This window comes from Podarcis bocagei, assembly GCF_964188305.1.
Source record: "Podarcis bocagei genome assembly, chromosome: 17".
Classification (NCBI taxonomy): Eukaryota; Metazoa; Chordata; class Lepidosauria; order Squamata; family Lacertidae; genus Podarcis; species Podarcis bocagei.
In genome coordinates, this window is record NC_138143.1 from 43,396,379 (window position 1) to 43,526,593 (window position 130,215).

A 130,215-nucleotide genomic window follows, 5' to 3' on the forward strand; every position below is an offset into this window, starting at 1 on the left:
CAAGGCAGAGAGCTCAAACCCGATTCTCTTTTCTCTTTTGTCCTTGAAGCAAACAGATCACGAGAAGCTCTTGTCTCAAGCCTAGGTCACAGGTCAGCATTTGGCCACCTGGCAGAGGTTGTATCCATTCTGTAATTCATGGGGCTGCTGAATTCTCCCAATGGAAGCTGGTTTTTTAATACAGTGGTACCTCGGGTTACAGACGCTTCAGGTTACAGACGCTTCAGGTTACAGACTCCGCTAACCCAGAAATAGTACCTCGGGTTAAGAACTTTGCTTCAGGATGAGAACAGAAATTGTGCTCTGGCGGCAGCAGCAGGAGGCCCCATTAGCTAAAGTGCTGCTTCAGGTTAAGAACGGTTTCAGGTTAAGAACAGGCCTGTGGAATGAATTAAGTTCTGAACCAGAGGTGCCACTGTAGTTAGGGTCTGTTTTTAGACTGAGCCCCCACTTTAGGTCTTCATCTGGCATCTGCAGCACAAAGGGCCTCCCATCACCTTTAACTCATGTTCCGACTGCATCCCTTCCTGGATAGTGATTGTCCAACCACGGTTATCGCTGCCCTAGTAACCCTGGTTGGGCTACCGCTCTGCAGGAAAGTAGCCTTCATTCTGGACTAGTGCAGTGCATTTTATATGGCATTCCCTCTCTCCATAGGCTTGGATGACGACAACATTGTAGGATTTTTGCCAACTCCTTCTTATGCCAGACCTTTGCAGGGTTTGCTTAGATTTACAGGATTTGCTTAGGATGGTTTGTTCCATGGAGTTGCTTAGAAATCATAGAGTTGGAAGGGACCCTAAGGATCATCTAGCAGTCCCCCCCCCTGCAACGCCGGAATAGGCAGCTGTCCCATACAAGGATCGAACCTGCAACCTTGGCATTATCACTGGGCTATCCACGCTTGTTCTTATTGCTATTTATAATTGCAGTATTTAACTGGTTTTTATCTAGTTACTGGATAGCTCAGCTGGTTAGAGTGCCAAGGTCACAGGTTCCGTCTCCATATGAGACAGTTGCATATTCCTGTGTTGCAGGGGAAACACTGGCCTGCGAAGGCTCCCACTGTAGAACAGCCTTGACCAAAGGTGTCATGGGCTTTGAAGACGCTCGAACTCAGGACAAAAGGGAGAAACGTGCTAGGAGGAAGCACGCTTGGCAAACCCTCACCGTGATCAACTCCCGCCCGGAAACCTACGTCTCCACTGTGGAAGGATCCAGAATTGGCCTCCACAGTCACTTATGTTAAAGGTAAAGGTAAAGGACCCCTGACAGTTAAGCCCAGTCATGAACGACTCTGAGGTTGTGACGCTCATCTCGCTTTACTGGCTGAGGGAGCTGGTGTTTGTCTGCTCCGCAGACAGTTTTTCTGGGTCATGTGGCCAGCAGGACTAAGCCGCTTCTGGCGAAACCAGAGCAGCGCACGGAAACACCGTTTACCTTCCTGCCAGAGTGGTACCTATTTATCTACTTGCACTTTTTGGCATGCTTTTGAACTGATAGGTTGGCAGGAGCAGGGACTGAGCAACGGGAGCTCACCCTGTCGCGGGGATTTGAACCGCTTACCTTCTAATCGGCAAGCCCGAGGCTCAGTGGTTTAGACTTATGGACTCACTGTTAAAGCCGTGTTTATGGAAGACAGCCATACTCAGCTACTAGTGATCGCCAAAAAGAAAGAGAAGAGACAGTTTTATGATTCTATATATGGCATTTTATTGGTCGGTTGGAAAAAACTCTGAGGACCCAGCAGGATGAAAAGTTGTCTGCAAGTATTGGAAAGGAGCAAATAAAATAAAATGGTGCTACTGTGGGGGACCTTGGCTCCATCTTTCCCTCTCAGCTTAACCTAGGATTGCCCCCTGCTGACTTTCTTGAGAGGGATGAGATCCAAATGTGATACTGAGAATTAATTGCTTAACTGTAGCAAAGGTCAGCAAAGGATTGCACGACTGGAAGGAGAACTGTTTATTTTAGAAATGTATGTACTGCCATGTCAGTCATCAGCTTTCCTTTTCTTTTTTCTTAAAGGAGAAAAACTCCTACATTTATGCAGTTGACACAATCTAGCAACTATTCACTCATTCCTGTCAATGGATGCTGGAACATTTTACTTCCATAAAGTACAATAATTTATTGGAGAGCAATGCTTTCCTCTCCTCTTGAAAGATTAGAATATTTCTTTCACTGAATTTTGGAATGGGAGAAGAAATCCTGTACACGGAACGGACATGGCAGAATATCCTGCAATAAAAGAAAAATGGGTAACATACCAAAGTATTGTCCTTGCCACCCTGTTTATAGGACAGAACCTGTGGATCTACAGATAGATTCCAGCAATGAAACTGATTAAAGCTGCTTACTTAAGACTCTTACATCTGTAAACATAAGATTGTGCTGTAAGGTATAGTTCACAAACACTTGTTCAAGCAAGCATTCCCAAGAATTCAGCACTCCCTTCCATAGAAATGGAAATGAGGGATACACCCTGCAGCAATTCATTTGATTCTGGAATTTGCAAAAGAAAAGAAAAGTGATTGTGAATATGCATCCAGGAATACAGATTACTCACTGAAGTTCAAGAGTGCCCTCAGGAAGTTCTCATGTGATCTTTCCTGAAGAAAAGAATCAGAAAACAGTGGTAATTCTCCACTAGAGAAGTTTGATGTTTGCCAGATAAAACAAGGAAAGATTTCTCAATATGCTCCATGAATTGCAGAAGACTCTTCAGGAACCACAAAGCTCTGCACTCAAAAGGTGGAGCCAGAATAATTTCCTGAATAATTTGGTACATTTCCACTGCTCAGCTGTAAGTGGGCAGGTATGTTTAAAATCAGTGTGGCACATCTTTTTGGGTCCTAGCTGCAACCAGCTATCAGTTTGGGCAGAATCAAATGGACAGTCACTATGTTATGGTCTCTTAAAAGAACATAATACTCTAACCAAATGGAAAACTGAATGTCTGTAGCCTTTGGGCAAACATTAAGCTGACCGTTAACACACCACCATCCTTTCCTCTTTGGATTTCTGTACAGTACAGCAGAGGAATCACAGAATCACAGACTTGGAAGGAACCCTTTGAATCATCTAGTTCAGCCCTCTGGAACACAGGAATTTGCAGCTGTCCCAAGTGGGGACCAAACCTGCCACCCTGGCATCATCAGCACCAACTGAGTTATCCAGGTTGACCTTTGACTAACTTGCTTGCTAAGCTGTGCAAAAATCCTTTCTTCATTTTTCGTTTTGTTTGAATGCAAGCATGCAGATCAGATCACTGTTGGAGGCTGGATGGCTCATTGTTTTGACCCTATGAAGAGGGTGTTACCCATCTCTTAACTGTGATGCAGTTTTGGTCGTAATGATGACTTCCCTTCTGTGCTTTGATAGCACCTAGATGCATAGATTGAGGTATTGCAGGTGGAACCATGAAAGGTGGGGGCTCCTGTTGCCGTCGCTGAGCATTATCTCCCCCCCCCTCCAAATATAATATTCGGGAGTTAGAAGGAAGGCATAAGGAGACAGCGTACCATTGGGGTGCAGACTGGGCAGTGGGCAAGCAGCATCTTTATCCCCACATGTGGAATACAATGCCAGATCTGCCTTGTTTCAGGAGCTCTTGAAATCTTCCCCTTGCAGGCAGGCATTCGCCTGTACTTGCTCCTAGAATAATTAGCTGTTGCATCTAACAAGATTGCTCAGCGATGTTACGGCACATTCATCAAGAGAGCTCTGTCCTGTGACTATTATTATAGCAGTGGAAGGGAAGGTAAACAACAGCAGCAACCCCATCTGCTCTCTTCCTCCCCCAACTGCCTCTCAAGGTAGACCAGCCATGTCAATCAATCAATCAACCAACCTCCTTTATTGGCATAGTAAGAGTACATCGTATACATGGCTTGGAACCCAAAACATAGAAGGGGGTACTTTAGGATAAAACTGCCCAGATGTCGTGAGACCAGGCATGTCAAAATTCCCAAGGCTGCCATCATACCCCATTTGACCCTTGAGCTTGGATGAGGGTGCTTTCTGGAGCCCAAGGCAAATTCTTGAAGGAGGGAAGCAGCAATGGCAAAAGCTCAGTTATCCATCCCTGGGGAGCAACGTGGTTTTGCTGTTCTCTGGTTGGCCAGCGCTGCATGAAATGTGGGTCTGCAAGTGGCATGGATGCCTCTTGGATATGCCTCTGATGCAGTTTAGAAGGCACAGTGTAGAAGGGATGCGGGTGGCGCTGTGGTCTAAACCACTGAGCCTCTTGGGCTTGCTGATCGGAACGTCGGTGATTCAAATCCCTGCGATGGAGTGAGCTCCTGTTGCTCTGTCCCAGCTCCTGCCAACCTAGCAGTTCAAAAGCATCTCAGTGCAAGTAGATAAATAGTGTTGCCATGCGCTCTGGCACTCGTCATGGGGTCCCGTTGCACCTGAAGCGGTTTAGTCCTGCTGGCCACATGACCCAGAAAGCTGTCTGCGGACAAACACTGGCTCCCTCAGCCTGAAAGCGAGATGAGCGCCGCAACCCCATAGTCGCCTTTGACTGGACTTAACCGTTCAGAGGTCCTTATATAGCTTATATTTTACTTCTTCTCTCTGCCCCTCATCCTGTGAACTCCCCCCCCCCACACACCTTTGTACATTTGAAACAATTATTTGCTGGTTGGGCACGCTCCTGTTTTGCAATAAGCCCAGCTATCCTTCCTCCAGTTGTGAACTTTCTTTTTCTTGTCACTACTTCTCGCTTCTGTGGTTTTACAAAGAGCACAGCTACCTGCTACCCCACCCCTCCCCTCGTATTCCCCAGCCGCCACTAAAATGCAGTGTTTATGCCACACTCCTGCTGTTGTGCGAAGGCCAGCCAAGCGGATGGAGCAACACTAGGGCCCTTGCGTAGCCAGGTGTCCCATAGCTGGGCCGGACGAGCTCCCTCGCTTGCAGTGACATAACAGTGCTGCAACATAGCTGTTCCCTATAGCCTGTTACGCCGTTTGTTTCTTTTACTTGGCAGGGAGGCCGTGAAATGTGAGCCGTCCAGGAGGGGACTTGCGTAACTGGCCTGCCCTGCCCATCCTGCATCCTTCGCGTTGAGCGATTGACCTGGAACAGATCGTGCCGCTGGCAGAGCTCGTTCTGCCCACGGACCAGAACACCCAACTGCAGCTCACATGTCGGGCTGGTGCCTTGCCATAACACAGGGCTGCTGGCTTGGCAAGCAGAAGGGGAGTGTCTGGGTTCCCTGGGGAGTGGAAGCCGTAGATACATGCAGCTGCCGATCAGAAAAGGCTGAGCTGACTCCTACAACAGACTTTTTTTTGCTGCCTACAAATGTAAGCATTGCCTAGATTTGGCAAACCAGCGGTGGGCTTGGGGACAGCTGTCCCTTTACCTGATTGACCAGAACTTAACCAAAACAAATAACCCACCTGTAGGCTGTGAAATAGCCGCAGGAGGAGGGAATAACTCAGATGGGGGCTCCATCCCCCTCCCCACCCTTTTAAAGTTGGACGGCTGGCTTTGGGAAGAGATAGGTGTGCTCCTTGAGTCTAATCTGTTCGGACAGATTCCTTTGGTTTCTACACAACCAAAAAGCACAGTTAAGCCTTAGAATTGCTACTGTCTTTGTTTTTTTCTTGCAACCATCCGTTCAGTTCTTCGGCTGTTCCAAGGTTTTCGTACGCACAATACGGAAAACCAAGGAATTTAATTTTTGATATTGCTTTAAAATCTTTTAAAGGTTTTGAGGCCTACCGGCCAGGCTTTAGAAGTTACTGTACAACAAAAGAGCTCCTCAAATCAAATATCTTATTTAAACAGGAGGAGCCTTTGAAGAGGTCTTAAAATGGTTTTTGGAAGTTAAGCTGAAACAGAGAAAAGGCTACTTGGAAATGTTATATTGGAAGGCAGAATAGAAACAGGACTTTTGAATACTGGACAGACTCTTTGGGTTGTGTCTTCAAGCAGAAAGGACAGTAGTTGAAAGGAGGGAAGGATGCCCAGGAATTAATACTAGTGTCTTTGTTAGGTCTAGTTATTTATTATGGAAAGTTTTTACCTAACTTACCTAGAGAACAATAAGCCTTCTGACATGTTTGCTTAAGGAGAGTGTCTCTGGGGCTGCCAGACGGAAGACTGTGCCAGACAAAGGCATGACTGATACGAAACTCAGGTGGGTACAATATGTTCAAATAGAGGAACTGCTTACTAATTCCATGGAGACAACTATGGATAAATGTTGATGGAGACAGCAGGCTGCTCAACGATTGTCAGCTGTACCTTAGTTGCAGAAATTTATTTTAAAAAACTCTTCACAAGGCATTCACAAATATTATGAAAAAGGTGTCTCTTTTTGGCTAGACCAATGCATTTCTTTTTTTAAAAGAAGAGCTTTTACATTTTAAAAAAAAAGCCATGGAGATGCTAGTGTTGTCAAAGAACCTCCCGCCCTTCATTATTGACACATCCTCTGAGCAAGTCTATTGCTCTCTGGATCAAGCCATACAACCAAAACAGCATGGTTGAATGAATGAATGAACAAGGTTGAATCCTGTTTCCAGCGGAAAAAGGAAACGATTGTCAATTGTCAATCCACAGCCACCCGATTTTGGCAGCTAAAAAAGCAGCAGAGCTTGAGAGGCGACTTTGGAGCTGAGGAACCAGCAAAACACTTCCGCAGTTCTTTCCCCAAGTTCAACAACAGAACTTTCCTTTCCCTCTACTTGCCCATTTACATTCTCAGCATGTTAACCTGACCTTGTGATGACACACTGGTTGCAGGGTCCGTCGAGGGCTGTTTGACCATAAACTGCACAAGTGCTGGGTGTTACCCAGACCTCCAGGGTGGACCTGCAGTCTCCAGGTGGAGAGGGCGAGAAGGCGAGAGGATCTATCTATCTATCTATATCTATCTATCTATCTATCTATCTATCTATCTATCTATCTATCATCTATCTATCTATCTATCTATCTATCTATCTATCTATCTATCATCTATCTATCTATATCTCTATCCATCAGGCTCTGCATGCAGCTTGCAAGATTCAGTCTAGCAGGAGCCAGCTGCAAATTATTGCATGGACTGGGAGGAGGGGTTCCTGCCTTCATCTGCTCCATTCTCCCCTCTCCCAGTTAGTCTCCGTCTCCAGGGCTTAGTGGTGGGACGGAACACAAAGGGTGGGGGGAATCGCCAAGGGCTGCCCTTGGGAAATCATTCGTAGGCCTCAAGTTTGGACCCTTAAATCTCAGAGTCTGGGATGCTACCGATCTGGTCAACCTAACTGAGTGCCATATTATTTTGTGCAAGCCTTCAACTAACTCATCTGTCTTCCTCCCTCTCCATCTCTCATATGGAAGCATGGTTCAGTTTATGGGAATTATACGGGAGGGGGCACATTTTCAAGAATGGAATTAATGATATATAACACACGGTTTACAAATTGCTTCCAAGTTAGCCTTTGCAATCCTTTTTTTGCTGTGTTTTTATGGAGCTCACAGAACTTTGCTGTCAAACTGTTGCGCTTATTCTGACCTGATTTGTGACCCTTTTAAAAAGAATATTGTGCCATTTCAGTGCCAGACCTACAGCTTCCTCTTTGTGGGTTCAGCCTGGTTCAAGGGAAAGTTCAGAATCGCCTCTTAATTAAGTCAATTTCTGTCTGTCCTTGAGGAGAGGTCAACTGCTGGCTTCCCCCCTCGCCCTTTTTATAACAAAGTAAGGCCATTTCACTGTAAAATAAATAAAAGAGTAAAGCCAGAAGGAAATGCAGCTGGTGTCCTGTCTGGAGGAAGGGTCGGTATAAAAATACTCAGGCACCAAACCACTTTGCATGTAAATGACAGGTGGCCAGGAATGCAAGGCCAGGTTGGGGGAGTTATGGAAGAAGCAAGTAATTATTAGCAGTGCTAAGGCAGGTGCTGCCAGAGGCTAAAGAAGGACATATCTGCATACAAATCAGTTCTAGCCTGAGTTATCCGGCCTCTTCAGGGACTTCTCAGCTGACACACGCCTGCCATTTTGTGCAGCTGGAGCTCAAGCACATCCCGTGTTCTCATCGGGGCTTCAGGCTTTAAATCCTAGAGAAGGCACACTTCTAGTCTCTCTCCCCAGGGCTCCTAACTCACCTGCGCTCTTGCCTTCATGCCATCTCGTGCCCTGCTGGGGGGGGGGGGACCATTGCAGTAAATACACAAATATTGCACTGATGATAATGATGTTGATGACAGTCATAATAATACAACACACAAGACATTTGTTATTAGGCACAATGCGCATTACTGTACTAGAAATGTTTCCGTTCCAATGCCATCTCACTCCTCACTGTTGCTGTCAATATACACATATTGCACTAAGAATAATATGGCACACAGGATATTTGCTGTTATGCACAATGCATATTACGTAAAAGCTTCCTAAGCACAACTTTGGGATTCCTTTTGGCACACTGTTAGAGATGAGGGTGGATCAGTCCCTCTCAAGGAGGTCGCCTGTTACACGGGAACTTGAAGGCAAAAGGGGTCACCCTTTCTGTAAAACCAGGTATAAACCTGGATTTTAATTCTATTATTATTATTATCATCATCATTGTTGATTTATTCCCTGCCCTTCAAGCTAAGGTTCTAGGATGGGTTACGGCATTAAAACCATATTAAAAACAACTTAAAACAACTTACAACCATACGAATAGGGTGTTCCCCGAAAACAGTTGTTTGCTGTACAGCCTGGGCACAGGATTATCACCACGGTGAGAGCTGGCCTTTCCCATTCCTTTTTTTTTGAAGCCCACCTGTATAGCCTTTCCCACTTTTATTATTGATTAAAAGACCAGCCACAGGAAGCTGCGGATGGAGGGAGGGCAGGCATTTTTCAAGTCAACTCCCTTCCCCTCAACTGCATTTCGACCAGCAGGATGGAAAGCAGCTCAGGGCAGTTTGGAGTGGGGAAACAACCCCTCAGACCGAGGGGAATGAGCTGGTTCTCCTCTCCTGGTTCTCCCTAAGATCCGCAGCCTTTCCTGGCTGTCCTTGCCAAAAATGGAAACAAGAAGTGAGGGGGGAAATGTGTACTTTTTGGTTTGGGATGAGTGAGCTGAAGCCACGTTTGTCGGAGCAGAGTCTTCCTTTCAGAAGCCCCCTTGGGTCCAAATGGTGCCAGTCCCACTTTCCAGGCTAATATGTCACGGCGCTTGGGGGGCAATGCTTCCTGTACCGTTGCATCTGGGAAGAGGCCTTGTGAGCAAACCAGGAGGCCTAATAACTGAAATAGACAGATGAGTCTGAAAGAGTGGTTCAGATCAAGAGCTCAGGCGTGACCCTCATTTCTGCTCTTTCCATGAAACGGTGACTGTTTTGAAGGAGTCTTCCTTCAGCTATGCTTCTGATACAAGCCTTGCCTTAATTTGGGTGACCTTGTCCGGCCCTGAAGCTCTCCCCTCCAGCTTTCTCATTGTTTGGGGGGGGGGCTTCACCACTGCTTCCCCTTTAGCACACCCCTTCCCTTTCAAATTGCATTTCAACATTTGTACCGTGTGTGATTTTATCGCTTGACGTCAGTAGCAGGAGTTTTGCTTTCCGCCAGGGCACCAAGAATGCAAAGACACGGCCACCATCTGGTGGCTACTGAAGGCAGCGCAATGTTTGACGAGTTTGTCAGGGTTGCCAGACACAATGCTGTGTGAGAGTTTGCCAGATCAAACTTTCAGGAATAAGAATCACTTTGGAGTCACACTGGATCTGAAATGAGGGATATTTATATCTTGTCTCTGGTACCTGATGTTTCCTCTCAAAATACAGTCGTACCTTGGTCGATGAACGCCTTAGCAGTCAAACGTTTTGGCTCCCAAACGCCGCAAACCCAGAAGTGAGTGTTCCGATTTGCGAACATTCTTTTGGAAGCTGAACGTCTGGCGGGGCTTCCGTGGCTTCCGATTGGCTGCAGGAAGCTCCTGCAGCCAATCAGAAGCTACGCCTTGGAAGTCGAACGTTTTGGAAGTCGAGCGGACTTCCAGAATGGATTCTGTTTGGCTTCCAAGGTACGACTCTACGCATGTGATGCTGTCTCCACTTTCAAAGCCCCTTTCTATAAAGCCTTTGGCAAAACCCCTTAGATCTTATCCCCACTGGTACAAGTCCTAAGCACATTGAAGTAAACACATCTTCTTTTTGTCGTCTTTCCTCTCCCTCTAGCAGAGCAGTCGCCAGCCATTCAGCCATTTCAAGATTTGAGATACGGCTCATTTTCCTAAAAACCAAACCCACCCACACAAAACTCCCCCCAAAACTGTGCTGGCACACAGAAACCCACCCAGGTAGCATCCCCCCCACACCATTTAAACCCACCCAGAGAAACTTTCCCATGCCCCTCACAAAAAAGCTGAGCACCTCTGACTCTAATTTCAGGCCCACCTTTGTGTACTTTTGCACTCTAAGCAAAATTCAAAATTTGCATTTCAGTGTCTTGTGCCCGTGGAAGAGATTTACATTGGCACCGAATCACCTGAAAGACATGTAAGCACTATGTCTAGATGCAGCTTTCAACTACCCTTCCCATGTGATAGTTTACCATGTAACTTAAATTTTTTTTGCTTTTGGAAGCAGTTCAGTGATTGGCCAGACTACAGCTTCCTGCAGTGGGGACAGGGGGAGAGTGTTGGGGATGGATGGATGCCGGCTGTAAGAAAAAGCCTGAACTGTTGAGAGTCCTGAATATTTTTTTAAAACCCTGACCATTGTTTATTCATGCCATCGGCTGTCCACAAGTGTAACTAATTGAGGTAAAAACATTTTATTCTAGAATGCGCTCTATTGAACCATTAAGGGGTCTCTGGTTAAAAAAACCCTGAACATTGCACAGAAAAATAAGTATCCCTTTGCAATCAGGACCACTTCTGAATGCTACTGCAGGAATGCTGGTAACGTGGCAGGAACAAAGGTAGCAGCAAACATGGGAAGCCTGTCTTCCCATTCACACACCTGAGGGCTCCATCCCATGTTACATTTGGCAGATATTGCGCTCTTTGCGAACACAAACTCAAACGAGCAACGCATGCCACTAGCTTCCAGACAAGATCATAACTGGCAGGCTTTCTGACTTGGATACAGTTGCATGCATTGCCCAGCTGCATTTATGATGGTGCTCCTTTCGTTTATATATATTTCTTGCTGTCCATGCAGTCAGACATTGGTTATTCCTAAAAACAAGAGAAGGTAACCTTTGGGGGCAAGAAGGAAGGAAAACCAAAAGAAGCAATGGAGGTATTTAGCAACCAACAAGTAAGGTTCATTCACCAACAGATCTAGGGCTCTGACACACACACACACCCCATCAGATTTTTCAAGATGCTCCCCAACTTTTTAGCGCATTGATAAATGCACAACAGTCCTTTATCTTTCACCCCAATTTTGCCGACCAGGAGAAGCAAACTCTGGATCCAAATATGGCAAACTGCTTTCCAGCTTAGCCCACCTAGAGAAGGTACAAAACAGAAGAGGGAGGCCCTCTGCCATCCACTCTCCACAGGCTGAGTTTCTGCCAAAGAGGCTGGCTGGCTCCAGATCCAAAAGGTGAGACTTCAGCAAACTAATCACGGAGGCAGAAGACAGAAGAGTTTGCTCCCAGATGCCGGTCCGTTTGCCTCTATCCTCACTACTCACCCCACGGAGGAACTAAGGAACAGGGCAAAACCTGGTTCAGGAGTCTGCGTGTCCATCTCTCTCAGTCCAGAGGAAGCGTAGGGTTCTCCAAGAAGACGGCCAGCTTGCCCGCTACCATATCCAGGTCGTTGGTGTTGGCATACTTCAGCAGGTTGGTGCCCTTGATGAAGTAATGCTTCAGGAAGTGCTGGCTCACACATTTGTGCAACTTGCGCACCATCCGCAGGAAGCCTTTGCGGAAGCAGGACCAGTCCTTGGAGCGAGGGTACTTCTCGCACGTCCAGAAAAGCACCATCTGCAGAAGACACAAATGAGGCACATTGAATTCAACAACGCAGGAAGTATGGGGGGGTGGGGGGTGGGATACAGTCTACATGGGATGACTCCCAACCTTGAAGTCAATACAGTGGTACAAAGTTAAGTCAAGCAAGATATATAAGAATAAATGCTTAATTATTAAGATACAAAAATACAATCTCCATAATAAAGTTACAAAATAATAACAAGGAAGTCATGCACAGGCAAGAAATAGACATAGGCAAGAAATAAGTAGCAAAAAAAGAAATGGATAAATGTTGGTACATAATGAAATGTGAAAATGCGAATTTACAAATATAATGTATATGTATCACTATGTAAATATTTCATATATGTATTGCAACATTAATAATAAATAAATAAATATTTTTTTAAAAGTAAATACAATGGTACCTTGGTTCTCAAACGCCTTGGTACTCAAACAACTTGGAACCCAAACACTGCAAACCCGGAAGTAAGTGTTCCGGTTTGCGAATGCTTTTGAGTGCCACACTTCCGTTTTGAGTGTTACGCTGAGGTCTGTCTGTTTTTGCTATTTATTTTGCGTTTTTGATTTTGCTGCTCTTTCTGTTTTGCTTTTGTGAGTGTGTAGAACCCAGTTCAGCTAGTGATTGACTGATTGTGTGACTGCAGTACATTGCTTATTGATTTCGTTTTATGGATCAATGGTCTTGTTAGCTAGTAAAATTCATGTTAAATTGATGTTTTAGGGGTTGTTTTTAAAAGTCTGGAATGGATTAATCCATTTTGCATTACTTTCTGTGGGAAAGCGCATCTTGGTTTTGGGACGCTTTGGTTTTGGAACGGACTTCCGGAATGGATTAAGTTTGAGAAGCAAGGAGCCACTGTAGTTTAGAAATGCTACAGCTTTCTTAGTGAAGCTCCCTGTTGCTCTGGCGTGAAAAGTAAGGGGCCAGCTGCATCTTCTTCTGCCTGAGGCATTTGTTGCTGAAGTTGGAACCCCTGATACCCAGGAGAATGTGGGGTTTCTGGTATACCGGGGGGGGGGGCGACAGACAACAGTCGGGGGGGGCGTTGGCTTGGGCCTGGTTGCCAGAAAAACAAAGGGCAAGACCAGGCTTCCTCAAGCTCGGCCCTCCAAATGTTTTCGACCTACACCTCCCATGATCCCTAGCTAGCAGGACCAGTGGTCAGGGAGGATGGGAATTGTAGTCTCAAAGCACCTGGAGGGCCGAGGATGAGGAAGCCTGGGCAAGACCATCTTCCACCCCCCAAATATCATAAACACAAAATCTGGGCCAAAAATGATTTCCCTGCAACTCACTAGCACGTCTCTGGCAAGTGCTAGTGTCTGGCCTACATAGTATATCTTCATGTTTATATGGAGTTGTTTCCATAACTCAAAGCCTAGAAACATACCAGAACGTTTAGAAACACCACAGCTGGTGTCTCCGTCACACAAGCCTATTGTGTAATGCTTGGCCCTGTGTGGGTCTGCAAAAAGTGTCCCATCTAGAAGAGAGAACATGGGGGCTTGCTAGCACAAGTGAATTAGACGGCCTTCTTAATAATGGCATCCGGTCCGAGTAATGACCCGGATCAAGGGTGGAAAACAGTTTTTCTGCATAGCTGCCAACTTACAGATTTGAAAATAAGGGACCAGCAGGCTCGAAAATAAGGGATCAGCAGCCAAAATAAGGGATTTTAGTCAACCAGCATCCAAACAAAGCCTCAAGCGGTGGTTCCCACAGTGCAGCAACCCGGCAAAGGGGATGCAGCAAGGGAAACCGCCGTCACCTCTCTGCTGGGAAGCGCTGAGCAAAGGCGAGTCCCCAGGCAAGGCGGTCAATTTGATCGGCACAAAGCATGCAAGCTCCACCCCCCAGTCGTTCTTAGACTCCTTATTGGGTGAGCAACGCAGGCAAGCAACACAGTTGGAGCCTCCCTCCTCCCTGGCTGGCAGGGAGGGAGGGAGGGAGGGAGAGGAGCTGCTTCCTTTGAAACCCGGGAAATTTAAGGGACATCATCAATAAGGGACAGCAGCGGGACACGGCGCTGGGATAAGGGACTTTCCCACCAAATAAGGGACAGTTGACAGCTATATTTTTCTGTCAAGTGTCAGATTCTGTTGGGATTACTCTATCAGAGGTCGATGGTGGATGGAGCCAGAGCAGAAAATGGCAGACTCTACCCATTTCCTCTCTCTTTCCAACACGACCTTTTCCTCACCTCCTTCCCCACCCAGTAGGATCCTGTGGTGTGGAGAAGAGAGAGTCAGCTGCCTTCCGCCATTAGCAAACCACAGGCAATGAAGAAGCGTTAAGGAGCCAGTCCTCCAAAACTTCTCCTCTTGTTTTGGGGTACAGATCTCTCCCCCCTTCCCAACGCCTCACTGGCTGCGCACACACCTGCAGGTGGAAGGCGGTGAGGACTGGCTTGTTTCCCGCACACCAGACATCTTCCTTCATCTGCCTCATAACCCGGAAGCACATCATGCGGCAACCGCCGTCCTCGTCGAGTCCCTGCATCAGGATGTGCTCAGCTCTTGAGAAGCTCAGGTACCAGTGGTAGTTGGAAGAGGCCAAGAGGTCAAAGCCAAAAGACTGCAGAAAAGAAGCAGAGCAAGTTGGAGAAGGAAAAGACGGGGGGAAGAAGGCAGAGGGCACCCCCCCCCCAGCTGAGAGATTGGTTGAGCATCTCCATAGGAGCAGCCTTTGCATTGTTTCAATCCATCAACTTATCCCAAGGGTCCAGGGGGCTTACTAATACTCTGAAACAGATTGAAAGGCACAGAATTATGCAAATAAAACATATTAAAATATGCTAAATTAAAAGCAACATTTACATGCTTATCCCATTGCCTTCAATGAGATACCTATCTACGGGCTACTTTTATGGGCTACTTTTAAAATGAGGCTGCATTTTAAATTGCATTTTAACCTGTATTTTAAATTGGTCCCCCCCCTATTATGTTTTTATTGTAATTTTACTGGTGTTAGCTGCCCTGAGCCCGGCTCTGGTCGGGGAGGGTGGGGTAGAAATAAATTTATTATTATTATTATTATTATTATTATTATTATTATTATTATTATTATTATTATTAACAGGACATCTAGAAGCTGTGTTAAGGCTTGGGCTTTGGGGACTCTCCAGCGACAGGAGGCTGGATGCATATGCGGAGAAGAGAACGTAAACGGCCCTTGACGTGCCACCATAGTTTTTAACTGGTCCAGATTAAGAAAACATGAGGCATATTTTAGCAGTTGAAAGGGAAAATATGGGAGAAGACACTGTCTATAGAGCAGGGTTTCCCAAACTTGGGCCTCCAGCTGTTTTTGGACTACAATTCCCATCATCCCTGACCACTGGTCCTGCCAGCTAGGGGTGATGGGAGTGGTAGTCCAAAAAACAGCTGACGACACAAGTTTGGGAAACCGTGATCTAGTGCAGAGGGTCTTAAAAGCAATTGGTCAAGAGGGATCTGGAAGTTACGCTCTTCCCCCAACCTAGTAGCATTAAATAGAAATGGTGCCCTCTTCATACTGTTGTGGGTTGTGTGCATTGGCCACCTCTCCCTGGCAAGCAGAGGATTTGAAAATGACTCCTGTTTGTCTTCCCTTGCTTACAGGGATGTGCTGCAAGTCTCCACGGCCAGTTGGCACCAGACTCCTGTCTCCAGGCATGGCACACAGAAAGAGGACAGAGAAAAGTCCGTCCCCCCATCTTAACACGAGGGCTTGTGGGCATCCAATGAAGTGGGAAGTTCGAAGGTTCGGGACAAATAAGAGAAAACAATTCTTCACACAGCGCAGAGTTAAACTATGGAACTCACTCCATAGTAGCGATGGCCACCAACCCATACCCTCCAACATTTCCCCGATGAAAATAGGGACGTCCCATTCCAGAACAATGATTTTACTATTTATACCCCACACATCTTGTTGTGTTGCCCCAGCCACTCTGGGCAGCTTCCAACATATATAAAAACATAAGAAAACATTAAAAAAAAATCCCTTCCCTATACAGGATTACCTTCAGACACCCTGCGGGCTGGATAACTCCATACCCTCCAACATTTCTCCAGTGAAAATAGGGACATCCTAAGGAAAAGCGGGACATTCCGGGATCAAATCAGAAACCAGGACGGCTTCTCTAAATCCAGGATGGCCCTGGAAAATAGGGACCCTTGGAGGGTCTGCCAACCTAGATATATTTCACGAAGGAGGGGGCTATCGAAGGCTACTGGCCATAGTGACTACGCTCCGTCTCCACGGCTGGGGCAGCATTACTTCTGAACCCCAGAGCAGAATATTTGTTTTAACTGTTCAAATCATTATGGCCTAAATCATTGGTTCTCATTTATTTTATTTTATTGTGGGCCACACTTTCAGAATAAAAATTTTAGTGATAAGAAATATATCCTCTCCTGTCACACCCGTGTGGCGCACCGCACTCCGGGAACACCCCTGGCCTAACTCCTGCTCTCTTACCCCTCCACATGCCCCTCTTTGCAAAACCACAGTCGCATCCTGGCCTGGTACCTTGACGCATTGCACTTTCTCCTGGCTAGGCCAGCGCTTGAAACATCGGGGCCACTTGATTTTCCGAGGCCAACAAGTTGGGATCTCAATCGCTGGAACCAGCTCAACCTCCACCTGGACGTCGGATGTCTCCACAGCAACATGGACCACCGGGCTGAAGCCTTCCAAAATGCTGACTCGCTCTGGGGGGAAAGGGCATCCAAAGGGGATTAGTCAGCAGAAACCGGACTGCAGCTGATTCCTCCCCTGGCACAAGTCTGCAGCTGGCATTTCCTCTTCCAATGCCCAATATTAGCTGGATTCTGACATTCATTAATTTATTGCGTTTAGGGGCATTCCCCCCCCCTTCAAATCCCTTATGACAGTATGCTTCTGCCAGTCTGTATCTATAGTCACAAAGGCAGTTCAATTTCATTTCACTTTCAATTTGTATACCGCCTTTTTATATTTACTTGCACAAGGGGCTTTACAGCAACAAAATAAACAACCAAGAACATGCCCCTTACAATAATCTGGTCCAATACAGAAAGGCATAACAAAATATAACTTTTAAACAGAATGGCTTATATAAAAGAAATTAATATTCAACAATCTATTATAATATAATAGTATGCAATAAAATTAACTCTGAAAACATCACCAAATAATTAAACAGAAATTCACTCTTAATTACAATAAATATGATCTAAACTATGATCATTAGAAATCACTGCAAGTCACAATGCAGATGATGATGATGGTGGTGATGATGATTTGTGGTATGGTCTGTCATGAGGGCCAGGACCACACTGCTGGTGTGTGTCTGGGTGTAGACCTGGCAGAAGTATCTGTTAGAGGTTTGGGGAGGCCATGAGTGGGAAAGTGCTACCAAAAACCCCTGAGCCACTTCCTCTCGCACCTGCCCCAGTGAACTCACCCGTGAGATTGTGAGAGGCGATCGCTTTCTCCACAAGTTCTCGGAAGACAGCCAGGACTTTGGCGGGCACGAGGTCGCCCTCGATGTTCACGTCTGCCTCGTGCCACTGCTGGAGGCTCTTGGAGAACTGCTCCACTTCCAACCACTGCTGCAGCTCCTCCGGGTCCCTGGCAGGGGACAGGAGCTTGGCTCCATGCGTCGTGTAGTAGCGCCAATGCCGTACTTGGCCTTCTTTGTACCCAGACAGGCCAAGCAAGGGGACGGTGATGAGGAACTGGCCGGGTGTTAAGACCTAGACAGATTCAGAAAGGTTGGAACAGGAAATGGCTAGGATGGCCAGGAAACTAGAACAGACTTTGGGCTTGTCCACACTTCCACGGGTCGGCTTCCTGATTCACGGCTGAAGGCAACCCTAAGCATGCTTACTCAGAAGTATATATGTTAAGTACTGGAGCCTTGGTTACTTCACTACATCTGCTAACAGTGAGGAAATGATCTATCTCTCTATATAATAATAATGTAAGAATGCCATCAAGCAATCCTCACTGGAAGATTGGCAGTGCAGTATCACTATCCTGGATTTGCATGAAGTCAGGTTGGGATAGGGAAGCAAAAGTGAAGGCAAGTTGCACAACAGCAATGGCCCCGGCAGAGGAGTGAGGAGCAGGCAAGACTGAGAGGGGAAAAGAGGCAGTTGAAAACAACAGAAGAGTTTTAATTAAAGCAGGGATTGAGTGAACTGAGAGGGAAATTGTTAAGTTGTGGGTGAACATATCAGATGACACAGCGATTCTTCAAACAGCTCTTGCTTATTCACAGGCCAGAACAGAACTGAGCTGAAGGGTTCAGCCAGCCTGCTTATATAGAGCTCCACTACAACGCAACAGTAACCACTTTCTGTAACTATCCAATCACTGAAAGTCACTTTCAATCCCTTATTTGCATATGTGGACCTGAGTGAAAACTATCTACAGCATCCCCCTTCTGGCCCAGGGTGAGAACTTCAGTACATAACAGAAATGGTGGTTTGAAACAACAGCAGGTGTTTGAGTAAAGTATTATGGAATATTTGAGGGCTTAACATCCTTGGGGAAGTTTGAGCACAGTGAAAAGGGAGGGACACTGTAAAGCAAGCAAAGTGGCCATTTTAAACAACAGCAGAGGTCTGAATAAAGCAAGGATGGGATTCCTCAGAAAGGAATTACAAGGCATCAGTACAGATGGAATTTATTGTTCATGTGCCATTGCAAAGAAGTCCCACGTGGCTTTAGTGGGGATGACAAATTCCGTGGTACGTAAAGCCCAGGGACTATAACACATCCAGCAAAATGTGAAGCCCCCTTCTTCAGGTGAGACTTCTCAGGCAGCAGGTGACTTAAAAGCATGACTTTGTGCTTTCATACATTTTGGGAGGGCTTGGCTAGGGCAGAGGTGAGTTAGGGTAGTTGGTGGAGTGAGCGTGGTGGTGATCAAGGGAGGAAGCAGACATGAGGGGACCTGGAGGGAACCTATGCAAGGTGTTTGTACCTGGATAGACGGGTGGAAGGTGCTCTTCCCCTGAAGCAGAGCTGACCACTTGGCCAGTAAGGCTGGCTGATCCTGAGAGGCAGCAAGGAAAGAAGTAGACAGAAGAGAGGCAGTAAAAGGCGGTTAGTTGGCTAACTAAAAACACAGGCTGGTGTTAATGCAAATCACTAGGCGGGGTGAAATCCAGAGAGATGCCAGCTTTGCAGCCTGGAGATGGAACTTCTTCAAAACACTCTGAAGCACACCTTGTCCAATCCTTCGGGAAACAAGGAAAACACGGCATTGAGCTACTTTCTTCCCTTGTGTGGTCTCTGCTTGCTATGTCAGTTCAGTCTCTTTCTACCTTATCTGCCTGCAAGAGAGGTGGGTGGGGGACCCAGGGCAGAGAGAGCGAGAGAGCAGGAACCGCAGTCATCTCCGCAGGCTTTGCAATGCTGAAAAACAGCTTGTGGTGGCAGCCTCACAACTTTCTCCAGTCTACTAAAATGCAGTGTCCCTTTGCTGCAAGTGCCGTTCCTGAAAACGGGTATCAACCTCCAAGAACTGAAGTGAGGAAAAAGTGAGGGAGAAGGGAGAAATGGTGCCAGCATTTGTTGGCTCCCCCCTCACCTTGCCACAAGGTCTGGAGACTTGTTGGGACATTTCGTTCCCTCTCCCCCCGCCCCACAGCTTGCCACCTAGACCTGATGGGTTTCCCAATTTCCATCAGTCATCTCAAGGGCGACCCTGCCAGTGACCTCCAAGGCTGCTGGTTAATGTCAAACTAACCTCGCCCCAAGCCAGGAATGTAGAAAGGGCACTTCAAAGGAGAACTCTGGTCCCTGGGATTTCCTGCTACCCATATTGATCCCTGGGGCTGGTAATGATGATCATCAGTACTCACATGTTGCTAGTGTTTCGGTAGTCTGAACCAGCCTGCCTGATGTCTAAATAAGCCCTCTGTTCAGAACCCCCACCATTCCGAGGTCTGCAGGTTCAGCCCCTTCTCACGGATGCATGTAAATTAAAGTGTTACCTGGATATCACCATTTGCTGCACCCTCCCTCTAAGCATTCACCTGGAGTTAACTTAGCTGTGAGGTTACTAAGGGACGTGGGTTAAACCAGAGCCTAGGACTTGCCAATCAGAAGGTCGGCAGTTCGAATCCCCGCAATGACGGGTTGAGCTCCCGTTGCTCGGTCCCTGCTCCTGCCAACCTAGCAGTTTGAAAGCACGTCAAAGTGCAAGTAGATAAATAGGTACCGCTCCGGCGGGAAGGTAAACGGCGTTTCCGTGCGCTGCTCTGGTTCGCCAGAAGCGGCTTAGTCCTGCTGGCCACATGACCCAGAAGCTGTACGCTGGCTCCCTCGGCCAATAAAGCGAGATGAGCGCAGCAACCCCAGAGTTGGTCGCGACTGGACCTAATGGTCAGGGGTCCCTTTACCTAAGGTTACTAATGGTAAGAACTATGTACACCGCTTTGAGCTCTTTGGGAGGAAAGTGGGATTCAAATACATTAAATTAAAAAAGATACGAAGGCAAGTTTCTCTCAAAAAAAGTTTAGCTCTTCAGCTGTAGCTATTTAGTCAGTTGACAAGAACCGTTGCTGATTTGCAGAAATGAAACATTTTCTCCCTGCGGCCTGCCTTCCAACCACTAAATATGAAACTGTGCCTTTCTCCGGATGCTTGCAAGAGTTATTAAAAAACTTCCTTTATAAAGGGTTGATGTTTTAGGGGTTTTACTTACTAAATAGAATGAGAACCTTTATCAAATCATGGAATTGCCAAGGTAGAAGGAATGTTGAAGACCACCCTCTCCACATCTCCCGACCTTGCACAAAAGCTTGCCAGGCCCCACAACATCTCTTAGAAGAAAATGACCAGCCTATAATTGCATCATTGCTACGCAGTGGCAGAAACTGACAAAACACGGATGTTTTTGTGCAGTCCACAGCATCTGGACATGGGAGATGGGGGAGGTCGTATTTTATTACAGCCTCTGAAATAGCGAGACCTGGAAGGGTCTGGGCAGCAAATAACCAACATGCAAGGAGGCTACCAGATAGCATCTGTTGTGAGCAGCAGGCTCCTAACCATATCTGCTCCTACTGACCTTATCTGCTCCGTCTTACTGAATTCACACACCCAGCTAAGAAGGACTGCAGCCTCAGACCTAAGTTGCCATCACCTGTAGTATATCTCCTTCACTCTTTTCAGAAGCTCATACTTTCTCTGGTACACAGTAGAGCATCTCTATGGCCAAAGGCATCCGTGTATCACCAGTGGTACCATCCATTCTCTTCAATCAATTTCCACTGGCATTATGGTACACCCAGGGCAGATCTACGCTCACGGGTTATAACATTAAGGAAGGGTTAAGGAATGGTTTTCCTAACGTAGATAGATGGGCATGTTACGTTTTGCTTGTAACGTTAATAATGCGTCATTGAAAGGTGACACCAGAGGGCGCTGCAGAGCAACCAGGAACTGGCAGCCGGGAAACTGAATTTGACAGGGAAAACAAGGTAAGGAACGTCTGAAATTTACCAGTCTGCCCTATGGCATACATGGAAACAGAGGTAAAAAATCTAAAAATTACAGTAGGTGCGATATAACACTTGTGATGTAAAGAATGGTCTGAGGAGAAGAAACTGCAGATAGAAAAACTTTATAACACATTCCGAAACCGAGATGAAGGGAAGTCAGTCAGTGTTATGTGTTTCGTAGTTAATGTAGTTAATCTGTTGTTGTCCTATGTTAAGAGTTTTTTTTTCTTTTCTTCCTTTTTTCTCTTTTCTTTCCTTCTCCTTATTTGTCCTTTTTATTATTATTTTTCTTTCTTAATTTTTTATGTATTCTTTTTGGTGTGAATGTGTTATGTATGTCTTTTTTGTTTGGTTTAATGTATGATGTTATAAAATGAATTAAAACCAATTAAAAAAAAAAAGAAATTTACCAGTCTGCCCTGTGACATTTTAGAACGATCTATCTAATGTCGTTCTAATAAGGTTAAAAAGGTCTGCGTAGATCCAGCTCCAGTTTTAATAATTGCAAGGAAGCATAGGCGCCGACTCCATGGGGCCTGAGGGGGCCCGAGCCCCCTCAAAAATTCGTTTGGGGGGCTCTGCCCCCCCCAATAATCTCGGGCGCCCCTCCAGCAGAGCGCCACCGCCGCCCCTCCCCCAGCCCAAGATGCACAGGGTCGGGCTGCATGCCTCCTGCCCTCCCTCCCGAGCAAAAGCTCCACCCAATTTCCTTCGGAGCTGATTAATAGGCGCAGCACGCTCTCCCCTATTCGCTCACGAGGAGGCGGCGCCACTTTATCTGCATATTCATGAGCTTATTTATTATTCATGAGCTTTCGCGGGCTCCCCCAATATTTTTTATAAGTCGGCGCCCCTGCAAGGAAGTATGCCTCTGATTGTAACTGAAGGCTGAATACGAGTGGTAATAGAAGCCCATTCAGGGGTTGAGGATATGAACCGGAAACAATGAAATCCTCCTGAGTTCCAGCCTCTTCCTGCATCTTTTGGTTGTGCGTCAGTCCTGTCTTCTGGCTTGCCCTTTGGTTCTGAATTACGCCTTCATTCCACGACTCCGGGTTGCCCACAAACTGCTCCCCACACAACCCCCCAGACCTCCCACTGTCCTTTAAAGGTTGCAGAACTGTAGTCCAGAGCAAGGAGCCGGAGGCAGCAGGTGTAGCTTTAATCCTGCAGTCTATAATGGACAGGTGGTGCTCCCATGAGGAGGAGGGTCCAGAATCGCTCGTGGACTCAGTGCACACACATCATCATCACCATCATAATATATTTACACCCCACCCATTTGGCTGGGTTTCCCCAACCACTCTGGGTGGCTTCCAACAAAATATGGAGGGGAAAAAACATTAAAACAACAGTCATTAAAAACTTCCCTAAACAGGGCTGCCTTCAGATGTCTTCTAAAAGTCAGATAGTTGTTTATTTCCTTGGCATCTGATGGGAGGGCGTTCCACAGGGCGGGCGCCACAACCGAGAAGGCCTGGTTCAAGCCAAAGACCCCATGCATGCTTACCTTCATGTTTTCGTTATGAATCCCAGAGTTAGAAATTGCCTGGAAACGAGAATCCTTGTTGCTAATTTCGTTGGTAAGCCGTTGTATGATTTTTTGCACTTCATCCACGGTTTTGGCCACTGCTCGGTGCCTCAGGTCCACCTGCAGACAAAACCCAACATTCCTACTATATTCTTTCGGACTCCAGACTATATAGAATCAGAGAATTGTAGACCCGGAAGGGAGTGGTGGAGGAAGGGGGTGGGGAGGGCGGTCTGCTTCAGGTGCCAGCCTGGGGGGGTTGACATCGCTGCGGTCAGGCACCTCCCCCTTGGGGTGATTGCTCAGGCGGGCGCCACTCCATTGGGACGCCCCCAGGTACCAAAGCCCCTTCCTCCACGACTGCCGGAAGAGACCCCCAAGGGGCATCTAGTCCACAGCTTAACCAAACAAAGCTCCTGAACCACAGACCTTCTGGAAGGCATATTATTTAGGTGAACCTTGCTGTGTGCGCATGTACACATGTATGTGAGTCTGGACGCAAATGGCACGGGAATTCCAGTTCAGAGGGCGCTGTCCAGTTCAGTAGTTCTGCTAGTGGAAGGATTCTGTTTGTAGAACGGAACTTCCCTCCCCTCCCCAAATCTTTTGGGTTGGGGAAATATCTAAAGGGTTGTCCCCCTTTAGGTATTATTTACACGGCAGAGCTTCCTATGCTTAATTCTGAGTTGTTGTTTAGTCGTGTCCGACTCTTTGTGACCCCCTGGACCAGACCACGCCAGGTGCTCCTGTCTTCAATTATGAGTAGTTACACCCAAATTTACTGGATCTTACATTTACTCGGCTGGACTTTTAAATTCGTTTGTGTTCTTCATTGTATTGTGAAGCATCTAAAGCTATCACTTGAATTGCTTGGCCTTTTGTAAAAACGAAACAAAAAATTGATCCCCCCCCCTTTCCCCTCAAGGTTTATACACTTAGGTTACACTTCATGCATCTGGCAAAGCAGACTTTTGCCCATGAAAGTGTCAGCTGCAATGAAATTATTATTATTATTATTATTTTGAATTTATATACCACCCATCATCTGTAGATCTCACGGCAGTTCACATCATAAAATTTACAATTTTTAGGCATTAAGATGCTTCAGAACTCATCTTTATTGCCCTATATATCAAATTTCTGGCATCTGTGAACTGTATGAGAATCCGTGCTTTTCAGACCTGTTTTTAATATACTCTAGTTGCCTGCTGCCCTCCAATTCAGGGTGGGGATTTTTGTAAAAAAACCAACAAGAACAGTGTTCCTTCCTTCTCAAGAGGTGTCTTCTCACTGGGGCGAAGTTTTGTTTGTTGATAATCCCTTATTACATTGTGTTGACTATACTTAATTATATCATGGGCAGGGTCAAAGTCAATTAGATTTCTTGTGCGACTATATAAAAAACAAGAAGAACAAGCTGTGCATCAAGAAATCAAGAAATCAGAAGGTGGGGGAAAACACAAACGAAAACACGAGGAAGAATGAAGCTGCTTCTCATATACAGACTCAAATACGTGTGGATGTAGAGTGTCCAATTTGATGGGGCAAAGTGGATTAACAGCTACATAATGCCCAAACATGGACAAGCCCAAAGCATCCTTCTGTTAATGCCCAGTTTGAGTAGCTACTGAGAAAATCAGGGCCAAATTAGACACGACAGCACAATATTTCCCACGTGTTTTGAAAATGTAAGTGCAGCTGTGGACAGAAGGTGTCTTGGATCTGCAGTGCTTCTGGAAGGGGCTTTTCACTCTGCAATTTTCCACGTTAAAATCCTGCCTCTGCAGACGAGTTAAGGAAGAAAGGCTTCCTACAGTTAAGAGAATTTGAAGGAACCCCCCCCGCCCCCCGCCAAATTATTCTAGCCATTCGTATCTCTCCATAGAGAGCATCTGCCCTCTTTGGCTCCAGCAGACAGAATAAAAACAGATCCTCTTGCATTTGTCCATAATGGTTTTACTGTGGATCCAAGATTGGGTACTTCAGAGCAGGAGACATTCCCGGGTTAGTTTTTGTTGATCCTTCCCAAAATTTCATTCAGTTGGTACTTTACCTGGAGAGTTCTACCCAGTGCTTTTTTTTCCCTATTAAAAATGTTTAGGGGTCCTCTCATTTTTCTACTCATATTGAAATACTGCCCCTCAATGAGGCCAAACCTAGATTCATAAAATGTTGAGGGGTGTGCGACCCCCTGCGCTCCCCCGCTGAAAAAAACCACACTGGTTGTGCCTCATACACATGAAAACAGAATTCCGAACCTCTGCAAACAGAAGAGCCACAATGTCCCTTACCTTATTCTGAATGTATTGCTCTACAGCTTCTTCTGCGAGGGGTTTCATGGCAAGGACTTGTCTTCCACGGATCTCCAAGGAAATTCCTTTGTGCCTGCAGGGCTTTCTTGACACTGACGCGGGGCCACAATCCCGGGGTTTTCACATGCGCTTTTTCTATTTCATTAGAAACCTTGCTTTTCCTGCATATGGAGAAGGAAAGCAAATCTTTTTGTCCCGCATTACAGCACCCACGCGCAGCTCAGCACTTAAGGACATTCCCAGTCCGACCCCCTCCAAAAAGAAAACGGGTTTGATTGTTTCCATTTTTAAAAATGCAAACAATCTTAACATGTGCAGACTTAAGAGTTTCAGAAAAGGCTAATCTTTTATGAAAGAGCAGCGCACTTTCTCAGCCATTGCTGACTGCCACAAGACACTTCCTTGCTCAGTCAAGCTCTCTTGCCCATATCGTTTGCAAAATAAATCATCTTCCACCTCCCCCCCCCCCGCAACAGAGGTCTTGGTTTTCTACGCTTTGGCGTTGCAGTGCAAGGCCTCTGCTCCTTCTCTCTCCTTTCTGCCTCCTGCGAGTATTGACTGTAAATGCCACACCAATTGGGCCTTGCCTGCCAGCCGCTCGCCTTTCTTGACTGTAAACACAGACTAAGCCGCCTCTCGTTAGCTGCCAGCGCCCCAAACGAAGAGAAGCACACCCACCACAAATTGCTCAGGAAGGGAAAACAATTGATCGGGCTCTTTATCAATCGAAGCGGTTGTTTGTTTTTGCAAAAGCTTGCGTCAGAGGCGTGTGGTGCACAAGGCCAGAGATTCACTCCGAACAGTTGGGCTTGGCTTGGCAGCTTGCAGTCTCTTCACTGGATATTCTTGCAGGGTCACAAGGGATTGGGAAGACCCAAACATCTGCAAATAAAAAAGTATTAGCACACAGGGGGTTCCTGCAGCTTCCATGCCTCAACCACCCAAGACATTTGGACTGGAGTTGGCTGTTCTTGTCCCTAGCTCACTTCTGATGTTTTGGTCACGAGACAGATTGATGTGGGTTGCAAGACTAGAGGAAGAGTGATATGTAGAGAATCCACCTTAGGGCTGAAAGTCAGATGCCTATCTTTCCAGTCTCTAAGACTAAGTCCTTCTGCCTCACCTGTGGTCTTTTCCTCCCACTGCTGAAAGCCACACACCCAAACCTTTGCCTGTCCGGACAAGATACATTTCTAAAGATACACTGCCAACCAGTGTCGACAATATTGAGCTAGATGGCTCAATGATCTGACTTGGTATAGGGGTGCTTCCTATGGAAAAGGGACGCCGATGGCACTGTGGTCTAAACCACTGAGCCTCTTGGGCTTGCTGATCAGAAGGTTGGCTGTTTGAATCCCTGCAACAGAGTGAGCTCCTGTTGCTCTGTCCCAGCTCCTGCCAACCTAGTAGTTCAAAAGCAGCCCAGTACAAGTAGATAAATAGGTACCACTGCGGTAGGAAGGTAAACGGCGTTTCTGTGTGCTCTGGCTTCCGTCATAGTGTCCCGTTGCGCCAGAAGCGGCTTGGTCATGCTGGCCACATGACCTGGAAAGCTGTCTGTGGACAAACGCCGGCTCCCTCGGCCTGAAAGCGAGATGAGCGTTGTGACCCCAGAGTCGCCTTTGACTGGACTTAACCTTCCAGAGGTCCTTTACCTTTACCTTTGGAAAAGACAGTATACCTGGCAAAAATGTGCAGCAAAGGGGGGAAATGTATGGACTGCTATGGAATACCACGAAAGCCCAGGTGGCGTACTACCATTTCCTGCAACTTTGAAAAGATAACATTTGTATTACTTTCAAGGCACCTTTAATGCCAGAGATCTAAGAACAGGATCACCACAATTTGCTAAACTCTAAAGTGTCCATAGCACCTGTGTATAGAGGGGGGACTTGCATTGGGATCTTAGCATGGGGCGGGGGGGGGGGTTAATTCTTTCATGCTGTTTTCCTTATTAAAACGCCTTCCTCAAGCTGTCCCCCCCCCAAGCTGGACAAAACATACAGCTATTGTTGCCATTAACACTTAAAACAAAACAAAACCCCAGTAGATTCTGTTCACTGATGTTGCGTCTACTTTGGCTTTAAGACATAAGAAAATGTAAGGAAGGGATTTCTGTAAGTCAAGCTCTTAGCATGGTGGTATTTTGCCCTCTCTCCAGCATAGATATTGCATTCTCACAACTTTTCAGGGTAGGCTGGAGACAGAATAGATGTCAAAAACCACCCTGTTTTTATTGTTTTTTATCCCATCCCCCCCCCCGAAAGTGAGACGTGTTCCCGACAACAGAACCATATTGGAACACTTATCACCCCCATTCTCACCCCCACTGTACTACTTAGCTTCTTTTAATTGTTAGGGGACTGAATTTTAAAGCCTCACAGGCTATTTTAATAACTTGAATTTTGGAGCTCTGCCCACACCTTACCAAAGACTGAGTTCTGTAACCGAAGGTCCTGTTCTTCAGTTTTACTACACTGTGCAGTCTTCCGTCATGGAGTATGCAATTCATTCTATAAATAGCAAAGGAGCATGTTTGACCTGGCTATTTTGAGGATGTGCCGCACATCATTTTTTCTTTTTAATGATTGGATGAGTCACGGGATGGAGGCTTGCAAACAGAGAGAGCTTTACCATGTTGTCGCTAATTCGTTGTGACAGCAGCAAAGTCATGTACCAAGGCCTTCTTCATTGCTGCGGACGGCGGTAGATCAATATTTGTCAGCTCCATCAACTGGGCCTCCAGTGCTTTTTGGTTTGTTTGTTTCTTTAAACAACACACCTAAATCTGCCCTATAGATTGTTACTGCTAGGTCAGTCTCAACCACTGTAAAAAGGTGATTTCTTCTTTGGAGTAAGACTTCTCCTGGGAGCCCTGCAAAGATTTTGGAGGTTGCAAAATTTATCTTCGGGCAGAGCAATAAAGCTAAATGGGAAAGCGAGCTTAGATATAAAATAAAATGAGTTCATCCTAAATCTGTATTCAGAGAGAGAGCATGATTTCTTGCCACCGAGATGTAGACAAATGAAACTAGAACTGGAGTGTTGTTGCTGTTGTTAATAATAATAATAATAATAATAATAATAATAATAATAATAATAATAATAATAATAATAATTTATTACTTATACCCCACCCATCTGGCTGGGTTTCCCCAGCCACTCTGGGCGGCTTCCAACAGAATATTAAAACCACGATCAAACATCAAACATTAAAAGCTTCCCTAAACAGGGCTGCCTTCAGATGTATTCTATTTCCTTGACATCTGATGGGAGGGCGTTCCACAGGGCGGGTGCCACCACCGAGAAGGCCCTCTGCCTGGTTCCCTGTAACTTGGCTTCTCGCAGGGAGGGAACCGCCAGAAGGCCCTCGGAGCTGGACCTCAGTGTCCGGGTAGAACGATGGAGGTGGAGAGCCGTTTAGGGCTTTCAAGGTCAGCACCAACACTTTGAATTGTGCTCGGAAACGTCCTGGGAGCCACTGTAGGTCTTTCAGGACCGGTGTTATATGGTCTCTTGTTATTTATTAAATTTGTATATTGCCCTTCATCAGAATATCTCAGGGAGTTCCACAGCATAAAAGCACAAAATACATAATAAAAACAAGAACAAACCAAAACAAACAAATAACTTCCTCTCAGAAACACCTTGAAAAGGACATAGAATTTGAACATTTGAATGCTGCATGTTCAGAATGCTATTGCAGGGAGAGAACTTCTTTAGAGTTTTGTGACTGATCTCAGGCCACTAAGCAATACATGTCGTTAAGGAGAGTTAACGGAGTCCTGCACAGGGCTGCCATAAGTCTGGTTTTCTTGGACACGTCCAGGAATTGGGCAGGAAAATTGCGCCCGGGAAGATTATTGGTTTCTGGTTTGTCCAGGAAAACCATTCTGCTTCTTTTGCTATCCCTCAAAATTTAGAAACATGGGGAACCATATCATGGTTAGATTCATTTTTAAAGATTGTCGTCAGGGCCACCTTAGAGGCTTGGAGGGAAATGGCTTGCCTTCTCCCTTGTGGGCATCATCAGAAGGGCATCTCCCAGTTTGGGAGGGTCTTTTGACAAGATGCCCTCATCAGTGGGCCAACAACTTGGTTTTGGGGGGCAGATGTTCCCCCAAAAGTTTTGGGTAATATGGCAACCCTAGACGACCAGCTGGTATTTGGAATCAAAGACAACAGCATCAAGAGAAGTTTGCTAGAAGATTGTGAGCTCACCTTGGAAAAGGTCCTTGGAATTTTCAAAACAGCTGAGTCAACAGAGCAGAGTATGCAAATATTACACAGCAGTATGCAAATATTACCCAATAGAAACCCAAGGAATTCTTTAAGCACCAGCTCACAAGACAATGCAAAAACCAAACAAAAACTTACCAAGCTCCGGATGGAGGCACACAAATGCAAGAGGGCAAGAGCTGGGAGAAAGCAGGAACCCGGCTGCTTTCATGAACTCATGCCATGGCCACACTCTGGGAAATGCTTGCAAGAGACCACACCACTTTGCAAGGGTCTGCAAGTGCAACTTGCTGTGCATGAATTATTGCAGCAGAGAGGTTGTTCAGGAATCCCTGAGCGCCAGCTGGATCTAGCCAGGACCCCAACTTTTATTGCCAATGAATCCTCGACACTCTTGCCTCCCCGATGGGATGTCTAGCTAAACTCAAAGTGCCTAAACACCAGAGGACTCGATGTCATGCCCTCCCCTCGCCCTGTCCTTGAAGGCCGACACAGGAAGAGAGGCAATGCCCCTGGGACTCTGGACAAGTAGAAGCAACAGAGAATGGGCTTCCCAGTGTCTTTTATTATAGAGACATTCGTACCAGCCGCATCTTACCATCACTGCATAAGTACTTACTTAAATAACTTTAAGACAAGGAGACTCATCTGGTCTCACCCATCTGAGAAATAAGCAACTCCATAAGCAACGGGAAGGAACGCCCTGGACCCATCCATTGGCCAAAGGAACAAGAGCTATAAGCTGCCATGTAGACAAGGAAAGGGCAGACTGGCCTGAACCAGATATAAATGCTCTCCTATAACCTGGCTCTTGTGTACTGGCCTTGAAGAACTGATCTCCTTCCTTTCCCATATAAGTGTAACTTGCTTTTTGAGAAGCATTCTTTCCTTGTGTGTCTGATGGCAGGGCTTCTCTTCCACTGATGGGAACTGCTTTGGGAGAAAATCATACACACATACATACAATAAAATTGTAAGGATGTTGTCATTGCAGGACACATGGCCGCCAGAGGTGGTGTTGCAAACTACCATGAGACAACAAAGTGGGCTCTCAGAGCTTTTGGGTCATCAAAACAGTGTCAGATCCTGAGAAAGACAAAGGTAGACATGGGCGAGCACAGCTTCAGTCAGGCTTATTCTTCTATATGCTTAGTTGTTTTATCTTTAACAATACTCTCCACCTGCTTTCTTAGGACAGAAGTTAAACTAACCAGCCTATCATATACAGGATCCTCTCAGGCAGATCCCATTTGAAAAAACTGTGTTACATTGGTGACTCTCCAGTCCACAGGTATGGAGGCTGATCTGACACACAAGCTCAGCAATTTCACATTGGAGTTCTTTCAGAACTCTCAGGTGGCAATTTGTTGGTTTTTATTTTGTCTATTAGTATTGATTCCCCCCTTATCAATCCCTATTCTGCTTATGGCAGAACTTGTGCCTTACCTGACAATCAGTTAACATTAGCCACATTAAGATTCTTACGATTTCAGAGTTTTAGTACATTTTTAATCCTGCAGTCAAGCTCCATCTTCTCCCTAGAATATCTAAATTCTAAAGTATACCAGCAAGTTCCTAGCTGTAGTTCTAGCCCTGCTCATCCTCACTCCAGCTGTGATGCTAAGCCAATCTTCTCATTTCAGTGGCTCCAGCCTGTTGTGAGCAGCAGTTTGCAGCATATCGAGGGGAAGGTATTGATTCACACTGACAGTTCTAGCTTCCCAAGCCCTCTGGGATGGTGTCACTCTAAATGGAACTGCTTTCTACCTTGTCATTCCTTGCAGGGATGGGTATAAATATCTGGTCTCAAAGAAATCACTCCTTGTGCTAGCAGCAGGCAGGTGGATAAATCAGCATAAAACTGGGTAGGCAATATTGCAGATGGCCTTGTTTTTATTGAGGTTTTGGAAGTGGGAAAAGAGGGAAAAGGCACAAAGTAAGTCAAACACACGTTACACAGATTGTGCAAATCAAAGGCAGTTTTACAGCTTTCCAACACAGGAAAATATCTTAAACCCTCAGACTACAAGCCAAATCCTACACAAGTAAAATTGTCCTAATGAGTTTACATAGGTATGTAAAATTATAATCATACAGTTTTCAAAGATCATTAACATTTCCAGTGGGGCAAAGGTTTCCCTAGTGAATTACTGTTTTAATTCTACTATATACTGTTATTATATGGGGCTGAAGCCAAATGATGCGAATAAATATTTTCAGGCAAGAGTGTCGCCTTTCTGAGAGATCAGAAGCTGACTTGAAAACGGGGTTGCTGCTCATGGTGTTAATTTTTGTCTCTGGGTCAAAAACCTGTTGAATGCAATGGAATAATGTATGTAAAGTTCTTTGGAAACAAAGCTCTCACAGATTGCATTCAACTTTCTTAAACTTTGTCTACACCCTGCCTCTTAGTTTTTAAAATTCAGCAATTAATCTTGCAAATGTGAGGATGGGGAGCTGGGGAAACAAAACAAAAACACATCTGAACCAAAAGCATACTCAACTGTGACACAAACATATTTAAAAGGACAGGACTAGCATGTATAGGAATGCAGTACATAGGAAGTTACACCTTTACCATTATAGAACAAGACGATGATTTTAGCAACACACAAAATACATTTGATAGCAAGAGTCTCTTTTCACATGTGTTAAGAAGTGTACATGCCCATATATTTCCTGTATTCAGTGCCCCAAATTCTGGATTACGAAACATAACAGCATTTACCGTTCATAAAAGCACCTTCAGGATAAAATCTCTGCACTGGCTCCACAGACATCTTTGAATGAGTTACAATTAACATTTCTGAAGTGGAAAGAAGGAGAAGTTCCAACAAAAGAAGAATGGATTTGAAAGTTATTGGACTATGCTGAGATGGCGAAGTTGACAGCAAAAATAAAGAGATCAAAAAGATGAAATTTTGTCAAAGAGTGGTGATTCTTTTTGGACTATTTAAGAAAAATTACAGTCAAATGAAATCGCGAGCAGGATTTGAATTCCAGGCAAGGGAAGGAGAAGAAATAAATTATTGTAATGCAAGTTACAATATAACAGAAAATAAATGGTAGCTATGGCAGCAGATAAAGGATTACAATAGGAGCATCACGGACGTAAGGATGGGAAGTCAAAACGTAAGAAATTATTATATTGAATGTGAACTGAACAATGTCAAATTTTGTATAAAAAACTAATAAAACATTTTAAAAAACAATTAAAATCTCTGAATAGCTTATCATTTAGGGTTAAGAATGGCAAGCTCCGGCGAAGTACAGTAGCTGCAGATTGAATCTGATCCCACCAGTCAATCTGATACTACCCAGTCAAGCCCCTTCATCTGTTGGCAAGGGGTCTTGTTTTGTTTTTTAAGTGCAGTACCATTTGTGTGACAAAACAGCAACCGATAGCATTTAATGCATCAAGTTCCTTAAATTGGTCCCTAATATATGTATATATTTGGGGTAACTTGAAGAAGCTGTGAGCTCCTAAATGAGTTTGCCCTTTAGCCACGTACTGAACATGCCCCCAAAGGAGCAAATTTATCTGTGACCGATTAAAGCAGACATTCCAGGGATTGATTTGGCTGTAACCAGTTTGAGCTTCCCCTCAAGAGCCAGCTCTGCACCTTGCTCTTCCAGTCAACTATCCTGCTCCAGATTTGGCTAACATTAAGCCGTGGCTATATTAGATATCCACACAATAAAAATGTACCTTTTTCGAGATCTCGACATTTATTTCTTTGGCTAGGTGCTATCTGCAAAGTAATAAATCCTTCCAGAGACATTAAAGTGCTTATGAGAAAAAACAAACCTTCTCATTCCTCCCAGAGAGTTCTCACCTTGAGGACTGGTTCATATATACAGTGGGACTGCAGTCATCAGAATTCCATTCAATGGGACTCTACAACAGTTTACCTGTATCAGGGCTTATGAAGTCCTAAACATTGTGTACAGTTTCGTTTTTTAAGCAAGAGAAACCAAAGTTCATTTTCTTATGTTAGATTTAATGAATTGGAACAGCCGTCTAAAAATAGTCAGGCTAGGAGAAGACACAGGTGAATAGGCTTCGGAAGTGGTCCTCCCTGGATCTCCCATTCAGATGGTGTTCCAGTAAGTTTCTCATATGCAGTACTTTATTGCTTTGTAACAATGCCTCCAGTGAAAAGGTTTAATGACATCCAAAAGTGCTCCTCTCAAGACATGCAAAGGGAGGAAAGTGAGCACATACTCTTGTTTGGCCTGAGAGTGCTCCTTTCTACTAAGGCTTTCCTTCCTGGGCTTTGAAAAACTAACAGAAAACTACCTGCAAGTGGCCTGCCTTCTTCCATCAAGACATTCCTTCCTGGCTTCCAGGCAAGGCATTCCATTTCCACTGTGCCAGATCATTTACTAATCCAGGCGTGTGTGTGTGTGTGTGTGTGTGTGTGTACACACACGTGAATTTAGTATTTAAAGGTGTATTATACGGCAACGAAAGCATTATCTTCAGCTACTAAATGAAGCAAAGAAAACGATCATTTGAGGATTTTAAAGTGCTCAATAGTAGCATCACTACATCACTGATCATGATTTACCCATTTTAAAGGGTTTTTATATATTGGACCTGTTTTAGGCTCCCAATAACTTCTTTAAGCAGACTGTCTGTTTGAACTGATGAGGAAAGGTCAAAGGACAAACCAGTTAAAAGAGGACCTGCACACAAGAAGGAAAACCTACGAATCCAGATTTTTATTTGAATCTGAAAAAGCATTTTCCCTTACAGTGCAATTCTACGCACACTTACCAAGGCGTGTCCCTCTAATTTCAACAGGATTTTATCCCTAGTAAGCATTCAGGCTTCCAAGTTCTCTCCTTTCTGGTGTAGTCTGACCCTAGCACTCACTGCACTCTTAAAGCAGCTTATCTTAATGAAAAGACAAAAGGATAGCACCACTTTTCAATTTCAGGAGGAGGGATTTTCTGAAACCTCATAGCTCTGACTGAGCTTCTGACCCTGAAAAAAGGGACAACTTTCATAAGCCTTTCTACTTTTCCAACAACATTTCCCCCCCCGTCTCCCCTGCCCTCCTGCATTTGTTAGGAGCAAATGGCTTTGAACGAACCGAAGCCCATCAGCTACAGAAGGGGTGGGAGGGAGGAGAGCTGTGTTGTGCTCACTGCCTGCTCCTTCTCCCTGTCCTTACAGTGTGTTTGCATATTGGGAGGAATATAAAGCTCAGAAATAGACCTCCCCACTAAAAGGAAACTATGATGAAAAACGCTAATGTATCAAATATTTTGAGCAAAAGGAAAGTGGAATGCGTTGCTGCTGTTCACTTGTCAATAGGTGCCCATGAAACACATACAAGCTCAGCCTGGCCTTCGTAACTGGAGCTAAGTCCTAGGCAGGAGTATTGCTTTCTCAACAAACGCCAGGAAAATGTGCTTCTCCCGAAACCAAATGGCTACCTGGGAAAAACAAAATGCTATCAGATCTCCTGTGACTTGAGTCAAAAGTGAAACAACCAAACATCAAGTCCCTGCCCAGGAACATGAATATTTTAGACACAAAATGTAGTAGAAAAATGCCTTCTAGTCTGTGAGTCTGGATTGATTAAAAAGAAGTTGATCCTGTGAAGACTGGTCCCTTTATAAAGTGGAGCATGAGCTTCAGTTAGTCTTGGAGAAACCTGCCAGCACAGATGGGCCTCCTACTGCTGTTTTAGTTTTGGTAAAAACAATTTGGAGCAACTACCGTGGTTGGAAAAGATCTCCTAACCTAGACCATGTCTTCCAGTTTCCTGCCTCAAGATAGGAAACCAAAGAAGTATCTAAAGCACCAAGAACTGCTGGCCCAGAGGCCATTGACCATTGTTACCTAGTTAGTGTTAGGCACATATCTGTTTCAAATGTGGAGCTCGGTTCAAAACGGAAGCTCTCAGATCTTCCCCAAGTTGAGAGAGGCAGCGATACCTGCTTCGTATCTAGGTGCAATCTTGAATCCGTTAAGACTGAACCCACTGAAGACGATGACTGCAGGAGCAGTAGGAAACCTTTCAATGGAGCCACAACCACCCTTGCCTTGCAGTCACAGGTGGTGATTGGAAAAGCTTTCAGGAGCTCCCATCTCAGGCCTCAAGTCTCTTCTCTCCCATTTAAATACAGGAGGGGAAAGGGAGACGATGTATCAATATGCTTGAAGCACGAAGGAGATGGCACTGAGTGGATTATTGTGCAGCTCAAGTTGCTCCTTTCTAAAGGGGAGGAAGAAATGTCTAGCGCTACACACAGCCACATACGTCTGAAAAAGGAAAAGTTTCCTTGTAAACACAAAGCTGTAGTCCCTTGACAAGGAGAAACCAAACACAGATTGAATCCAAATTAGCAACACCTGCTAGACTTCCCTTCCATTTAACCAGCAAGAAGCAATTGCTCCTACTGTTTTGTAAGGCAAGGGTAAGCCCAAAGCAGAATGAGTTATCTCACCTTGATGACTCCTTCACCAAAGGTATACATGACAAATGGCACTGAAATATCCAAAAGAGGCAACGTAACAGGTCAACAAAGGCAAGTTAAAATAAAAACTTTAAAAATGAAGTTGTGAATCCACCATTACTGTGATTCGGTCGCCTTTTAAATCAGTTGGTCTGTATTACAGGTCTCTGCAGTCTTGCTCTGTTATATAGAACCATGCCTGATCCCCTTTCTGCATTACCCCAAGATTAAAATCACACACAATGCAGAACCACCAGGAATTGCATTGACAGCAAAATTGCCACATCTTGCAGTACTTCACATTTCCCCCACTAAATAGTTAACAATGCCTCTCCACAATCAAGTTTCACCAGGGTAGCATAAAATCCAAGCTTAACAAACAGACCACTTCCAACAAGTCAAGGGAAAAACCTGCAATAGATGCAGAAGAGAGCTGGCTAAACGTTGGGGCCGCTTTTAGGATTCACAAGTGCTGTCAGACAATGCGTATCCTGCAAATGCCTTCCTTGTCTATAAATCAGGAGCAGTCTACATCTGCCAGAGCTGTCACTGACAAGCAGTCATCCTATTTGCAAGAGCTGTCAACGGTGTCCTACTTTTCTCCTAAAAGCAGACACAATAGTACGGTTCTTCTGCTCACTGATTGCTCCTGGCTTTTAGGTTTGTTCAGATAAAGCTGGCTGGATAATTCATAAAGGACACAGCATTTAACAGAAGTGTTTTATCCATCACTTGATCATTTGAGTCTCTTCATCAGCATCATAGAACTCTTCATCTTCACTTCCACTCCCAGCTGAACTATCGTGGTCAGACTAGAAGGAAAATGAGATTCTGATATCAGAGCTATCCTTCACCAAGTTTCGAGTAAAATGTTTCAGATGATTAATTTCAGCCTTGCAAGACTATTCACTAGGTCATGTTATGTTCAGTTTCCACCAGGCCTTTATAACCCAGCTTCAACCCAAACCTCCATATGGGATAATACTAAAGTGGATCATTCTCTTTATCAGCTGTTTTGAAGCTGTCCCCCCACCCCCTAATAAAGGAGCGTATAAATCTTACGAAATAAAGAAATAAAGCATAGTGTTTTCAGCACTCTATAAAGAACATTAAAATGTCATTACTATCGCTGCAAACAGGACAACCTGGGCAACACGATTATGGCACCTTTGAGGCTCGCCTCTTATAATCAAGAATAAGAAGCCACTGACTTTTACAAAGCACAGAGCAGGCAAGTGACTGCATTTCTTCCTGAACTGGCTATCACTTTGTACTCTTAAGTCAAGGGAGAGAAGCGCTCAACATATCTGGCACCACTGATTTCTCCTTCCAAAACTTCCACAGCTATGATCGACAATAAAATGGCAGCCAAACCCTGCTGCCAGTCAATTTTGCTTCCTTCATTGCTGACAGAGGGTTTGGGGCTCGACCTTTCTCTTTCTTGTTGCTGGGTAGGATAGGACATTTGTAGACACAATAAGCATGCCAGAACACAGTTCCTTCATGGTGGCTGCTCCCCTTCCTCTAGGAAATGCTGTCTTCACATGTTCAACAGCATGAAGGCCTCCTGTTGTTTCTCTCCAACTCAATATTCTTTTGGGGGGGCCGATGAGAAGAATGAATAGGTAACAGTTGTGATCCTTTGAAATAAAGGAGGAAGCAGGCTCTGATCTAAAGCTAGCAGCCAGAGAGAAAGTGGCTATTTGTCTGGGATGTAGTCATTTGCCTAGCAGTTAACATATCTAAAAGGCACAACTAAATATTTAATATCTTCTCCTTGGAGCCCGTCTGCAGTGGCAGACACCACATAACCCTAAAGAAGCTGGGACTTCCTATTCAACTTGACAGCTTTTGTAACAGGAGGGGAACTGGCAAAGGTTTATACCCGTGAGCTTTCCATTGTTTGCAGCGAAACAGCTTCATCTCCTAGCCGCCGATATGAGCAAACCTGTAGATCAGATATCGTCTCCAGCAGGGGGCTATTTAGGGTTTCTGGCAATAACAGACTCAGAAGACCAGCGAACAAGCCCGCCACACCAAACACAATATATGGCAGAGACCATTGCACAGATTTCTGTAAAAAAAGAAAAGAAAAGAAAGAACAAATATAACAAACAGCAGCAGTAGTAGCTAGGGCTCAAATATGTTCATGTTAATCATGAAATGATGGTGCAAGGACATAACAGCTATTCAATCTTCTTTCAGCTGTTCTGCACTGGCAAAGCACACGTTGGGCCACTTACAGGCTGCAACTGCAGCGAAACAACCACACACAACAGCATGAGTCACATCTTCAACACATCTACTGGTCATGTGAAAAAGGTAAAGGTAAAGGACCCCTGACAGTTAAGTCCAGTCGCAGACGACTCTGGGGTTGCAGCGCTCATCTCGCTTTACAGGCCGAGGGAGCCGGCATTTGTCCACAGACAATTTTTCCGGGTCATGTGGTCAGCATGACTAAGCCGCTTCTGGTGCAATGGAGCACCGACACCAGAGCAGCGCACAGAAACACCATTTACCTTCCCGCCGGAGCAGTACCTATTTATCTACTTGCATTTTTGGGTGTGCTTTCGAACTGCTAGGTTGGCAGAAGCTGGGACCAAGCAACGGGAGCTCATCCCATCGCGGGGATTCGAACCGCCAACCTTCTGATCGGCAAGCCCAAAAGGCTCAGTGGTTTAGACCACAGCGCCACCCACGTCCCTATTGGTCATGTGAACTGACCCCAAATTATGCATGCAGAGACAACAAAAATTGGGTTGTGCAAGAGCACAGTTACAAAAACAGAGTCTGGAGAGAGGGATAGTACGGAAGAGAGGGGAGATAGAAGAACCAGACTCAGACATCTATGCCCTAGCCACACCTGTCAGGATCAAGGGTGGAAGGAACAGAACAACTCTCATGACAAACTATTACAAAAACTCTCTGAAGGAGCTCTGGCTCCCACTCTCCTCTCACAAATATGAACAGGGAGAGCTGCCAACGAGAGGCAGTAGAACAGTCAATGAAGCAGCCACATTGGGGAGGGTGCAGGGCTCAACTGAGAGAGCACACACTCTCACCAATATTTCCGGTTCTAAAAGATCTCAGATGGCAACATTCTTGAAGAGCTGCTGGCAAGCACAGCAGGGAGAACTTGACTAAATAGGCCGATGGACTGAGCCTTTACAAGGTGGCTTTGTTCATCTATGTTCAACAGGTCCACCAGCTGCAGGTGGCCCACTTGAATGCTTAGGCACCTCTGCATTGCCTTTCCCCTCCCCTATCCCTTTCTCTCACACGCCTCTTTATTCACAGGAAACTATCACTACAGCTTTATCGTGTGCAAGGGGAGTTTAGGACTCTTCAAAGTTGCATCAGCCAGCAAAAGTCGTGTCTACCCCAAAGCCAACTGTCCCACACACCTGGCAATTTTCAAGAATTCTGAACGTCAGAGTCAAAGCCAAATTGAACCCACGCAAAATGTACTTTGCATTTTGCTACTGTCCAGTTGGGGGAAGGTGTGGGTAAGAGAAGGAAAAATTGGTACAAACCAAAGACGGAACAAAAGGAGCGATGATCCCACCAATTCGGGAGAACATGGAGCAGGCTCCCATTCCAACATTCCTGCGGGAAATAAAACAGTTACATTTACATGAAGCATTTTTCCTTAAGTAAGGTAGGCTTAGGACTAAGCTTTCAAGTCCTGAAGAGTACCTGCAGGTTGCTGAAAATATCTATTTAATAAGCCTGACAATGCTCCGCAATGTGGCCTCAGGTGGTTCTCTATGAGGCTACACAGCCCTCCTCACCCCTATTATTGTGGTACATTTCAATGGTGAGTGCTTTAGGCAACTTGTAAAGACATTACTTAGTCAAGCATTTGCTTAACTGACTGGAGGCAATGGTCTGTCACTCTTTTGGTGCTATGATGTACTTTTGATTTATTGCTGTGGTTTAGTTTTTTTATATTGTATTATTATGTATTACCAATTTTTACATCCTGCTCTGGGATAATTTTAATGAAGACTGGGCTATAAATCACCTAAATAAATATATATATTATTGACTGAGGTGGATTCAAGGGAGGCTGAAGGAGAAATAGAATGAATTATTTTGTGCAGGGGTAGAATGCTGCCTGTTTTCTAATGAAAAATCTGCTTTGGATGGCTGTTCAACCTCCTGGCAGAGAAATTCTGCTCTGCCTGAATCCTTTGCCTCTGAAGACGGTGCCTAGCACAGAAAATGGTGCACAGAATGCCTCCCCCTTCCACATCAGTTACTCCCAAGTCACCACATATGGGAGATAAGCATCATTCTCCTTTGAATGCTGCTGAGCTCTCCAGAAGTTTTGCATGAGTTTTGCACGTTCCCGGGCATGGAAGGACTTAAAAGTAGACTTGATAAGAGATACAGCCCTGATGGCAGCAGGAATTGGCTTCCCAGTGCAGTGGAAGCTGAAGCAGCTCCGCCTGGCCTGGAGCAGAATGAATGAGTTTGCAGTGGAAGCTGCCAGTGGACGGCTCAGCCACAGAACTGGAAGGCGGCTTTTTTGCTTAAGGCTGTTTGACCCGTGGGACACGCTGTGTCCTCCTCCTCCTCTTTTTTTAACAGCTCCTGCTTCTTGTGTGACCAACTGAGCCACAAGCAAAAAAGAAGCCATTTTTTTAAAAAAGGGAGAAGGCAGTAAAACAGGAGGAGAAAGTAGTTTGTCACTTTTTAAGGAAGACCAGCCAATGTTAAAATGAGGGGGGAAACTGAGTTCTAAGAGAGGTTGAACAGAAGCTCATTCCCAGGCAAAGGCAAAGGAACATCCTTGGGAGGAGCCTAGAGGACAGGATACAGCGCAGAGAGTTGGTCACATGGTTCTTGCCTTCCTGGGTAGCAGAAGGGCTTAACACATTACGTTCTGAATGCCTTCTTAATCCCAGAGAAACAACAAACTCCTTTACTATTTCTGTATGGACTCCTTGGACTAAATATTGGACTCGGCCAATAAAGTGAGAGTCGGTCACGACTGGACCTAATGGTCAGGGGTACCTTTACCTTTACCAGGAACAATCCAGACTGGACAAGCCAGACTGGATTGCTTAACTTAAATGATTATAACGAATCCATCAACTTGCTTCCAGCAATGTGCAAGGGAAGGTGCTCTGCTCCTTGCTCACTAGCATGAGTGAGGAGGGATAATATTCAATCAGTACTGTGTCCAGTTCTGGGCACCACAGTTCAAGAAGGACACTGACAAACTGGAACGTGTCCAGAGGAGGGCAACCAAAATGGTCAAAGGCCTGGAAACGATGCCTTATGAGGAACGGCTAAGGGAGCTGGGCATGTTTAGCCTGGAGAAGAGGAGGTTAAGGGGTGATATGATAGCCATGTTCAAATATATAAAAGGATGTCACATAGAGGAGGGAGAAAGGTTGCTTTCTGCTGCTCCAGAGAAGCGGACACGGAGCAATGGAGCCAAACTACAAGAAAGAAGATTCTACCTAAACATTAGGAAGAACTTCCTGACAGTAAGAGCTGTTCGACAGTGGAATTTGCTGCCAAGGAGTGTGGTGGAGTCTCCTACTTTGGAGGTCTTTAAGCAGAGGCTTGACAACCATATGTCAGGAGTGCTCTGATGGTGTTTCCTGCTTGGCAGGGGGTTGGACTCAATGGCCCTTGTGGTCTCTTCCAACTCTATGATTCTATGAGTATATCCTCTCCTACTTTCCTCAACATTCCCACAAAAGGAAACTATCATTCAAGTGGATTTCTTTAGCTAAACAGGGATGTTCACATTTAAATTTTGCATTTGGGAATGGGGAGAAGTTGAATTCTCACCTGCAAGCCCCTCAGGGAAAGGACCTGCAGTTATAGAGAGATACTGCAACCCCACCCTAAAAACAAGGACCTATGAATTTCAACTGAACGGTGCCTCCCAAGAAGAAGGAAAGTCAGGTGGTCTCATATAGACAACAGAAGCCACCAAACTGAACCTGTCTTACCTGATCACTGTAGGATAAAGTTCTGATGTGTAGATGTAGACAATGTTAAATGCTGCACTGATTGTCAGTTTTCCCAGTAAAGACAATGAGCGGCTGTTTACAATGGCAAACACTCCTGTAGCTGTTGGGGGAGAAAGGCAAAGCTTGTAAAGATGCTGTAGTAAGCAAGGATGGCCTTTTGGCTTTAGGCTGAAAGTTGACCCCCCCCCCTCCGCCCCCTTGCTAGGCAACAGGAAAACCAGCCTGTTCCCATTTTATCAAAGGAGGAGGAGTTTCAGGGAGCTTGTTTGACAGAAAGCACACTCTGGTCAAACGGCCACCTGGCCTTGTACTGGGGAACTAGGAGAAGCGCCATTTAATGTTGTGTTCACAGAAGGGGAACGGTTCCCTTCATGGTGTCCAACTAAGATTTCCTCAGAAGAGACCCAATGAACATGACCAAGTCTTCTGCTGCGTGCTCAAAAGGAGACACTCTTAGAGAGGCTGGACTTGGGAATTAGATGGGTTACATTTTTAACTACTTCTCAAGCTTCTAAGATCAGTTATTTCTTGTGTGTCTGGTTCCAGCTGCCCAAGGCAAAACTCTCCATATGAGCAGCTGGAGATTGCTGCTCCCCTGCAGATTTGAGAAAGGCTTCACTGCAAGACGTTGGCCTCCTGCAGTCTGCTCCATAGTTAAAAGAACAACACTTTTACCTTTCTTTTCTGGAAGAAACATGACGATAAGAGAGGCCAGTCCTCCCAGGAACAAAAAAGCTGCAAGCGTCCGTTTACGGCCAAACCTGAAGAACCGGAAAGATAGAGAACAATGAAAATGCAAAGCAAATAGAAAACAAGCTCCCTTTACATCCAGGGCTTCAGTGCAGGAAGCCTATTACTCTTCAGTCAACAAAGTTATTACAGATTTTTGAAGAGAAGCAGAGATAAAAACAAGTATCTCTTAGAATGTCAAAATCATCTCAGGCACCTACTACCCAAATTCCTAATTATCACTTGCCACCATCATCATCAACAACAAAAACTTTAAAAGGAGTCACCAGGAAAGAAAATTGAACTAGGTTTTCTTATTAGGTTTTGTTTTGTTTAGGTCTTAACTTGAAACACCCACTATGGGTGTTAAATTAGGAGAGCAAACCTAGGAAGACTTGTGCTGTCACCAATTACTATTGTTAGGAGTCATCATAAACCTACTAGATCTCCTAGATTCCATTCCCTTTGGGGCCCATTCATTGTAATTCCTCTGTACCTGTGCATGAATGCTTCATGAGATACACTACTTCATGCACCATCATGTCAGGTTATCACATCATGTGCCACATAATGCCAAGTGATGTGAAACACCATGTCATGTCACATCGTGAGATTCATCATGATGCCAGGTCTTGCAATATACCTCATGTGACGAGACACACCACAACACCACCTCAAGAGATATATGCATGCCACATTCACAATATTTCAGTCTTTAAAGTGCTACAAAACTCTTTGTAGTGTTTCCTGCAATGGACTAACAAGGCTACCCCTCCGGAGCTTGACAAAAAAAGTTTTTCATGCACGTTGCATTCCCACATGTATTGGTTTAATTTTTTATGCCCAGTATCTTTTATGCCAGTATCTTCTTATTCACCTTTCCTTGGGGATCAATCTCAATCATTTTCAAATGAAGAAATACAAGCACCTCCCACACTAGAGGAAAATAGTATAGCATTGCTTACTGCAGAAGAACAGATTCGGGCTAAGCAGCACACACAGCAATGAAACTGATAATCATGAGAAAGATGACCAGGCTAGAGGGCTGATTACATGAATAACGTCTACCTAGGAGAAGGGGCATACGTGCGCAGACCCGCAGAAGAGGGAATCTCTTGAGATGATTTCTTGCCTCCCCCTTCCTCTGGATGGGACAGGATCTTTCGAGATCTCTTCCTGCCACCTGCTTTTTCTAATTCTCTCCTTTCCCCCTTCTCACCAGGAAGTATCCACAACCTCACCCACTGCTGCTGCCACTCAAAAGAAAGAAAGAAAGAAAGAGGTAAAAAAGAAATTTATCTAGCATTCCAACACTCACCATTTTTTGCCAATCAAGTAGATGCAGAGAGGGTATCCTGGAATCTCTATTAGCCCAGAAAGAGCCAGGTTGACATAGACACTGCCACCCAGGTCACCCACATTGAGGGTAAGACCGTAATAAACCAAGCTGCATACGAACCTGTGGCGAGTAAAAAGAAAGAGATGTAAAATGCAAAGTTGCTTCTTCTAGTTTTCTGCCTATAGAGTAGCTGTAACCTTGAACTCAGAGAAGGATGTGATGCTTTAGGTATGGAACTTATTGACTGGGGCTTCTCGATATTTATTTATTTTTATTTATACCCTGCCCTCCCCGGCCAAGACCGGGCTCAGGGAGGCTAACATCAGGTATGAAAACAATTGATTAAAATACAACTTAAAATGCAGCCTCATTTCAGTAGAAGCCCAGATCAAAAACTGTTTGGGGGGAGGAAACGTCAAATCTTCACCAAGGCCAACTATCCAGACTGGTCCTATATGGGCCAGAAAAGCCAGGGAAGTCCCCAGAAGGAAAAGGAAAGAGGGGGAGGGTATGAGGCTGGTTCCAAGCCAAAGGCCAGGCGGAACAACTCTGTCTTATAGGCCCTGCGGAAAGAAACCAGATCCCGCAGGGCCCTGGTCTCATGAGACAGAGCGTTCCACCAGGCCGGGGCCAGTGTTGAAAAGGCCCTGGCTCTGGTTGAGGCTAATCTAACTTCCTTAGGGCCCGGGACCTCTAGAGTGTTGCTATTTATGGACCTTAAGGTCCTCCGCGGGGCATACCAGGAGAGGCAGTCCCGTAGGTACGAGAGTCCTAGGCCGCAAAGGGCTTTAAAGATCAAGCATAATATCAGCATAACAAATGCATGATCAGGGCAATATAAATACGAATTACATTTTGGCATTGGGTATCTAAAGCATTTCCAGGCAGGGTATTTTTTATTTTATTTTTTAGATTATCAGGTCCACTGAATCAGCACCCAGGGACCCTTGAGCGATCCCTGCTAGTCTAAATGACAGGCTTGAAAATAGCAGACCAGTGCAGCTAAAAGTCCAGAAAAAGCACACTAAACATCCACACACCCTGGCACCTCCCTCCTTCGGTCTTCTCTAGTTGCCTTCCATGGGAGAAACTGCTTTCTTTACAAGCACCTAAAGCCAGCCTTTCCATTCAGATCACTGAACCTCCATGTCTTATTTCTTTCATTAAACAAAACAAAAAAAGGTTCTGCTTTGATCCAGACAACATAAACCACATTTGTACATGTCAGTGGTCTTCCAGCTATTTAACAAAGAGACATTACTCAAACTGTCTTGTAAGATTCGTATTAAAATGTCAAGCCACATGGAAAAAGTGCTCACAAAATGATTTTTACTCTACCATTCAAGGACCACTTGGTCTTTGTGTAAGTATGTACTAAAATAATCCCACAGGCTCTGATCTTCGATATTCTACAGTTTTTTTTGTTCTTGTAAAAGATATTTAAAAGCATAAAACTCCAAATGGGTTTTGCAGCCTGTTTTTTTTAAAAAAAGAGTTTGGGGCTGTAACATATTTTCTCTGTTGTATTTCAACAGTACAGTAGTAGCAATTTCAAAATCAGATCAAAAGATAGCGTAAGTACCAGATGAACATCATGATCAGAGTACGTCCCAAAAGGATCTTGTACCGGAACAGGTCCAAGATGCTACTGGTCTCTTTATAACTCCGTTCAGTAGGGAGTTTAAGTGAAAAAGTGCACTTTGGTTTGCGGTTCCTCTTTGCAATGAGGTAGAGGGAATCTTCCGCTTCACTCAGCCGTCCTTGTGAATACAACCAACGAGGTGATTCAGGAATGAATCTACAAAGAACAAAAAGAGAGAAAACATTCCACAGATGGCATTAGAGTTGTTTTACTACTCAATATTGGCATTTCGGGTAAAAAAGAAAAAAGCACATTCATTAACAAGTTTTATACTGCAAATAGACTTCAATCTTTGCTGCTTTGCACAGGGATAAACAAGACCAGTTTTGTAGGACTGCAGCTCACAACTATGCACTGAATGCAGCCATGTTAAGCTGATTTAGGAAAATTCTGAATGTGCAAACGTAAACGTAATACAGAACTTGAAAAAGTAGTGTGAAAGCAGTGGTGTGGAAAAGTACTGAGAACAGCACTTGACACTGACACAGTTCATCTCCCTATTATTCAAAATATGCATATTTTGTAATAACAATACAAATAATAAATTATCATCGTCATAATATTCTGTAATGAACATGTATTTTTATTTAAAAATTGTAGATCACATATATCAACATTCTCAGTCAGATGCTAAGATTCCTTGCTTCCCTTTTATTATCAGTGGTATTTGGCCATAGATAGACTGAACAAAATATATCCTTCAGTTCAGGACAAGAGTTGGAGATATAGTATGTCACAAGTGGATTTTTCATATATTTTGGAGTTGCACAACAATTCAGGTATATTGGAACACAATTTTAATGTCATTTCAGAAGTATTAGAATATCAGATAACAAAGTTTTTGGATTATTAGGTAAGTTATTTAAAGGATGTAATTCTTAAAGACAATATGGAAGTAACAGTAAATTTATTATTTGCAGCAAAGACAAATATTGCAAAAGTCGGGGGGGGGGGGGGCTCAGTTCCTTCCATTTCAGAATGTGTCAAAAATATCTGGGATGTTTTGGTGTTATCTGTCAGCATACTACATAAGAGAGGCAACACTATATAGATTTTTTAGAGTGCTAGGTAATGGTGATTGTGGTTTAGAACAAGTTTCAGTAGAATATGCATATGTACAATTTATTTACATTATTGTAAATCGATTATTATTTTATTATACTTTTAGATTTAAAAGAGATTACTTCTTTCCTTTTTCAAGTATTTCTTTATTTCATAACCTATTATGAATATTTTGACCTACTTAAAGTAGCCATGAATTAAACGATGCTTGTAATTACTTCTATCTGCAGTAGAGCCTGAGCCTCTTTAATCCCAGGGTCACGGGTTCGAGCCCCACATTGGGTGAAAGATTCCTGCACTGCAGGGGGTTGGACTAGATGACCCCCATTGCCCCTTCCAACTCTACAATTCTATTATTTAATTCAGTCTGCAACCCTCTGCACACTTACCTTGGAGGAAACCCTGTTGAACATAGTAGAACTTATTTCTGAGTAAGTGTGTACAAAATTGCACTATATTGAAAACCTTAAAACTAGTAGTATGGTCTTCGAAATGATTAATCACATAATTATTTGGGAAATACATTCTCCCTGAACCTTTAATTTGTCAAGCTACTCTGCACCCAATAAGACTAGAAACATTTTTGAAGAAGAAATTACGACATTTCAGATAGAGTCTGGATTGCACAGATGTATCTTGGGAAAGGCCTTCACATTATTTGTGTTTAGCAATCAGACTGCTGCTAATTTTTGAAGATTATAGGTGCCTATGGACTTCTATCCACTGTGCTATCACAAGCAAGGGAGCAACTTCAATTCACCAGGTATGACTTGCCTAAAGCCTCCTGCAATCAACCAAATAATGCTCTGTAAAATAAAGGAAAACCACAATGGGCAAATGTAAAACCTGGGTCTTGTACTAGGAACCACATTGCGCTCAAAGATTATGCATTGCTTGCCCATGCTCTATCCTGCCACCAGCGTATGACTGAATGGCGGATGTGCACTAGCACCCCCCAAAAACAGACTTGGGCTTCTCCAAATAAAGTCACTGCAGCCTTATTGAAATCATCCATTTTTCATTGCTGCTTGAAGTTTTCAATTTGTACAAGACAAGCATGGGAAACACTTCCAGCCCGTAGGGCAAATTAGGCTGATGGAGGTCCTAATTTGGCCCACGAAGCCATTTCCCCCAAGCCACGCCCACATGTCATCAGGTGTGGGGCAGCCACAGGTAAAGATGCCTTTGCAAAGGAACAGTGAGGGGCCTTCAAGTGCACTCCCTGTGCCTTTTAAATTTGGTGTCAAATGCAAACCCAACTGGAATCAGCCTCCCACATCCATCATCATGGCCCATGGAGGAACTTCCCCACCTGGTCAGGTAATTTCATATGTAACACCGATGCAACCAAGACCGTTTGCTAAATACATCCAGTCACTCACTCTCTGTCTCCCTCATACATGTGCCCTTTCAACTGAATTCTTAAAAAAAAAAAAAGGAATTTACTTTCAACAAGGAAAAGTCAGTTTTGGTGGACATGTACTTCCTACATCAATCAAGCACCTTCCCTACCACCCAAAATTCCAGAGCAGTTTTGCAACTGATTTTCAAACTTTTTCTCCTCATTTGAATGAATAAGCAAATTTATATGCATCATCAAAAAAAAAAAGTGAAAGAAATAAGCAACTTGCTAGAAGCACGAGAGAGGCAAGACTGAAGGCTGATGCAATGCTCAACTTAATGTGTGTGTCCGTATATTACAGATGTCAATGCCAGTTTATAATGCCTCTTGCAAATGCTCTTCAAATCCTACGTCTGTCTTCAACCTAACAGGTGTTTGCCTCTATGTAACTGAAAGCCTACCTCTAAAGCAGCGGCTACAGATGACATTAGGGGAAAGAAGTCTGAAGCTTACAGCTTATGAAATCTTGGGACAGGTGGCAACTAACTTGGATGATCAGAACTTTCTGCCAAGTATATCAGAACATAAAGGAAGGAAGACCAAGCAGGAAAAAGCCACACAATGGCACTTAAAATGGTGGGAATCTGGCAAGGCAGCAACACTTCAGAGACAGATTTAGGGAGCAGAGGGGATAAAACTAACAAGACAAAAGGTGATGCTGTCGCACAAGGCCAAGGTCAGCCCTATGCTGTGTGAACAGGAGCAGTGCTGGCACAATTCTGTAGTATTCCTTTTCCCTTTAGCACTGCTAAAACCACACCCTGAATCTGTGTGTTCAGTTCTGGGGAGCACACGTCAAGACAGACACTGAAGAGGATTCTAAGGACTGTTAAGATGAAAGAGTTTAGAAATATCCTATGAGAAGAGGGTAAATCTATGTCCAGGCTTAGAGAAAGTAGGTTCAGGGAAAGTAGAAATCAAACAGCTTAAAATACTTTAAAGGGGTGCAAGAAAGAGAGATAACTACTACTTCTATTCAGTGATAAGTGATTTTCACACCTTTTCATGAACATCACCAGAACAATTTTAAGGTAGGTAACTTACAGAGACAGGAGGAAGACTACTGTTCCCTCCAGGTTAACCACAACTGCTAGTATTCTCCAGGAGCGAATGAGATATCCTAACAAAGCATACTGGGCAATTCCCACAGCAAAGAAGAGGCCACCAACTGATCCTAACATAAGGCAGACAGGGAAAAAAGAGTTATTGACCATTTAATGATGTTTGCTAACACAAAACAGACAGGCAAAGAAGGCTACCTGAAGAAAGATGCAAAGATAAAGATAATTTAAGATGGAAAGAGAAGACAAATTATGCTGCAACCTGTTCTTAAAATCACTATTTGTGAGGTCTTCCTAAAAACAAAAACAAAAAAGGTCAACAACTTTGCGGGTGAAATGGCATGAGCAGAACTGGACTGAGAATTTTAGGCAGTGTGACATGTGATATATTAGGTATGTTATCCTCATCCTACAGAGGCTAAAGTTTGTGCTAGTATTTTAAATGTGTAAGAAACAGAATGCTTAGCATTTTACAACAGAAAATTTGCAGAGCTTTGTGGCTGAAGGATCAATCGTATGCATACAGGGAACATAAACTACTTCACACGTTACAGTTGGAGGATACACCATGACCATAACATGCAAGCTATTTTTTTTTTAACGCTGTCTACAAACTGATGGAAGCAAGAGCAAGTCTCAGCTTCCAACAAAAGCATGTGTGCACATGGTAATCAATCAATCAATTAATCAATGGCTGGATGCATACAGATTACCTGGATGTGCCTGTCAATCTCATAATGTATAAAGCAGTTCTCAAACATGAATTAAAATTTGGATTTGCTGCCAGAATTTTTTTTAAGCTTTTAATATCAAGATCAGTAATTAAATGTTGTACCTGCCAAAGCCCAATAAGCAGTGCCCACACATTCGTTCAGGAGGACAAAAGCCACTAATGACATCCCACCATTCATTACTCCCACCAAGAAGCGAGAGACTGCAAAGAACTCGTACGAAGGGGAGAATCCATTAGCAACAGCAAACAAAATGTCAAGGGCAAAACCTGGAAGGCAAACAAAAATTTCCTTCAGAACATCTTCCAAGAAGTAAATGGTGGTTGTTGTTTTTGCTCCTTTCCCCAAAGTTAGCCACTGTGGACACAGTGCAATATTTTAATGCAGTTCTGCTTGGTTGCTCAAGAAAGCACATGTAGTGTTTGTTCATGAAAAATATAGCTGACTGTATCTTACACAAAAGTTCTCTACATATGATAGGATACGCTGTCTGGTTTGCTTTATGGATAAGACACACCTGATGGAGGGAATCATGTTTTACAATTATCCTCTCTCTTTTTAAAAATCAGCAGTGCTATATATTTAAATGGATTCTAATTCTGTAATGAATAGTGCATATGATTATCCCATTTTAATAGCCAGCTGCTATCAGGCTTTCCTAGTGGCCATTTTAAAGGCAATTATTTACCTTGGGCTTGCCAGGGCTTTAGGAGCTGGCAGCAACAGCCAAAATATCTGAGCCAGGGTGAGGAATGTTGCCATCTTGTCCCCACAGTCCTTTTTGCTGCTTGGGGGCTGCTAAGGAGAGAAAGATGGAGCAGCTGAGGCAACACTTAAGATCAGCAGCCCAGGCAAAGGCAAACCTTGCCTCTTGTAACTGTCATCTGTTGTTAGATGTTCCTGGTGCCAGGGTGTGTGTTATACCAAAAGAGAACTGGTAACTATGTTTGTGAGCCTTCAGTTAGAGAGGGTGAACTAATCCCATGTTATCGTTTAAATTTCTTGGATCCATGAGTGAGTAAGAAGGCAAGGCACAAATATTTCAGATAACAAATAAATATCCAGAATATTTGTGTAACAGGAATTTAGCTGTTTTATTTGCTTCCGACAAGTAGGTTAGAACTATAGGGCTGCAAGTATATGGACAGCTTTGCGGTTTCTCTTCACAATGCAGATCAGACTGAGCCACAAAAGAAACTGCAACAAAGTCCTGCAGATCACCACGACTATCTGGAGTTCTTGAAGTAAGAAGCACACATTGCTGGAAGAGAAAAGCAGCACAGTGCAAAGCACCACAAGGTCACTAGCCAATTTGACACAAGGGAGAATTCCCCAAAATCCAAATGGGACAATTGGGCCCCAATTAAAACCCATTCATGGATTCTTTTCACACGAAATTGAAAAAACTCTTATTATCAGCCCATACTCCCTGCTCTCTCTACAGCAGTCTCCAATGTCCCAGAAGGTGACCAAACCCTACAAATTGTGGAAAGAGAAAGCTGTGATGAGATTCCCAATATCTGAAGTGTAGTCTATAGAGTACTCAAATTCACGGCTTTCCTTTAAAATACCTGGACAAAGCAGAGAATACAACTATGCTAAGAAAGACGAAGGGTTTTTCCTTCATCTTTTTCTGATGACAGCTTACCTACAAGGTAGACTTTCTTCCGTCCAAAACGATCTGAGAGCTGTCCAAAAGTAATCACTCCAACAAACACACCACTGAAGAAAAATGAACTGGCAGCACTGATCTTGTATGATGTATTTCCAATTAAAAACCACTAGGGGGAGAAAAAAGCAGAGTTAGGCAGAATCCAACAGAAGGGAAGAGCTTCTTTTTTAAAATCCATAAATTATCTTTAACATTATCATGCACCTAACAAGTAGCACCCGACAAAAAGTTATTTCCTAGTGTAAATAAAAGTACTTTTCTCTCCTTACTGATTTATATCTATAGGTAACATTGCATATTTATTGTCCATGTACCACATACAGAAGCTAAACAGGAGTGGCAAAACCTCCAAAGAAAGGCCAATATTGAGATGCTTCAAGTTTAAAATGCATCTCTTAAAAGATCACAGGCGTACAGATTAGGTGTATTTCTGTACAATGGATAAATGGCAACACTCTGGGGTAGTCGGCAAAAGCATTTCCTGAAGGCATACTCATTATTCTGTTGACTTGTTACTGGCTAATATGACAATTCCAGTGTATGAACTTAATCCATTAAGGTGGGGGCTTCACAATCTTGTTAATAGGACACGTCTTTTGAGAATGAGTATGTTTAGCACCTCCATTGCCAAAACCTGCAAACAGACATGTACTTCATAATTTAGCTTCAGTGCTGATCTTCTCAGAAACAGTGATATGTTTCAGCCACAGTTCTTCTTAGAAATTAATACTTCACAAATGCTACAAACCATATCCTTTGAAGTATGGAATGAACTTATGCAATGCTTGTTGTGAAACAGACTTGGTGAGGAAGTAGATTGTGCTACACTCAAGTTACCATTCAAGTATAGCACTGTTCATGAACCCAGTAAAGAAATGACATTATTCTTCTTTATGGAGTCATAAACTAGTTCCTCCCCTTTAAGCACACACACACAGACACACAATTTCCAGAGAGGTAGTCATGCTAGGTGTTTTTGTAGGAACAACTTTAAAGGCTAGCACATTTATTACGGTATAAGCTTATATGGACTCCAGTCCACTTCATCAAATGAATTAATCTGGTGGTTTTTAGAAAAGTCTCAGATGCCAATATCCACAGGACTGGGTATGTTCATCTGATCACAGCTAGACAAAATGTTTATGAAAGGATCATAACACTTATTTTTGAAAAATTATAAGAGCTACATTTGGGTAAGGCTTTACTTTGAACCAACTAGAATGTGACAAAAATAGCGAGCAAACCTTTAACTCTTCTTTTGCCTGGACGCTAAGCAAAATGGCAGGGTAGTGGGAGAGGAAGAGATTAATAATGCAGTCCAAAAGGCTGTGGTCTGTAGCAATCTCAATTTGGGAATGCAGGAAATTCATTTGTTTATCACATTTATATCCCATCTTTCCCAAAGAACTCAGTGTTGTATACATAGTTCTATCCACCCATATTTTATCCTCACGACTACCCTGTGAGGTAGGCTAGGCTGACAGTGGCTGACCAAAGGTCACCCAGGGAACTTACTACTTGGCTAAGTAGGATTTGAGCCCAGGTTCACAGACTTAATTAGTCTCTCCTAGGCGCAAGACTATAGGGACGCGGGTGGTGCTGTGGGTTAAACCTCAGAGCCTAGGACTTGCCGATCAGGTCGGCGGTTCGAATCCCCGTGACGGGGTGAGCTCCCGTTGCTCGGTCCCTGCTCCTGCCAACCTAGCAGTTCGAAAGCACGTCAAAGTGCAAGTAGATAAATAGGTACCGCTCCAGCAGGAAGGTAAACGGCGTTTCTGTGCGCTGCTCTGGTTTGCCAGAAGCGGCTTAGTCCTGCTGGCCACATGACCCAGAAGCTGTACGCCGGCTCCCTCGGCCAATAAAGCAAGATGAGCGCCGCAACCCCAGAGTCAGTCACGACTGGACCTAATGGTCAGGGGTCCCTTTACCTTTACCAGGTGCAAGACAGAATTTTGGTTGTACCATATTCTCTGACCTCTTCCTTCCCATTTTGCTCGTGTTGCTCAGCCTGATTAAGAGAGCTGTAAAAAAGCTTGTTCACTGTTTTTGGACCTCTTACTTGGTGCATCTTACATTACTGTAGAATTTGGATTTTCTCTCTCTAATGGATCACCTACAATTTTGTAGCAATAATTTAGAAGGTTAAGTGCCAAGATCCCCACAACAATCCTGGCTCAATTACCTCAGAGGCTATTGATGTAAAGTTGCTGCTAAAGTGTATGTGTTTCTGAACTTCACTCCCATTGGCCGTCAGGAGCCACTTCCTAAAAGTTCTTTCTTCGCTAGCCGACTCATTGCTATGGCTTTTATTTGCAGAGGTCCCTTCCAGGTCCCAGTGGTAAGGAGGTGTGGCCCCCACTAGTGCAATGAGGACTGCTTCACTGGCCACATAGAGCTGAAACAATGAGAAGTAGAATCAAAATCAATGCCAGAACAAACAACAACTTCCTGACATTTAAATAACAAATATCCTTGATCATATCTACATAATAGCTCAGAGGTTATTTGCTTTTTAGAATGAGAATTGTCAGTATTTCAGGTTTATCTTTACATATTTCAGCTTTGGAAATGTTTCTCCCACCTTGTCAATTCACAGCAATCCTATGAGTGCTCTTTTTGCTTGGCTATATAACCCCTTTGCAATAAGCATACCGTAATTCCAGGGTCCATCTACACTTCCATTTGTCCTGTGATTTCAAGTCACAGGGCCAAGAGGGGTTTTTATTTGTTCTGCTGCCTTTCTCAGGAAAACCTGCTGTTTTACTGCTAAATTGGAACAAACCCAGTTGATTCTGGTTCCGATTCAACAGTAAACAACAGGTTTTCCTGGGGGAAGCAGTGGGGAAAAGAAGAACCTCTTGAAATCATGGAACAGAAATGTGGGTAGGCCCCCAGTTTCATCCAAACCAAGAAACAATTATTAGCAGCTTCAAAACAATCCGGATATGAAACCAATTGCAAACTATGGTGAAGAAAGTGTTAAGCGCACACATTCCAGTCCTCTTCTCTAAATACGCATTTGCCAGAGTAATGCATTGCTCCGCTTGCCCCCAGAAATCTGTCCAGTAGAGATATGAAACAGGGGCTTCCTGATTCACAGCCCCGCATCTTAGCCTCTGTGCCACTGTACAGATATCTGTGAAATTTAGATCATGCCACCTGAAGAACCAATAGTCCCGTTTGCTTATAAGAACTTCTCTAACACTACAACATAATTCAAAGTTCTTTCATACAAAATAAGTTTTCTCCAAGAAAAACACACACACGTCGAGATGAGTTATAAGCTAAACAAACTTGTTTCTAGTCAACAAAGATTTTTGTGAGTACACTGAAATAGTACAGACCAGACACAAACTTACAACCTGAACGCAAATTAGGCCTTCTCAGTCATGAGTATCCATGTGGTCTTGGAGAAAGCCAAGATCAGAGTGGAACAATTTACAGGGATCCATAATTTTGGGCTGGCTAAAACTGTGCTTGGCAGAATGATTCCTCCTCAGGGGAAAATCTCCAGGTCCCACTTTAGGACTGAGAAGGGTGTTGAAGGCTTGCTGACATGGCCGTGAGTGGCCGACCTACGGCAGCCACCACCTCACTTCCCAGCTCCAGAGCCAGCACAGCTGGCAGTCTTTCATTGGTCTGGCTGCTTAGCTGCAGAGCTTAGCTCCACACTCAGTATATGGAGGCTTCCTGGGGACGGCTGTTGGGTTTGGCCAAGCTCAGCCTACAATAGCCACAGCATCTTCAGCTTTCCTCACCCAAGGGGAGGCAGGGAGAAAGGAGAGAGAGAAGGGATCTCTGCACTGCTGGCCAAACCCAATTCTGCGGCTGCAAGGTTGGAGAAAGACTTGTCGTGGCCAGAAAAAAAAAATGGAGGTGCCTGTCTGTTTCCAATTGAAGTTTTGAAGGGTAGTTTCCAATTCACCTTTGGGCTTTGTGTGACAGCCACAAACTACACAGGAACACTCACCCAGTGGCAGAGGAAGGGGAGTGTGGGGGGAGCACACCGCCCCTGGCAGTGCAATATCGGTGGGGTGCCATCGCAGCTGCGGCCCCCATGCTGGGCGCCACACCCCCATAGGTGATGTGCCATGTCCCCGGGATGTGCGCCAGCCCCGCCCCCGCCTGCTCTCCGCCCCCCCCCAGTGCCAGAGCATGAAGCTCTGCCACTGCACTCACCACCACCAGTGACTCTCCTTGAGGCTATACTGTCCAAGCACCTGTCGCCCTTAGGGCTACCCATCTACTTGGTGCAGGGCCAGCCTAATACATTTTGGCACCACAGGCAAACCACAAAATAGGACTCACCCCCCCCACACACACACACCAGGAAGAAGGGGTGAGTGAAGAGCTACATTAGAGAAAAAGAGGGGGGATCAAATCAACCTCCCCTGAAGGCTGAAATGGGAATGAAAGGCCATTGTTGGAAGGGGGTGCGCTGAATCAAAGCCCAGGAGACCCCAGAGAGCAGCCCCCACTATTTATTTATTCCTTACATTTATATATCACCTTTCCTCCAGGGAGCTCAAGGTGCTTCCCATGGCTCTCCTCCTCCCTGTTTCACCCTCACAAGAAACAGTCCCGTGAGGGAGGTTAGGCTGAGACATGGCCACCCAGCGAGCGTCTTGGCGGAACGGGAGATTCGAACTCGGGTCTCCAAGATCATAGCCCAACACTCTGACCATTTGGGGCTCAGGGGTGGGAGGAGACCAGCAGCACCTCCTTTTCCCCATGAGGCCACGGCAGAGGTGGGCGTTATTGTTGTTGTTATTCCTTGCTAAATCTGCACACTGCCCTTCCTCCAAAGATCACAACATAAAAAGACAAAACGAAAACACAGGACACACAATAAAACACAGGCAAAAGCAAGACAAACTAACCACCACCACCACCACCCCCCCAGAGGCACATTGAAAAGGCCACAGCAGTCCAACGTCTGGTTGAAGAGAAACATTTCCACCTGGTGCCTAAAGGTAGGCAAGGAAGGCGCCAGGTCAGCCTCCCTGGGGAAAGCATTGGGCAGGCGGCAGGTCCTGGAGGAGCATCTGCACCCCCATCATCCTTCAGCCCAGACACGGAGGTCCAGCGCCAAGGGCCTTCTGGCAGCTCCTTCACTGCAAGAAGTGAGGTTACATGGAACCAGGCAGAGGGCCTTCTCGGTGGTGGCCCCCGCCCTGTGGAAGGCCCTCCCAGAAGATGTCGAGGAAATGAACAACTCTCTGACTTTTAGAGGACACCTGAAGGCAGCCCTGCATAGGGAAGCTTTTAATGTCTGGTGTTTTATCGTGTTGTTGTTGTTATTATTATTAATTATTATTATTATTATTATTATTATTATTATTATTATTATTATTATTATTACTACTACTACTACGCTGCAAGCGTGGCGAATGGCTGCGTGGCCGGGGGTTGGACTAGATGCCTCTGGAGGTCCCTCTCCCTTCTCGGCTTCCCTCCCTCCCTCCCTCGGCCCCGTCCCGCTTCCTCACCTGGAGCAGCGCGGCCAGCAAGACGCAGAGCCAGACCTGGAAGGGCCCCATCTGGCCCGCCTGAGCGAAGGCCTCCTCCACGTCCATGGCCGGGGCTCCGGTGGCGGCGTCGGGTCTCCGGGCGGCGAGAAGCGCATCCCGCTGGCCGGCGCCGCGCTGACAGGAGAAGCGCCGCCCGAGTGCGCATGCGCCAGGAAGGGAGCGCGCCCTCCGCCTGGAGACCCGACTTCCTGGTTACGGCCGGCGCCGCCCCCCGCTTGGACATCCGGGGCTTTAAGGCGGAGCTGTGATTGGGCGAGGCCGCGAGATGCTCCCGCCCTCGAGAATCCGGCTGCGTCGCGGCGTCTTCTCTTCCGGCGGAGCTGAGCGGAAGTTCTGACTGGACCCGGAAGAGGCGGCGGGCGAAACCGGGCGGGCAGCAAAATTCGCAGCGAACCTGCGGACTCATTTTAATTCCGCATCTCCAGATACACGAGAATTACATATGCGTGTGTGTGTGTGTGTGTGTGTGTGTGTGTGTGTGTCTGCATTTTTAAAAATAATATATAAAAGACTCGTTTCCAGCCCGCCTTTTTCTCAGACGGGGACTCGAGGCGGCTGACAATAAAATGACACAGAGATCAAATTCATCCCTTTGGTCTCCTTCCTGGTTTCATTCACCATTCAAAAGCAAACCAACCATTAGAAATGCTAGCCATTCTAATATAATAATAATAATAATAATAATAATAATAATAATAATAATAATAATAATAATAATAATAATAATAATAATAATAATAATAATGTAAATCGATATGGGCATTCATGCTTTCAGCGTAGCTGTGGGCTGGGCAGCAGAGTTTCCCTCGCCCTCCAAGCAACCAACGTGGCCCCCAAGAAGGGAGTTTGTAACTGGCTGGATTTATTTGGAGCCGGGCTGGGCAAGACTTCAGGACCGGCAGATGATCAACATCCTGTTTTCCTGGCATCTCCCAAGAGAAGTTGCTCCTGCCGGCCAGAGCCAGATGCAACAGGCCTGCAACTGGAAATCAAGACGGGGGCTCATTTCTCACCTCATTCTGGGACTACAAATCTCTTTTCTGTTTTAGAACTGAAGTGGACTTCCAGTCTCTCTCCCCCCCCCCCGGTCCATTCCGGATAGTTTTGTTTTGCCTTTTTTTTCATTTCAGCAGACTGATTTAGCGGTGCGCCTCAGATGAATGTTCATTGTCAGATCAGTGCTGGCATCAAAATGTCAGCCTGTATTCCTCAGCATCCCCTAAATCCAGATTTACTTTTTCCACAGGAAAACCCGACTGTGCGCAGGTTCATTTAAAGTGCATGAGAAGCGCATCCTTTTCCTCAAAGATTTCTGAGTGCTGTAGTTTCCCCTTTGCAGACACACAGTCCCCGTAACCCGTCACAGACAACAAAGCCTCTTACGAGGGGAAGGAGTGCGTTTTAAAGGTATACTGCGTGGACACCTGCCACCAATAACCTTTTTGTGGTATCTGAAAGACCCACTATGCCCCCACCTGGAAACAGCTACAGGTCACATTCAGACGATACATTTGAAGTAATGCACTCCATTTTGACAGTACAGTGGTACCTCGGGTTACAGACGCTTCAGGTTAAATCCGCTTCAGGTTACAGACTCCGCTAACCCAGAAATAGTGCTTCAGGTTAAGAACTTTGCTTCAGGGTGAGAACAGAAATTGTGCTCCGGAGGCGCAGCAGCAGCAGGAGGCCCCATTAGCTAAAGTGGTGCTTCAGGTTAAGAACGGACCTCCAGAACGAATTAAGTTCTTAACCCAAGGTACCACTGTAATGCGACCTTCCCCCAAATAATCCTTAGTTTCTTAAGGGCGCTTGGAACTGTAGCTCTGTGTGGGGACTCTGTGTTTTTAGCTAATATTACATATTTGTAGAACTTAGAAAGTGGCGGCTTTTTGGTGATGTTATAGCACGCAGCATCACTTGGAATTAACAGCATAAGAAGGATCAGACCAAAGGCTCATCTAGTGAAACATCCTATTTTAAAAAATAATAATAATAAATGTATATACTTTTCAAGTTTATCCATTTTACTAATTTTACAATCATTTTGACATTTCAAAACTTGACTTCCTTTCCCCTCTTTCTGCAGTTCCTTAAATTTATTTTTAATATCTTCTGCATATCCAAATCAATTTAATTTGCTCATTTATTCATCTTCTTTAAATGTGTACTCTTATGAAACTTAAGATTATTGCAATTATCCTGCCATTTTTTTTATCTGTTTACAATTTATGTGTAAATAGTCAATAAACCATTTCTATTCTTTTATATATAAAAAATAGTTGTAATAATAATAATAATAATAATAATAATAATAATAATAATAATTTATTATTTATACCCCGCCCATCTGGCTGAGTTTCCCCAGCCACTCTGGGCGGCTCCCAATCAGTGTTAAAAACAGTACAGCGTTACATATTAAAAACTTCCCTGAACAGGGCTGCCTTAAGATGTCTTCTGAATGTCAGGTAATTATTTATCTCTTTGACACCTGATGGGAGGGCGTTCCACAGGGCGGGCGCCACTACCGAGAAGGTCCTCTGTCTGGTTCCCTGTAGCCTCACTTCTCGCAATGAGGGAACCGCCAGAAGGCCTTCGGCGCTGGATCTCAGTGTCCGGGCTGAACGATGGGGGTGGAGATGCTCCTTCAGGTATACTGGACCGAGGCCGTTTAGGGCTTTAAAGGTCAGCACCAACACTTTGAATCGTGCTCGAAAACGTATCTTGATTTCTTATTCTTCTGGTAAGTTTTGCCATATCTGCATATTCCATAAGTTTTGTATCCATTCTTTCTTTACTGGGACTTCTACTACCTCTCTCTTGACACTTTATCCACACTTTGCACAATTGTTTAACATGTCTCCTCTTACTCACCTTTTTTTTTCTAAACTAAAAAGCCCCAGATGTAACCTTTCCTCAACGGAGATTTGCTCCAGTCCCTTGACCATTTGGGCTGTCCTTTTCTGAACCTTTTCCGGTTCTACAATATCTCTTGTTGAGGCGCAGGCCAGCTATTAGTACAACAAAATGCATTTTGAATTCATTTCTTATCACATCATTCGCAGGTAGCGATCGTGACATTTTCAAGGGTTCTGGCCTACTACAAATGGCACTTCCAGTATGGTAGGCTAGGTTTAAGTTAATATATGTACATAAACAGCAGTTCTTGTCAATAGATTGTGGGGGTTGGGGGGGGATGCAGGGAGCCCAATCCATATTCAGTGAACCAGCCCCAGGAAATCCTAGGATCATAGAATTGTAGAGTTGGAAGGGACACTGGGAATCATCTAGTCTAACCCCTGTAATGCAGGAATAGGCAGCTGTCCCATATGGGGATGAAATCTGCAACCTTGACGTTATCAGCACCACAACCAATGGAGCTATCCAGGCTGATTATCCTCTTGGCATCTCTGGTTCCAACCCTTGTCTCTGTCCTCTTTGGGGTCCTTCTGCCAGGCAGACTGATTGCTGATGTGACGTCTACCCACCAGGCAGTCCTTGGGCTAGCAGATGGGTTTAAACTTCTTCTTCTATGCAAATCTCCAGCATATTGGAGGTTTGGATTGTACTGATAGCTCATTTCCATATGGCCAGTGGGGGTTGCTTTTTCAGACTCCACCTGCCCCCAAACAAATACTTAATACGCCACCCCTCTTTCTCCTCCACTGTAAGACCATACCTCATATTAGGGATGCTTTGCTTTTTTGCTTTCTAAATTCATCAGACTCACCTTCAAACGTAGAGTGTTTTATGTGATGAACAGCATTCCGCACACCGGCTCCTAGACACTAGTTTAGGACAATCCACTGATTTAATATGGGGCACAGAACAGCCATCAAGTCGAGTTTCATGAGCAAAGTAAACCTGCATGCTTCAATAATATTAACATGCCCTACTCCTGACTATGTCATAAATTTGCTGTAGGATATAAATTCAGCGCCTGACATTCTAAAAGGATTTGGCATTTGTAACTGGTTCATTGGGCTCAGCACCTGAGGCTCGGCGAAAGCAGGAGTTTCAGAGAGTGCATCTCCGATGCCTTTAACGATTGTATTTATTAGACTGAATTGTGTTGATGAGGCAAAAGATGCTTTAGGAGAGATGAGGGAAGCAGAGGTGTGAAGAGATGCAGCTGAGTTCCCCTGAGCCTCCTGGTAACTAACACATGCAGCGTGGCCTTTGGGTGATTGCAGGGGCAAGACGGGCAAAAATAATTCTCAGAGTGACAAAAGGGTAATGATTAAGGCTTGCATGGCTATGAACATTCCCCAGGGCCATTGCTGTGGTCCTGCCATGCTCTTATAAAAATAACTCCACCATCACTACGGCCCCCACTAGTTTTGAGAATGTGTCTCGTATACTCTCACAAGCAGAGGGCAGGGCTGCCGCTCAGGGGTGCGAAGGTTACAATGGATCAAAAATCAAGGCCCTGGAATTAATTGAGGTTAGTGAACACAACTGGACACAGCTGGATGAACCTTCGGAGGGGGAGTTTAATGTTGCATGAAAGGCTGAAGTTGGCTGCAGTACTGCAGCGCTGATAAATGGTCTCTCCCTATGGATTCCTGGATGGGGAGGCATCCTTTTGTGGGAAAAGCACCCCACAATTGGGAGGTTTTTAGTGAGTGAGGGTAGGGGAAGAGAAATAAAACTATTTATTCATTTGCTGGCTGGGGACCCTACTACTAGGGACGCGGGTGATGCTGTGGTCTAAACCACTGAGCCTCTTGGGCTTGCTGATTGGAAGGTTGGTGGTTCGAATCCCCGCGACGGGGTGAGCTCCCGTTGCTCTGTCCCAGCTCATGCCAACCTAGCAGTTTGAAAGCACGCCAGCGCAAGTAGATAAATAGGTACCGCTGTGGCGAGAAGGTAAGCAGCGTTTCTGTGCTCTCTGGTTTCCGTCACGGTGTCCCGTTGCACCAGAAGCAGTTTAGTCATGCTGGTCACATGACCCGGAAAGCTGTCTGTGGACAAACGCCGGCTCCCTCGGCATGAAAGCGAGATGAGCGCTGCAACCCCATAGTTGCCTTTGACTGGACTTAACTGTCCAGGGGTCCTTTACGTTTACCTTTACTAGTATAGTGGTACCTCGGGTTACAGACGCTTCAGGTTACAGACACTTCAGGTTACAGACTGCGCTAACCCGGAAGTAGTACCTTAGGTTAAGAACTTTGCTTCAGGATGAGAACAGAAATCGCATGGCAGCAGCGGGAGGCCCCATTAGCTAAAGTGGTACCTCAGGTTAAGAACAGTTTCAGGTTAAGAATGGACCTCCAGAACAAATTAAGTTCTTAACCAGAGGTACCACTATATTCAGTAGGGTCAAAGAAGTCTTCAAAGCAGCTGCTATATCAGAAGAATTTATTGGAAGTGATAGTGGATGGGCAGGTAAGACGAAAGAAAGAGAGCTGGCTAAACCCATGTAAATTTCCTTCACTTAGCACAAGTTCTAGTACATATTTTATCCACATAAAAGGAGGTACTGTTATGTTACCACATTTCCCTGGGCAATTGTGTGGTAGCTCTTCCCTTCAACACCAGTACGGATGCTGGTTGCACTAGCTGGCCAGCTATGGATGAGGGATACGTTCAATTCACACTTAAAGGCAAACTTACCTAATCCATACTTTACAAAACAATATGCAAACCAAAACACAGCCACCCTTTCAGATTCACTCTTTGAATTTTGCAGTGCAATTCCCCAACTGGCTAACGCGTACAAAACTGGACCATCAAAAATCACATACAGAATACATTATATCAGCAAGAATCACTTTGCAAAAGAAAGTGTATATTGAGCAAAATTGCATACATAAATGTGTGTTTATTAGGACAAAGTTGTACTAAAATGCTTGTGAATTTTCATGAGTTTTTTTTTTTTTTAATTTGAAACCACATTGCAAGCTGATGTGAAAATGTGAAGAACTCAGCTTAAGACTGGGTGGGGTGGGGAGCGTAGCCTGACTGGTCCAGCGCCCAAGGAGTCTTCTGCTTCCAAGCCTGGATATGTCAGGGACTGGCCAGAGGAGGACGACCCTGGAGAGGGGGCTGATCTCTGGGCTGGGTACAGGGGGAGTGGGGGAGACGCCTCCCCAACCGGACCCTTCCAGGGAGGAGGGAGAGGGAGAAAAGAGGGGTGGAGATTCACTCGGGACGGCGCCATTATCCAAGAGGCTGGGTTCTAGAGCCTCTCTCTGTAATGTTTGAAATAAAAAAGGACTGCAATAAACTTTTCCTTGCCTTTATTATTTCCTGGGCAACCAGCTGGGAGCCACTGACGATGCAATTTTCAGGCATGTCACACAAAGCAACATTCTGAAAAAGACACCCTCTCTCCAATTCAATTTCTGAAGTTTAACATAATTAATATGGAGTAAGAGAATCTTTCGGAAGCCATTACATGAGAACAGAAAGTCTTTGGAAGAGAAGAATAATGGACGTCTCTCCAGCTCCATTTTTTGCTAGTACTTGGCAAGAATGTCACTAGGCCACTCGTATATGTTTCTCACATGACATGAATAGCAGAAAGAAGCATTCCTCGGTTGTTCACTGCTTTGGCGTTCTAATTGCTGTCCCAAATTAAGCGAGTTTTGCTTTCCAATTATCTGTAAACAAAGTCGAACAACAGTTACAGAACTCTTTGGGGACAGTAAGGCAGAAACAGGAATATTAGTTTAGTCAAAGGAAATTGCTTTAATTGGAGTAATTATAATTTGGCCTTTAAAGACCCTTTCCAAAATAACTTTTGCTATTTGGGGGGGTTGGGTTCTTATATTGCATTTGGAAAGAAGGACACACCTCATAAAGTCAGCTATACATGGGGACTGCTAGGGGAAAATACAACAGAGGAACAAGGAAGTGAAGGAACTTTGCCCAAGGTGTAACCAGGCTCACAGCTCCGTTCTTCTCACTTGCTTGCTTAAATACCCACCCACTATCACTTCCAATAATTTTTTCTGATATAGGATATCTGCGAAATGATTAATGTAGCTTTGCTGGTGTTCATTGCAGAATGAATAAATATTTAATACATTCAGTGGGGCGGGAATTAAAATCAGAGTTTTAAACATTCATTTTTTAATTTCATCATATTACTTAGAACAGTTATTTAAAATGATGTCTGAATGTTCCTGAATGTTCCTGAATGTTAAAGAGTGCACATATTATATCTTGAACTGAATTCATGCCCCCTTAGCAATATATTAAAGATATATTAAATATATTAATTAAATATATTAAATATGTTAAATATATTAAAGACTGCTTTTCTGGGAAAGAACGAACTAGAGTATCCTTTTTTGTTTTAATTGCATTCTGTACATTGCCTTGACTTGAGGCATGTGCAAAGGTGACATACAAATAAACAAATTATTGTTTTAGTGTTGTGAAATTATGAATATTAAGGCTGCAATCTTACCCGCGCTTACCTGGGAGTAAGCCCCATTGACCTCCGTGGGACTTGTGAGTCGACAAATAAGATTACTTCCAATCTCTTCTCAGTGCAATATCTGCAACAGCAGCATCCCTAAGAAATGATTGCCCAGCCTCTGTTTTAAGAGCCCACTACTTCCTGAGACATCCTGCTCCACTATCAGAGAGCTCTTACTGTTAGGAAGTTTCTCCTAATACTTAGATGAAATCTGATTCCCTGGCATTCCTGCTATTGGTTCTAGCCTTGTTCCTGGGACCAACACAGAACAAGTCAACTCAATCTTCTGCACGTGACAGCCCTTAAAATACCCGAGGACTGCCATCCACACGTGGGAAGGTGACTTGTCTTGGGGGCCTGCAGAGTGATATGGGCAGCACCTTCTCAGTAGCAAGTGGTAAGAGAGGGTTTGTGAACCGAATCAAGGCAGGCACAGCCAGTGGCGTAACGTGGGTTGCCAGTGCCCGGGACCGCATGGAGGGAAACGGACAGAGTACGCATGCGCATTCAACTTCCTAATGGCATCCATGTCACCCAGGAGATGGCAGCCACAGAGATAAGGGAAAAAAGAGTTGTTCCGTTGTCTGGAGAGGTCACTTCCTGGTTCAGATGGAGAAGCTGTTTTCTACAGAGCCCAGCGATGGAAGCTCCCAATTGTATTGTAGCAGCACCTGGTGCTGAAATTTTGCGCCCTTAACAATTTTGCGCCCGGGACAACTGCCCCTTTGGACCCCTCCATGCTATGTCACTGGGCACAGCCCATTCAAAGAAGGATGGACCTGCCTCCCTTTTGCTCACAATAGTGCCAACATTCTTGCTCCATTTCGTATGACACTTGTAATCTTGAGTTTCATTAGGTATGAATAAAACAAGTTCCCATCATCAGAGGGATGTAGTACTGAGATATTCCCTGCTGGTCCTGTCTTCTGCAAGAGGAGGGACTGCTCTTCTGCCTGCTGACTGAGAAGGCCAGGCTCCTATTAGTCATACCAGGCCTGGTCTCATACCACCAGGTCATCTCTCAGCAGCTGGTGTTGTGCAACCCTATGCACATATGCAGCTGAAGGCTTCAGCATGCGCAGTCCCAGGTAGTTTGCCAAGCTTGGGACCACAAGACTATTGGCTTGAGTTCTGTAGTCCCTGATATTAATAATTCTGTGCAAAATTGTGTGGCATTTTGTTTTGTGTGCATGTGGGTAGGTGACTGGGAGCCTGTCTTGTGTCAGCAGGAGTATTCTTGTTTTCTTTGCAAGGAGTTTAATTACAAACCGATCCGTCTTCTCAAAACATTAACAACCTGGCATAGTGCAGTGAAAGCAGATGCATGGGGCTGAGAAGAGAGACGCTAAATCCCAAATCCACCAGGCAAGCTGTGACCTGGGGTTTTGGACATGGAAAGGCAGGACAGATGGAAAGTTAGCACGGAAAGGTTCTCCCAGTAGCCTAGTGCCCATCAGACTCTGCGGAGTGAGTGCAAAGATGCTCTTGGCCTCCTATAAAGGCTTGGGCCTGGAACAGGCCAGCTGGTGGGCTAAGTGAAGAACAGCACTCTGTGCCAAGCAGGTGTTCGTTATGGAGATTGGCAGAGAGATGCTGCTGGAGCCCAGAACCACCTGAGCTCTTAACAAGAAGAGAGGAGCCCAGCCAGAAGACGTGGCTGCAAAAGCAAAATTAGTCTTTCTGTTTGTGGAGGGTACTCTCCAACGGTTTGGCTTCGCCCCCAAAGGCACACTCCTCCATTGTCTCCCGAGAACAATGGATGCCAGCAGAAGGGATCTCCTTGTTGAATGGAAGGTGACCTTGAAAGGGAAGAGGGTGACAGGTGACAGACGGAGAAGCTCTTTGGAGTACTCAAGGTCCATGGAGGTCGTGGAAATTGCACACTCACCTTGATAGCAGGCTACCAACTGTGGGACAGAAAAGACGCAGATCTGAGAAGACTTGAGCACCAACCTTACAGGACACTGGGCTGAACCTGGCAGCAGGCCTTGTTGCCCATTTCTAGAGACAATTATACAATAAACAAGCCAGATCAGTGGGTAACAAAGGCTTAGGCTGCACACACATTAGGAGTTACTCTGACAGCAGTGTGCTTCCTACTGCTGGTGTTAGAAGCTGTTTACACATGACATTAGCCACAGTCCATATTGTGGGAAGGTTGAAGATAGTAGGAGAGGATATATTGATTAAATATTATCCTTCCTCACTCAGGCTAGTGAGTCACATAGCAGAGCAGATTTCCTTGTACATTGCAGGAAGCTAGTTGATGGAGTCGTGAGAATCATTTGAGTTAAGCCATTCAGTCTGGCTTGTCCAGATTGGATTGTTCCTGGTAAATCCCCTTTAGTTCCCTCTTAAAAACAGTTTTCTTTTAAAAGTAATGGTAAACTTTACTTACATTCAGTTCACAGTATGGTCCTGAAGGCAGGCTTTATCTTGTTGTTACAGAGAAAAGTGTGGGTTCATCCTCTGTGAGGGACGAGCCCATGTGCTGCTGGCTGAGAGCCAGCAGACAGCAAAAGGCAAAATGTAGAGAAGGCATCAAGAGAGCAGCAGAAGAGCATCAAGCGACTATCAAGAAAATCAAGAGTAAGAAGAAGATGGCTGCATGACCAGCCCCTTTATAGGGTTGGCAGGGTCACGCCCATCTACCTGGTCACATGCAGGGGGAGGATGCTCCAGACCAGGTGTGACAGGAAGTCCTCCTGGCTGGAGCAACATTCCCCTGTGTGTCCACTCTGGGCAAACAGGGAATGTTGTATTTGACTGCTTCAGTGATGTTACATCCTATATATATCTATGCTGCAGTTTATTGAGAACTATGATACAGACTTATCTTAGGTGGGGGTGCAGTTCCATGTATACGTACTCAAACTGCTCACTTCATTCTACCAAGGCAGAGAGCATGAAAGCTCTTAAATATATTTCGGCACATTAAAAAAACCAGAAACCTCAATATATGTAGAAATGATTTCAAGTGAAGACCAAATTAGACATTGCTTCAAATGCATCTTTGAATCCCTGTCACACACACACACACACACACACACACACACACACACACACACACACACACACACACACACACACATTATATATATATATATATATATATATATATATATATATATATATATATTTGCTTTCGTAGATTTTCACGGGTACAGGAATGCAGGTTTTGGTGTCTTCGGGTGTCTTCCCGTGTAAGAGTTGGGGTGTCTAGGCGACGTTTCGACGAGGTCTCACTCGTCATCTTCAGGCTGGTGCTTTCGGCTTCTTGTTACCTGCTCTGTTCTAGTAACAAGAAGCCGAAAGCACCAGCCTGAAGATGACGAGTGAGACCTCGTCGAAACGTCGCCTAGACACCCCAACTCTTACACGGGAAGACGCCCGAAGACACCAAAACCTGCATATATATATATATATATATATATATATATATATATATATATATATATATATATATATTTATAGTGTGTGTGTGTGGAGGGTGTCCGTTCATAACAGGCCTGGAGAGAAAAGGGAACGTGTGGCTCTCTTTCTCCCCGTGCCATTTTCCTGTGGAAAATCCCCCCACAAAGCTGCTATTTGCTGCCAATGACACATGACTGGAATTAAAGAGGTTCCTAAGGTTGCAAGACTGGAAAATGGAAATGGGTTTAGCAGCACCTGCTCTCTTTCCCTCCTGACTGGGGGCTTCTCTCCGTCAGCTCGTGACATGGAAGACGCACATTTTATTCAATGAGAATCAACGCTCGAGCGGGGCCTTCCCAAACTTGCCACGTTCAGGCTCAATACGATGACATTGACAGCAGCGCCTGTTTGCTTCCTTCAAATAAATTGCCTATCTCATTCTCCTGATGGGGTGAAAGGAGGACGGCTGAAACGCAGGGATGTAAGCTTGGAAGGTGAAATGAGAGCAGCTGAATTATCAAATGTATTTGAGTTTACTGAGTAGATTAACTCTTCTGCTGTAACTGAATCAACCAACTAATAGATTAATTTTTTCAGCAATTCAGTCCTCTCCTCAGCAGAAAATGGCCCTTTCCCCCCTTCCTCTGCTTCTATCTCCTCAACGCATTGCCCATGATCCCTTTGCTCATCTGTTGAGGTATCAGTTACAGATAGGTAGCCATGTTGGTCTGCCATAGTCAAAATAAAAAATTTCCTTCCAGTAGCACCTTAAAGACCAACTAAGTTAGTTCTTGGTATGAGCTTTCGTGTGCATGCACGTGTATCTGAAGAAGTGTGCATGCACACGAAAGCTCATACCAAGAACTAACTTAGTCGGTCTTTAAGGTGCTACTGGAAGGAATTTTTTTATTTTTTCTGTTGAGGTATGTAAAGGTGGAAGAGCCGCAATCCTGCATTTTCTACTAGATGTGTGTCTTAGCTTACTGGCTGCTACTGTGAAGCAGACTTCATATGCCATACCTAAAAAGGTTTGTGTGCCTCGGACTCTGTGTACCAAACTGCCACTTTTACCGGTTAACAATCCTGGTGAGTCTACACATCTAAACCATAAACCTGACCTCCTTTGTCCTCATTCTTCTGAAGAGTAAATAATACGAAGCTAGAATCCCAGAAGGAGAAACCTTTTGTCTCTCAGGGTCCATGCAAAGGATGGCCACAAAGCTGCCCTGACAATGTTTAACCTTCAACGATTCTTAATATAGTTTTGCTTATTCATATAAATCTAGCGAGAGGGAGGCCAGAAGCGCCTTCCTTTCCTTTGTTAATGTCTTTATGAATGCAATTAGCTCTTCATTCACGCTCCTTTGTTTCTTGATCCCATTATGAGGTGGCTTGCTAGTGTGCTTCTCCCCGGAGAGGCAAAAGCATCATGTAGCATTTTGTCTGTCTCTGTGGCTGAGCACTGACAAACTCAATTTGCAAGAGGCACAATGAGCACAATGAGCTGGTGCAGTTGGTCCATGGCTGTGACATGGACAAATAGCTTTGGGTTCATGTACCTTGGGTTAACACACCTGCTACATGACTGAAAGAAGACTGAGGAGGAAATTAGCCTGATTTTCATGTAATGCCACATGTTCACCCCAAAAAAAGTGTGAATGAATACAATGAGCAATACGTTGGTTCAAGAAAAAAAAAGAGCATTCCTAGATGCCAAGGTCCAAGTTTGGAGCAAGTACTCTTTGATGAGAGAACCCCAGTAGAGATTTAAAGTCACAAAATATGCAGCAAAGCATAGCATGGAAAAAGACCTTTAAAATATGCTCTTCCAAGTTCCTTCCAAAGTTTCCCTCTTCCCCAGCATAGAAAATGACCACACATTTAGTAAGCTAAAAATGGTTTACTTACAAACTCTTCAAAGGTCAGATTCATGCACTTTTCCATACAGCATTCACAAAAAGTTGCACAGACAGTAAAACTTTGGTACAGGATGGCTTGCGGTCTGAGCTGGAGCAATCAGCTCAAGCCTCTTCACACCTTGAGCTCAGGTGGTCTGGGAAAGAACAATAGGACTCCCAAGGTGAGGTAAAGTGGACAAAGCTCAGCCTGGCAGAACATCATACTCTATGGCAGGCATCCCCAAACTCGGCCCTCCAGCTGTTTTGGGACTACAATTCCCATCATCCTTGACCACTGGTCCTGCTAGCTAGGGATGATGGGAGTTGTAGTCCCAAAACAACTGGAGGGCTGAGTTTGGGGGTGCCTGATCTATGGTATTAACCTCTTCATTAATTACGTAATTAGATTTAAGCATTTTGTTTATATGAGGCTGGTTTCCCCACACAAAATATTCATTATTTTAGGTTCCTGTTCCTTTGCATATAATAGTTCTATGTTCGTTTTCCAAACCGAATATAATTTTAAAAAAGAGAATGTTCTAGTATCTGCTGAACAAAGTGACACCGAAGAAAAATTTCCTCCTCTGATCCCTTTTCTACTCTTTCTGTACAATTCACTGGCTTCAGCAGAATCATTCGTTCATCTCTAGACCTCAGCAAGGAGTAAAATGTCCCTTTTATTGCTTTTATAAATACGGCAGCTCCCAGCTCCTTCACTTTGCTACACTCTTTTATGTCCAAGGAAATAGAACGCAAGGTGAGGCTTTGTAGTTGAAGGGGGGAAAGCTCTGCAGAAAGATGCAGAGTTTGTTCCGGATGGTTTCCATTGCATTGGAGAAGGTGAATGGGCTGCAACCTGGGACAGAGTCGAGGGGGCAAACCAGCCCTTTGCCTCCCGGCACTGATGCCAGGAGTTTGTACAAAATACAGTTCCATCCCCATTTTCACTAGTCACAAGTCAGGGAAGAAGGCCTCAGGGAATATTTACATCAGGAACAAGGTGTGTGGAGAGAGAATAATAATAATAATAATAATAATAATTTATTATTTATACCCCGCCCATCTGGCTGGGCCTCCCCAGCCACTCTGGGCGGCTTCCATAAAAACCAAAAATACAGTAAAATGTCACACGTTAAAAACTTCCCTGAACAGGGCTGCCTTAAGATGTCTCCTGAATGTCAGATAGTTGTTTATCGCTTTGACATCTGCTGGAAGGGCGTTCCACAGGGCGGGCGCCACTACCGAGAAGGCCCTCTGCCTGGTTCCCTGTAGCTTTGCTTCTCGCAGTGAGGGAACCGCCAGAAGGCCCTCGGCGCTGGACCTCAGCGTCCGGGCAGACTGATGGGGGTGGAGACGCTCCTTCAGGTATACTGGACCGAGGCCGTTTAGGGCTTTAAAGGTCAGCACCAACACTTTGAATTGTGCTCGGAAACGTACTGGGAGCCAATGCAGGTCTTTCAAGACCGGTGTTATATGGTCTCGGCGGCCGCTCCCAGTCACCAGTCTAGCTGCCGCATTCTGGATTAGTTGTAGTTTCCGCGTCACCTTCAAAGGTAGCCCCACGTAGAGCGCATTGCAGTAGTCCAAGCGGGAGATAACCAGAGCATGCACCACTCTGGCGAGACAGTCCGCAGGCAGATAGGGTCTCAGCCTACGTACCAGATGGAGCTGGTAAACAGCTGCCCTGGACACAGATTTGACCTGTGCCTCCATGGACAGCTGTGAGTCCAAAATGACTCCCAGGCTGCGTACCTGGTCCTTCAGGGGCACAGTTACCCCATTCAGGACCAGGGAATCCTCCACACCTGCCCGCCTCCTGTCCCCCAAAAACAGTACTTCTGTCTTGTCAGGATTCAACCTCAATCTGTTAGCCGCCATCCATCCTCCAACCGCCTCCAGACACTCACACAGGACCTTCACCGCCTTCACTGGTTCTGATTTAAAAGAGAGGTAGAGCTGGGTGTCATCCGCATACTGATGAACACCCAGCCCAAACCTCCTGATGATCTCTCCCAGCGGCTTCATATAGATGTTAAAAAGCATGGGGGAGAGGACAGAACCCTGAGGCACCCCACAAGTGAGGGCCCAAGGGTCTGAACACTCATCCCCCACCACCACTTTCTGAACACGGCCCAGGAGGAAGGAGCGGAACCACTGTATAACAGTGCCCCCAGCTCCCAGCCCCTCAAGACGGTCCAGAAGGATGCTATGGTCGATGGTATCAAACGCCGCTGAGAGATCCAGCAGAACTAGGAAACAGCTCTCACCTTTGTCCCTAGCCCGCCGGAGATCATCAACCAGTGCGACCAAGGCAGTTTCAGTCCCATGATGAGGCCTGAATCCCGACTGGAAGGGATCCAAATGGTCCGCTTCTTCCAGGCGTGCCTGGAGTTGTTCAGCAACCACTCGCTCAATCACCTTGCCCAGGAATGGAAGATTTGAGACTGGGCGATAGTTGGCCATCGTGGCCGCATCTAAAGATGGTTTTTTAAGAAGCGGTTTAATAACCGCCTCTTTCAGCGGGTCTGGGAAGGCTCCCTCACGGAGGGAAGCATTCACCACCCCACGAAGCCCATCGCCCAGTCCTTCCCGGCTAGCTTTTATAAGCCAGGATGGGCAAGGATCCAGGAGACAGGTGGTTGGTTTCACTCGTCCAAGCAGCCTGTCCACATCCTCGGAGGTAACAGATTGAAATTGATCCCACTCAACTTGACTAGACAGAACTCTAGCACTCTCCCGCCCCGGCCCTGCTCCCACGGTGGAGTCTACTTCTTCCCGAATCTGCGCGATTTTATCTGCAAAAAACTTTGCAAAATCATTGCAGGAGAACATGTGGCCCGTACTGGGCCCCGATGTTGCAGGTGGTTCCGCTAAATTGTGAACCACCTGAAAAAGTCTCCTGCTGCTGTTTTCTGCAGATGCAATAGAGGCGGTGAAGAAATTCTTCTTCGCCGTCGCTATCGCCACTTGGTAGGCTCGACGTTGAGCTCTAACCTGTGTCCGGTCAGATTCGGAATGAGTTATCCGCCACCGGCGCTCTAGCCGTCTCAACGATTGTTTCATTGCCCTCAGATCCGTGGAAAACCACGGGGCTGTCCGGGCTCCATGCAATCGGAGAGGGCGCTTCGGAGCCAAACAGTCAATAGCCCTGGTTAACTCCACATTCCAGCGGGCCACCAGGGAATCGGCTGAAAGGCCATCAACATGGGATAAAGCATCCCCTACCACTCTCTGGAAACCATTTGGATCCATTAAGTGGCGGGGGCGGACCATCCGAATTGGTCCCACCTCCCTGCAGAGGGGATGGGTCGCAGAGAAGTCCAGTTGCACCAGGAAGTGATCTGACCATGGCACTTCTTTCATTTCGCTTTTACTTAGTGTCAGATCACCAACATCCATAGAGGTAAACACCAGGTCCAAGGCATGTCCACGGCTATGGGTTGGGCCAGACTTATTCAGGGACAGCCCCATGGAGGCCATGCTTTCCACGAAGTCCCGAGCGGCCCCTTGTAAGGTCGTGTCGGCATGGATGTTAAAATCCCCTAGGACGACCAGGCTAGGTGTCTCCAGGAGAACATCCGCCACGACCTGAAGCAGCTCGGGCAGGGAATCCTTGGTGCAGCGGGGAGGTCGGTACACCAAAAGGAATCCTGTACTGCCCCTATTGCCCAACTTCCAGAACATGCACTCAGAAAACTGGGTCTTCCCAATAGGACGCCTGGTGCAAACTAATGACTTCCTAAAAATCACTGCAACCCCCCCTCCCCGCCCACGTGACCTGGGTTGCTGTGCGTAAGAGAAACCTGGTGGACAAGCAGCGGCAAGGACAGGCCCATCTGCTTCATCCAACCAAGTCTCTGTTACACATGCCAGGTCAAATCCTCCATCCATGATCAAGTCATGGATGGCAGTGGTCTTACGAATCATTGACCTGGCATTGCACAGCAGCACCTTCAGGTCACGTGGGTATCCCTTGCTGATTCTAGTATCCATCCGGACAGGACCAGACCCGGAGGCAGGGATAGTCCTCAGACAACGACTAAACCTGCCTCCTCTGTAATGACATGGTCTGGTCTTAGCGTAACTCCTCCTCCTACCCGTGATCACTGAGATCGGTTGTCCCAGTGCATCCCCCCCTGTGGAACATGCCCCAGCCATTTTGTGGGCTGGGGCCCACTCCCCGGCAGCCCTGAACCCTCCCCCTAAAAACAAAATAACACCTTAAACAAACAAACAAAACCAATAAAACAATACAAACAAAAAAATGTAAAAATTACAAAAACATCAAAATAAAAAAATAATAATTCCCCAAGCCCAACCAAACCTCCATCCCACCCCCACCCCCCACATACAAAAAATCCAAAGAAAATTTTTAAAAAACATTTTAAAAACACTCTGTGCCTCTCTGGCAGTAACAACTGTCCTAGTGAGGCCTGTCAGGCCCCGCCCCGGGCCAGGTGGTAAGTGTCAGGGAGGAGCAGGGCCCTCAGGCACTCACTCAGGGGACTCCTCCTGGGCAGCAGGCAGCAAGCAGCACGCAGTCCTTGTGAGGCCCCAGGCCCCGCCCCAGGCCAGATGGTAAGTGGCAAGAGCAGGGCCCTCAAGCACTCACTCAGGGGACTCCTCCTGGGCAGCAGGCAGCAACCAGCACGCAGTCCTTATGAGGCTTCAGGCCCTGCCCCAGGCCAGGTGGTAAGTGGCAAGAGCAGGGCCCTCAAGCACTCACTCAGGGAGTCTTCCTGGGCAGCAGGCAGCAAGCAGCACGCAGTCCTTATGAGCCCCAGGCCCCGCCCCAGGCCAGATGGTAAGTGGCAAAAGCAGGGCCCTCAAGCACTCACTCAGGGAGTCTTCCTGGGCAGCAGGCCGCAAGCAGCACGCAGTCCTTATGAGCCCCAGGCCCCGCCCCAGGCCAGATGGTAAGTGGCAAGAGCAGGGCCCTCAAGCACTCACTCAGGGAGTCTTCCTGGGCAGCAGGCCGCAAGCAGCACGCAGTTCCTTATGAGGCTTCAGGCCCCGCCCCAAGCCAGATGGTAAGTGGCAAGAGCAGGGCCCTCAAGCACTCACTCAGGGAGTCTTCCTGGGCAGCAGGCCGCAAGCAGCACGCAGTCCTTATGAGGCTTCAGGCCCCGCCCCAAGCCAGATGGTAAGTGGCAAGAGCAGGGCCCTCAAGCACTCACTCAGGGAGTCTTCCTGGGCAGCAGGCCGCAAGCAGCACGCAGTCCTTATGAGCCCCAGGCCCCGCCCCAGGCCAGATGGTAAGTGGCAAGAGCAGGGCCCTCAAGCACTCACTCAGGGAGTCTTCCTGGGCAGCAGGCCGCAAGCAGCACGCAGTCCTTATGAGGCTTCAGGCCCTGCCCCAGGCCAGGTGGTAAGTGGCAAGAGCAGGGCCCTCAAGCACTCACTCAGGGAGTCTTCCTGGGCAGCAGGCCGCAAGCAGCACGCAGTCCTTATGAGGCTTCAGGCCCTGCCCCAGGCCAGGTGGTAAGTGGCAAGAGCAGGGCCCTCAAGCACTCACTCAGGGAGTCTTCCTGGGCAGCAGGCCGCAAGCAGCACGCAGTCCTTATGAGCCCCAGGCCCCGCCCCAGGCCAGATGGTAAGTGGCAAGAGCAGGGCCCTCAAGCACTCACTCAGGGAGTCTTCCTGGGCAGCAGGCCGCAAGCAGCACGCAGTCCTTATGAGGCTTCAGGCCCCGCCCCAAGCCAGATGGTAAGTGGCAAGAGCAGGGCCCTCAAGCACTCACTCAGGGAGTCTTCCTGGGCAGCAGGCCGCAAGCAGCACGCAGTCCTTGTGAGGCCCCAGGCCCCGCCCCAAGCCAGATGGTAAGTGGCAAAAGCAGGGCCCACAAGCACTCACTCAGGGGAGTCCTCCTGACATAGGGATCTGCTGCCCTGGGTGGACCCTGCCGCCTGAGGCGGTTGCCTCAACTTACCTCATGTGTGTGCCGGCCCTGCTGACCCATGTCTCCATTTCCCCAGCGACATAAAAGGCAGTGCATAACATGATATCATTGCATTTGGTGTTTCCTCTGAAACTGCTCCAATTTATTTGGCAACTCCTTTGAGAGAGCAGATAAACAGAGCACGCCATGACATTGTGTCATGTGTTTCTTTTACCAGGGAGATGGATGGAGGTGGCGTTGTAGAATGCAGGCTGGTCATCATCAGGCGGTTTTGATAACACCTTGTAGTTAGCTCCCAAGTTAGACAGATGATTTGTTTTTGAACATATTTGTTGTTTAGTCTTTTAGTTGTGTCCGACTCTTCGTGACCCCCTGGACCAGAGCACGCCAGGCACTCCTGTCTTCCACTGCCTCCCACAGTTTGGTCAAACTCATGCTGGTAGCTTCGAGAACACTGTTCCACCATCTCGTCCTCTGTCGTCCCCTTCTCCTTGTGCCCTCCATCTTTCCCAGCATCAGGGTCTTTTCCAGGGAGTCTTCTCTTCTCATGAGGTGGCCAAAGTCTTGGAGCCTCAGCTTCAGGATCTGTCCTTCCAGTGAGCACTCAGGGCTGATTTCCTTCAGAATGGAGAGGTTGGATCTTCTTGCATCCATGGGACTCTCAAGAGTCTCCTCCAGCACCAGAATTCAAAAGCATCCATTCTTTGGCGATCAGCCTTCTTGATGGTCCAGCTCTCACTTCCATACATCACTACTGGGAAAACCATAGCTTTAACTGTACGGACCTTTGTTGGCAAGGTGATGTCTCTGCTTTTGAAGATGCTGTCTAGGTTTGTCATCATTTTTCTCCCAAGAAGCAGGCGTCTTTTAATTTTGTGACTGCTGTCACCATCTACACACCTAGAAAACAGTGAAAGTAAGGTTTAGAGATTGGGAGCTCAGTAAGTGCCTGTTGAAGAAAAGGGCTGTGCTTGGTGTCAGAGAGCAAGGACTCAGCTAGACTAATAAATAAAAAGTTATTTATATCAGTCCTAGGCAAACTCGCCCCTCCAGGTGTTTTGGGACTACAACTCCCCTCATCCCTGAATACTGGTCCTGTTAGCTAGGGATGATGGGAGTTGTAGTCCCAAAACACCTGGAAGGCCAAGTTTGCCTATGCCTGATATGCATTGCATGTGTGCTATATCATTGTGCCACCAGATCAAAATGGTCAAAGGCCTGGAAACGATGCCTTATGAGGAACGGCTAAGGGAGCTGGGCATGTTTAGCCTGGAGAAGAGGAGGTTAAGGGGTGATATGATAGCCATGTTCAAATATATAAAAGGATGTCACATAGAGGAGGGAGAAAGGTTGTTTTCTGCTGCTCCAGAGAAGCGGACATGGAGCAATGGATCCAAACTACAAGAAAGAAGATTCCATCTAAACATTAGGAAGAACCTCCTGACAGTAAGAGCTGTTTGACAGTGGAATTTGCTGCCAAGGAGTGTGGTGGAGTCTCCTACTTTGGAGGTCTTTAAGCAGAGGCTTGACAACCATATGTCAGGAGTGCTCTGATGGTGTTTCCTGCTTGGCAGGGGGTTGGACTCGATGGCCCTTGTGGTCTCTTCCAACTCTATGATTCTATGATTCAGATGGCGACAAGGGGTCCCGTTTTCCTCTACCGGTTTTCCCTGTTAAAATTTACAATGCTTTAAACTGAAACGCTTCCTTGCTGTGTCTAGATCCAGCCCAAATATCTCTTACTCACTTGCATCCAGTGCAAGAACATTGCTCTTTCCCCCTTAACATTCTCAATATATTTTATTCTTTATCGAGGTCTGCTCCTCTTTCCTCCAGCAAAAATATACCTAATGCAATGAGAACTTTTGCTGGGAAAGGTGGGTGATTTTGAGCACTGGCATAAGCGAGAAGGCCGAGAGGAAAACAAGACTGTCCCCGTTGGCTTCTAGCTTCTCATCTTGAGATTTAATTCCTTCTCCTGAAAAGCACAAGGAAGCGAAATCTTTGAAACGTCGGGTCAAGCAGCAAGCTTTCCTAAGAGATGCAATTGCAGTTGCAATCTTGTCAAGCTGCTGTTGTACGGATGTCAGAGCGCGCAAATTAGCAGAGGAATCCTTTCATTGTGTGGTCTAGTCATTCTCTTGCCTTTAGGCTCCCACCTGAGAAGCTGGGGTTGGGTGGTGGGGGCGGGGGGGGGGACAGCGTTGAAAAATGGCCCCCTCCCTCTGATCTGTCCCATGGACAATTTGCTAGTAGTTAATGAAGGGCAATAGGAAGTGCTAGGTTTCCCCCCCCTCCCTTCCCAATGTTGATAATTTCCCTCTAATGTCTAATCATTCTAGGATTCTGCTCTCTTAATATGGAGGCATGAAAATGATTACTGCAAAAACCTTCCACCAGGTCAGGAAAATACGGTAGATTATTCTCTTGTCCTGAGGGCTCTGTGTCCCTTGTGTCTCCATTTTCGTACATCTCCTGGAGCCACGACAATGGCAAAGGATGTGGAACATCGGTAGAAGCCTGCGTTTCAAACCTTTGGCCATTGTCACAGCTCCACGCCTGTGATTTTGAGGAAGACATTAATGGGTAAAAATGTGATGGCAGAGGTTTGATTTCTCTTCATTCCTCCCAGGAACCGCCTGACAGCCCCAGGCCTGAGCATGTGTCTCTCTTCCCAACTACTCTGTCACCCTGGTAACCATGGAGACCATGACGATCGATTAGATGCCATCTGATCTCGGCCTCGTAAAAAAAAACAAGACAAGCCACATGCACACACAAAACAGGCAGCAGATGGCAGCCAGGCCACTAGGCCCATCTCCAGAGACGGAGGAGGGAGGGGGAGATGGGGAGAAGCAAAGATCATGAGCCTGTGGCAGGGAGAAGGGGAGAGGAGGAGGAGGAGGAAGGAGCAGAGAACAACCAAAGAGAAGGGTGGAGGGGAGGGAGAAGAAAGAAGCACAAAGGAAGATTAGGATAGAAGAGGGTGGGGAGCATCTGGGTCTCAGGCCAGCCTTGGTCCGCCAGGGTGCCCAGTTTGGCCTGCAAAGCTGGTTTATCCACACACAACCACGCCCACCTGTCAATCAGCTGGCATCACTGGGTGATGTCAGCTGAAGGGTGGCGGGAAGAGGGTGCAACCACATAACACTGGTCCTGAGAGATCTGCGTTGGCTCCCAGTATGTTTCCAAGCACAATTCAAAGTGTTGGTGCTGACCTTTATAGCCCTAAACGGCCTTGGTCCAGTAGACCTGAAGGAGCGTCTCCACCCCCATCGTTCTGCCTGGACACTGAGGTCCAGCTCCAAGGGCCTTTTGGCGGTTCCCTCCCTGCATGAAGTGAGGTTACAGGGAACGAGGCAGAGGGCCTTCTTGGTGGTGGCGCCTGCCCTGTGGAATGCCCTCCCATCAGATATCAAGGAAATAAACAACTACCTGACTTTTAGAAGACATCTGGTCTTCCGGAGGCGGCGCCACCGACAATGGCGGATTCCCTCTAATCTAGAGGGAGAAAGCCCCGCAGAAATCGGGTCCTACCGCTGCAGCGAAGCGGGGACCCTCTCGAAAACCGCAGGCGGATGAAGCCTGCGACCGTGGGACTCGGCGGGCACCTTTTGCGCCCCCCCCCATCGGCAAAGGAACCCTGCAAAGGGCTCCGGAGCGAGACGGGGTGCTGGCGCGGTGCTGTGAGTCAATCGCTACTTCTGCGGAGTGAAGCTGCACAGCTGATGTCGGAGAGCGCTGTCCTCTTTCCTGTGACAATTCGGCTTTTAAACAACAACCCGTGAGTAGGACAACTGAAAGATCGGGAGATCAAAGGAATTCCCCCTTTGATCAAAGGAACAACATTGAATTTGGCACCGAAGCGGGAAGGCGTAAACAGTAAGTCCGCCTCCCGTTTTTTGTAAATAGACCGAAGCAAAGATCTTATAAGCTAAAAAGCCGGAAAAATTGACTTTAAGATTGAAATTTCCTGCATCTATAACTATAAAAAAAACCCTTGACAGCAGGAGAAAAGGGGGGAAGAAATTTTGATCTTTTAATCCTGCAAAGAGAGTGAAAGAATACAAGCTCCCATCGTCCCAAACCTGGGGACGGATTGTCAGGACAGAAATTGTCGGTGATGATTACTAATTGAAAACGGGAAAACTACTGACAGACAGAACTAAAAGAGAAATAAAATAATTCCAATGCTGCTTTCTGCTTGTTTGCATTATATTGAAAGGAAACCAAGAATCTGAAAATTGAAAGTAAACTTCTCTTTGTTGGACACACTTTAAAGATGGACGTTAAATAGTAATTGTATCCCCTAGAGGGAGCTAGCCAGTGTGTTTGTTGCAATTTACGGGGAAGATATAACATCTGTGAAAATCAGACCGTGGGACCAGCCATTTGACCTTGACAGAAAATGAATAGGGAGGAAGCCTTACTTGCTGCCCTTGGCAAAATAAATGCTATGCTGCAGCAGTTGGATGAGATAGTGATTCTGATGAACCAAAAGTTGGATCTTATATCTGCTCCAGCTAGTAAAGACGAACTAACAGGAAACGAAGTCAAAGAAACCTCACAACAGTCAATACAGGAAACTGGCTTAACAAGGCAAGTCCAAGGGCAGAGGAAGACGGAAGAGGTTGCAATTGCACCTCAAAAGAGGTTGCGATTGCACCTCAAAAGACTCAAAATCCCGCATGACCAAAAGCTACAACATTGGAAGATTGAACTTGGAGAACATCTGTTAAACTTTGGAGTTAAGGAAGTCATTAGCTCTGGTGGGACTGTGAAACAAGCTGATGATCATTTTTGGAACAACTACTTTTTGGATTACAAATCAAATACAGTATTGGGGAGTGGATTATCGGGGAATGGGACAATCTGATAAAAGAAAATGAAGAATATTTCTGTATGGAGATCCCCGGAGATTCACTCCCCAAGGAGAAAGGGAAGAAAATATGCAAGAATCCAACAAGGGTCAGGGAAATGGAGTGACATGAAATATGGACTATTGAATAATATGCAGTTGAAAAGGTTAATAATAGGACCCATGGAAAGGAAGGTGGGAAGTCCAGAGATTCGGAGGAATCTTTAAATATGGATGTGTATGGTTGTATTGTTATAATTTTACAAATAAAAATTATTTTTTTAAAAAACACAAAGTAGACATCATCTTTCTCTCCATTGCAGATAACAGATGTCACCCCACCCCCCACCCTCCTGCGATCTGAATCAAGATGGCTGTAGATGCCAAATAATTCTCCACTACTCCTCTCCAAGTTTCCATGCCTGCTATGTACTCTAATAATACTTTTTAAAAACACAAATGCTAATTGTGTGAGTAGTGTCATGTCCAGCTGTGTCCAGAGGAAGAAAACAACTCGCCACCCCACATCTCAAGATCCTCATGCTTCATGGGGTTACAAGCAAAATGCCTAATGAAACTTGACAGTTTTGCAGAATTCAGGTTAACTCCCCTCCCTTTGAGGCACAAATCATTTCGTAAAAAGAATATTTCTATACAGTTTTTTAAATGCATGCAGGATACTTTTTCCGTTTTATTATTTTCTTTCTAAAACACCTGCTGGGTTCAGTTTAGGTGCATAATAATACTAATGGCAGCAATGTTCCATTAATTTTTGGTTACTTGGTTAAAAACGACAGTATTTAGATTTAACATTTTCAAAGGTACCCCAATTAATCAGACAGCAGACAAATGATTTTCTATCAAACTAATTACAAAAACTGTAGGAAACAGGTGACATTGTGGAAGAGGCATCGCTCCTTCTCTTGCCCCTAGTGGGGAATGCCTGTTCTAAGATGGTGCTTGCTATCATATTTACAACAGATGAAATAATGTTTTTTCTCGCTTTAGAACTTTTGTATTCAAAAGAAAATGCATGCAGATGCCATCTATTTATTAACAAAAACGGATACAATTAGTAGTAAGATTTCTTTACTCAGTTGGCAGCCATTATTATTATTATTATTATTATTATTATTATTATTATTATTATTATACCATAGAGTACTATGTCTTTTATTTTTTACTCATATAAAAGCATAAATGTACATGATGCTAAACCGGATAATGTAAGCATAAGGGGATCTCTGGCTCCATCTCCTTCTCCTCATTCAGCCAACAGCACATTCACAAACACCCTTTCCCTGATCACCTACTTGTTTTCCTGTCTTCCAAGGAACGTTTCGAATAATTGGTTTTAAACCCTTTGCTCTGTTAAACTCCTTTACAGATTCTGTTCAAGATATTTAATACGTAAGCTAGCTCCCTTTTCGATATAATAAATTTTCTGGATCTCTGGGTATGTTGATCCTTGGGGGGGGGGCAGCTTCTGGAGTGCACCCAGCTCTCGGCATCAAAAGTTCCCCAGAAGAGTGTCTGGGAATTGCATGTGAGAATGCCAGGCTTGCATGCAAGCGACACATGTTGTCGTCATAACACTTCCTGAGTGGAAAACTTGCTCAGGGAGGGAAGAGAGAGGCAGCTTCCTGACATCACGTCGATGCTGGAACCAATTTCCCCAGAGCCCAAACCAACCTGAAGAGAATGTTGTGCAACTGGCCAAGTGAGGTGTGGGCACTTGCACAGGAGTCCCACTGCTCAGATTATATACATTGGTATGCATCCGCTGATAAACACAGCGAGTATTTCCCACGGGCAAGAGGAAGAGAATGCATGCAGAGCTACAACTGTGCATTGTTTCCCAGCTGGAAAGAAGAGTGGCTGGTGGCTCTCTTAGCTGCCAGTCCCAAGTTTATAAAGCCAAGAGAGGCACCTGGAAAAGTACGGTGGGCAGCAGGCAGCAGGAGAAGGGTGGCGAGAGCGGAGCCCTTGCAAGAGAGGAGTGGGCTAAGCAGGGATACGATGGATACTTGCAAACACCGGTGCTTGGGAAGAACATCTGGAATGCAGATGTCATTATGGCATAAAACAGCTGTTCCTTTTCCTTCCAGCACGTTTTTAATTCTTAATGTAATTATTTTACTCCATTTCAAGTGGATTTTCAGTTACAGCAATTCGGAACTTTGTTCAAGAGGGTCCAATCAGTTGCATTTTCCAAAACAAGCCGGATTGCTGCCATGAGACTTGTGATCATTTGGGTCATTTTTCTTTGGGCAAAAGTAATTCTTCTCATGATTCCTCTCATTTATTATTTGTTTGTTTAACAGGTTTATAGGCTGCCTTTCATAAGTCAGAATAAACAACAGGACCCAAAATAGAAAGGTAAGACATGTCAGGAGGTATAGATTATCAAGAAGGATCTAGGCTTCCAAGATCTGACATAGCCTTAAGATTTCAATTTAAATAAAAAATATATTGCTCAGAATCCCATATCAAAAGCACAGGGAGAAAAAGCATTGTTGGAAAAAAAGGTGGTCCAGAAGCAGGTCCGGCTCACCCATGAGGCAAGCTGAGGCAAGTGTCTCAGGTGGCAGGATCCACAGGGGCAGCAGATCTGGCTTCCAAGGGAAGCCTCATCCGCACTGCTGTGGTGGTACCATTGACAGCTGCAGCATTCTCCCTGGAGGCTGCATCCGTCCCCTCCTTGGCAGTCCCCCAATACTGTCTGTGTACAAGGGAGGGTTGAGAAAAGTAAGGAAGATGGGGGAAAGGAGCGAGATGAAAATGGGGGTGCAAATGAGGCTGCAAAGATGGAGAGAGTAGGAGGCATGGGAATGAGGGTGAAGATGAAAGCAGGGGCCTGAAAGGATCTGAAGAATAAAAGGAGTGGCTTCGTAGTTGGGCAAAAGGTGAAAAGGGTGCTGACGAGGGCTGGGAAATGCTGGATTTATGTATAAGCTAAACAAGCTCTAGCTTAGGGCCCCAATCTCGTGGGCCCCCCCAAAATTTAAAGGAATAATAATAATAAATTTTTATTTATACCCCGCCCTCCCTGGCCAGAGCCGGGCTCAGGGTGGCTAACACCAGTAAAATTACAATTTTTTAAAAAACCCAATTTAAAATACAGTTTAAAATATAATTTAAAATGCAGCCCCATAGATCAAAACCATAAGGGGAGGGAAACATAAGGGTCAGACTGAGTCCAAAGCAAAGGCCAGGCGGAACAGCTCCGTCTTGCAGGCCCTGCGGAAAGATGTCAAGTCCCGCAGGGCCCTGGTCTCTTGGGACAGAGCGTTCCACCAAGTCGGGGCCAGTACTGAAAAGGCCCTGGCCCTAGCTGAGACCAATGTAACCACCTTGTGATGTACATTTCCAAAATATAAGATAAAAAGCAAATAGAATAAAACCTACATACAGCAACAGTGTTTTGTGTTGTGTTGGTTCCTATGATGTAAGTAATGGGCCCCGCCTGTTAGCCTGCTCCCTAAAATATCACTGGTTTGCTCATTTCTATATATAGGGTGCCTCCATTCTGCATGGACTGGTTGCAGGGCAACATGTGCAAAGGGCTTTCGATACCTATTAGGTCCATAAATTACCTTATAGCATATATTCAACACAAAAAACTGTGACAATTTGTTGTTGACAAAGGACAGCTGGACATACAAAGGGCCCCATTACCTTCAGTAGCTGGGGGCCTCATCCAACCTCAATCCGGCCCTGGGGCTGGGCAATATATTGATATATTGTCCGAAATCACTTTGAAGTCCATTTTGTGATATAGGTTTCATAATTTGTCACCTGGCAATATATTGCGAATCATGATGTGTGTGTGCTGTGCAAAAATCACAAGGCAGGAAAAACCATGACGCCACATAGCTCCAACCTTGTTTCAGACATCGGGAAGGTATTGCGATGTTGAAAACCAGATACTGTATTGCCCAGCCCTAGCGCTGAGCAGTTGCACTGCGTGGGAGGAGGAAGCAAGTTGCCATGGGGGTTGTTTGTGTGCAAGGGGGAATTGCACAAAAGGAGGAGGGGGGCATGAACACAGGGGGGAGGTGAAAACGGGTGCAATGCGGCCTAAGAAAGAAGAGAGGGGGCTTCAGAAGTGGGGCTGGCGAGGTGAAAAGCGAGCTCAGTACAGCGGAAGCTCAGCTTGTGAACATGATCCGTGTGGGATGCACGTTCGCAACCCGCAGTGTTTGCAACCCGCAGCGGCGAGTCTGCGCACACGCGGGTTGCGATTCAGCACTTCTGCACATGCGCAACCACCGAAATCCGGGAGTAACCCGTTCTGGTACTTCTGGGTTTTGGCAGTCCGTAACCCAAAAAAAATGCAACCTGAAGCGTCTGTAACCCGAGGTATGACTGTAGTTGCATGGGGTGGGAATGGGAATGGGAAACTATGGGGCAAATGGCTGGGGGCTCGACAGGCGGATGTACCGCCCCTGGTTGTTGTTGTTCTTATATTTCCAGCTCAATTATACTGTCTTTAGGAATTAAACAGATGCCGATGCTTTGCAAAATATCTCATTCCATTTCATAGCTAAACAAACAGATACGTCAACCAAGTTTTCACCAGTCTAATGAAGAGGCAAAGCAAACTAGCACAAAATGAAAATAGAAACCCCGCAGGGACAAAAGGATTAGTTCTGGTAACATTTTATTTTAACAGGGCGCCTCCATTTCACATTAACCATGCGGTAATATATTCAGATGATACGGGAGAAGTGTCATGAAACACTGGAAAGCTTTGGTGTCAGAAGCTATTACAATCCTCCCGGAAGCCTGTCTGCAACTGTGTCAAAAATGTCACTAGTGGTAGATGCTGGACTAGGGATGCCGCCCAAACTGGTAGGTGCCTCTAGAGAGGAACAGCTCCTAGCGCTCTCCAGTCATCATTTCCCCAGGGGGAGCTACATGCATAATTGCTGTTGACTTCCCACACTGTTGGGCAACAATACCATTTATCGCTGTGTACATCTTGCTATGTTCTCTCCATGTCAGGTGCGGCATGAATGGGATGTAAGCCAGGGATGAGCGTGGTTGTCCCTGTTAGCAGTCCTGCTCCATGACTGCAGTCATGGGATTGTTGTCTATCGCATGACGGTGTATGTTTTGACTCCACAGAGTGGGAAGTGACAGAGACAGGATGTTTGTGTTCTTGTGTTCCTTGAAGTGGGACCATTGTCCTTTGTTCTTTTTCGCTTTGCTGTCTGATGCTAGAGAGAGAGGGAGCCATGTTGCAGTGCTCCGTGTGTGTTTATATGTAAATAAAGTAGATTAGCCAAAATGCTGAGTTGCTGTTATGCAACTGTGCAAACTCTACTGATCCCTAAGTGCTCCGGTGTCTGTTGGCATCTGTCATTGTGATGTTCAGGCTGAAGAAAGCTTTTGAAGTTCCCAACGAACGACCAGGAGGGAGAGAACATTCCAGTCGGGCATGTGTCTCTGCCAGGGTCCTACTTGAGTGTAGGCTGAACTCCTGACAGTCCCTCCCTCGCCTTGCCTGCTGGCTCCTACCACCTTCTTCTCTGCACCCAAGCAATGTGTGCAGGTGCAGAAATACACCTATTGGCTCCTTTCCTTACATAGCAGCGCACATCCTTGGAGAAATAGGCCCTGTGGCTCAGGGGGAATTCCAGCCCTCTGGGCCAGCCTTCCGGCCGCCTCCCCAAGAAATGCAACCTCCTGGCTTGCAGTCATGCTGCCTTTCTCTCTTTTTTTACCCAGACATCAGAAAATATTTAAGTCACCTACGTTATTATAGTTGTTGCGGGACTTGACATCTTTCCGCAGGGCCTGCAAGACAGAGCTGTTCCACCAGGCCTTTGGCCAGGGCACAGCCTGACTCCCTCCCTCGGCAATCTTCGCGGAGCTCTGGCCCAATGGTTGCCAGTGGCTTGAATGAATTAATTTTATAATGAATGATTTTAGAGGGTTGGTTATGCTGTACTTTTGTACTGTTTTATTGTTGTTAGTCGCCCTGAGCCTGGCTTCGGCTGGGGAGGGCGGGATATAAATAACATTTACGGTATTATTATTATTGTTGTTGTTGTTGTTGTTACAGAATCATAGACTCATAGACTAGTAGAGCTGGAAGGGTCATCTCGACCAACCCGCCTGCAATACAGGAACCACAGCTAAACATAAATTATGCCAATGAACACTAATGAGTCTATAATAATAATAATTTATTTCTTGTACTGACAGATTATTAAAAACTACACAATTCATCAGACATTAAAAGCTTCCCAAACCAGGGTTGCCTTCAGATGTCTATGGAAGGTTGTATAATTGGTTATCTATAATAATAATAATAATAATAATAATAATAATAATAATAATAATATTCTGAGTAGGACTAGCATCGGATACATTGTTATTGCAATAACAATTTGGGGGTGGGGAGAGATGAAGATTGCAACCTGCAGCCAGAACCTATGCATGTTCCAGATGTGGCTCTGTAAAATGGAATCTCTCAACTTTTTTTTTAAAAAAAGCAATCCAAATGTAAAAACCAATAGAAATGTGTGTGTGTGTGTGTGTGTGTGTGTGTGTGCATGTGTGTGTAGAAACAATAACAATTCCATATATGTATAAAAACAATAAAAACTATTGCACACATAAAAACAATTGCATACATAAAAACCAGACAACTGCATATGTAAAAGCAATTACAGTTCTTACATGATTTTATTAAATCAGAATTGTGGAAAGGGTAGGATGGAGAGAACAAGCAAACTGTACATTGGGCAGTTGCAGTTCTGGGGTTGAGGACATCTCTTCTAGAAATGAAAAGGTTCAGGAAGCAATTAATTAAGTGGCTGATAATAGAGTCAGAAACAGAAGTAGGACAGGGGCTTTTTAAAAAAGCCAAGGCAAACACTTGAGGGGAAAGAGTTGAGTTGCAAACCCAACACAAAATGGCCCTGCGACTGGAAATGCAAGCTTCATAACAGAGAAAGGAAGCATCATCCACTATCTTCAAGGACAGCTCCTCCACTGTGCCTCCGTAGTGCATCTTCCTAGCCTTGCCTGAAAAATGATTGTGCTGCTATTCTGCCCCTTAAATCCTTAGCAGATTTACTGCTGTAAGATAAGAAGATGGAAGAAATAGTTGGAAAATGTCACAAATTGATGCCAATGTATTATGGACCCTTCATACAGATTCACAAAGGAGGTAAAGGGAGATTGCACATTGAAGACTTCATCTGGACATACCTGTGATCTGATTACTCCTTGTCTTTACCGCTGTGTGAAACATGTGGTTGTGTGAACTGAGAGTCCAGTTGTGCAAATCAATCTCTGCTACAGTTCATGATGCCTTGTGGAAGCAGGCAGAGAAAGGGGAAAGTTATCAATCACGGGGTGGTCTGGCTGATCCTAGCTGGACACAAGACAACCTGAGAACTTACCGGCATTTGCTTCCATTCAGCCATAGGAGCAAACTCCCCCATAGGAGCCTTCAGCTCCCCCAACAAAATATTTTGAGGGGGCTGCCCCCCAAGTTGATGGGCATTGCCACTCAAATGGTGTGCGTGCGCCGCATTTTGTGATTGATTATGCAGGGCAGGGCTTACCTGGCACCCCCCCCCCAATATTTTATTCAATTTGGCACGCCTGCACTCAGCCCTGAAGCTGGAAGGGATCCCACTCAAACAAAACGTATTACACACTAGCAATAGCTGCCTTGGCACCTGAGGCGAAATACAAAATTACTTTCAAATGCAGATGTTTCATACTGTTGCACACCACCCCAATCTCTGAGAGGTGTGAGATTCCGGGGACACCAGGAGCTTTACCCAGGGTTCATGTTTCCTTTGGGAAATGAGGCACATTGGAGACCCTGGTGTCCTTATGATATATGGTTCATTTACACATATCTACAACCTAAGCCTTCGATGGAGGGTTTCACTGCATAATCTCCCCCAAGAGAGTCTCCTTTCTCCCATAGCTGTAGGCTTAGGTTCAAACAGAAATCAACCTTTGTGCTCTCTTTCTCCAGCCGGCCACATTTACCAGCCTGCAACCATTTTTTCTCTACATCACATCCCACCCAACTCTCAACTCTACTTCAAATTCTGCCTTTTTCTTCTAACTAACCCTGAATTAAGGGAGGGGCTGTCTGGCACAGAGACCCCTCTTTTTGGCTTTCCTAATGGCTCATCACCTTCCTTTTCTTCTCCCAGTGGCCCATCACCTCAGGCCATTTCCTGAACACAATAAACTGTCCAGGGATTAGGACCCAGGCACCAGTTTAACTCTCCAAGCCTTGGTTAAATTCTAACACCTCCTGGACACAGGAATTTTGGGGAGCCTGGCACCCACAAACTCATAGCACTACACACCACCCTGTCTTAACTGGAGAGGCTTTCTGCTATTACCTCACACCGCAGCACAGAAATACTGCTGCTCAGTTGTTCAGTTTTGCTTTCTCACCCCCCCCCCCTTTTTTTTGCTTCTTGGCATGTACATCATTCTAATTTTATTTCTAACCCTTCCATTAGCAGTTGGTTTTGACCTGCACAAAACTGGCAGTGTCTCAAATATAATGGAGTACATTGTTGTTGTTCCACTGCTGTATGTGGTCCATTGTTATAGCCTCAGAGTTGCGCACGCCGTCCGGTATGGCTGGCAGAACCTGTCAATGGAGAGGCACCAGAGTTGAGGCCTCTGGGGCATTTCCCCAGTAATGGTGGTGGGGCTGAGATGGGGTTGCCAGATGGCTCAGGAGCAGCTCCTGATGCTCAGCTGTGGGCCTGGGCAGCGAGAGCACTTGCCAAGCCAGTTGTCTGGAAGCAGCCCCTGGGGGCTGGCAGCAGGCTAGGTGCCACATGTGAACTTGCCGGGTCTGGCGACTGGAGGAAGGAGGGCACACATGATAATTTGGCCGTTCCTTTCTTTTTAGAGGTGCACGTGATCTGAATCTGTTGGATCTGGACCCAGAGTTGTCCCCTCTTGGAACTAGAAATGTGGACAGTTGGTAGCAGCTGCCCTTTGGGCTAAGATACAAGCACAGAAATGTTGTGTTTGTGCCCATCTTAAGCCTCAGCCAGCCAATGCCAGAGCAGAAGGAGGGCTATTGGTTTACTTTGGGCGGCTAATCTAACGACAAAGGAGAGAAAGGGGGAAGGAAGAGGGAAGGAAGGAATCAGAACAAGGCACAAGAAAAAAATGCAACTTTGACAAAGACCAAGAAATACACCCATGCAGGGGACCAAGCCGAACCCAGAGCCAGTGCGGTAGAGAGCAGCCAGCCATCATGCCCAATGGTCAGAGATGATGACAGCTGTAGCCAAAACACCCAGAAGGCACCAGTTTGAGGGAGATTGGCCGGCAGTGCTAGGTTTAAACTACGGAGATCATGTCCACATTCCCGCTCAGCTGCAAATCTGCTTAGTAATCTTGGGCCTGTTGCTATTTATCAACCTGGCCTCCCTCACAAGGTTGTTGTGAGGCTAGCCATTTATTCCAAGGGCTTCCACCTCCCATTTCACCAGAGGCTTCTAAGTCGGCTGTCCCAAGAGAGGGTGGGTGAGAATGTAATTGGCAATATTTGAAAAGCTTACCGTCTGCCTTGAGTGCCAAGGCAGGCCAGCAATATACATAAACAAAGGACAAAAACAGTCAGTCCTCGTGCAGCAATATTTCTAAACTGTTCCTTTTATTTATTTATTTTTTTACCTGGGCAGGACGGGGACAGGAAAAGCAGGACCCTGCGTAGTACAAAGATGCTTTTTTTAGTTAAAGGAACTAAAATAGGATGCCTGTGATCAGGGCTGGTGCGATCCTTAGGTTACCTAGGCAGCCACCTTGGGCACAAACCTCAAAGGTGTAGCACAGTGGTACATTTGTTCTTGACCTGAAACCGTTCTTAACCTGAAGCACCACTTTAGCTAATGGAGCCTCCCGCTGCTGCCACACCGCCATGGCACGATTTCTGTTCTCATCCTGAGGTAAAGTTCTTATCCCGAGGTACTACTTCCGGGTTAGCGGAGTCTGTAACCCGATGTGTTTGTAACCCGAGGTGTTTATAACCCGAGGTACCACTGTACTGACCTTTGAGAGGCACAGTTTTATACAGATTACTTTGTGTAATATGCAGTGTTCAAAACTCCCATTGTTCTAGGCACATTTTGCAATGGGGAATTTCATTAGCGCAAGCAGTATCTGAGCTCTGGGTGCAGTACTGCGCCTACAATTTCAGATTAAAACTGCAGAGTGGAAGGAAAGGAGGACCTTTTTCTGCCTCCCCACTTCCAGCTGCTCTCTGAAGAGAAGAGACCCTCTTGAGAATATTAGGGGGGTGGGCAGGGGAAGGAGTAGACCATGTGAAAAGTGAACATAATATTTTAGCTGCAGCTCATTCATTTTCAGCTTTGTATTCTTGTTATATAAAAAAGTGCACCTAGACATTCTGTTGTTGCGCCCATAACCTAGGTTTAAGGTGCCATTTAGCTCCTAGCTTTCATATCTCGGTTTCTAACACTGGTTACAACTTTCTGATAATATTTTACTTTATATTCTGAATAATTTTATCAGTTCTGAAGTACTTTGTGCATTAGAATTGTTTTTTAATGCATATTTGAAATGGAAAGACCACAGAGTTGATGGGAGGTTATGTAATATATATGCACATGGAAAGTGAAAAGGCACTTAATTTTAAACCTTACAGTCAGATCTTAATCTTATGTAGAAAATGAATTCATTTTTCTAGTGAGCTACAGCTGATTAAAAAAGGACTGTCTGGAGCTGAGTGCAGAAAGGCAGAAAAAGCTAAGGGGCAAGCAAACCGGGGGGGGGGGGCGGTGTTCTTCCTGAATTACCTTTGTACACAGAAAGCACTTGAAAGCACAAGAATATGTGGCTATGGTCTTGCTGAAAATAGGGAGCTGGATGTGGTCTCCTGCTACGAATTATAGAAACTCTAAGACATATGTTTGACTCATGGGAGATATTTCTGAAAACCACACAGAGGAAGAAGAAGATGTCAACAAAAGTGAAAATACTGCAAAGTCTGCAAAAGAAGATGCTACTGTATTGTACCAGACTTGAATGGCAGTGATCCTGCTCATTGCCCTAACTATTGCAGTGACAATTTTAAGCATCTTAGAATAAGGACCAGAGCAGATTGTATCACATAATTTCCCCAAAGACTCAAAAAAAACCCCAGAAGATTTTTTCCTATACACTACAAGAGAATACTAGCAAATGGTAAAGAAGTGTGCTGCCAATGGTTTGATATATTCAACCTCAAAATATGTGGCTTTTTGTTTTTGCTGTAAGTTGTTTGGCAAAAGAAACAGTGCACCAGCCGTACCAGAAACAGATTCAAAAGATGCTTTGAAACCACTGAGATGTTACCTTTGTTGCATATATGCTGCTTTAATAGAAATCTTTGACGACACAACCCTAAAGCGTTTATCTGAAAACACTTCCCAAATTGAAGCTAAGGCTCTTGCTGATGCAATTTGGAAATTCAAGTTTGTGGTATCCCTTGTTAGATGCTACAACACCCCTTTTGAAGACAATCTTACAAGCTAGCCACTACAAAATAAGGACACTAATTTAAATTCAGCTACAAGCCAACTGCAGGTGACCAAGAATTACGTTGTGTGGGCTGCAGGTATGCTGAGGGTTTTCAGCAAGTTTTGATAGATGCCACTGAGATTGCAAAGGAGCTAGAAATACTGCCAGACTTTGAGACAGAGCAAGCTAGAAAAAGAGAGAAAGAAATGGCAGTCTGAGTATGAGAAGAGGCACTGCAAGGAGGTTTCTACTATGCTGTCTTAGACATGGCCATACAATCTGTTGATGAGATATTCCAACAGCTACAACAATATAATTCCCTGTTAGGCTTCCTGTATGATAGATTAGATAGATAGATGATAGATTAGATAGATAGATAGATAGATAGATAGATAGATAGATGATAGATGATGATAGATAGATAGATAGATAGATAGATAGATAGATAGATGATAGATATAGATAGATAGATGATAGATGATAGATGATAGATGATAGATGATAGATGATAGATGATAGATGATAGATGATAGATGATAGATAGATAGATAGATGATAGATAGATAGATAGACAGATAGATGATAGATAGATAGATAGATAGATAGATAGATAGATGATAGATAGATAGATAGATAGACAGACAGACAGACAGACAGACAGATAGATAGATGATAGATAGATAGATAGATAGATAGATAGATAGATAGATAGATGATAGATAGAGATAGATAGATAGATAGATAGATAGATAGATAGATAGATGATAGATAGATAGATAGATAGATAGATAGATAGATAGATAGATAGATGATAGATAGACAAACAGACAGATCGATCTAGATCTAGATCTGTATGAGACTTACAGGCATAGGGCTGTATATAAATTTTAATAACAACAAAAATCTACTGAAGATGTACTTGAATTTGGAAAAACCTTTGATGCACAATGGAAGCAATGAAACTGATGCTGAAGATCTGTGCTGTGAACTTATAGCAATAGCGTGAAGACTTCCAAAGTCTATGCAACCACAAGGAATACTTCTCTTCATACTGCAACAATAACTCAAGGATAATGTTCCTAATGTTGCTCTAAGGATCCTTTTCACACCTCCAGTGTCAGTGGCAAATGGTGAACTCAGTTTCTCAAAGCTCAAACTTATTAAAAACTTACGTATGCTCAACAATGTTGCCAAAGAGACAAGTTGGCTTGACAACTATCTCAATGGAACATGCCCAAGTATCAGCTCTCGACCCGAAGGAACTGGTGGCAAAATTTGCAAAGGAAGTGAGATGGTCATGTACCTGAAATTAAAACTTTTAAGGGACTTAAATTTTAACATCACAATTTACAAAATTATTCAAAATGATTTGTGTGCTAAAATATTTTCTTTTGTATTTGATAACCAAAGATCGTCGTATTACTTATTATTGCAATTTTTAATTTTTTAGCAGTTTCAAGTTTTGTGCTTTTCTTTTTTTTTCCCCAACCAGACTTAAGGGCTGCACAAAAATTTTCTGCCCTCCAGCAGAGAGGAATGGCCACAGGGACTGCCAGCCCTGCCTTCTACATCCCAAGGCAGTGGCCTCACCCTGACTAATGCTAGAGACCTGCAGTGGTTGTCGATTTGCCACTGGGCCAAGTTCAAGGTGTTACTATTAGCATATAAAGCCCATAGCAACTTGGGATCAGTTTACCTGGGAGATCACCTTGCCCCACCTGTGCCCACTCGGCCACCTTGTCAGCGGAACTGGCACTACTGCAGGTGCCACATAACAGCCACATTGGTCAGCACGCAACCATTTAGTGTGGCAGCGCCTGCACATTGGAACTCTGTTGAGATCAAGCCGGCACCTTCACTGTACTCTTTTTGTGGCCTGCTAAAAACAGTCTTGTTTAGAGGAGACTATCCAAACGCTTACAAAGTTGAGCTCATTTTAATCAGTTTTGGTATTTTTACTTGTGTATGTTTTAAAGTACGATTGCAAATTCTTGTTGATTTTACAGTGTTATCTTTTTGTAAACCACTGGGAGGTGGTTAGGTTTGGGTTTGGGGGTTTTTGCAATCAAGAGGTTATAAATCTTAGGAAATAAAAACAAATACAACAAACACATTTCGCCAGAATGCATGGCCCTGCATGCTTGCCAAAGAAGGAGAAGAAGAGGAAGAGGAAGAGGAAGAAGGCACTAGAGGGCACGACCTGAACCAGTGGATTCAAATGACAACAAATGATGAATTTCTTATAGCAAGAAATGTGGAACGGATTCCTTCCGAAGGTGGTAGGCTCTCCTTCGTTGGAGGTTTTCCAGCAGAGCTTGGATGGCCATCTTTCATGGATTATTTAGCAGGGGTTGGACTAGATGACCCTGGGACCCGTTCTGAATCTACATCAACAACAACCACCACCTAGTGCTTGAGGTCAGGGGTGGCGAGGCTTCTGCTTCTTCTTGCAGAGGATGCTGGACTGCGGGGTTGGGCAGCTCTAGCAGCAAGGCCGGCGACAGCTCCACACACGCGAGCGCCCAGCGGAAGCCGAAGGTGCACGTGTGAATCCCCCTCGGCTCGCGCATCTCCATCTCTCCTCTCCCGCGGATGCTGCCCTCCGAGCTGCTGGCTGGCTGGCAATCTCGGGGCCCTGAAACTCCCACCCGGTGACAGATGTCAAGTCCAATTAAGCGACGCGCCTCTCGCCGGCAGTCCAATGGGATCGCCCATTGGGTAGCAACTTCGACGCGGCTGGGGGGGGGGGACATGCCGGCGCCTCCTCCCTCCTGCGCCTTTATAGCCAGCCGCTTCTCCGGGACACGAATCCACCGGAACCTGCAGGGGATCCCGACGCATCTCTCCACCCCCGGCCCACCCCCAGCCCCCTTCCCGGAGAGGCCGGCCCTCGGCTCCGGGGGGGCCCCGGCTGCTTGGTGGGCCCCCTCCAGACCTTGATGGGCAGCGCGGAGCCCCGCAGCCGGCCTGGGCTCCCTCCTTCCTCCGGCAGAAGGGCCAAGGCGGCGAGGGGCGACGGAGAAGGGAGGAAGGAGCAGGAAGAGGCGTCGTCGGAACAAAAGCCCCGTCGGGCCCGCCGCCTTGCGCGCCCGCGGAGAGGACCGCGCTCTCCGTCCTCCTTCGCGCACCATCTCTTTTGTTGCGCGCCCCGATTATGGCAGGAGGCGCCGGCTGAGCAGCGCCACTGGGAGCATCGAGCCACAATTCGGCCTCCTCTGGCCTTAGAGAGACCTGGTTAGAGACCTGCGGAGGTGTCCGTCTCTCCCCCCCCCCCGCATCTCCTCCCCCCCCCCCGCCCGGATGTTTTTGTTTTTCCCCGCTAGTGCATTTTATTTCTCGTTTGTTGACAGTTGCGCTCTCTTCCTCCATTTCTGCGAGGCGATGAAAACGATTCCGGTCTAGCGATAGGATTTATTTTTTATTTATTTTTCATATGTGGATCACTCCCCCCCCGCCCCCCTATCTCTCTCCCCGTTTCTCCTTTTGTACTGGTTCATGTCCAAAGACTAAGATGAACCCCTGCTGGAATTTTATTTGAGGCGCGGAAAAAAGGGGGTCGGAGGCGTTGCAAGAAAGGGTGTCGTCAAGGCTCCTGCAAGGTAAAGTCCTTTTAAAAAATGTTCACGCGCACCAGGTGAGGCTGGCTGGGCAGGAAGGGAAAACAGGGCGATGTCTCGGTTAGGCCGCGGGGATTTGCGTAAGAAGATGCCTTAAAAAATAAATTCAAAAATGATGATGATGATGATGATTTTTAAAAGGGCTCTGAAGACCCACGTTCCGGGGAGGCGCCTTCCCTCGAGTCGCCAGCCTAAGTATATAGATTTACTTGGCAAGCAGAAATAAATCCAAGGCTCGCTCGGGCAAACCAGGCTTCCAGCGCAGAACTTCGGCTCCGAAGCCCAGCCCAGCCGCCTTCCAAATGCGCTGGAAATTCCCTACAGACCCTCGACTTGTTAGGAGCCTTCCAAAAACATTATTTTCCGTTTGCGTTGTTCGTTTGCTTTTCAGCTGGACTATTATTTCCTTGTGAATATTAGTATTATTATTTTTAAATCTTAAACGCATTTTCCCCTGTTTTATATATTTTTTAAAAAACACCCGATAGCAACTTCGGAGAGAAACGCGTCGCCTCCCCAGTCCCCGAGATCTTCTTCTCCGGGTTCAACCCCCGGAACCGGGGACAAAAGCAACACTTCCGTAATTGGCTCATTGTTTGCCAAATAACACCGGTGGGCTTTGGAGATCCTGCGCAGCGCCAGGTTTCCAGGGCAGGCTGTTCCCCATCGCTCCCCAATATTTATTTCTACCGCTCTCCTTTAAATCCTTTGTAATAATAATGATTTCCTCTGGCATTAAACGGGAGGGGACCTTTTAGATGATGATGATGATTTCGATTTATATGCCACCTTTTAACCACAGATCCCAGGGCGGTGTGTCATTTTTGGTAATCAAACGAAAACACTGAGCTTTGCAAAGCCTTGGCAATAATAGTAATAGTAATAGTAATAGTAATAGTAATAGTAATAGTAATAGTAATAGTAATAGTAATAGTAATAGTAATACAAACAATTTAATTTATGCTTGTCCTCGTCCTCAGGGACCCTGTCCCCTCCCCATCGCCTTTCCAGCTACTCAGGAACTTCACCCTCCCCCTCCCCGTTTGCAGTGACCCCTCCCCTCCCCTCCCCCCAAGTTCCCCCCGGGTCTTCTCTCCTGCTTGGCACTGTATTGTTTTCTGAGATGCCCGCGTGTCCCTGGAAGTTCTCCCTGACAGATGGCAAGGCGCGCTCATTCCCTTGGCGATGGGTGGCGAGGGCCCTTCCGGATCCTCGCCCGGGGGCGCGCTCCGATCCCGAGCCAGGGCGGCTCCGGAAAGGCGCTCGCTGGGGCAACCGAGGGGGCCGGGGAGCCACTTGTGGGTCCGAGGGGCCTGGCTGGGGGCCGCTCTCCCTCCTCCTCCGACTCCAGCCTCGCATTAACGGGTCTTGGATAGAAAGGGGCGCCGAGGGCCATCTACTCCACCCCCCGACGAGGCAGGAAGCTCAGCTTGGGGTCCATTTGAGCGGACCCCGCTTAGCTTCGCACGTGCACCTGATTGCTGCCCCGCACTTCCTTCACCTGCTAAGCAAACTAAATCTACCGGAGCCGAGAGAGTTTAAGCGCCCCTGAATTATACGTATTTGTATACCGCCTTTCATCTGAAAGTCACAGGGCGGTTCACAACATTGTTCTGGTATATGCATTTGAAAGCGGCGGGGCGGGGAGCTGCTTTGCCGCGGGGGGGGGAGCACAGATTGCAAAACAGGCCCCCTTCTTTGCAACACGTTAACATCCCTTTGAACAGACCCCCCCCCCCCGTCGCCTGCTCCTACGCGCGCAAGGAAAACCACCGGACGCTAAAACAAACAGGATCCTTGAACAAAAACAACACCCGGCGCTTTCTCCCGAAGGTTGCTGCTTTTAATGTACCGGTAGCTGGATCCTCGCATCATCAACTATTCCCGACGGTCGAAATCTTAATCTCGGACCTTGCATTGTCTGGTCCATTGTTAGGTGGTGACTCGAAAAGGGATCGCCTTCGGAAGCTGAGATTCTCACCAGGAGAGGAGGGCACTCTCTCCTTCCGATGCCCAACTAATAGCGCCCCACGTTGGCATTTTAACACCCCCATGTCCAGCAGGGGGGCCTTCGCCGACTTAAAAACCACATTCCTCGACGTTCACCGCGTTGGCATCCGCTAGCGAGGCGCAACAAACCACAAATAGCTCCCCAAATAGTCTGACTTTCTGTATTTCACGCCGAGGTCGGATTCGAGGCTCAGCCTGGGAGTGGGCCGGCCTTTTGAGTTCAGAACTGGTCTCTCCTTAGCAATGGCAACGTAACTTTTGGATTTGGATTTAGAAAGCGGGAACACAAAACCAGTCTTATTTGCGTCACTCCCACACACCCTTTACGTGGGAGCGAGTCCCTCTTTAAGACAGCTTCGATCACTTCCGAATAAACCTTTGTAGGATAGCGCACCTCGAAACATTTAATGTCGATTCCGTGGTTTGGGAGCAGCCAGGGAGCTATGGCTTGGATTGCTAAGGCTATTGCTATTTTTCTTTTGCAAACGAAACATAAACGGAGCAGCGGGCTTTTTTGAGCGTGCCCGCGCAGCTATAAATTAAGACAAAGTGTATAAATCAGAATAGATAAGAACGATTAACGGCCCTGTTACATAGTAGGTCCAACAAAAGCGGCCACAGAGCCCTTAGTTTAAGCTTTCTCTCCTTTCCTCCGCCCTCCCGTCTATGAAATGTTCGGGCTCGTTGAGATTCCTGCCTTGCAGGGGGCTGGACTGGATGACCCCAGGGGTCCCTCCCAGCTCTGTGGAATTCTATGATTCTATGCTATTGTTAATAAGCCCCCGTTGATCAAGAAGCTGGATAAGATTCCATCCTGCCCGCCCTCAATGTGTTGCCTGAATTGCTGAAAATGTTGTGCTGGCAGATTGGTATCGATAGCATAGTGATGTAAACGCAATTGTAAAGGAACAGCAACGTAAAAGCGGCAATAATATTGCTTGTGTGTGAAAGAGAGAGAGACAGAGAGGGCGTGCGTTATGGACAGTTGTTTGGGAGTTTGGGCAGCGCGGCCGTGGTGGCTAAAGAGACATAGCTCTGACTCTGGCTCTATGCAGGTCCCTGCTTTGAATCTCGCTTCTCCTTTGGACTTAGACAGGTGGCCTAGACAAGGCACACCCCCACCCACGCCGCCCGCCCCGTCTGCAACTGCCTATGGACCAGTCGGGGGTCCTGGCAGCCCCCTGGAAGGAGAATGGCTCAAGGGTCGTTACGCAGCGCTCTGCACGCCCCAAACGCTGCCCATGTCTACATGCTGCTCTCTCGGTTGGCACCGTCTGTCTCAGGAGACAATGGAAGAGCAGCGATAACAATCCCGGTCTCCCCATCGGAGGCCCTTCTTCGTGTGAGAGGTCCAGAGGGGGGGGGGGGCAACAGAGGCAGATTTAGGGGAGCGCGACCAGCGCGGGTCCTCAGGGGCGCCGCAAGGAGGAGGTAGAATGGAAGGCGAGAGGCGGGTGAGGGGAGCTGAATTTTGGCACCCCACAGGGTACCGCTGAAATTTGAGACCCCCGGTAGCAACACCAGAACGGGCCTTTTCTGAGGTGGGTCCTCGTTTGTGCAACGCTCACCCCCAAGAAGGCTCGCCTGGCGCCTTCCTTGCTCAGCGCCAGATTTATGGTGGCGCAGGTGGCTCTCCCGCACAGGGTGCCGAGCCAAGAGGGCACAAGATTGAGAAGATCCAGAGTTGCGAAGACCCATTTGGGGGCACACCTGGCGCCATATTACGAAAAATTACCGAAATCTGCCCCTGTTCACCTTTAGGCACCAGGCAAAAAGGTTCCTCTTCAACCAAACCTTGGGCTGATTTACAACCTATATGCTTTTTAATGCACTTGTGCGCGGGGGAGGGGGAGAATTCTTGGCAAGTTTTTTCACGCTTTGTAATTTGATCTTGTATTTCTCTATTGTGAGCCACCTGAGATCTTCGGGTGAAGGGCGCTCTCCAAATTTAACAAACAAATACAGTATGGCAAGGGCTGTGCATGGCGAAGTGCTTTGCCCGCTTGGAAGTCCTTCTATGCCCGTCTTCTGCCTCCCAGCTGCCCTCGCCCAGAGCTTCCTGGCTCTCTTTGCCTGGTCCCTCTCCAGCTCCTTCGGAGCCACAGTTGATGGAAACGGGATTCCTCCAATGCAAAGCTCGCGCCAGTCGCAGTGCGGGGAGAGCCTAACCCCCCGCGGTTTTCAAGGCGTGTTGGCGCGCCACCCTGGTTTGGCCGGGAGATTCAGGGACAATCAAATAAACATTCAAACATTTCAGTGTAGCATGGTGTGGTATCAAAAGAAATTTTATTTGCAGAATGTGGATAGGTCTGTTCTCAAAATGAGCAAAAGCATCAAGAGATACCGAAGACCATCCCATAGTATAAATGAGATTGTCCAGCAAAAGGAAGCTCACACCTCTCATTGAGTTTCTATACTGACTTTACGGGCACATGGAAGAGGCTCGTTTCGAATTATACTTTGGGAATGTTCTTCGGGTTCTTATGAAGCTGCGCCGCTTTCCACTTTCTGGACGCCCCACAATTATATTATAAAGCAGTTGTGTTCTATGTTATAAATCAAGCACTTCTGGAAGTTATTTCCTTTTGCTTACCAAGGTATTTCTTCTCCGTAAGAAAAAAACAAAACACCTCTGCTTGAGGCTTGGGCTCCCAGGCTGCCGTCGAGGGTGAGGGTCTGGCGCTCCACTTCTTTCTCGGCGTCGCGCTGACGGTGCCTTCTCTCTTTGCCAGATGATGCTGAGCCCGGAGCAGGCGCTGGACTCGGACCACCCGTCGTCGGCGCCGTCGGACCCGGAGTCCCTGGAGGCCAAAGGGCTTCGCAGCTGCTGCGCCTCGGACTTGGAGGCGCCCGACGGCGACGGGGCGGGAGGCGGCGAGGGTCGCCCGGGGCCGCACCCTCAGCAGCCGCTGAGCCGCGAGGAGAAGCGCCGCCGGCGCCGCGCCACCGCCAAGTACCGCTCGGCGCACGCCACCCGGGAGCGCATCCGCGTCGAGGCCTTCAACCTGGCCTTCGCCGAGCTGCGCAAGCTGCTGCCCACGCTGCCGCCCGACAAGAAGCTCTCCAAGATCGAGATCCTGCGCCTGGCCATCTGCTACATCTCCTATCTCAACCACGTCCTCGACGTGTAGGACAGGCGCGCGCCTCCCTCCAGGGGCGGCGCCAGGCGGGGCGGAGAGGGCAAGAAACCCGGGGCCCGGGGTGGGGTTGACGGCAGTGGCAAGCCGGTAGGGGTCCCCCGAAGGCCCGTCCCAGGCTCCCCCGGCGCTTTGCAGAGGCGCTGTCCGCACTGGAAGCCAAGCGCACCGTGCGCTCCACGCGGCTTCCTGCGCCCCAAGGGCGCGCTCTCCTGGCGCGCCTCTTCCTTCTGATCCCCGCCCTGAAGCAACTCCCCCGCTCCGCGGTAGGGTCCCAATTCAGCAAAGTGTTTAAGATCCCGACGGCAGCTTGGCGGGAGATCCCTTGGCTTTAAGCTCGTGCCTTAAAGGGCTTTCCTGAATCGGGCCCTAACAGAGAAACTTGAAATGGAACGGGTCCCTTCCCCCCAGGGGGTTCCCATGGGTGGGTTGCCGCGTGCCAGTTCCCCCCACCCACCGGGCAGCTCCCACTGCAGAAAGTGGAGATCTTCTTGGGGGGGGGGCGGGAGGAAACAAAACCCACAAAAGACCCTGAACTGTCAAAGTGCCCCTTTCTCTAGATCCAAAAAGTCTCGACTGCTTGCGACCTTAAAACATGTGATCCAGGAGTGCAGTTCAAAAGTAACTATTTATTTTTTATTTTGGGTTAGCAGAAGTAGAGTATTTTCCCCCGAGATTATTTTTTAAAATTTTGGGAATGGTAAAGGTTTTGCGTTGAAGACTTTTGTGCCAACTGGTTTTCTATAGTCAAGTGTTTACATTTTCTTCTTCTGTGGAATAATTGTCTGACTTTGGAAGTGTTTGTTGGGAAGCAGATTGTGGGTTTCGTTTTGCTCTGGGTTTATTGCACCACTTCCCCTGTTTCTAAGCGTATTTTATATATTCAGACTTTGTCCTTGAGAATTTATTTTGTGTGTGGAATCAAAACTAGCACTTCACTTGAAGTTTTTTGTTTTTTTTAATGTGTATGGTTATTCTGACTTGTAATTCTGTCTAAAAGGTATTTTGCAAACCATTTATAAGGGAAGTAGTTTTTGTTTGTTTGTCCGTATGTCTGTCCTTTTGTGAGCGTGTGTATATGTATGTGTGTTTTTACAGACTTTTTTGTTTTGTTCTTTTTAAGGGAAGAAACAGGACTACTTTCCTTTATGACAACCAAAAAAGTTGACAACCAGAAAATATTTCATGCTCTTTTGCTGTGAATCTCTTAAAACAAAAGTACGTTTTAGAGAAAGAAAGAAAGAAAACCATCTGTTATCCAAAGATTTTAGTCTTTTTCAGGGTTTTTGGGTGTGTGTGTGTTGCTTTGTATAAGGCAATATTTTGTAGTGAAAATAGAAAATCTGGTTTCTATTGGAAGCGTTTTTCATATCTCTCATGAATGGTGCACTGTTTTGCATATAAATAAAATTATAAAGCAAAATTGGTTTCCCCCCAATGTTTTTAATTTTGGTTTGTTCCCCCCCCCTTAAGGTGAAACAAAAACAAGACACCAGCTATTCCAAGCGTACAATCCATTAAGAGTACCTCCCTTCTAAGCCACCTGAAATGTGTGGAACTTTTGCAGTAACCTCGGTAATAGATAGTCCCACTGGACTCTGCACAGAGAAACAGGAAATCACTCTTGTTTGTCTGTGTTTAGATGGCTAGCCCTATAGTACTGCATAAGTATTATGCATATAAAACAGTTTATTCCTTCCCACTGTATATAGATATGTATGATCCTTTGGAAATTAGATTGTCCTCTTATTTGCTGATTATTATTAATACCCTTTTGCAGTGCAGCAGTGTGCGCATCTACTGAGAAGTAAGTCCAGTGGAGTTCTATGGGACTTACTCCCAGGTAAGTCAGATTGCAACTTTGATCTGTAGAGAAAAACGCAAAAGAGTGAAAACTAGATAGAATAAAATGGGACACTTGACTGCTGCTGCTGCTGCTCTAAAGAATTGAGGTCTGAATCTGATGTCCCTTTGCCTATTCTGGGAGCAAAAGGGACGAAAGTGAGAAGAGTAGGAAGAGAAATGCCTGGTAGGGCGCTTGTCATCTCTTTGGGTCAGCAAGATTTTTCTCTTATCTTTTGATTCTGTAAGGACATCTTTCAAAGCCACTTCTCCAAAAGCTGACCGCCTGAAAAAGGTTCCGTGGAAAGGTTTACTTTAGAGGCAGCATCAGGGTTCCAGGGCTTTAGCCACAGTCTAGCAGCTACCTGGGATGCTATTGCTCTAGCTTCAAATTGCATGGAGTCCAGGGAAGCACCTGCCATAAAAGCTTGAGCTTTAAAGGGTTTGGTAAGAATCTGGTACTGTTGAGCTGGATCTTGGGGAGCAGATTGCAACAAATGCTCAAGCCAAACCATACATACTTGAGCACATGAGGATGGTACGCAGGCAGCTGAGCAATAAGAATTTGGACATATTTGGCATTGTGTGTGACCCGCAGAGCACTAGTTTTAGTCCGGTCTTGTTGGCTAAGAGAGGGATGGGATGTCCTTGGTTCAGCTCAGCCCCAGGAGGCAGCAGCCTGTCCTGTGAGAACCCTTTGGGGATAATAGGTTTAACAAGCGCTTGTAAAGATTACTGGGTTAATGTATGTAAAGTCCATTATAGAAATGTTGAGTGTTATAATTCAGGAACAGTAGAGGCTTGAAGGATGGCACACACTGGGAAGAGACTGGTGGATCTGACAGACTTTTTTATTTTTATCTTTGGCTGCTGTCTATCTGCTGGAAACCTTATAAATAAACAGAGTAGAGCTGGGGTGGTACAAAGCCATGGGCCAGGGCAGTGCTTTCCCCCAAAACGTGCTTAGGGGTACTCTCATTTTCCTACTCATATTGAAATACTGCCCCTCAATGAGGCCAAACTTAGATTCACAAAATGTTTAGGGGTATGCGTCCCCCTGCATTCCCCCCCCAGAAAAAAAAGCACTGGGCTAGGGGATTGCAATACTCAGCAAAGCCCTCCCATTTTTACCTGCTAGGCATTAGAAGGGCAGTGAGAAGGCAACTAAAGAGAAAGTAAGAAAGTCCCGAGTCCATGGTTACCTTGAAAGGTAAGAAGAAGCATATAAGAACTTTGAAGGAGGAAGCAAAGAGAAGAGGCAAAATTAGATCCACGTGCAAGCTCTGAGATGAGCTCAAGAAGTGAAATGGGAAAACAAAAGCAGTTTACATATGAAATGGTTAAATACCATAAAATTACAGTTTTTGGTAGGGCAAGGCGCTAGGGGGAGAGGAAGGGATTTCAATAAGTTTAAAACAAATGAAAAATTTAGCTTGAAAACAAGAAATCAAAGATCAGCCTGTTGAGAAGAGTGAGGATTGAGAATATCGATGGAGAGAGAAATAAAATAGCACAGGGAATACTTAAATTGGAAGACATGGATTTGTTTGTTTGTTTCCCCCTATATCAAGGTGGTGATCAGGTATATAGGAAAAAAGTAGCATAGGGAAGACATCTGGAGTTGTTAGAAGACCCAGAAGGGCAGAAAGTATTAGCTGCAGAAAGTATTAACTGACTAAATGACTATGAGGAAGAGTGCAAAGCGAAGGACTAAGAACAAAGGCTGGGGAGCAACTGAAGTAGAGAGATCAGCCATATCAAAGGTTGCAAGGGAGCCAAGAGGAGTGAGAGAAGAAAGCAATTTACAAAGTGTAATTTTAGATGTGCAGAGAGGATGGAAAGCTGGAGTGGGTTGTGAGAGAACAACTCAAGAAGCGGGGCAGTAACTCGAGGTGTGTTAGTTGTGTAGCTTAAAAAGGATGTCTGAAGACCAATAGTCTGGTAGAAAGGAAGATGGGGGACGTCACAGGAAATTTCAAGAGTGTGCTGCTAGGAGAAAGAGTTTATTGAAGACCAAATACAGGAGGAGAAGATCAATTGGCAGGGATTTTGCATGTCGGGGAAATGAGGTGAGGTGATCCAAGTGTGGAAATAGATGAAGATAACTGGAAGCAGAAAAGAAGGGAGAAGACCAGGAGGTGATAAAGAAAGAGAAAGCTTATTAAAAGAGCAACTAGATGATTCAGGGTCAGGAAGAGAGTTTGTGCCAGTTGGCTAGCAGAAACTCAAGGGATGGTTTCCTTCCAGGATGGACTTTGGTCTTTCAAATTTTGGCGGTGGCCTGAGCAGGGCCCAAATTTTGCAGCCCCCGCCTCTTGCCTTCTGTTCCGCCATAGTTGTGGTACCCTGGGATGCCCCCTTGGCTCAGCGCCTAGTGCCGAGGAACTAGTCACACTGCTGTAAATACACCTCTGTTCCTTCGAAGAAAAAAGAAAACCAAATTACATCTCATTCGTCTCAGTATGTGTGTATGCCTTACTTTGTTTCTGTATGTCATCGTTTTTCGTGGATGCCTTTATTATATCTGGGGGTCAGAAGCTGGCCTGTCAGGAAGAGGGTCTGAAGGCCAGAGCCCGACCCCACCATTTCCAGCCACTGATGCCGAGAGGTTTGCTGCTTGTGGAGGTTTCATTTAGTGCTCATGGCTAACCTGATAGCCTCTCCTCTGCGAATTTGTCACATTTCCCTTTAAAGGCGTCTAAGCTAATGACCACCACTCCAGCTTGCATTGTGCAAATCTTTTGTCTGCCATGAATCTACTGCACTGGGGAAAACTCCTCAAGGTCATTTCATGTGTTAGATTTTCCCTACATTAAAAAAACCACACCTTCAGATGGGGATATGATTACACAAAACAGAATGGCAATGTATATAGTAGCCTAAATATAACTAAACCAAACTCTTTTCTACTATAGTGGTCTGTCATAGACATAATGTATACAGACATATAACAAGCACAAAGACAGCACCAATTCAAAATACTCCACATTATTAGAACAAAAGGAAAAAATCAAGTTAGATCTGTTTAACAACACCAGCAAGCATTAAAGATCTTGTGATTATAGTGTTATTAAATAGCAAAAAATATTAAGCCAATGTACGCATGCGCCCACACATGTGAATGTGTTTTCATTTTTAAATATAGGGCAGGGCAGGGAGTTGGACGAATGACCTTTGGGGTCTCTTACAAATCCACCGTTCTGTGAGGAATACACCCAGTGACTCAGTTCTTTGGGATAAATAGCAACATTTATGAACAACATGAAATTAGAAACTCAGGGAAAGCATTGAGAGATGATTGCGAAAACAATCGTATCCCCGGGGGCTTGCAAATTCTTAAAGAAACAGGGATGTTTTCATCGAATGAAGAATTTAAAAACAAATGGATTTCAATTTTGAGTAAATGTTCTATGGATCTCATGGTGTTATTGACTTGAAACCTCCAAACAATGAACTGAGCAGATCAAGGCAGAAATAAAAGGATTAAGGGTGGATAATATAGCAGAAAGCCAGGAAGAAAAAAAACCCATGTAGATTGTCATGTATGCTATGCTCTGTTTTTCTTTTGCTACATCTGTTTGAACCGGGCTACTGTGAATTGTGTTCCCATCCCATGCAGTGCTTCAAAGACACTTTCCTCTCTCTTTGCTCTAGAGACTATCTCCACATAGGGAACATATTACTTGTGAAGTGCCTGTGAAATGTAATGAACTCAGTCCACTTTGCTATGTGAGACCAGGGTCTTCCTGGAGCCTCTCACAGGCAGGCCAGAGCTCCGTCAGCGAGACAGAACAGTATCTGGAAAATGGCCCACTAATGCAATGCTGTGAGTGATTATTAGTGTTGTGCCTCAGTAATGCCTCTTGGATACAGTGGTGGTTGGGGGTCGTAGAGTTGGGACCACCAGTGTGACCTGGTCCAACGCTCTGTAATGCAGGAACCTTTTGCCCAGCATGGGCTCAAACCCACGACCCTGAGATTAAGGGTCTCATGCTCCAGCAGTTGAGCTATGTGGATGTAAACAGGACCCCAGGAGGAAATGCAAGAGATATGTCATAGAGTTTATATCGGGCAGCTGAAGATGACACTTCTTGCATCTGTTGAAAGAGGCTCCAGTCCACAAAAGCAATGCCACAATAAAATCAATTAAGCCTTTAAGGGGCAAAGTATGGCGCCACTCTCATTCTCTCCCAGTCATGCAATTTTTTCCCTTTTTTTTAAAGGAGAGTTTGCTCACTCTTTTGTGTGATTCTGGTTGGTTGCACTAAAGGTTTTTGCCCTCCTGCAGAGCTTGCATCTCCCTGCTAGACCAACACTATGGATTATTATTATTACTGTATTATTTTGAGTACATACAGATTGTGATTTGGAAAAGGGATGTGTACTTAATCCATTTCTTGGTTTCTGAGTGCATGTGTGAATGGTACTGAATTGCATGGTCCCCTTGTTAGCGGGAGCACAACGGTGGCCTCTCAAGACCTGATGAGTAATCTTGAGTATTTGATTCCCCACCCCCATCTCTTTGGATGCTTTTATCTCTTGGTTGTTTGTTCTCTGCATACACACATTTATTTTCCATGTTTTAGTGTCCTTGACTCTTTGTTCGTTTAGAGTCTTTGTCTCCTGATTCTAAACGGCTCTGAGATACTTTCATACATGCTGAGCAGCCTATATAAGTTGGCGAAATAATAAATAAAGAAACATCTGGCAGGACCAAGTTAGTGGTTTCATGCATAACTGCAGTGACACAGTCGAAGGGCTCAGGCAATGGCAGCCGAATGCAGGTTTGCTGCTGCCAAATTCTTCTTCTGTAAATTGCTGCAAAGCCACCAAAGACTAGGATGAAAAGTCAAAAATTAAAATAGCAGTATGCTATAGTGATATAGACCCAGTTGTGAAAATGTAGAGTTGTGACTAGGTTAGGTTTGGGGCTCATTGCATATGAAATCTTTGGGGACCTTCCATTGATTTATCGTGCTTTCAACCCTGTGCATACATTTGTGCCAGCATGGTATAGGGTACCATGGGGCAACGGATGGGCAGTTCAAAACCATGCCTATCGGGACAGAAGCACACGAGAGCTACATTATCCTAAATGGCATTGTGGATGTCACAAAGCCAGATGTATCAGTAACACTCAATCTGCCTACCCCCAATATTTTGTAAGGCAGGGGTTGCCAATCTTTTTGCTTGGAGTGCCGGTCGCAAAATGGCTGCCATGGGGGCATGAAATAACAGGAAATCACAGAAAGCGGAGGGGAAAAGAGCACCTCTTTTGGACCCTAAGGATTCCTATTGCCTCAGGTCTGGACAACACACTTAACATTTGCAGTTCTGACTTCACTCATTGGTTAAAAACAGTGATGGGCAGCAGTGACCAAGCTTGCTTATTTCACAGAAGTTGCTTGGAAGGGTAGCTGCACATTTTGCTTTATACCTTTCTTTCTTGGGGGGCTAGAGACTTTTTAAAAAACAACAACAACAGGAAAACATGGAAGTTTGCAGCCTGGGACCCCAGAGGCGCCAGCGAAGGCCATTGTGGTCGGCATGGTGCCCCTGGGCACTGGGTTGATGACTTATCCCAAGAGACTGGCAGCTTATAGGAGGACAAATTTTGTGTCACTCACTAGGAGTGTGACCATTGCATTATATACCTGAAGGAGTGTCCCCACCCCCATCGTTCAGCCCAGACACTGAGGTCCAGCTCTGAGGGCCTTCTGGTGGTTCCCTCCCTGTGAGAAGTGAGGTTACAGGGAACCAGGCAGAGGGCCTTCTTGGTGGTGGCGCCTGCTCTGTGGAAAGCCCTCCCATCAGATGTCAAGGAAATAAGCAACTATCTGGCCTTTAGAAGACATCTGAAGGCGATCCTGTTTAAGTTTAAGTTTTTTATGTTTGATGTTTTATTGTGTTTTTAATATTCTGTTGGCAGCTGCCCAGAGTGGCTGGGGAAACCCAGCCAGGTGGGCGGGGTATAAATAATAATAATAATAATAATAATAATAATAATAATAATAATAATAATAATTATTATTATTATTATTATTATCATTATTATCATTATTATCATTATTATCATTATCATTATTATTTCCAGATCAAATGTAAAATTGTACTGAATGGGGTCCACTTGGTCAGCTATCAACTGTTCCAAAACAAATGTAAAGCATGAATTATATGAATGGGAATTCCATTCAGGACTTCCATTGATACCCATTTGTGCCATCAGGGGTGAATAGCCTTGCCTGCCTCAGGTGCCTGCTTGGCAGCTTTCTCCTGGCAACTACCATTTTGTGTGCCCACAATATGCTAGATGCTACATCATTCCAAGGCACAGCAAATAGATTAAATGAAAAATGCCACCAAAAATGGTCGCTGCCAAGTACAGGCTGCCATTTTGTATGTGGAGGTTATCATTCCCCCCCCCAAGGCACTGGAGCCTCATTTTATTCACATAAAATGGCAGCCACTGGGCAGGAGGAGAGACCCTGTGGCCACTAACACCACAGCCAGGGGCAAAAAAATTAACTTGGGAAGGAAAGAATACTAATGCAAGTAACAAACTGAACACATTTTTGATGAATGAGTACAAAAACAAATAGGATGTACGCACAGGAGCACCAAAGCAAATCCTGAAGGATGAAAAGGAACAGGGCAATTGCCAAGGAGAAATCATCTATCTGTACAACCTGTACTTGAAGCATCAAGGCAGTTTGAAAAGTCAAGAGCATAATACTTTTAGGGGAAGAATCCCTAATCAATAAAGCAACTGTTCATTTTGCTTCCAACGGCAAATTGCACAAAAAGGAGCTGAAGCAAGACTTACAGTGGTACCTCGGGTTAAGTACTTACAGTAATTCGTTCCAGAGGTCCGTTCTTAACCTGAAACTGTTCTTAACCTGAAGCACCACTTTAGCTAATGGGGCCTCCTGCTGCTGCCGCACGATTTCTGTTCTCATCCTGAAGCAAAGTTCTTAACCCAAGGCACTATTTCTGGGTTAGCAGAGTCTGTAACCTGAAGCGTTTGTAACCGAGGTACCACTGTACTCCGGTTAGCAGTTAGCTCAGCCTTTCAGCAAGAGGTTTCACTTTCAAGCGCAGTGGCCATTCCTGCTCCCCGAATCTCACAGCTATGAAAATACGGAATGTAGTGAGAAAGAAGCCAGAGATCAGCTTTTGGGGAGCAATTACTATTCACTGGAATCCAAATACTTAATTGCATTAACTGAGATGAACAGAGCACTAAAATCCTCAGGACTGCAGATGCTCCTCAAGCCATGACTAAACGGCGCATCTGTAAAATAGATCCTTCCTGTGCCACCTTCAATGGGAGCAGCATCGAAATGGCCGAAGGCGACGTTGGCAGCTGGTCCTTGGAACGAGGCAGTCCACCTGCTGACACATCTTGCGCTTTTAAAAGTTTTCATTTTTGTCACTTTCAGGTTACAGTGCAGGTGAACACGCAATACTTCCCCCACACAACCCAGCAGGAAATCTTCTGCAAATCCTATTGAAAGGAATGGGAGATGTACAGAAATACCGACGGTGCCCTTTTAAATAGACATTTGCAGATTTGGGGAGTTTTAAGAATCTGACTAATTGTTCTTCGCATTACCCTTTAGTCTGATAAGGAAACATCTGCTGCGTTCTTTGCTGTGGACATTTCTTTTTAAAAAGGCCTCAGTAAGGAGCACGTTCTAGCACAATTCTGATGCCCTTAACAGCACCTAGAAAGACAGAAATTCAACAACAGTTTGGCATGGGGATATATTGTTGGGAAATGTTTTACCTGAATGTTTGACTGTCATGTTCTCCAACAGGAAATAAATGTGATACCTGTTGGGCTGAGCTAAGCCCATAGGCCACCACGGAAGTTTCCAGGCCATTGCTACATTTGGTTGCACCTTCTGATCCAGATTTCTATTAGTCTACCGCAGGGGTCACCAACATGGCATAACTGAGGGCATAACTGAACCCACCAGAACTTTATACGCTGGTGTGCAAGGTCTAAAATTCTAAAATTCACAATGCATGTGTCAGGGGTTCAGGGACAGAGGCACAGGTGAGGGGGGAGACGGAGAGCGATGGGGAAGAAACCCAAGACAGTGAGGAAGAGGATGACAATGACTTGAGGTCTTCCATGAGTCTCTCAAGTGAATCGGAGGATTCCCAGAAGGGGGCGCCCCTGGTCAAGCCAAGGGGGGTCACAGGGGGGACCTGCCAGGAGCAGGGAAGCAGCAGGGAAACCCCGAGTGGGAGTGGGAGATCGGGGTCGGCTTCCCAGGAGGAACGGAGTGAGAAGGGTGGAGTTCCCAGTGTGACACACGGAGCAGAGCAGGAAGGAGACAGGGGAAGGAGATCGGGGCAGGACGTCCTGCCGGAAGGGGAGGAGAGTAGTACAGGGAGTAGTGTAGCTGTCAAGAGGAAGGTCAGGGGTAGCGAACGCGCGCCAAGTTCAAATGTGGAGGCGCGCGGAAATGCAGAGAGCCCGGAGGAGGAGCCTGGCCCCAAAGCACGAAGGAGGGGGGAGCAGGCATCTGAGGGATCCGCGTCAGGGGAGAGCAGGAGGGAAGGAACCCAGGGGGGCAGAAAGGAAGGACAGGAAGAGGTGGTCTAGCACAAGCCTCTTAAGCTGGTGTAGAGGCGGGACCGATTCAGAGGGGACTTCAAACGTCTAGGCTAAGAGAAGCGGGGCTGCGCGCCTCGGTTGTGGAACCAATAATGAACTGCAATAAACATCCTTGTATATAAGAAGAGCTTGGCGTTGGTCTTTTGTGAGCTGAGACCTGAGGCAGCCCTGACAGCATGGAACACAGTTTGATCAATGTTTCCACAGTGAGGGAATACAGTTCCGGTTTGCACAGGCTTGACCTCTCCTATGGCAGCCATTTTGCATTATGCCACACACACAGACACAGACACACAATGGCAGCCATGGCAGTTTCTCAAAACTCCAAATGTGCCCACTAGCCAAAAGGATAAAGAAACATTGGTGTTTGTATGATAGTATGGGCTATGCTATGAGGAAACAAAGAAGTTAAGCCTAGCTTTTTATTCTCATAGGCACCCAGCACTCCTGTCTTTAATTGTACTGGTTTTAGTATGCTTATTTGCAAAACTCTGGACTTGGAATGTGAGTGCAAAATAGAAGAATAAAGCATGTAGGGAAATGGCAATGCAGTCTGCAAATATGCAGGCGTAGTAAGGGTGTAGTAAACCAGTAGGAATGCATGGGTGAGGGGAATTAATGGATTTATTTATCACATTTTAAAATCGCCATTTTGGATTTCTATTGGCACTGTCTCAGAAAAGGTGTGTTCAAAGCAGAGGCATTGCTGTAAATAATGCAAATATATCTCCATGTGCTTTGTAGGTACACAACATTTTAGAATGTTCAATATGCTTCAGGTATATTCTCTCAGAATCCATACAATGGAACGGTCAGTTCAGTTCAGCATTATTATCCCCATGCTGTACATGAGGGATGAAGAGGAGAGAGCTTATTAATTATTTCATTTCTACATAAAATGTATTCAAAGTAGCAGATATAAAAAACCAACAGAAGCAAGAACTTCCAAAGCAACGTCAAAGCAAACATAGGAAGAGAGGGAGCCTGTCAGATGGTACCACCACCCATCTTGCCTTATGTAAGGTGGCACTATGGTCTAAACCACTGAGCCTCTTGGGCTTGCTGATCAGAAGGTCGGCGGTTCAAATCCCCACAACAGGGTGAGCTCCCGTTGCTCGGTCCCTGCTCCTGCCAACCTAGAAGTTCAAAAGCACACCAAAGTGCAAGTAGATAAATAGGTACTACTCTGGCGGAAAGGTAAACGGCGTTTCCATGTGCTGCTCTGGGTTAAGTGTTCCATTGCGCCAGAAGCGGCTTAGTCATGCTGGTCACATGACCAGGAAAAGCTCTGCAGACAAACGCCGGCTCCCTCGGCCTGTAAAGCAAGATGGGCCCGGTCTTATTCAACATCTTTATCAACGACTTGGATGATGGACTCAAGGACATCCTGATCAAATTTGCAGATGACACCAAACTGGGAGGGGTGGCTAACACCCCAGAGGACAGGATCACACTTCAAAACGACCTTGACAGATTAGAGAACTGGGCAAAAACAAACAAGATGAACTTTAACAGGGAGAAATGTAAAGTATTGCACTTGGGCAAAAAAAATGAGAGGCACAAATACAAGATGGGGGACACCTGGCTTGAGAGCAGTACATGTGAAAAGGATCTAGGAGTCTTGGTGGACCACAAACTTGACATGAGCCAACAGTCTGACGCAGCAGCTAAAAAAGCCAATGCAATTCTGGGCTGCATCAATAGGAGTATAGCATCTAGATCAAGGGAAGTAATAGTGCCACTGTATTCTGCTCTGGTCAGACCTCATCTAGAGTACTGTGTCCAGTTCTGGGCACCACAATTCAAGAAGGACACTGACAAACTGGAACGTGTCCAGAAGAGGGCAACCAAAATGATCAAAGGCCTGGAAACGATGCCTTATGAGGAACGGCTAAGGGAGCTGGGCATGTTTAGCCTGGAGAAGAGGAGGTTAAGGGGTGATATGATAGCCATGTTCAAATATATAAAAGGATGTCACATAGAGGAGGGAGAAAGGTTGTTTTCTGCTGCTCCAGAGAAGCGGACACGGAGCAATGGATCCAAACTACAAGAAAGAAGATTCCACCTAAACATTAGGAAGAACGTCCTGACAGTAAGAGCTGTTTGACAGTGGAATTTGCTGCCAAGGAGTGTGGTGGAGTCTCCTACTTTGGAGGTCTTTAAGCAGAGGCTTGACAACCATATGTCAGGAGTGCTCTGATGGTGTTTCCTGCTTGGCAGGGGGTTGGACTCGATGGCCCTTGTGGTCTCTTCCAACTCTATGATTCTATGAGCACCACAACCCCAGACTCTGTGACTGGACTTAACCGTCAGGGGTCCTTTACCTTTTTTAGTGACTGAAGCAGGATTTGAACGGGTGACTTCCTGGCTCCCAGCTCAGGCTGGATACAGACAATCATTCTGGAAGATGCACCCATTCAAATGATACAATACACATTTCATCTGCTATGCTATCTCTGGTCAAACAGGTTATACAAGTATAAAAATTTGCTAAACTTGTTTGCTAGAGACAAAAGTAGGTTGAGGACATACAATATGAGACATAATATATCCGGTCCCTGCTCAGCTTTTGCTCCTATCCCAAACTACTCATTTATCAAAGGTCATCTAATTCCTCCAGTGTTTCATAGCTATCAAGATACTGTACGGTCAATTTTAATTAATCACGCATGTAATATAATTTTTACAACTTTCTATTTTTTATCAGGTTTTCAAATATGTAAGAACAAAAAACAATAACATATACAACCTCTCTCCCCTGCCAAACTCAAACCGTAAACATTCAGTACCATATGACAGAACTTTATTTCATATGTCAGATGTGTCAAAATACAAGTCAGCCACAGACAGCAGCATTTTGGGTTACATAAATGGACTTTGTCCTTTCATTTCTTTTCTTTTCTTTCTTTCTTTTTGGCAAAGTGTCTATCATGATTTGTCTGTGACAACTTGCCATTTTTATTGACTAGAGAGCCCTGGGTGTCAAGCAGTGTCTCTCCTGCAGTGGGATGGGGACCCCCCATAAACAGGACATGCTTCCAGTCTTCCCCCTCTTAAGTATGGCTTTGTTGGGATGAAGGGATGAGTAATTCAACAAAGTTCTTAGGATAGTTTGGTAAAATGCTGAAAAGGATTTCCATGGGCTTTGGTGGCTTTTTCTTATTTCTGCTCATGTGGAGGAGAAATGGGCCAGTTAGTTTCATCTGGGAGCTACCCTGACAAGGGGTTTCCCCAGTGCATTTCTATGAATAGATATTTGAGATTATCTCCTCTATTACAGTCTAGGTTTCTTACTGTCCCTTCAATAGGTTTTGCATCTTCCTATCCCTTCCTTCCTTCCTTCCTTCCTTCCTTCGCCGAACTGTATAACCCTGTACCCAATTAATATAACCCTTCTGTGTCGATGGATGTGTCGTTTAAATACCAGGCGCATTTCCCTTTGCTCTTTTATTCTCTGTCAACTGGAAGCCCCTTCTGCATTTCCTTCCATTAAGAAGAGGATAAATCTCTCTCCTTCTCCTCTCTCCCCCTCCCCAGGATGTGGGCCTCGGATTTGTCTTTGGCTCTTCGCTGGTTTGGGATGAGCCCCTCTGAGCCCCCTTGGGATGGAGGCAGGTGTTGCTTCAGTCGAGCGCAGGCAACCAAATTACAGGACCGTCTGTCACCTCCTTTGGGAGATGGAGGGGGGAGGGGGAGGCCACATGACAGAGAAGAAAAGCTTCCTATCGGTGCGGATGGGAGAATGAAAACATGAGTCACTCCAGTCCCTGGCCAGCTTTCCACCCTAAAACAGGGATCGTCCTCGGAAATAGAAACATCATTAGTATATAGACAGAAGAAAATTCAGAAGCTGTACTCAGTGGTATCTATTAGGTTAGCTCCGCATCTTCCTTTCCTTCACCTTTGAATATCTCTATATGTTGTCCATGAACGCTTATGCTGTGATAAATCCGTTAAGGTGCTATAAGACTCATGACATCTATGCTGGATGGCTAAATATCAGTGCTATTTTTTCTAGAAAAAGAGGTGCCAGAACTCTCCATGAACACCTCCCTTGCTCTCTCATAATGGCAATGGCGCCCACCTGAGAGGTGTCAGAACTATGTTCTGGCGAGTTCCGACTGAGAAAAAAGCCCTGTTAAATAGTAAATCTGACCTAGGCAAGAATTCATTTCTGACTGACCCTGATAAATGGCAAAAGAAAACAGTTTTTAGCGGCACCTTTTTGTGCGATCAGCTTGTGGGTTCATCAGCATAAATTCAGGCACGTCTTGTATGCACAGCCTAATGGTGACTTTCTGTGATACTTCGGCATTTGGGGGTGTTTTTTTTAAGCCCTTAAAATGTGGGTGGTGGTGGTGTTTCTAATAAACTTAACATTAAAACGCATCGGACTATTGCCTTTATAAAATGATATTTCACCCTTTTATCTGAGATTCAATTTTTGACCTGGCAATATATTGCGAATCATGGTGTGTGTGCTATGCAAAAATCACTAGGAAAAACCATGAGGCCAGCAAATGCATCTGCATAGCTCCATCCTTATTTCAGACATTGTGATATATCAGTATATCACAATGTTTAGCTGGTGATATATCATAATGTTGAAAACCAAATATCGCCCAGCCCTGGGCAGTTAAGTCCAGTCAAAGGCGACTGTGGGGTTTCGGCACTCATCTTGCTTTCAGGCCGAAGGAGTTGGCATTTGTCCACAGACAGCTTTCCGGATCATGTGGCCAGCAGGACTAACCCGCTTCTGGCACAACGGGACACTGTGATGGAAGCCAGAGCACACGGAAACGCCGTTTACCTTCCCGCCACAGCAGCTCCTATTTATCTACTTGCACTGCTGTGCTTTCGAACCGCTAGGATGGCAGGAGCTGGGACCGAATGACGGGAGCTCACCCCATCATGGGGATTCGAATCGCCAACCTTCCAATCGGCAAGCCCAAGAGGTTCAGTGGTTTAGACGACAGTGCCACCTGCATCCCAGATTGTACTGGGCACATACAGACTTGGATATTGCCAACATAACATCTAGGGATGAATGCAATCCTGTGTTTTAGTTATATATATCCATGAAGATGTCTACGGGGTTAGTGACAAACCTTGATTTCTAAATTTACTGAATATTTTAAATGCATGATGATTAGAGAACTCTAGAGCACTGACTTTCCCACACAAGCAAACCTCAATCAGCATCTCTGAGACTATTCTTTGTGAGCAGGCCTTGCTCCTGTGACAGTGGGTGCCCGGGGTGTGCCAACACTGAGGCCACCTGAGCCTCAAGCGACAGCAAATGATCCAGGAGTATCCTCAAGTTTCACACCTGCTCCTTGTGAGGGAGTGTAACCCCACCCAGAGCAGCTACCGTCCCATCCATCCACTGTGAAGATAAATTGTAGCTGAGGAGAATCATGAATGCCACCATAGGTTCCTGTTAAGACAGAAATGAAATGTTTTAATGGGGGGAGATTTAAATCATATATTTTTTTTTTACAGTATCTTGAACTAAGTGGGGTGGGGGAACTTTTCAGTGCAATGGGTCAGATGCTTAGCTCTGCCCCCACCCTCCACAGGCCTGTTTGACAGGTGGACGGCTCTATCAATCAACTTGCATCACCATGACACCAGGCAACCTATTTTTCCTGTGCAGCTTGACTTGATCCAAGTTGAAGACACTGCTGATCAGTTGATCAGCGCTATCATCAAACCCCACTTGAAAACTGTAGCGTGCAACCAATCCCAGCAGGGCTTTGATCAGGGGTCAGCTATGCTTGGGGGCTGCAGTCAGGAGCTGCCAATCCATTTGGGACAAATTTAATGCAAGCACCATTTCCCAAGGAACAGCCAGGAACGCACTTTAAGGCTCCTGGTTGTTCCGTTGCAGCTGTGTCTGTCCCACATCTGATTTATACATTATGTCAGGAGGAGGAGGGGTGGAGGGAGCCTTGGGGAAAATTGCCTGCAGGGTCCCTGCCCACTTAGATGTACAACCATTCAAATTCCAGTTCCCTAGTTTGCAAATGTGCTTATGAATTGAAGAAGAAATTAGGATCTACACTAGGAATCCTACAACCTGGTTTTTCTCGATGGTATTTATGGGGATACCTTTTCTTATTTTAATTGTGGCATCCCCAGAGTTCTGCAAGCACACTTAAAACAAATATAATAACTTTAGGAGGCATTCAACTAATGGCACAGGGGCCATGCCCTCCCAGAAGCCATTAATGCCTTCGCTAAGAGGCCTTGCCTCAGCAGCAGTGCTGCAGTATCCTGGAGTCCCTTCTCCCTTCATCTTCCTACTAAGAGTCCCTGCATAAAGCAGGTTTGATGTTCAAGTAAGCGTTTGGCGTGATGACAAAAGTAAGCTATTTAAAAGCGGTCACTTCGGAGGGGGTGGTGATGAGTAAGAGAATGTTCTGGATCCCAAAGGGACAAGACTATATCTTTCTTCACACCCTTTTGTTGTGCTGTTAATTATATTAATCTGGAACTTTGACCATGTACCAATTTACTGCACAATTTAAACCCCAGATCTGCCACAATGGGAAGTTTGGATCCAGTGGGCTGTTGTGGCTGAGGCAGATTGCGCCAGCAGAAATTAAGTTGGCAGAACTGAAGCCTGCACAAACCTCAAAAAGGGATGTGGCAGGGATAGGATGGGGGAGGCAAGAGAAAAGAATCTGAGGAACACATTGCTAAAAACATCAAGACAAAAGCGACAAATTATTTAAACGCATTAGTTGTGGAGCAGTTACGGACACCAGTGGTGCACCTGCTATCTTGTGTGACAAGGAAGTCAATGACGTTCTAGAAGAGGAAAAGGAGATTGCAGAGAAGTTGGATAAATTCATTCCATCTCTCTTCACAGTGGAAAACACAGGGCAGATCCATGTGCCTGAACTAACTTTCACCTCCAAGTCAGAATATTTTGGGATCAATATTTCTGCTAGGCTATGTGGAGACTTATTAGGGCAGACAGATGTAAGACTCCCATCAAGTTTCTGGCGATATGGTTACATCCAGAAATAAAACTAATACAAGAACCTAATTGTAAAGAAATGGCAACAGAAATGGAGAAATATCTGGAAAAATGAAGACGTTATCCATTATCTTGGCTGGGCAGAATAGAAGTGATATCAAGATCACCTTACCTAAAATATTGTGTTTATTAAGCACGCTCCCATTGGGAATAGAAAATTGCAAGTTAGCAGAATGGCATTATGAAATACATCTGTATGGACAAACTGCATAGAACGGCAAACAAAAATCTATATCGAAAAACAGACAAGGGAGGTTTGGGAGTTTCTAATATTATTAGATATTATCAAGCCACAGAATTAGCCGCTGCTACTAAATGGTTTGAAATAGATAGTTTGACAACAGCAGAGAAAAATCTATATGGTTGACAGCTGTGGGAAATATTGTGGCACAGACCAGCAATGTTTATCTCTGATCTCAAATGCCTTCCCCCGACTAAATTTATTTTGAAAGTATGAAATAATCTCTCACCAAAAGTGGCACTGGGTCTCCCATTCTTGACAGCCATAGGAACAAATGCATTTACAGTTAAGCAATTCTGCCGGGCTAGAAACTCATCTATTTGGTCTCAACTAAAGATTATGCATTTCAGCTAAAAGATGGTTATATCGTTTCATATACCCAAGTAACTATATTAATGAATCAAAATAAAACCTGAATTATTACAATATATTTAATTTAGTCATGTTATAGAGTGAATAATAGCTAAATACCCCATCAGAACACTACATTTTAAAATATACTGGTTAGTGCTAATCCAGTGAGGATATTCAGTAGTATATACTGATTTCTTTTGCTTTTAACTTATATTTTAAATTAAGATTTGATATTAACAAAAAGACTACAGCCGCTGAGACAGTGCTTGCTATCACCAATACAGAGGTGTAAGGTTATCAAACATCAGAAAGTGAAACTGAAATCAACAAATGAACAAATCAAACAGCAACAACTGCAACGTTACAGTATGACAGACATGGCTCTCACAAGTGTAATGTTAAGCCCTTATCTAAGAAACATCTATTTCTGATATCGTCCATTCTGTTGAAATTCACATATACCATATTGGCCCGAATATAAGCCACACCCGAATATAAGCCACACCTTAAAAATTCAGGGGGGTGGAAGAGAAAAAAAGACAATACCCGGAAATAAGCCACTCCCTCAAAATTCCACAGGCACTCACACCTGTTCCGGTTTACTCTATGCCTGTTTCAGCAGTGATGTCGTAGAAGCCCATTTTCGTAAGGTCGTGAATTTAAGCCACACTTTAACTTTTCACGGCCAGAATTTTTTTGGGGGGAGGGGGGGGAGTGAGGCTTATATTCAGGCCAATGTGGTAAAAGAAAATGGGAGAAAGATCTGAAATATGATAACCTGGATAGTGTGGACTTGGATTTTTAAGGTAATACCAAAAATGTTAATAAGCGCACCTCTGAAAGGTAACTTTTTGAAATCTGTTTATCTTACACAGTGTAGAATATCCCACCGCTCAGAGATTGGGGCAGCGTGTAACAGTGTGATTATCTGCAAAGTTTCACTCCCGATTGCCTTGACACATCTTGTCTATGCAGCAATCCACTGGTTATGATGCAACAATGCAAATAATCCTATGCTAGCCCATGTTCATTGGCTTATTCCACAGTGCTGAGTGACAAACGTCACGATACGCTTTGCCTGCTAGCCAAATCAGAAGTGAGCGACTCAGGTTTTTCTCCAAGTTTTTGATACTGTTGTCCTGGCTTAGGACCTCTCATCTTTGAAGTCTCTCTCCCTTCCCCTTAGCTAAGTTTCCTGCCAAGGAAGAAGTCGTGCAGATTTCTCTTGACCAGGGGTCAGCAAACTTTTTCAGTAGGGGGCCGGTCCACTGTCCCTCAGACCTTGTGGGGGGCCAGGCTATATTTTGAAAAATAAATAAATGATGCAAGAGCCCCACGAGCCCCAGTGGCTGCTTACCTGTGTCTTGCGAGTGGTAGGGACTGGCAGTGGCGGCAGGACAATGAGCGGCGCGCAAAAGGGCTCCAGAGAGGGGCTGCTTAAAATGGCGGCCACTCAAGCGCTGCTGCTGCTGCTGGCACCAACAAAGCCCAGCCCCCTTCCTCCTCTAGGCAGGGCAGGGAGAAGCCAGGAGGAGGGAGGGAGGCGGCGGCGCCACCATGTGAGGGAGAGGGAAAGAAGGGACGCGCTGGCGATCCATGCGGCGATTCCTAGACTGTCCACGGGCTGGATCCAGAAGGCAACTGGGCCTGATCTGGCCCACGGACTTTACTTTGCCGACCCCTGCTCCTGACTCTGCATTCAGGTCTCCACTGCAGGATGCTGCAGTTGTACTTTCACCAGTGGAAAAATCAAGCTCAGAATGGGCGTTCCGCTTTATAAGGACAAATCTATCCGTGGTGAATTGGTGAGAATGGTGGGCACAAATTAAGGGGAAATATCAGGTTTCTGAAACTTTAAACTTAGCTCAGCTGCAGCTCCTTCAACTTGGTCAGGGGTCAGCAACCTAAGGCCCATGGGCTGGAAGTGGCCCACAGAGGCTGTTTAACCAGCCCACGAGTCGCCCCCGAACTGAGCCGCCCACTCAGCAAATCCCCGCGCACTGCACTAAACCGGCGCAGCACGGCATGGGGACTCTTTTCCGCAGCTCTGGAAATCACTTCTGTGTAGGCGCGATTTCTGGCATCTGGGCATGCACAGAAGCGATTTTTGGCACCGCGGACATGCACAGACACGATTCCCGGCGTTGTGCTGTGCTAGTCTGGCCCACGGAGGATCTCCGCAGGAGTAATCTGGCCCAGTAAACATTGCAGACCCCTGAACTTGGGTATTATATGGGGCAACCCAGCCAAATGGGAGGGGTATAAGTAATAAAATTATTTTTATTATTGTGTCATGTGGCAGGAAACCGCACCAACTGTCCTATTCTATACTAGCTACAGCTTCTGAACCAAGACTGCCCCAAATAAAGTGGAGTACAATAATCTACTCTTACTATTCTTATTCTTATGATTAATTTCAATTCTACGTTGGTTTATATTTTAAATGAAAAAATGGCAAAGTGGTTTACAATGCACATTAAAATATCAAATAAAACAATCCAGAATAAAACATTGCAGAAGAAAGTCCAATTTAAAGTATACGTTCAAAGCAACATAATTAACAGGAAACTAAAATATTATCTTAGAAGATTTGAAAACAAAACATTACAAAGGAGGCCAAGCACAGAATGTACATTTAACGCGGCAAAGTTAACCAAAACAATTATCTTTACATTTCAAAAGAAAACATTGCTAATGGAAGGCAAATATATGATGCACATTTAAAACAGCACAATTAGCAAGGTAGAGGCGCTGTGGGTTAAACCATAGAGCCTAGGGCTTGCCGATCAGAAGGTTGGTGGTTCGAATCCCCGCGATGGGGTGAGCTCCCGTTGCTCGGTCCCTGCTCCTGCCAACCTAACAGTTTGAAAGCATGTCAAAGTGCAAGTAGATAAGTAGGTACCGCTCCGGCGGGAAGATAAGCGATGTTTCCGTGCGCTGCTCTGGTTCTCCAGAAGCGGCTTAGTCATGCTGGCCACATGACCCAGAAGCTGTACGCTGGCTCCCTTGGCCAATAAAGCGAGATGAGCGCTGCAACCCCAGATTCGGCCATGACTGGACCTAATGGTCAGGGGTCCCATTACCTTTTAACATTCTACAGTAAGCATAGAAGCTGGTGGTGCCAATGGTGGTTCATGGCAGGTTGACGGATGTGGAAGCTCAGGCTCAGTGACCTGGGTCTGCCAAGTTGGTCTCTGGTCTTCTCAGCAGCCTCAGCTTCTATAGCTGGAGTCAATCTGGATCCTGCCCTCCCAGGACAGGTGTATGGACCACATCAGCTAAACTAGATTTATTCAGGAATGGTGTAGTAGGATCTGAAACGGGGGAAAGATGCTCCTTGCTGCTGAGGTCCATTGTGCCTCCAGCAACAATGACAGATCCGGGAGCAGCCCAGATTGAGATATTTCCTTGTCCTCAAACTCAGTGCAGGTATGCATGCTCACAAGAGAACTAGTCATTTTTTCAGGTGCCTCCAGCCTCGTTCTTTGCTGCCGATACACCTGAAAGGTGTGTTATGTGTGTAAGGGCGCTTGGTCACATGCCTCTGTCTCCTCCCTTTGCTGTCTCTCCTGCTCTTGACATTTGGATTGTCAACTCCTGGGGACAGCGATCTGCTGTGCATCCTGACAGTATCACCACAACAACAATTCAACAAGCCGCAAATCGGCTGGTGGTAGAACACAAGATTTTAGTTGCTTCCAGTGTACTGACCTCGCCACGGTTTAGGCATACCCTGTTTGAAGGTCAGATTTTCCATGTGCAATATTTCTGTGTGGTATGACACAAACGTCCCATCTCTTTTCCTCTCCCAGCTGCTTGCCTAAGCTTTCTGCGAGGAAGGAGAGGAATGATGCTTTGTCCCGGGTCTGGTGCATATTTTTTATTATTTGTGTTTTTAATATGCTCTGTATACAAGTTGTTCTTTCTCTTGCCTGGATAAAAGCGGCAGCACAGCTTGAAAGGGTTGCATGTGCTGAAATGTAGCCCAAGGATATGTGTTATTATCCCTCCCCTCTTGACCAGCAGGGTCTCAGCTCTGTCTCCCTTTCAGCCTTTTGTTTGAACAGATGGGATTGGGGAACAGAGGGAAAGAATAGCAGTCTCTTCTCATTAACTCTCCCAGTACACAAACAGAGACCTGAGCACTGGGGACCCAGGAAACAGGCCTGCTTTCACTCCACACACAAATTGTGGCCATATGTACCCGTGTACAAAAGGAAGACACAAGATGCACACAAAAATAGACATTTACCTAAGGGGCCCTCTCTATTTTGATATCAAATAATAACCATTAATTTCATTCATGTTATTCAGCCCCATAACTCAAAAAACAACAAGACCATCTTGTTTTATCAAACCTTAGCTGGAGAAAGTCCTAAACTACGGGCTCACATGATTTATTGACGGGTGTGTTAAATATTCCGAGCTGTATCAGGAGGACTTGCCCAACCAAAAGAATAATATCAGAAATGATGGACAGACTATTCATCCAGGTTACCTTCCTTCTCTCCAAATGTGATCAGTTCCAGCTTCTTCCCAGATGAACACTAGTACCCATGACATTGAGGACAATAGCCTGTCCTGAAGCATATTTCAGACCCTCCAAGTGTCCTGGATTTACAGCAGCTGTCCTGGTTTCTGATTTGATCCTGGAATGTCCCGCTTTTTCTTAGAACGTCCTTGTTTTCAGCAGAGAAATGTTGGAGGGTATGGAGTTATGCGACCCCTGAGCCAAGGAGAGAAGTGCAACCTTTAGAAGACATCTGAAGGCCCTCCTGCATAGGGAAGTTTTTTTAATGTTTAATGTTTTATTATGTTGGAAGTCACCCAGAGTGACTGGAGCACTAATAATAATAATAAAGTCATACCTTGCTTCTCAAATTTAATCTGTTCCGGGAGTCTATTCGATTGGCTGCAGGAGCTTCCTGCAGCCAATTGGAAGCCATGGAAGCCACGCTAGATGTTCCACTTCTGAAAAATGTTCGAAAACCAGAACAATCACTTCCAGTTTTCAATCGTTTGGGACCCAAAATGTTTGAGCTTAAAGGCGTTCAGCTTCTGAAGTACGGCTGTAATAATAATGGAGGAATAGCACTATTCCCTATTTTCACTGGAGAAATATTGGAGGGCATGATATTTTTCTCCTAGACCACACCCCTGTCAGAGTTCCAGAGGACCAGACAGTAAAATGTTGGCTCACATTGTTGGCTCTCCCAGAATTTGTCTTCAATACATGACTTGCGTTTAGAGGGGGGAGACCCTGCCTGTGGTTCTGCAAAAATGTTTTTTTAAAATGGTCTGGTCCAGGGAGTGGTTACCTAAAACAGGGCAGGTTTGGGGAATTTCCTCTCAGGAGAAGTGCCTCATTGCTAGTTCCATATTGCCTGTTTTCAGATGTCAGCCAAAGATGTATATGTTCACCAAGGCTTTTGAGAGATGAAAACCCAGAGAGCAAGTAACTTCACTATGGTCTGTTTGCGTTAAGTTCAGTTGCTTTTAGATTTTTTTATGTTTTAAGTAACACTATGAGATGATTGTATTTTGTATAGTAAAGCACCCTGGGCTTCGATAGGAGGAGGGGTGGTATAGAATGAACAATAAATAGTAAGAATTTTACTTGCCCCCAACCCCCTTGGCTATGCCCATGGCAGGGTCACACGGAGAAGAGCCTCCAACAAAGATCGCAGCCAATGGGAAGTTTCCCAATGAAATTGGGTCACATATTCTCACCTCTGAAGAGGACAAAATAAGCAGTACCCAGTTGGGGAGAAATAGCTCCCATCTCTTAGTATATGGTAGAGAACCAGTGGCAGCCATATAAGAGTGGCACTGAATTCAGGCAGACATGTTACAAAAGGTGTCCCCTGCCTTCAGCTAATTAGGACGGACCCTTTAATTGCAGAAATACTATTTTAGGTAGGAACACATTCTCAGAAGACTTATAATTAAGAAGGAGCATTGGCAGTTCTACGTAGCTTGACAAAGGACTCAGCTACATTAGGAAAGAAAAAGCGTTTTATATGCGTTGTAACACTGTGACACCAGAGGGCGCTGTGGAGTCCCGTCTTTCACCAATGTGATTTTTGATTATGAAGTTTATGTGTTTTCCTGAAACGCTTTTTTGATGTGTCTAGAGATCCAGCCCCTGTTTACATTTATAATTAGCAGTAAGATGCAGATCACCTCCACCCTGTGCAACAGATAGACTAGTGGAGCTTCATTAACTAAAAATCCCGAAATTTGGGAACTCCTCTGAAGAATACTCAGCATGAGTGACACTGCAAAACACGGGGTTTTTTGCTGCAAAATGACTTCAAAACTTTGGCACAGGTTTGAAGGTGATTCCAAAATTTCAGGGTTCGTAGTTAATGAAGCCAGTAGATTTGTACACAGCAGAGAAAGGAAAGGTAGGCAAGAGACAAGTCACATGTAAGTTAGTCCTCAGTGACAATGTGAATTTTTCATTACACTTTGATTATTATTAGCAGTAGCAGTTTATGAATCATCCATTACATGTGTGTCAAGGTTATTTGCAAACGTAATGCAAACAGCTAGAAACAGTTTTTAAAAAGTAAATAAAAAAGAAACCCAACAGGTTTTGAACCCAACAGGTTCAAAAACATTGCAAAATGAACATCTAAGGCAATGACCTTTCCATCCATCTGTTAAGTTAAAGCTGGTCAAAAGAAAAATGCCTTTAATTGTTTCCGTTAAGATGAGATAGCAAAGCGGCTGTTGTATTGCAACAGGAATGCTGAAATCCTCTTCTGAGTTCCTGCGGAGCAGATTCTGATGATTCTGGGACTTGAAGGAAAACCTCTCCTGCAGAATGCAGTGACCTGCTGGGTATATAAGGGATCAGTTGATCTCTTGGGTAACCGAGTCCTGAGTTACACAGGGCCTTTTAGCCTCGTACTAAAATCTTGAACTTGGCCAGCAGCAGATTGGCAGCAAATGCAAATCCCACAAACAATGGCAGTTTGCCCCCCAAGCTGCTGTGCTCTGTACCAGCTGCAGCCTCTGTATCAACCTCAAGAGTAGCCCCACAGAAAGCAGTAATCCAACTCTGAGGTTACCAATGCAAGGAAAACTGTGGTCCAGCTATACAAATCCAGGAATGACTGTAGTTGTCTTGCCAGCCAAAGCTGGTAAAAGGCACACCCACTAATGGAAAACATTGGGGCCTCCAGGAGTAGGGCTGGATTTAGGGGCCCCCCAGATCATGAACTTGCTCCTTCAGGGAGAAGGTGACATCACCCAGGGCAGGCAACTGATCAGCTTCCTGAAGTCCTCATCCACAGAGTCTGTGTCTTGCAAGGATTCAGAAAGTAGTATGTTGTGCATAGCTCACTTATGGAATTCACTTCCAGGTTTGGTGACAGCCACTAGTTTAGATGGCTTTTCAGATAATTCACAAGGTCTATCCATCAGCCCTGAGTGCTCCCTGGAAGGACAGATCCTGAAGCTGAGGCTCCAAAACTTTGGCCACCTCATGAGAAGAGAAGACTCCCTGGAAGAGACCCTGATGTTGGGAAAGATGGAGGGCACAAGGAGAAGGGGACGACAGAGGACGAGATGGTGGGACAGTGTTCTCGAAGCTACCAGCATGAGTTTGACCAAACTGTGGGAGGCAGTGGAAGACAGGAGGGCCTGGCGTGCTCTGGTCCAGGGGGTCACGAAGAGTCGGACACGACTAAACGACTAAACAACAACATCCATTGCTCTTAGCTGCATGGCTGCTAAATTGTATATCCATGATGGCACTACAGGTTGCTCGGCAGCAAGACCACAGGAGGGTTATTGCCCTTATGTGGGGCTTTCTGGAGGCATTTGGTTGGATGCTAAGCTAGCTAGGCCTTCAATCTGATCCAGAAAGGCACTCCTGAGGTTCCTAGCTACCATATTTTCCTGTGTATAAGATGCCCCCATGTATAAGACGACCCCTATTTTTTTTAGCCCAAAATGAAGAAATAATTAATTGCAACATTCCGTGTATAAGACGACCCCCAATTTTAACCTTAAAAAATCTGGGGGAAATATAATATTATACACGGGAAAATACAGCATTTCCTTCTGCTAGTTCTCTGCCCAGCCACCCCAATGAAACTGAACAGAGGGACATTATGGCCTTTTAGTCTTCAAAGGATCCTTCTTATATCATTGATTGTGATGTGTTAATGGCCCAGCTGGAATCAGTTAGCTGAACTGCTCTCTGATAGTTCATGTTCTTCGAAGGGCTTCTTGATGCCAATGACAATGCTTGAATAATAATAATAATAATAATAATAATAATAATAATAATAATAATTTATTATTTATACCCCACCCATCTGGCTGGGCTTCCTCAGCCACTCTGGGCGGCTTCCAAAAGAATATTAAAATACTGTGATACATCAAACATTAAAAGCTTCTCTAAACAGGGCTGCCTTCGGATGTCTTCTAAAAGTCTGGTAGTTGTTGTTCTCTTTGACATCTGGTGGGAGGGCGTTCCACAGGGCAGGCGCCACTACTGAGAAGGCCCTCTGCCTAGTTCCCTGTAACTTGTCTTCTTGCAGTGAGGGAACCGCCAGAAGGCCCTCGGTGCTGGACCTCAGTGTCTGGGCAGAACGATGGGGTGGAGACGCTCCTTCAGGTATACTGGACCGAGGCCGTTTAGGGCTTTAAAGCTCAGCACCAACACTTTGAATTGTGCTTGGAAACGTACTGGAAGCCAATGTAGGTCTTTCAAGACTGGTGTTATATGGTCTCGGCGGCCGCTCCCAGTCACCAGTCTGGCTGCTCTGTTCTGGATTAGTTGTAACCTTCAAAGGTAGCCCCACGTAGAGCGCATTGCAGTAGTCCAAGCGGGAGATAACCAGAGCATGCACCACTCTGGCGAGACAGTCTGCAGGCAGATAGGGTCTCAGCCTACGTACCAGATGGAGCTGGTAAACAGCTGCCCTGGATACAGATTTGACCTGTGCCTCCATGGACAGCTGTGAGTCCAAAATGACTCCCAGGCTGCGCACCTGGTCCTTCAGGGGCACAGTTATCCCATTCAGGACCAGGGAATCCTCCACACCTGCCCGCCTCCTGTCCCCCAGAAACAGTACTTCTGTCTTGTCAGGATTCAATCTCAATCTGTTAGCCGCCATCCATCCTCCAACTGCCTCCAGACACTCACACAGGACTGTCACCGCCTTCACTGGTTCTGATTTAAAAGAGAGGTAGAGCTGGGTGTCATCCGCATACTGATGAACACCCAGCCCAAACCCCCTGATGATCTCTCCCAGCGGCTGCATGTAGATGTTGAAAAGAATGGGGAAGAGGACAGAACCCTGAGGCACCCCACAAGTGAGAGCTCAGGGGTCTGAACACTCATCCCCCCCCACCACTTTCTGAACACGGCCCAGGAGGAAGGAGCGGAACCACTGTATGACAGTGCCCCCAGCTCCCAGCCCCTCAAGACGGTCCAGAAGGATGTTATGGTCGATGGTATCAAACGCCGCTGAGAGATCCAGCAGAACTAGGAAACAGCTCTCACCTTTGTCCCTAGCCCGCCGGAGATCATCAACCAGTGCGACCAAGGCAGTTTCAGTCCCATGATGAGGTCTGAATCCCGACTGGAAGGGATCCAAATGGTCCGCTTCTTCCAGGTGTGCCTGGAGTTGTTCAGCAACCACCTGCTCAATCACCTTGCCCAAGAATGGAAGATTTGAGACTGGGCGATAATTGGCCATCGTGGCCACATCTAAAGATGGTTTATTAAGAAGCAGTTTAATAACCGCCTCTTTCAGCGGGTCTGGGAAGGCTCCCTCACGGAGGGAAGCATTCACCACCCCACGAAGCCCATCGCCCAGCCCTTCCCAGCTAACTTTTATAAGCCAGGATGGGCAAGGATCAAGGAGACAGGTGGTTGGTTGAATCTTGTATTCTTAGGACTTGTGGCCAATGCAACTGCAAATTTGATTTATATAGGGATCCCTTTCAAAAATATTTTCAGCGGCAGGAAAATGTCAAAATAGGAATACATCAGGCCGACCTGAGCAATTATGTTCCTGATCTGTTGTTATCCTCATGGTTGAATTTGCATGCTGAAGAGCAGCAAAATGGATTCCTTGTAAAACCCTTTAGCATTTAGACAAGCGCTGTCTGTGTAAGCAAGGATGTCAAAGTATACGATTTTAGAGCAATAGGTGTTTGGTACGGTCCAGGCCCTGAGATATTTCTCAGTACTATAATGCTCCAGGGATAGTAGTTGGGAATCCAGTAAATTATTTCTAAAAGAATTATCAGATCAGTAATAAGCATTTCCATAGTGCTTTGGAATGTTCAAAGCACTTCTGATACATTAGCATAGTGATCCTTACCAGCAAGCAGGATAGGGCAATGTTGTTGTTGTTGCTGCTGCTGCCGCCCCATATAGGGGCAATAATATGAGGAGGGGGCTGAGTCTGAGAGAATGACTTTCCAAAGGCCACCTACTCTGTTCATAGCAATTTATAGATTTGAATCAGGAGCTCCAAGATCTTCACTCAAACTCATAATATTAGTTTTCAATATCCTTTTACATTGCTTGACCCATACATTTGCCTTTGATTGGAGAAATGACTTTGGCACTCTAATTATTGGTGATCTTGTTAATTTCCACAGCTGTCTTTTAAAATTGCTTTAGGGACATGAGCTGATCGACTCAGACCACTTGCCAGAAGCAGTAAAAAAATTTTTCCTGAAAAGGGGGGAAAAAAAATATGGTGGGGATTCACCTGGGGAGTCCAACCAGCAGAAGCCATACACAAGGACTTTGTCTTGCATAGTGGGGCTTTGCCCTTTCCCCCCACATGCTCCCATAATTGGCTCGGGGGGGGGAACCCCCCCCAAACAGTGTGCAGGGGAAGAAGAGGCAAATAGTTGCATCTAAGAAGCTCAAATGCTGGTGCTGACGAAATGATCAGGAGAGAGTGATGTTGAATTCATCCCAGAGATACCTACTATAACAAATTTTCTGTAGGAGTCTACAAATTTCAGGACAATTGAATCAAGAAGGGCCCATTCAGTTCATTTTCCATTCATACAGAAGCTGACACAGAGGGAAATTAATGGGTTCCCACTTGTGAATAGGCAAGGCCTACCTTCTATGGCAGCAGTGGCTGTGGCTGCATCTGCCTTCGATGGATGCTCTGGGGGGCTACCATTTT

At 45.6% G+C, this 130,215-nt stretch overlaps 3 protein-coding genes across 8 annotated transcripts; 1 reads left to right on the top strand and 2 right to left on the bottom strand.

Moving 5' to 3' along the window:
* Positions 1 to 10,687: 10,687 nt before the first annotated feature.
* On the bottom strand, positions 10,688 to 26,885 carry MAB21L3 (mab-21 like 3). Of its 5 annotated transcripts, none has more exons than XM_081176812.1 (7): positions 26,391 to 26,885; positions 25,247 to 26,149; positions 22,935 to 23,075; positions 17,371 to 17,662; positions 16,455 to 16,636; positions 14,322 to 14,516; positions 10,688 to 11,929 (listed from the first exon to the last, which is right to left on the bottom strand). In XM_081176812.1, exons 2-7 carry the CDS (start codon positions 25,292 to 25,294, stop codon positions 11,696 to 11,698), a joined length of 1,092 nt encoding a protein of 363 aa, XP_081032938.1. In that variant the 5' UTR covers positions 25,295 to 26,149; positions 26,391 to 26,885; the 3' UTR covers positions 10,688 to 11,695. The 5 variants fall into 5 exon arrangements, with proteins under 5 accessions (XP_081032938.1, XP_081032939.1, XP_081032941.1 ...); XM_081176813.1 differs by lacking the exon at positions 26,391 to 26,885 and adding an exon at positions 26,254 to 26,357; XM_081176815.1 differs by lacking the exon at positions 26,391 to 26,885 and having other exon boundaries at positions 25,247 to 25,428; positions 25,946 to 26,215.
* Positions 26,886 to 31,381: 4,496 nt separating this feature from the next.
* Positions 31,382 to 57,250, bottom strand: SLC22A15 (solute carrier family 22 member 15). The gene is made up of 12 exons (XM_081177174.1): positions 57,098 to 57,250; positions 53,791 to 54,003; positions 51,585 to 51,717; positions 50,041 to 50,205; positions 49,189 to 49,318; positions 45,621 to 45,836; positions 44,018 to 44,158; positions 42,646 to 42,731; positions 41,950 to 42,070; positions 39,511 to 39,583; positions 37,863 to 38,051; positions 31,382 to 36,789 (listed from the first exon to the last, which is right to left on the bottom strand). The coding sequence occupies exons 1-12, from the start codon at positions 57,182 to 57,184 to the stop codon at positions 36,706 to 36,708; spliced, it is 1,638 nt and encodes a 545-aa protein (XP_081033300.1). The 5' UTR covers positions 57,185 to 57,250; the 3' UTR covers positions 31,382 to 36,705.
* Positions 57,251 to 93,666: 36,416 nt separating this feature from the next.
* On the top strand, positions 93,667 to 102,372 carry NHLH2 (nescient helix-loop-helix 2). 2 transcript variants are annotated; one of them, XM_081177312.1, is made up of 2 exons: positions 93,667 to 95,765; positions 100,526 to 102,372. In XM_081177312.1, exon 2 carries the CDS (start codon positions 100,526 to 100,528, stop codon positions 100,922 to 100,924), a length of 399 nt encoding a protein of 132 aa, XP_081033438.1. In that variant the 5' UTR covers positions 93,667 to 95,765; the 3' UTR covers positions 100,925 to 102,372. The 2 variants fall into 2 exon arrangements, with proteins under 2 accessions (XP_081033438.1, XP_081033439.1); XM_081177313.1 differs by lacking the exon at positions 93,667 to 95,765 and adding an exon at positions 99,230 to 99,334.
* Positions 102,373 to 130,215: the final 27,843 nt, after the last annotated feature.

Coding starts and splice junctions, on each gene's coding strand:
- MAB21L3 (XM_081176816.1), bottom strand. CDS start 25,294: ATGAAACCCCTCGCAGAAGAAGCTGTAGAGCAATACATTCAGAATAAG. Junction 23,076..25,246: donor AGCAATACATTCAGAATAAG/GTAAGGGACATT, acceptor TTTTGTCTGCAG/GTGGACCTGAGGCACCGAGC. Junction 17,663..18,897: donor CCTTCCACCCGTCTATCCAG/GTACAAACACCT, acceptor GAATCTGTCTAG/GTCTTAACACCCGGCCAGTT.
- SLC22A15 (XM_081177174.1), bottom strand. CDS start 57,184: ATGGACGTGGAGGAGGCCTTCGCTCAGGCGGGCCAGATGGGGCCCTTC. Junction 42,732..44,017: donor TACTTGATTGGCAAAAAATG/GTGAGTGTTGGA, acceptor CCGGTTCTTCAG/GTTTGGCCGTAAACGGACGC. Junction 38,052..39,510: donor CTCCTTTTGTTCCGTCTTTG/GTTTGTACCAAT, acceptor CTTTTTTTACAG/AAATCTGTGCAATGGTCTCT.
- NHLH2 (XM_081177312.1), top strand. CDS start 100,526: ATGATGCTGAGCCCGGAGCAGGCGCTGGACTCGGACCACCCGTCGTCG.